The following is a 142066-nucleotide window of genomic DNA, read 5'->3' on the forward strand; positions in this document are numbered from 1 at the left end:
TTTCATTCAGAAAAATAGCACAATAGCCTTCACAAGTACCCCTCCACATCACTATATGATTATATTCCATTACAATCCCGAAGCTATAAATCCATGGCTATTCTATCTAAATTCACCAACCATCGAGCGACATTAACCACATAATTACATTTATTACATAACTTATCACGTCCACTCGATTAACAAAATATACATGCAGCATATATCCAGTTAATTCATGGTGGCCATATTTCAGAGTGATCTTGACCGCCCCATTGTTGCCATATAGAGATATGGTGGCCACTATCTAGCTACCACTTAGGTTGCCCCATTCTAATTAACCAGCTTGGGCAGCCACCAGGGTGACCTTCAAATTCCTCTTCTTCTGTTTTTTTTTTTTTTTTTTTACATATTGATTTGTTTAAAAATATAAAATTAGTTTATTATTATTAAAATCTTATTTAGTATTTTTAACAAAACTTAATTATTATTTTTTAAATTAATACATGACAATATGTGATTCAATATATAATTAACGTATTTAGTATAAACTCATGCCATAGGGAGTTATTCCTATATTAAGAAAACTGCATAGATTTTAAACCTAAGGTATTCCATGGTTTAGGGATATTGTTTAACCAAAATCTTCTGAAATTATATTAGAAAAGTTTTAAGTTATCCTTTAAGACTGCCAAATCTATCATTATGGTTGCTTAAAACATTTCAGAATTTTATAAATAATAATAAAATGATTTGAGTGAAATGTTTTATTGAGTTTTGGAAAAAAAAATTAGAAAAATTTGAATAAAAATAAGTATTGTATTGCAATTTGTAAAAGTGAATAGATAAAATTAAAAAGTTATTTGAAGATAGTTTTTTTTTATTATTTTTGTATTAAAATTTGTAAAAGTTATATTGATTTTTGTATTTGAATCATGATTAGTTAATGATTAGATGAAAATTTTAAAATTTGAAATAGAGAACTATTTTATATTTGAGTGATATTTGAGAATGAAGTTATGAAAAACTTTGAGAATTTTAAGAATTTTGAGAATGCCCTTAATTTCTCAATTTAAGATATAAGTTACAATCGAGTATGAGACATGGAACACATGAAGTAAATCTAAGAAATTCAACTTTAATTAGAAGTGGATCCATTCTCATGCCATTACAATTTATCTTAGTCACTCTGATCCGATCATTAAGATTGCATGCTGTCATCTATTTTTGTATAATTTGACATCAACATTTGAAGGCATATTATTTTGCGACTTATTTTTTATAAATAGTGCTGCAATTATAAATAAATTTTATAAAAATAAATTTATAAACTGACGTGATTTCATGTGATACATTATATCTATTTTATAATAAAAATAGTTTTACAATATTGTGACGATATTAAGCCATTTCAATTTATAAATATACTTTTATAAAATCTCTTTATAATTAAAATATTTATTATAATTTATTTATTGTCACAAAGTTATATTTTAAGTTGAGAGGTAAAGGAATGTTTAGAAAATAAAAAAATAAAAAACAAAAATATTTGAGGGGGGCTTGGGTATATTCCTCCTAAGTCTAAGATTCAAATTCTCTTGAATGAAAACAATCGCTATAGGTCATCAAACTATGAGTTTTTTTTTAAAATTATTTGAGATACAGTTACAAGAAATTTTTTGCCGAGAGCTTGTGCACTCTTAAAATTAATCGGGACGCTGTTCTAGACACCCGATGCCAATAAAAATATATTTATTTATTTGAGGGCAACCAAACAAGGAAAATAAGCAAAACTGGAGCAGAAAAAGCGTAGAAGCCAAACACCCCCCCAATTGAGAGTTCGATACAAACAATGCCCAACAAATCCCAACAAACAACGAAAGAAAGAGACGAAAGCGAGAAAATAAGAACATCTATAAAACGTTGTCGTGGTCTCTCTCAACACTCCCATACACACTCTTCGTGCTCTCCGTCTCTCTGAGTTGATTTCCATCTCTCTAAAATCTCAGATCCATATCTGTCTCTCCCCCCTCCCCCCGTCTCTCAATGGCCTCCGTTACGGGAACTTCGATTTCCATGACCTCGTTCAAGGCGGCGAGCCTGGTAATGAAATCTCGATCTTCGTTTTCTCTCCTTTCTCCATTATAATTCAACCACTTTATTATCATCCGATTCATGAATCGATATTTAAAATTTTTTTTTTATCTGATATTTCCGTAGCATTGCTTAGTGGCTCAGATCTTCAGTTTATGAGCTTCATAAATAAACAAATAAATAATTGTCTACAAATTTTGACAAATATGTCTGCATTTATATATATATATATATATATATATATATATATTTATTTCTTTAGGTTTTGTTGGTAGTAGTATTACAGAAGTTGGGGTTCTGATTGGGAGCGGACTATGTTTTTCTGGATCGGTTTCTACATTAAATTGATGCGAATTTTCTTAGAAATAAGAGTTTTTGGTACTTGTTATGCATCTCGTGACTAAGGGATTTAGAAGGTTCAAATTATTGCATGCATGCTATTATCTATTTTTTGTGACTAAGATTCTGATATATTGTAAATAAGTCAAAAGTTTCACTTATTTATGAAACGCATATTGTTACTTTGTGCTATAATCGATAGTAATGACCATTCTTTCCGACTTATTATATATTGGATGTCATTCACATTTTGGACTTGAATTATTTGGTTCCGAAAAATAACCATGTAATCAAAGGCCTCTGCAAAATGGGCCTAATTTGGTGATCAGCCGATTTGATACTTTTAGCAATACTATTTTTATCCGACCTTGTGGTTGGTGGATATGGGATTAGTAGAGCAACTGATGGTTGTTATCTGAAGATAGACATTAAGTCAATTTGGTCACTTTGATGTAAATAAAAATTGTTTATTGTCCGGAGCTGATGAATGGATTATGGGTTTGAATTGGTGAGGGAATAAAATCAGGGATATGCATGTTGGTAAGCCTCTTATATTTCTTTAAAAAAATATTTTCATTTCTGGTAATTGATTGAGTTTTTCTGTGGTTGAATGTCTTAGCAGGCACCCAGCAGCAGGATCTGTAATCTGAAATCAGTTTCTTTTCCTGTTAATAGGAAAAGCTTCACACCTCTTAGGTTGCAGCCATTGCGCTTTCATATTTCTTGTGCGGTAATTTCTTCAACTTTTAAAATTACATAATCTACCAATAATCTGACCTTTGAACAATCCCATTATTATCAGTGTTCTAGACAATTTTACAGCCGTGGCATTGAGTAAGAATGTTTTCCTAGACAAGTAAAATATGTTGTAAGCTTTGTGCTTCACACAATTTTCATTTATAAGTTCCACTCCACTTCTTGGAACAGAGATAAGTTCATTGAATACTAGTCCAAAGTGGCTGGTTTGCTCTCTTGGTCATTTGACATGCTGCTTTGTCTTGGGTTATCTATGCAAACTTTTGTTTATTAAGAAATCCTTTTTGCTTTAAAATTATTAAGTCAGTACATGTGTATGTCTATACATATATGTGCATATATGGGTATAAATATATTTTTCAAGACTAGTGTCCATATGATGAACTGGCAATAAGAATGCTAATGCTCCTGGGCAGGCCAAACCAGAGACAGTGACGAAGGTATGCCAAATAGTGAAGAAGCAGCTGGCTCTACCTGATGATTCTGCAGTCAGTGGAGAGTCAAAGTTTTCTGCCCTTGGAGCTGATTCTCTTGACACGGTACCCCAATATCTCCTCATGAACTGTAGATGTGTTACTGAATAAAATCGGAATTGACAAATAATAATAAATCGAAACTGTAGATGGGTATCTCGGGAGAGTGATTGAAAAGTAAAACCACATTAGAATTGACAAATAGAAAGAAGGAATGGTGAGGAGGCTGTGTTACTGAATAAAATCGGAATTTGACCATGCACCCATCTTTACTTATACTATCTTGTGACTTTCATGTCTTCATTATGACCGATAAATACCTTTATTTCTGTACAGGTTGAAATCGTGATGGGACTTGAGGAGGAATTTGGGATCAGCGTGGAAGAAGAAAGTGCTCAGAGCATTGCTACTGTACAAGATGCAGCTGATCTAATTGAGAAGCTCATCGAGAACAAAGGCGCTTGAAACAGTTTGGGAGAATGTCAGATATTGCTATATTAGTCTTTCTCTAGAGTTCTCTATTTCAGGCAAATCTTAGTACTTTCAGTTTGTTTGTTGCTCAAAGAACTTGTGGCGTTCTTAGTGAACTTAACCTTTTTTTTTCCCAGAAAAAAAAAAGGAAAATCTAGAACTTCTATGCCTCCAGTTTATATGTTTTGCTCGAACAAATAATAGTCTTGCCCATGGGTTTTAAACTTAGTTGCTGCAATTTATTGTATTAATTTCCGACTCGACATGTGACATGCATATTAAAATCGTTGCATTAGTGGCAGCTGCACGTAGAAGAAATAGTGCATAAGATTATAATCTTATATCCCCATAATTGAATTTGAAGAGCCATCTTGTGACTGTTTCTTCAACTGATCCGTGCTCACTTTTATGTACTCCAGAAGGAAATAGAAATAGTTTTTTCCCACCCGCATGTGGTTCACAGCTTGTGCCTCCTCGTCTCTCATTTTGGTCTTAATTAAAAGGTGCTTTCAGTCAAAAGAAAAAGGAAATTAAATTTAGGTGGAGGAAAAAGCAGGCAAACCAGAGAGTCGTGCTCCCCTTTCTCGTTAGCATGTGACAGGTTTAAGTTCGAACAAAAATAATAGTCTTGCCCATATGACTAATTCAAGGTGTGGGGTGCATTGGGTTTGTTTTAAAAAATTAACAATTATATATTAAATACATAATATAAAATGTGAACGGAATATTAACCAGCAGTAAACATAAAAAATAAAGGTCAGAGATGTAAATTTAATATTTTAACGAAATTCAACTCCACCGCCTACATTCTCATCTCAAGCTATCCATTGAGGATTCCTAAATTTACTATTTAATCTCTTTCAGATGGAGATAACAACTTATTATACATTTAAGCAATATCGGTTCAAAGAATTTGTAAACTTGTTATCTTTCTTGTTCATACTTGAATTGTTGATATCCTTAATTTTCAAGACTTTATTATGGACAACTTGAAACTCTCTTATGCACTGGTTTGAGGGTTGGGTTGGGTATAGTGAGCCTAGGTGGTGAGGGTGAATGGGCTTTCAATAGTAAAAAGGAATAGAGGGGAAAAGAGAGAGAGAAAGAGAGGCTTATGGGCTAGGCTGAAGGTGGGTTAGGCCATGTGGGAGGAGATCCAAGGAGAGTGGCGCGTGCTTAGATGCACAGAGAATAGGGGCCGTGCATGTGTGAGAGGTAGGAATATGGTGGCGTATGTACTGAAACACCGACAACAATTTTTACAGTTGATTTTTGGGCTTAGAGCACTCTTATTGGATTAGTTAAAATTAAAATATATTTTTAATGAATATAAGATAAATTTAATATTTAGCTATTACATTCACATAAATTTCTACATTAGAATAGCCATTTTTTCATTATATGACAATAAAATAATATAAGATGAATTTTATTTTGACTATTCACATCAAATCTCCATATTAGATTATCCATTTATTCATTATATAGTAATGAGTAATTAATAATTTTGAAAATTTTTTAATTTTTTTAATTATGAATTTATTTTATTTTATCATATTTTACTATTCATAATATTATATATTAATTAGTAATTATATTCTAATTATATTTTTTCAATTGTCATTTAAAATAGAGAGAGAAATAATTGATATTAAAAGGAGAGAGAAAAAAAGAATATAAAATAGATTTGATAAATGAATAGTTCCTTTCAAATTTGAAAATTATTTTAGATATTACTGTACCTATATTCCAAATATTTGAAATATAACTATTTCAATGTGAGATATTTTATAACTTAATAGCTAAATTTTTATTGGATTTAATTTTTAGCTAATCCGATGAAAATGCTCTTATACGAGAGAAACCAGAATGAAAAAGAAGCATAATTGGCTTGTAAATAACAACAGTGCTAGGGGTGTCGCCATGGTTGGGTGTGCCCCTAAGTAGGGCTGCAAACGGTCCGGTCCGGTCCGGTTCGACGATGGACAGAAAATTTTCGGTCCATCATTTTTCCGGACCTGACTGGACCGAACACGTCCGGTCCGGTCCAGTCGGTCCGCCCTTTTTTTTTTATTTTTTAATTTTTTAAATAATTAATAAAAAAAATTTATTTAAAATACTAAATTAAATTAAATGACTTATTAATGTGGATTATGTAACAAACTCAATAAAAAATATTTTATATGGTCAATGATAATAAATTAGATGAAAATTATATTATTAATTTATATAATTACTATATAATTAACTAATTGATATTATATATTTATTAATTCATAGAATATTAACAAGTGTTAATATCATATTTAAAATTTTATATTGTTAATAGTGATAGGTTAGATGAAGATATATATAAAATATTTTTAATTTATAGAATATTAACAAGTATTAATAATATATTTAAAAATTTATATTGTTAATTGTACAATTATTATATATAAAAAATATATAAAAAATATATATTTTTTTATTTTTCATTCGGTCCGGTCCGGTCCGAAAAAACCGTGGACCGGACCGAATGTTTTCGGTCCTCTAAAATATGGACCGGACCGTTCATCACCCCTACCCCTAAGTATTTTTTTTTTCATATTTTTTAAATATTCTGAGATATACAAGGAAATATTCCTAAATATCCTAATAGTTATTATTTAAATTCATAAATAGATATAGAATTTTATGATACTTGAAACTTTGGTTCAACAAATAGGTTATCAGACTTTCTGCATTTACTTTTTATTAAAATGTGAGTTAAGCTCGAGTTTTTCATCCAATTATATTTTATATGAAAGAACAAGTCTCCTTGTAGGAGACTTAAATGTGACTTACATGTCACACCCTTTTAAATATATTATATATATTTATTTTAAAAATTTTATATTTATATTAAAAATTTTGAGTAATTAAAAATAAAGATACTACTCATTAAAAATCAACAATTACATTCATTTATCAAAGGAAGCAACACTTAGAAAATAATGGATAAGGGTCTTGGCCTATCTATATATAAAGACATGTAATTCTCCATCAGTCATTTTTATTAACGTAAAAAGATAAGCTAAAAACCTCTACCCAATACTCTCCATATAGAAATTGTGAGGGTTCATAATTCAGAAACAATCGGTTCTTGCAAATACTTGATCAACGATGACCAGAGGTTAGTATTCTAACTATTCTTTATTATTAGATTTTCTCCCAAATCTTACATTATATTCATAAACAGTTATTGAATTTGAGTTTTCCAAAAATTACTTAATCTTGACATAAATAGATCATCTATACTGAAGATAATAGATGTGTTTGCAAATTTTGATAAACTAGATTTTTGTTTACTTAAATATATTTGTATTGTTATAAATATATATTTTCTTATACTTAGAAGAGGCTATAAATATGAACAAAAATAAACAGTGACACATTTTTCTTCCATCTGTGCCCTTTGTGTTTTGGTCTTATTACGGTTTTGTTATTGTTTTTGTCATTTACTTTCCGTGTGTTCCGTGTAACACCATCTCTGCATCTTCTTCTTCTTTTGGTCTTCTATTCACTCGGTGGTGGTGTAGGGGACAGAGACAGTAGCTAAGGGAGGTGGGGTTGGACATGAGCCGTGGCGGTCTAAAGCAGTTGGTGGCGGCACGAGAATGGCTGGAGGCCTCGGGTTGAGAGATAGAGAATGGGAGAGGGACGTTGGGCTGGGCTGGAGTAGTGGTGGATCGTCAGTAGTTAAAGGTAAGGTGGACAGATGAATCTTGTGGCAGAAGCGAACTACAACCTGTTTCTAAATGTTATTGAAATGCTTCTGGTTTGTTGTAGATGGAGAAGACTGTCGATATGAATGAAAACTGCCAATTTATGTAAGATCTAGAAATGCTTACGGCTGCCCATGACGAACATCTACCAAGTTTCCCAGAAGAGAGAAGCCCAGATCATTCTCAAAATGGTTTTGGTTTTGCTAGTTTCAAACTTCAGGGTAACCCCTTGGAACAACTTGGACTGTACATGAAGGTCGACGACGAGGATGAAGAAGAACCACCCAAGAGCACTCGAGGAATGAGAAATTGATTGATCGGTTAAAATTTCTTCATACCAAATCAGCTGGAGTACTAGACTTGAAGATGGTCGATGACCCTTCGACACAGGGCCATACACATGGGTCACCAAACTGCGTACTTTTCAGGTTTCTTGGCCAATTTCCTGTTTGATGGTGCGCATCGAACCCTTGGGATGAGTAAAGATAGAATACCATAAGCATGATCGGCAGCCATGGTTTTGGATTTGGTTTTTGGTTGAGGTGGTTTATGATAAAATACCTGGTTTTTGGATTGAGATGTGTTATGAAACTCTTCAAACATATTGGGGATGTGCTTTTGGGGTTTTTTTTTTTAAAGAGATGTACCATATCAGCTATTCAATATTTTTTTTTTTTGTAAAAAAGAAAAACCCATAAATGTAGTCCTGCATTTGTTAGTTTTTTTTGAGGGTGCAACTGTACAATATTCATTAAAAGCTGAGACAAATGGCATTCACTCTACTCATTTGTTAGTTTTGTTGGACTTAAATTACAATTTTTCTCATGTAAATTTAGCAGTTTTATTTTTGGGTCAACCTCTCTTTCACTCTCTCTCACACACCTGTCCGACTTGAGGATAAACCATAGACAATTAAAATCTGCATTTAATGTTTTTGTTGTAAGATTCTGTTAAAATAAAAATAAGATTCTAAGTTTGTACATATTTTCAAAAACAATCAGATTGCTCCAATGATTTAAATCTTTTTTTATACTTGGAATAAAATCCATGATGCATAGCAAAACTGGAGATTGAATAATCAGTCTGTAAATATCTTACATCCTATATAAAAAAAAAAAAAAAATTCCGGAGTGTGGGACTGTGAATCATAGTTTTGAATTTCGTACCATACTGGCCGGTAAGACCGAAATTTTTCATACCGGCCGGTACTATATCTGTTTCGTACTGGCCAAAATACCGGCCAGTACCAGCCAATATTTCGGCCAGTATTTTTTTTTTCAAACTACAAGCTTATTTTTTAACCCTCAATTCAGACTAGACTATTTATAATTTATATATATATATATGTATTTATATATAATTTATTTATATATAGACTATTATTTTAGAATATAATTTATTTATATATCGACTATTCCGAAATGTTATTCTGAAACGTTATCCCGAAACGATACCGGTATTGAAATATTTTATTCCAGTGCCTTGACTGGTACAACGTCCGGTACGGTATTCAAAACATTACTGTGAATCACTGGATAGTAATGATGCATGGTAAAACGTTTGAGATTAACTGATGCATAGTAAAACGTTTGAGATTAGGTTTTAGAAAATACGAGAAAAAAAAATTCCAAACTACTTGTTCTTCGGTCCCGCTCGTTCTCAGATTCTCAATGGCCGCTGCCGCTATTGCCTTCAACTCTATTGGAGCCCCGGCGAATCTCTCCCAATTCTCTCGCCTCCGCCCTCTGATCTTCACCTCACTTCGACTGCCTCGCCACTCTCATTTCAGATTCGTAACCTCTTCCTCTTCCTTCGATAAATCATAATTTTTTTCTTTTCCAAATTTTGAATTTCCGTAGCTTTATTATTCTGGTCGATATGACTATATAACTGAAAATAAAATTATTGTATTATCATTTACTTTGGACGATGCATGATGGATGTTTTAATCTGTCATCGGTGAGCTACTGAAAGAAATTATAATATAAGTAATGTTAATCTATATAATTTAATTAAAAAAATATTAATAATAAAGAATAATAATATTTTATTATTATAAAGTATGTGATATCTAATTTAATGTAGATTTCAATTAATGAGTGATTGGCTAAAAGAAAAAAAAAATTTAGTCAAATTTGTAACTTTTTTATCTACTTACAAAATTTTTGTGAATTAAAGAGGTATCTTATTAATAAGATGAAAACATAGAAAACATTCAATTGAGCATACGTGTCTTAGGCACGTAACATCTTTTACTAGTGTATATATAAATGATTATATTCTATTTTAAAAATATATCATATTAGGAACATAATTTCCTCTATGGAAAAATATTAGATATTTTTCAAATATAGATGATGTGATATTCTCATCGTATTACTAAAATATTATTTAATTAAAACTACTTACATAAGAACAAATTTTTAATGATATGGCATTTTGTAAAATGAGAACACCATGTGTCCGTACTTTGTAACTACATGATAATAACGCTTTTTTTTTTTCTAATTTTTAATTTTTTTATATTTAAGGCGTTATCATTATAAATTGTAATATAATATTGATAAGTCTAATTATGCATCGATCATAATCTTGTAATTCACAAATGATTCATCTAATCAATGAATAAGTCAAAGTAGAGTTTACTCTAACGGATTCCAAGCGGCTCGACATTTCATCCTCTTAATTGATTTTCACGTTTCCAACCTCTTTTGCTCGATGACCTACATGTTTTTTTTTTTTAGTTCTTTTCCTTTATCTTCTCTTATTATCCTTCAATTTTGGTCAAAAGTTAAATCACCATCATCCACCATCAATATATCCTCCCTTTCCCTCCAGCATTTTGATTGGCATGGGGGGCTATGTGCCACCACAACCGCAATAGGGTTCATTCGCCACTCCACCTACCAACACTTTACAATTTTTCTTTTATATTGAAGAGTCCTTTTGTCCTCTAAAAGAAAGATGCTAATTTTTAATTCCCTTCCCAGAGATATAGGGATTGTTTGGATGTTGAGATGTTTTCATCTCATCTCAACATCTAAATACTTATCAAATATATACTTTTTAATTTTAATTTTTTCATCTAATACTTAATTATTACAACTTTTTAAAATTTTAAAGAAAATACAAAAAGTAATTCAACATTTTCAAATCTCAAAATAAAAATAATATTAAAAATATATATTCTAACTTTATAATATTTTTATTTAATTTTTTTTTATCATTTTCTAAAACTCCATAAAACATCATAATTTAAACTATTGTACTATTATTCATAAATAATTTTACTATTATTTATAGATTTTTTATCTTATCTCGTCATCCAAATATCCCATTAGATGAGATAGAGTAGAAAGCTATACCGACTCCCGAGCATCTTGAAGAAGTCAAGTGCGGCACATCATTATCTATTACAACACTAGAAGTGGTTTGGATTCAGAGATGAGTTGAAATGGTTTGTGAATAGTAGAATAAAAGTTGAATTGTTTATTATATTTTGTGTATGAATTTAAAAAAGTTATAATAATGAGATGAAATGAGTTGATTTGAGTTTTGAATTCAAACAGGCTAAGCCATATATCATAATATTCCAGCGTATTGCTTGATAGCTATTAGTTAATAAACTAATTTTACAATTCTCTCCTTGGTCTAGCCAAGAAACATGGGTTCAGGTAAATGCTGAGTCTTGACTCTATTTATTATTATTATTATTAATAAATATATATAGAAGTCACTATTGGTAGCATTCATTTTACATATATGATGTGGCATTATGTAGACCACACATCTCTCCAAGTGAATATTGGGAACAATCAACTAGAAATAACCATGCAGTGAGTGCAAAGTGTACACTGCTATAATATCTTCTCTCTAGCATTACTCTATTATTATTATTGTTATTATTATTATTTACTTTTATGTTTTGCATTGATTGTAACGGAATATTTTGTTAGTTTAACAAAAGCTGTTAAAAAGAAATATAAAGAGTCTCCAAAGTAAAGGTAAGAAAATTGACACGAGAGCATTAATATTGGCTTAACCGTCTGCTAGCTAATTGGACTTAAAAATCTCTATTCATTGGATTTGGCATAGTCATCTCATTTTCATTATGAGTTGCAGTCATTCAACAAACCTAAATACGAACAGTAACTTAAGCCAAATACCTTTGCTTTGCTATGGTGGACATAGTTTGGGGATTTGTTTTCCATTTTTGTCGCCGATTATACCTTTACATACATAGTTACCAGACATCCATGAAGAAGCACATTACAGTACTTGTATGCTCCTAGCCTGAATATTATTAAAAAGGGAAGCATATGGATTGGTTCGAATCAATAAGATAGGATCAGTTTGTTCAAGGACCTATGAAATTAAGGAAAAATGATTCAATTCATTTAAATAATTAAAGAGAACTACTACAGGTACAAAGAGATTCTATAAAAATAAACACACAAATTGACATGACTTCATATAATATGTAAGACCTATTTTATAATAAAAATAGTTTTATAATCTGATTTACCATATCAAACCACATCAATTTATAGATTTACTTTTGTAGAATTTGTTTGTGGCTAAAACATTTCTCTATTGGAAATTATGAAAATAATATAAAAAAGTATTTAAATAACAAATAAAAAAAATATGCATTAAAAAATAGATAAAAAATAAAAACACTTTATTATTACAGAGTGAGATAGTTAATCCAACGTAAGGATTTAAGTTTTGAGTAGGTAGTAAAAAGCCAAAGTGACGTACTTACCAAATTTCGAATAAAATTTTTGCATAAACCCAATACTCTGATAACGATCTAACTACAACGATGGATTAATTCAGCCAAAATCATATACATACATCCTTCCGGAGAGAATATCTACATGCGCTGCATCATATCATGCAAATAACGGAAAATTAGCATGACGGAAAGAAAGGAAGTAGAGTGAAGAAAACACAATGACAATGGGGTACTCGTCTATCAATGCATTATCCTAAGCAGCAGCATAGACCAATATGCAGCTAAACCTGCATAAACAGCCACATTTAAGTACGAAACCAAAGTGGTAGAAGCTACGGAGGAAGCCAGCAACGGCAAAAACGCAGAATCAGGTCCAGATGCAGCCAATTCGTCGGGATTCGGAGGGCTAAGGGTCGATGGAATGGTGGGGACAGACGACTCAGATGAAGCAGGCACTACACCACCAGGAGAAGGCAAAGGTGGAGTAATGTCTGGGGACAATTCTTGGAAAGGAGATAGGGGTGGAAGAGGGTTTTTCAGAAACGGCGGCATAGCAGAGATAGTGGAGGCTTTAGAATCAAGATGAGAAGATAAAGAAAGCAAAGGGGAGGCCATGAATCCCATGATTATCAGCAATAAGTGAAACGAAACGGAGGCCATTGTAATGATGCACAAAATCACTCTCTTGAGAATGTAAATATAGTAGGCTAATGACCGGTGAGAAACACCTTTCACACCCTGTAAAAAGTTATCGATTGTAAAAAGTTATAGATTTGGGATACGAATATAAATAGTTACTGATGTATAATAAATTTTTAAAATTTTTATTTTTTTATTAATTATTAATTATTATTCTATATTTTATATCTTATAAAAAATATCTTATATTTTATAAAAAATATCTCACACTTTATAAAAAAATTATAAATATTAGATAGAAGAATAAATAATAACGAATGCAGAATAAATCAACGAAGGGTTTGAATTAATAGTAATGTTAGATACAAATTTTAAATAGACAAATCTCATATAAATCTTTTATAAAATAATATGTCTCACTAATAAATAATAGATTTTTTTTACACTTTTTAAAAATAGAATCTATTTTTTTATAAAAACTATATATAACTTGTATATTTAAAATTTATACAAATCATTTCTCTTGAATTAATAAATTCCAAACCGGAAAGAAAGTTCGTCGGTGTTGAGGGAAGGCGATGAGGTGGGGTCAAGTGCCACGGATAGTTTGGGTAGTGATTTGTTCAGTAGCTAAAATTGCCTTTTTCCTTTCGGCCCGTGATGATGGGACTCCCTGAATTTATGATAATGGTCCGGAACCTATAGAGTTTAGACATGACGGTTAGGTTTTCGAATTTTTTAGACAATTTTGAGATTTTAATATTTTGAATAGTTTTTAAGATCTATTGTTTGTTGGGGTTTTTATGAGAGAAAACAGCAAATTTTGAATTAAAAAAAAAAAAAACCACAAAAGAAATTCAGAGTAAGGTAAGTCTAAATACTCGTGGAGAGTTGTTCTAACAAAATAAAATATTTACATCAGTTACGGGCATTCTCCCAATGCAATAATCAAAGCAGCATTAGCTAAATCAGGCATACCAGAGCTTTTAAGCTCGGAAACAATAGCTTCAGTCCTTGAAATCTCAGGTATAGATATGGATAATATCATTGCCTGTGACAAATATTGCCTACAAGAGTAACTAAGAGCATGCAGTATCCTCAGCACAAGTGAGAGATTCCCCTGCGTGAGGACTCGAGAATCACGCCGACCTTTGAGAGATTAGTCAGAAGACCAGTAGTGTCTTCCCTTGGAGCTGCCTTAAGCAACAATACTATACATTCAGAAGCTATATCTGCAACATTTGTTTCATGGTATCCACTTAGTTCCAGCAAGACACCAACATTGCTACCAAAGTCCATTATGTCTCTTATGGATTGCTGCTGATCAATTGCACCTTTTGTCTCAGCATAACCATCACTTGAAAGATCTGGTTCTTTAGAGTAGTAGAACCCTTTTCTACTGCTGATGGAAAGCAGAAGAAAAGCCCTACACAGGCCAAAAGTTGGTTCCAGAAAATCTTCCATATTTTTTGCACATACAAATTCCAAGAGGTTTCCAATCCTCCTGACTACTTTTAATTGAGAAAGTAACTTGGATTCCATTTCAGGAGCAGATGTGAGAGCCAGACACAACTTAACAGTGTTCACATTTGCAAAGGAGATATCACCGAGCAAAAAATGAAAGCATTGCGAGATTGTCTTTTCGTGCAGAATGTCTGAAATTTTAATGTAGTTGAACTCAATGAACATCACAAGAAGCTTCTGCGCATACATTGGAATGGGATCTTCATCTTCAATCAAGGTGGGGTAGAGAGGGAGGAAATGTGCATTAGATATGGACATCAAATCCTTTGATCTTTGCTCATCGTCAAATGGTTCATTCAAAAAGATGACCATGACATCAAACAAAAGTTTCAGGCGCCAGCCATATCCAACGTTATTTCCCCATACCAAGACAAAGTATTCAAGCATCTAGCCATTTGCACATTTTCCAAGTTTTCAGACATCGGCTATTGAGAGATCTAGCCAGCTGTACATATTATAACATTGGTACTTCTGTAAATATTGTAGTCGAACATAGAGAGAGAGAATGAATTCGTATTTTCATTACATTCAACATCCTATACATACTACATACAAATGACCATAAACTATACTAATTACAAACATGTCTTCTAACAAATATTAACAGATATGCAGCTCAATTGAACTGAGCAATGAGGCTATGTTGTCAAAACATTAAAAATAGACATAATAAAAAAGATAAAAATCACAAATTATTGGCTGCACCCACATACCTGAAATGGGGTCTCCACAAGTCTACTTAAATTTGCCAACTGCTGCAGCAGCTGATGGTCCGCCACTTTGTGCTTAAAAGACGAGCTCCCAAGTAGATGAGGATCAATAGGAAACATATGAACATTAGTCTTTGGAGCAGCTCGACTGCTAAATAAATGCATCTAAACACTGACGCACAAACATATGAACATATGCCCATGGCGCCTTCCACCCATCATTTGCTGAATATCTCCAGTTATGGTATCCAGTAAACCTGGTATAGTGGCTGCCACAACATTAATAAATGCATCTAAACACTGACGCACAAAGTTTCCCTTCTCTTTTGCTAGCCTGTCGACAGCAGAAAGTAACTTAGCATTACACAGGAAATGTGGCAGCCATCTTGTAACTCCCCAATGGAAGGCCCAAACCACATGGCCTATACTCTAAAAGGACTAGTCAATGATACAATTGGAGCTCCATTGGAACCTTATAAAGAGCAAGAACTTCTTATTCCCAAGTAATGTGGGATCCCATACACCACCTACCATTCTTACAGAGGAAAGCCACAAATACAAGTGTCTTTCCTTTCAAAACTTCACTTCCCTGCTCAATGAGAGACACAAGGCCTGGAACAAGGTTCCTATCTTCCACAAGAGGTAGAAGATACCGGCCAATATTAGTGTCCATATGGCTTCCCAGCATGGCCATGTTTAAAAGGTTTAAGCTGATTTGCTGCTCACGTGGACTGCCCTTAAGAAGGCCAGACACGATGTCCTTAAAGGATGGTCTCTCTATAACTAACTGAATGTTAGGAGGATTGAAATGAACCAAGCGGACCAAACATGATCCTGCTGACAGTCTAATGCTCTCCTGTTTCCCTGCAGCCCGATATATATAGCTCAGATTACTGATCACATCTTGGCTGGTGAAACGAGCTGCCCATTGCCCTCCCTGACTGGAAATGTTCTCGATTGTCCTCAATGCATACAGTTGAGTCACATCATCCTCACCTTTTCGTAAAATTAATGACACCAATGAAATCGATGAATTCAAAACCTGCTCAAAGGGATGTGAAATACCTATAATGAGATGATGTGGAAGATGATGTAGAAGAGTATAGTAAGAGTGCACCAAGGACTCGATGCAATCCTATATAATAAATGTTCTATGAGTAAATTAGTTGTGGATCATTAGCTAATATTTTAATAATTTTTTACTTGAAGAATGGAAAATTTGAATTAACCCAGCTAGTCGCCCAAACATGAAGGTTAGGAAGAAAGTAGAAAGCTAACCTGCCAGCCAGATGTAGACTTGGTGTCCTTCGATGGAGATTCTGGTGGATTGTTATATCTAGAATAATCATTTTGTGTTGATATATAGATCAGCAACTCACCTAAAACAGCCATAGAAAGCTTCCTCACTTTTTCCTGCTTGTCTCTAAGGCCATCAGCAAGCGAACCTAAAATTCCAAAGTTCGCCAAATCATCTTCAATAAAAGTTGAATGCTGTATCAGCAAGCCTATTAGTGAAGCAAGTTGAACACGCAAAGCAGAAGCCTTGGACTGTCGGAGCATTTTAACAAAAGGAGCATTATTGGCCCATCATCTTGGCCGCATCAGCATTATTGCTCAACGTCTCGACAAATCTAATGACATTTTGCTTCTCCCCAACACTAGTGTTCCCGCTAACAATGGCTATAATCCTGTTGTTCAGGGCATTCACCTTTTCTTTAGGCATCCTTGCAAAATCAGATGCTTGAAGGGCCTCAAAGGGAAGTGAAGGAATCACCTCTGTTAGTTTATTATCTTTTCTGCTTGGCATTACTGGTCTAACTGAGAGATCAGAAGGATGCCAAAGAACCTGGGAAATATTATTAGATGCTTTTGTAGAAACAGAGTCAGGGACTGAACCTGACCCTTCCCCAACTCTCTGAAGTTTAAGTTGAGGACTGACACTGGGAGGAGGAACAGCCTCTTCAATATGCACTGTAGATGAGTCCCGATCCGGTGTTTCTGGCTCATCTGCAGCAAACGTATTAACAGCAGATGGAGAATCAAACAGGGGTGTTTTATTCTCAATCTCCTCCACTTTTCCCTGATAGTGATCTTGACTTGAAAACTTGTCCCCAGGTGTACAAGAAGTACTATCAGATTCATCTTGTGCCTCATCTTCAGTGTTCTCATTAAAATCAAGTTCCATGTCAGTGTTCTCAATTTTGATTTCTGTGTCATTCTCAGAGCTATTAGGCAAGGGCCTTCTATAATTTTCCTTTTCATTCTCCCTCTGTAAGTTTGACTTTGCAATTCTTGAAAGTCTTAAAAGATTCAAGCCTCTAGTAGTCTTAGGAGGATCTTTCTGCTTCTCATCAACTACTCTGCCAGAAACCTTGATTTGAGTTCTGCCTCCACTTGACATACCCTTGACTGGTGTCTCACACCCTCTTGATTCCAAAATGGAATTATTATCCTGCTTCAGAGCCCCTTTCACATCTTTTACATGATGCTTAGAAGGGATTTTGTTTTGAAGAGATTTATCACCATTAGGTTCTAAAAGACATGGTTTGGTAGATAGTTCTATCATATTGTCAAAAGCAAGCTGAGGAGGTAGAGGCACTGGAGTAATTTTAGTTCTCCAAAAAGCATGTCCACAAAGCTTGGTCCATTGAATTCTTTCAGCTGGATCTTTTACAAGCAAAGAATTGAGTAGATTGACAAAAGAATGGCTTGGATTACCAGGGAGAGGCGGAGTTGGGTCTGAGAGGATGGATTTTACTAGTTGAGTAAATTCCTTTTCCACAAAGGGAGGCCTTCCTGTGTAACACTCATATAGTACACAACCAAGGGCCCAGAAATCAGATGCATAAGAATGGACACCCTCATCATCTCAAACAGCTCAGGAGTCATGTAGAATGGTGTTCCGCATTTTGCTTGGGGCAGCTAAACAAGTACATAAAAGTAAAACTGCATTAGTAACTCGTGTTTAAGGGGGGAAAAGTAAATGAACAACTTCAAAAAGTGATTAACAAATCCATTCAACCAAAATATGTATAAGATCAATCACTGGAATGTTTGGAATAAACATACCGAGGACGAAGGAGTTTTTTATATATCACTCAATTTTCTAGCCAACCCGAAATCACACAGCTGCATTGCATAAGGATAAAATAGGAAATATTCATTTCATAGATCATAACTAATTGCAATAGTCTATCGATACATGGGAAAAAATGCAATAGCACCTTTGTACGTCCATTTTCATCCAATAGGATGTTTGACGGCTTCAAATCACAATAAATAATTCCCTTGGAATGTAAAAACCTAACAGATATCATTTACAGATCATTATTCAATAATTCAGCAAGTACTATCTTTACCAAGGAAAAGGAAAATCAAGGCTAATGAGCATACTCAGCATACTGCAAGGCTTTGACAAGGTCGCGGGCAAGATCATGAATTGAATCTTCAGGTAGTTGACTATCCTGCAGCTCAGTCACAATAGTGATGTAATTCTACGCACAATTCAGATAATACATTTCCTGGTTGCTTATTCTTAATTCCATGTTACCATATTAATCCATTACTATGAAATTTATCAAACGGCAGTATGAAATGGTACGTATATAATTGAAATCCAAGTCTTTTTGCCAAGGCATAACTTTCAATTTCTCATACTTTACAACCAGAGAGTAACGATATATGGCCTCTGAATTAACTTGAAGGTGGTAAAGTCAAATAAAGACCAAGAGGCAGTCACACGGTGCAACATTAAGCACTTCAAGTTGTTGAGGTTGAAAAGGTTTTCAGTGAAAAAAGATATATATCAACACCCAATGTCCTACTGATTTGTAAAGCACAAAAAGTGGTAAGCAGCCTCATTTGCAGTCTTTCTGACAAATATCTAATATTTTTTTAAGATAATATTTAGGTAACGAATATTGTCTGATTGCAAAGTAATTAATATAACAAGGATAACTACCAAAGGAGCTGATATAACACTACAATACAAAAATTTGCATCCGATACGCACCCACAAGGATAACGTAGACACTTGTAATTATACTGGTTAAGCTTGTTAGGTTACAACAAATATGTCCAAAATCTGCGTCCATATTTTTAGTACTGTTCACTCGGTTCCAGACTGGGTACCTGGGTATACCCAGCTCGGAACCTTGGTTCAAACTCGGGCCAGGTTTCAGTCTGGATTATCCCTGTTATGACCCGGGTCGAAACCCAGAAATCTGGATTCAGGACTGTACTCTTTTTTTTCTTTTTTCTTTTTACAAAAATTCAACTTAGTTGGTATTACAAAATTCAAATTTTGCTTTCAAATTAGAAATGTATCTTATCATAAATAAGATACATTTCTAAATTAGAGAAATGGGTGAAAATTTTGTAGTTTTATGGACTAAATTAGTTGTTCCTTTCTATAGAAGAATTTTTTCCAGAGAAGCAAACAACACGATCGAGTAGAAAAACAAATAGTTAGAGCATGATAATCCATTTACAGGGACCCAAATAATTGCAATTTCCTAAAAAATTGAAAATTTGTGGTCCATTGATTCAATGGACTCATTAAAGATTTATTGACATCTTGTTAATTAATTAATACTCTATAGTTAACGTGCCAGGTTTGAATAGAGATTCTTCTTCTTCTTCTTTTAACGTAAGGCTTAAAGTCAGACATGACATGAGGTATGGCAAAAATCTCATTCAAATAATTATTATCTATATTTTTCTCATCCTAAGAACGCTTGAAAATATATCAAATTTAGAACTTTTATTGCAATAAAGTGTTATTTATAGTTTTTCATGTATATTCCTTGTATAACCTTTCGCTTATTTGTTGATAATGAGATCATCTGAATTTAATTTAAAATCAATAGGATCAAAACATTCAAACACACAGAGAGAACCCAGGTACCAGGTTTTTCTATGCAGGTACCGGGCCCGAAAAAAACCGGCCCAGATGAACAGACCTACATATTTTTATCACTTAAATATGTAAATTGTTATTCTCAATTGCTGTATCTGCATTTGGCTGACATCCAAGGTCGTGTCCTTGTACAGACTGCCCTATTTAAACAGTTGTAACAGTTGGATCATCCACAATTTTATCAATAAAATTAGACCATAAAACTTCCAAGTTCGTTCCTGCTCAGAAAATGTACCCAACATGTTCGTCAAAGAAATGCATTACCTGCCGTAATAAGGCCATCAGATCTCCTCCAACACAGTACTCCAAAACCAACCACAAGCGAGTAGAAGCTTCGTACCGCGGGTATCAAGATTAAAGGATGCAACTGAGCATATAGTGCCCACGGTTCCACCTGATAGAAATACAGCAATTACATGAGTCCATTCTGTTATGCATTCTGTTATGCGCTATTAATTATTTCTTATTTGTTATTGTTATTTCATTCTATTTTTAGTAGTCTATAAATAGCAGTACACTGCCAATACAGCAACATGGATTCCAATACAATTATTCATTCCTTCTTGGATTTCCGTAGTCTTCTTCTTTTCTCCATCTTTTGCTTCTGCATTTTTGTGCTCTCCGCACTGCTGTTAACATGGTATCATGAGCCATGACAGAAACACCTCCAACCAAAGATAATAATATGTTCTCCAATCCAGAAAATAACCCACACCACCCAGCCAGTCCTTTTTATATCCAACCCGGTGAAGGAGCTTCTTCTCCATTAGTTCCTGATCTTCTAACCACTGAAAACTATGTCACCTGGGCAAGGACCATGCGCCGAGCCTTGAATATCAAAAACAAATTAGGATTCATTGATGGTAAGATTCTTAAACCATCCACTGATTCTGATCCTCTATATACTGCTTGGGAACGTTGCAATGATATGGTGATAGCTTGGATTCAACACTCCGTTGGCTTTGAACATCGAGCAAGCATTGCTCATGCAAACACTGCTGCAGCTGTTTGGAATGATCTCCGTGAGCGATTTTCAATTCAAAATGCTCCACGGATTTTTCAGCTTACTAAATCGATCTCAGCACTTACTCAAGATGAGGAATCGATTAGTCAATATTATAACAAACTCAAAGGTCTCTGGGATGAGTTAGAAATATATGAGCCTATGCCATCCTGTACGTGTGGAGCAGTGAAGACTTTGCTGGACTACACTCACCGAAGCAAAGTTATGCAGTTTCTCAATGGACTGCATGAGTCATTCGATGCCATTCGTGCTCAAATATTACTCCATGATCCTCTCCCAGCATTAAATCGCGTTTTGTCTCTTATACAACAAGAGGAAAGGAGGCGCCAACTTAATTCACCTCCTGCACCTATTGCAATGGCAGCAAGAGGACCTGACCAACGCAACCATTCCTCTTCACGTAAAGCTGGACTGTTTTGTACTCATTGCAACATCCAAGGACACTCGTTGGAACGGTGCTTCAAAGCAAATCCTAATCTCCCTGTGTGTTCTCACTGTCGCATACCAGGACATACCAGAGAAAAATGCTACAAGCTACATGGATTTCCTCCAGGTTACAAAAATAATTCCAAGATTAAGTCACATGCTAATCAATCTTCACTTGAACAGGAACAAATTGGCAATGGCTCACCAATTACTCAAGAGCAGTACACTCGTCTCCTTGCCTTACTCCAATCTCCTCAACTCTCAGTTCCTACATCTGCTGCAAATCACACTTGTTCAGATTCATCTTCTTCTAGAACTTCTCCCCTTTCTGTTACTACTTGTTATAATTCCACAAACACATCACACACCATCACAAAACCCACTCACTCGTGGATCATAGATACTGGAGCTACAGATCACATGATCTGTACTCCTAGTCTTTTTACTCATAATATCACCCTCATCTCACACACAATCAAGTTACCAAACAGCACCACAACACCTGCCACACACATTGGTGACATTCACCTTTCTGATCAACTTATTCTCAAACACGTGCTTTATGTACCTGCCTTCTCACTCAACTTACTCTCTGCCAAATCTTTATCAGTTCATTCCAATCGTTGTCTCATTTTTTCTTCTAACTCTTGCTACATTCAGGACCTTTCCTCTTGGAAGACGATTGGCATGGGGACACTACATAATGGACTCTATCATCTTCAAAATATCAAACCAGATCCCACGGCTTTACACTCTTTTTTTTCCATTTTCTGTTCAAGCTATGTTAACACTGCAAATGCTTCAAAATTTGATGAATTCACACTATGGCATTACAGACTTGGACATAGTTCCATGACACAGCATGTGTTGAATGATATTCAAAAGTCAGATTCCAAGTCCACAATTCCGTCTATCATTCCTTGTGAAATTTGTCCACTCGCAAAGCAACGTCAACTACCTTTTCCTCAATCCCACACCACGGCTTCAAGTCCATTTGAATTAATTTATGTTGATATTTGGGGTCCTAATCCAATCCAAGCATACAATAATGTCAAATATTTTCTTACAATAGTGGACCAATTTACTAGATGCACCTGGATATATTTACTCCAAAATAAATCTGAGGCTCGTACATCCATTCAAAACTTCTTTTCTCTTGTGACTACCCAATTCAATACATAGATCAAAACCATAAGATCTGATAATGGTGCCTAGTTCAATATGCCCTCATTCTATGCTTCCAAAGGAACATTGCATCAACTCACTTGTGTGGCCACTCCCCAACAAAATGCTCTTGTTGAACGCAAACATCAACACATTAAACATTGCAAGAGCTTTGAAATTTCAGTCAGGCCTACCTATAAAATACTGGACCGAATTCATCAACACTGCTGTCTACTTAATCAATCGCACTCCCTCTCCAAATCTTCAAGGAAAGTCTCCCTTTGAAGTGCTCTATAACAAGAAACCATCGTATTTTCACCTCAAAACATTTGGATGTTTCTGTTTTGCTTCAACATTGACACATGGACATTCCAAGTTCGATGCTCGGGCCAGAAAATGCTTGTTTATTGGTTATCCCTATGGAGTTAAGGGATACAAACTCCTTGACATCACCACAAACCAAATGTTTCTTTCCCGCAACGTCATATTTCATGAAGATATCTTTCCTCTAAAACAAACCAACAATGAATCCCAAGAATTACAAGTCTCACCTCCTACTCCTTCACCTACGGCATTTTTTGACACCAACCATCAAACACCTCCTGTGCAGCTCAACTCCACACCTCTCATTCACAACCATCAAACACCTCCCATGCAACTCAGTCCTACACCCCTCACTCACCACCAAAATATTCGTAACACCTCTCCGATTCACCCATCCACACCAATTCCTGATATCTCTCATCAAGCGCCTTCTCTACTCCCACTTGATAATCAAAACCTTGCATCAAATGAATTACCCTTGCGTCGATCCATCAGAACTCGAACTGTCCCCAATTACCTCAAAGAGTTCCATTGCAATGCATTATCTCCATCTCTGTCCTATTCTGGGTTGGAAGCTACTGAATCAAGCAAAAGCACAGGTACGAACATTCTGTTTCCTCTCTCTTCTATGTTATCTTACGACTCTTTATCACCATCATTCAAAGCTTTTACAGCTTCTATTTCCATTCACACCGAACCAACATCGCACATCCAAGCTCTTAAAGATCCCATTTGGTGTAAGGCAATGGATCAAGAGCTCACTGCTCTAGAGCTAAATGAAACATGGTCCATTGTTGATTTACCCCCAGACAAGAAGCCGATTGATTGCAGGTGGGTGTACCGATACAAATTCAAAGCTGACGGCTCCATTAAACGTGCAAAAGCAAGATTAGTCGCAAAGGGCTTCACTCAGCGTGAAGGAGTTGATTTTCATGATACTTTCTCACCGGTTGCTAAGATGGTATCCATCCAAACTCTTCTTGCTGTGGCTGCCATAAAGGGATGGGACTTACAGCAATTGGACGTGAACAACGCGTTTTTATATGGAGAGCTTGATGAAGAACTGTATATGCGGCCTCCACCTGGTCTTGCTTTGCCCCATGCAAACAAAGTGTGCAAATTACACAAGAGTATTTATGGTCTGCGGCAGGCATCTCGTCAGTGGAACACAAAACTTTCATCCACCCTTGCAGAATTTGGTTTCATGCAGTCTTAGTCTGACTACAGTCTATTCATCAAACACACGGTCTCATCCTTTACAGCTTTGTTGATCTACGTTGACGACATTATTCTAATGAGTTCAGACCATAAATCAGCTAATGAAGTCAAGCACTTCTTGTCCACCAAATTCAAAATAAAAGATCTGGGTGCACTCAAATTTTTTCTCGGCATGGAGATTGCTAGATCACGGGCTGGAATTAAGATTTGCCAACGCAAATACACTTTGGATATATTATCCGAAACAGGTATGCTTGCTGCCAAGCCTTCACCTATACCAATGGAACCAAATATCAAGCTTCAAAAGGAAGAAGGAGCAGTCTTTCATGATCCAACTCTATATAGGAAACTAGTTGGTAAGTTACTCTATCTGACTAATACGCGACCAGACATCAATTACAGCGTAAACCTTCTAAGTCAGTTCATGGAAGCCCCACGGATACCACACTATGATGCTCTCCTTAAAGTTATTCGGTATCTCAAAAATGCACCAGGCCAAGGACTTTTTTTTTCCACCAATTCGCCATTGACACTTACAGCTTACTCAGATGCCAATTGGGCCAACTGTCTCGATACTCGGCGATCAACTACTGGTTTTTGCGTATTTCTTGGTCAATCTCTTATCGCCTGGAAATCAAAAAAACAGAACACAATTTCCCGATCCTCGGCTGAATCAGAGTATAGAGCCATGGCTGCTGTTGTTTGTGAGCTCACATGGCTTCGATACTTTCTCAATGACCTCTGCATTCCAATTCATGATCCAGCTACTCTATATTGTGATAACTTGGATGCATTACACATAGCTGCTAACCCCGTATTCCATGAGCGCACCAAGCACATCGAACTAGATTGTCATCTAGTTCGCGATAAAATTTCAGCTGGCCAAATAATTACTACACACGTCCCTTCTTCTGATCAATTAGCTGATCTTCTTACCAAACCAGTGCACTCTCCAGCGCTTACTAGATGTTTGTCCAAGATGGGAGTTTTGAACATCTACTCTCCATCTTGCGGGGGGCTATCAAGATTAAAGGATGCAACTAAGCATATAGTGCCCACGGTTCCACCTAATAGAAATACAGCAATTACATGAGTCCATTCTGTTATGCATTCTGTTATGCGCTATTAATTATTTCTCATTTGTTATTGTTATTTCATTCTATTTTTAGTAGTCTATAAATAGCAGTACACTGCCAATACAGCAACATGGATTCCAATACAATTATTCATTCCTTCTTGGATTTCCGTAGTCTTCTTCTTTTCTCCATCTTTTGCTTCTGCATTTTTGTGCTCTCCGCACTGCTGTTAACAGCGGGCCCAGGCGGTTGGATAATTCATATTTCAATTCCAAAAAGAAGAACAAAACTGAAATTTAAGAAGGCAATCATCTAGTCCAAGTGGCTGATACATTATATGTTTCCATGTTCAAACAAGTCTTACCAGGAATAAAACTTGAGCACATTTGGTGATCCATAGAGTGGAGAATCCTAACCTGCATTCCGTGCCACATGAAAAGGGGAAAAAAAAAAATATGGACGGCACTCTGAATAATTAACCCAAACAAACACCCCCAATTAAACTTATTTAAAATATAGCATTATTCGCTATTTTTGTCGTGATAGTTAGTAATGATTTGCGAGTCAAATAGGCCCATAGGAAACTCGAAGTTCAAAGTTCTTAAAGCTAAAATGAAGACCGAGGTAACTTGAATCCGCAAGAGCCTATATGAAAAGATTTCAAAACTAGTACAATAAAGCATCCAACTATCACCACACAACATTGACCTATTTGAAGGCACTTGCTACATTTATGTATTTCTGTTATATCAGCAAAGTCAAACAAACCGTGGAATAAAGTAACCCGCAACAGAAACACATATCGTTTGGAAAAGAACGAAACGACGAGAATTTCCTTGGCTGACTTACTTCTTGAAGAACCTTGGTCTTCTGCGACTTATCAATGCTCTTAGTACTCAATGGTCCGCTTCTTCCTCCCTTTGTACACGGTCTACGAGTAAAAACAAATGCGAAATTCGCTTCTTATTTAAGTAAATTGAACTATCGAAATTGAAAATCTCATCAGTTGATGGAAAGTAAACCAAATTGAGTCTGTTCTAAGATTTGAAACACGGAACTAATTCGAGCAAAGTTACCGAGTATTTGTCGTGGCCAATGTCATGGTATACGTGGAAGTGGTTCATTGTGGCGGGAAGGCTTCACTGGGGACCTGGGGTTTCGATTTGGGGGAAAGTTTGAGAGAGGAGAGTGGAAGAGAGATCGAAGAGAGGGAGAGACGGAGTTTGAAAAAATGGAGAGTGCGAAAGGCTTTGGATATGACCTTAATACGGCTTTACCGATCGGTCAAAATTCAAATGCGATGCGAGTGTGTGTGAAAGCGACTGTGTGACTGAGCGGGAATACTTAAACGAATGATTTAAATCTGAAAAAATTTCTTGATTACTTTCATTTCTTTTGCTTTGTAATGTCACAATGTTATACTTATTTGTTGTTGGGCGTAAAATGTAACTAGCCATATATATAATAAGAGTTCAGGGTTGTACAGATGAGGTGAAATGAGTTGAGATTAAAGTTAAAAAATTAAATAAAATATTAGTTTTATTTTAGAATTTGAAAAAATTGAATTGTTAATTTTATTTTGTGTGATAATTTAAAAAAATTATAATAATTATATGAAATGAATTGAGATTACTATTTGTGGGTGATGAAGATATCTCAACTCTCCTGAGATTGTCTTGTACGGTTAGGAGTACCTTTCCATCCAAATAAGTTTGAAGTAGTTTTCAAACTACTCTTGCCATTGTGTTTCATTATGAGCCGAGAGTCAGTGTCGGGTGGCTATGCTAGTGTGCGATGGAAAGGTAGAGGGAGGTTCATGGTGGCTGAGTCTGTGAGAGGTGGTTGCTGGTGTGAGGTGGTGGAGGTGCGATGGCTAGGGGTGTAACCGGTCTGGTCCGGTTTGGTTTTGGATAAAATCTAGGACCAAACCGGTATGTACCGGTTTTGTATTTTTCAAAACCGATTACGCACCAGTTACCCTCCTAAACCGATACTTTCGGTTTTACCGGTTTCCGGTCCGGTCCGGTCCGGTTTTCCGGTTTTTTTAAAATGTAAATTTCATAATTTTTTATTAAAAATTTGTTTATAAAAAAAAAAATTAATTAAAAAAAATTTGTTTTATACTTTTATTAATATATTAGACTATATAATAGTATTAATATTAGACTATTGGTATAGTTATAAGTTATATATTAGTATTAGTTATAAACTTTTAGTGATTTAGTATTAACATTTTATGTAATAATTTATAAATTATAATAAGAATATATGAATATATATGTTATATATAAAATTTCACATAAAAATTTATAATTATACATTATATATAAACCTTATATATATTAATATTTAATATATATAAAATATTTTGTATAAAACTTACATATAAAAATATTATTTTTTATTTTTTTTAATCAACCGGTCCGGTCTGGTCCAAAAAATTCCGGAACCGGAACCGGCCTGTTTTTATGTTTTGAAAACCGGTTCCGGACCGGACGGTTCAAAACTGGTAAAATCGGTCCGGTTCGGTCCGGTCCGGTCTGGTTTTCCGGTTTTTCGGTTTGAATTTACACCCCTAGCGGTGGCCTTAGTGGCCGCATACGGCAATGCAAGTGGAGAGAAATGGGTTTCACCGATTTCGATTGGGTTACCGCAGGGGAGAAAGAGTTGCGCGTAGGGGAAATCGATGGTGGTTGGCTTGGTTGCCGACGTAAGGCGGAGCTGCCGGTGGTGGTGGTGGTGAGGCTGGGTGGCCGCGTACGGCGGCACAAGTGGAGAGAAATTGGTGAAACCCATTTCGGTTGGGTTACCGCAGGGGAGAAAGTTGTGTGTGTGGGAGATCGGTAGTGGCTGGCTTAGTCGTCAGCATGAGGGGAGTCGCTGATGGTGGAGGTGAGGCTAGGCAGCGCCGGGATGGGCTAAAGGAGAATCGGGCCAGAGGAGAGAGAGAAAAAGTGATGAAAGAAAAAAAAATACTATAATATTTATCACTATTATATATAAATAAACAATTATATGATGGATAGTGAGGAAAAAAAATAACTATAATATTTATCATTATTGTATATAAATAAAATCATCATTTATTTATCATTAAAAAAAAAATCAATCATTGATGAGACTCACACATTTTTCAACTACTTATCCAAAAGTCATCAACTCAATATATTCATACATCCAAACAACTCAAAATACTCTCAATGAGACCCACAAACTCACTCTAATCTCTTCTCATAATTATTCACAAATATTCTTAGTATTTTTCAGGTATTCTCACTATCCAAACATACACGGTATGTTTGGTAATTGAGATGGGTTGATAACATCCTATCTCATTTCAAAATTTCTCATAATTTTATTCTCAAATATCACTCAAATATAAAACACTTATTAATTTTAAATTTTTAACATTTTTATATAATCATTACTTAATCATTACAATTTTTACAGGTTTTCAATCAAAATACAAAAAATAATACAAGTTTTTCAAATTTAAAAAAAAAAAATTATATTCAACAGTTTTTTAAGTTTATAATATTTTTTTTTCAACTTTTTATATCTTCTTTTTCAAAACTCAATAAAATATTTTATCTCGAATTATATCATTATTATTCACAAACTATATTTGCAGTTATAAAGTGTGCAAACGTCGCACTCCTTTTGAAAAAGAGCGTGATTTATTGTTAAAAAAATTAATCTTTCATGTGGATCTCATATTTACTCAATTTTTTAAAAATTAATCTTTCATGTGGATCTTATATTTACTCAATTTTTTTCAAAATGAGTGCAACGTTTACACACTCTATAACTACAAATATAATTTCTCAATGGGAAGAAAAAACATGAAAAATTGTCCACAAGTTAAACATATACTAAATTATTTATAAGTCTTGCTTTCCACGTTTTTAAGAATGGATTTTACGTTCATCATTTGGCTCGTTCAGATTTTGGTATTCAACTTTTGCCCTTGTTGATTCCTCTCCCCTGAATCAATATTTGCACTAATGACATTTTCCATAAATTTTACACCTTTTCGTGATTTATTTTGATGTATTTTATTTTGCCCTAAACTCCATGTGAATTTTACACCTGTGACTATTTTTTGAATTCCCTTGTGCTTAAGCTTTCTCCAATTGACACTCAAGTGTGATTGAGGCTACTAGTTGCCTTATACAAGCAAGTTAGGTGTCGAATGTGGTGAGCTTGCTGTTTTCACAAGCCTTTTGGTCGATAGAGGCCAACTTCGGACACGTCGGTGGCCATACAAACCATGTGACAGGTTCCATGATTGCTAGTGAACTTCCATCATCTGTTAACGAGTGAGCTATGTGCTCGCCCTTGGTTTGTTGTTGTTCCTCCTGTTGTCTTGCCGCTTCACACCTATCATGGATGAATTAGTTAATCACCTCTAGTGCAGGAAAAGATTTACGTGCGGTTCACTTGGCCCTCACCATGATGACTGCAATTTTTCAATGGCATTATCACTCAGAATGCTTAAATAGGCATATCACAAAAATAGACAGTTTCATCATAAACAAAAAACCGCATTCACCCAATAATTAAAGTTGTAATAATGATTCTATTTATAACATACGATTGTTGATCTCTTGGGTTTATGGATTTCCCCACAATACATTTATCAAAGGTATTGTTTTGGATCTTGATATTTGATCTTCAAGTCTAGAATTTGTATCGGCGTTTCTTCATAGGTATATTTGGTTGAAGTTGGAGATGTGCACAGCATTACCACTCAGAATGCTTAAATAGGTATACCACATAAATAGACATTTTCATTAGGGCTAGGCTCCAACTCAAACGGAGTTGGAATGCCCAACTCCGACCAAAGTCGAAGGCCAAATTAAGCTTCGACTTTGAATTGGAGCGAATTCTGACTCCAATCAAAGTTGCCGAATTCGAAGTCGGAACCATTAAGGGGGGAGAGAGAGAGAGAGAGAGAGAGAGAGAGAGAGAGAGAGAGAGAGAGAGTTAAATTCCACCAAATATTCATCCAAAATCCCAAACAAAGCAACCAAACCCACAATCTTAACAAAAAAAAGAGAAAAAAACTATAGTTATATTAATTATCAAAGCTTACATTAGTGCAATAGAGCACAAGATTGTGGTGTTTTGTGCTTGATGGAACGGTTGAAAAGTGTAGCCATGACAGTATAGATAGACACTTTAAGATTGGGGGTAGAGAAAAATGGGTTTTACCGAGAAGGAGAGTCTAGTTGGGGGTTGAGAAATTGAGACTGTGATACGAAGCCATGGAGGAGTGAGTGGTGGAGGAAGTGGAGAGAGAGGATAGTCACAGTCAAAATAAGAGACCATTTTAGGGTTTTGAAATTGGTTTTCTCTGGTTGAAGGGGAAAAGATGAATATATATGGGGTAGAAAATGGCGTTGTTTTATAAAAATAAAAAGTTTAATGAAATCGGTTTATATGGGAGCTCAAATGCGAGACTGGTTGTTTGCAAAACACTCCTCAACTGTTAAGTCACTCAGATGGATAACACTTATATTACAATTTTAAATATATTTAGTTTACATATTGGAGTCAGAGTTCAGAGGTCGACGCTAATGCCGACTCTGACTCCTACTCCAAACTCCAATTTTTCCAACTTCATCGGAGTCAGAGCAAAAGTCGGCTGAAGTCAAAGCCAATGGAGGTTTTGCACACCCCCTAAGTTTCGTCATAAACATAAAACCACATTCACCCAATAATTAAAGTTGTATTAATGACTCTATTTATAACATACGACCATTGATCTTTTGGGTTTTTAGATTTCCCCACAACACCTTCACCAAAGGTATTGTCTTGGATCTTAACATTTGATCATTCCAATCTAGATTTGTACCGACATTTCTTTATACGTAGATTTGGTTGAAATTGAATCTCGCCGAGGTTAACCATTTGGGATTCCTGCTTTTTGAAACTCTTCCTTAGGGTAGAGAAGTTACAAGTATAATATATCCTGCACATCTCCAAATTTAGCTAGTAGTGCAACTCTATAGGCCACCAGACCAATCTTCTCCATCACTTGGTAAGGTCCGACAAACCTTAGACTCAACTTCTCATTCTTCCCAAATCATCTTATTCTCTTCATGATTGATATCTTGATGTACACCCAATATCATTCCTTAAAGTTCAAGTTTATTCTTTGCGTGTCAGTAACTATTATGTCGACTTTGTGTTGCCGCTATCTTTTCTCGTATGATCCTGACTTGGTTCTTCATTTCTTAGATTAGCTCTGGCCCGATGAGTTTACTTTCTCCAACTTCATTCCAGCATAAGGGCAACATACACTCACTTTCTCTCATAAAGGGCCTCATGTGGTGCCATTTGTATGGTTGTATGGTAACTATTGTTGTAGGGGAACTCAATGAGAAGTATATGATTCTCCCAAGTACCCTTGAATTCTAAAGCACACGCTCTCAACATATCCTCTAGAGTCTGGATGGTATGCTTTGATTGGTCACCAGTCTATAGGTGATAGGCACTGCTAGATTTCAATCTGGTGCACATAGCTGCTTGTTAGACTCTTCCAGGAATGGGAAGTGAAGCTTGGATCCCAATTCGACACTATAATGCTAGGCACCCTGTGGAGTCTTTCTATCATTCTAACACATAATCGGGTCAACTTCCCTAGAGTATCTGTGTTGGTAACTGGAAGGAAATGGGCACTAACCTAGTCATGATCACCCATACCGAGTTCTTTCCACTTGGAGTCATTGACAACCCAACCACAAAATTCATCGCTATATCATCCCATTTCCATTTTAGGATGGGTAGGAGCTGCAGATTCTCAGTGGCTCTTTGGTGTAAGTCAAAGGCTAACTTACAAATTTCATGTTTATCAATTACTGTAATAGAGTGATAACTCAAACTGAGAAGAGATCTACATACTAGTTCGCATGTTGCACTAGTTCCTCTTCTTCAAAACCCACCTTGTTTCTTATATCTACATCAAAACCTACGATTTCAAATAGCCAAATCATAGTGGGATTACCACGATGAGATTTCAAGGAAAGCACAATAAATTATAGCTCAAGTCAGCAACTATTAATGCAAGTAATGACAATGAATAGAATAAAATGAACTTTGAAATATAAAAGTAAATAGAAGGAAGAGCATACATACTATGTTCTCCTCTAGGCAAATAAAGTATTCATAAACCACATTAAAGTTATTGAGCATCAAATTCCCAAAGCATCACGTAATAAATCAATATTTACCCAAGATCCACGACATGCTCATAGTCATTAACCAACATTGTTAGTGTTGTTGTAGAAAAGAACCTATCTTAATTGTGAGTTCTCATTGAGTCGATTGTTGATGGTCTTAGTTTCCCCTGGTTCAATGAAGACTCCAGCGTTCGAGTGCGTAAATGTGTGAGCTCAACTGCGAAGTTAGGGCTTCGTTTTTTTTGGTGATCAAAATAAGAGAGAGAGAGAGAGAGAGAGTATGGATTTTCAAATATCTCAAGGTGAGATGAAGATTGAAGACAAAGTGCTTTTTATACGAAAATATCTGCCTCTCACAGGCTGCACAATTCTCGACGTAGGTTGTCTGGTAAATGGGCAAAAATCCACTTTATAGGTGTATTTCGAATGAAAGGGGTGTCAAGGATGGAAATGAGGTGTTTTGCGCATCTTAGATGTTCGACCTAGAGAATGAGGAGTTCACTCTGCCACTTGTGAATGTCATCCACGTGGTGGAAAACTCATGTATATGGTCAGACATATTTGAGTCCATGATCCTCCTTTCCCGCATGTCGTTGCTGTTTGAGTCTGATCTTTTGTTAGGTTACCCGTTGGTCTTCGAGAACTCTTGAATTTATGTCAATCACGCTGTATTTTTTCTCGCTCGCAGTACATGTTTCGAACTCCAAGTCACTTACCCTTTGCTCTCCCAATAGTCTTTGCTTACTTCTGGACTTGCGCCTTGCATATCACCCATCTAATCTTTACTTGCCGAGTATTTATTTTGCATATCCTTTGGTCGCCTCACCTAAAAGTGACACTAACCTTGCTCGCTTCGTACCAATTTCAAGGCCCATTGCTTGTCCAAGGTTGTGCTTGCTCAATTTTGGTTCGCCTAAAGCTTTGCTTGCTAACTTTTGGTTCGTCTAAAGCTTTGCTTGTGTCGATTGTCTGACAGGGCCTTCCCTTTGTGCCTAAGATTATGAACCTGAACTTAGTCAAGTGGACCTATTCGCATGGTGTTCTTACCTTTCAAAAGCGCAATCCTCACATAGTTTCCTTTATTTATATAATTTTTTGATTTGCTCCAAGTATCCAAGTATCGCATAAATAAAAGTAGACTTCATTATAATTTTTTTTTTTTTTACAAATGGTATGCACAGACTTGTGTATCTAAAGTTTATACTTTATACTTAGCATTACTCATACCTTAAACCCAATTTATTAATATATCTAAAACTTACAAGTAAAGATAGAAGAAGGAAAGAGACAAAAGTGGACCAATTGGTAAGACTTCAGCCAGAGATAAAAATTATAATAAATAATTTAATTTTTTTAAATCTCAAAATAGTAATAATATTAAAAATAATATTTTAATAATATTTTATTCAATTCATCTGGCTCGTTTGGACACTAATAACTTAGAATATATGTAAATAGTAATTAAATTGTTTGAGTAAAAGATGTTTTATGGAGTTTTGAGAAATGAAAGATAAAAAGTTGAATAAAAATATTATAAAGTTAAAAAAATTGTTTGAATATAATTTTTGAATATAATTTTTATTTTGAAATTTGAAAAAATTGTATTATTTTTTATGTTTTGTATTGTAGTGATTAAATAATGATTAGATAAAAAAAATTGAAAATTTAGAATTGAAAAATATTTTGTATTTGAGAACGAAGTATCTAAAAATATTTGAGAACACTTGTATTCCCAAACTAGCAACAATTGTTGATGGTAAGACTCATCCACAATACGTCCTTGTAGCATTGCTAGAAAGAGTAATGATAGATATAGTCATAGGTTATGTAAACACTGTGCACTTATTTTTAAAAAAAGTGAGATATACTATTAAAAAATTATTTTTTTTATGTGAGTCTCGTATTTATTCATTTTTTTTTAAAAAAGAGTGCACGATATTTACGTACTCTATGACTACAAATATAATTTATGTTACTGAAAAACAACTTGGCCTTGGACTTAAACTTGTAGTAGTGAAGCAAGCGCGACTATATGATATAGATAAATGAAAGAAAAATTATATTCATTATCCTCATATCATATATAAGTTTTTAATTTTTAATTTTTTTCTCTTACCAAATGTGCAGTGTATAGATGATGGGTAAAATAACTCAATTACTTCAGGAAGAATAACAAAAATAATATGCATGGTATATAGATGATGAGTAGCAAAATTCATAAATGAAAATGTGAGAAGACCAAATAAAAGTTTTATCTCTCGTGAAAGGAGAATTATTGGATGCATAATTCTTTTTGCCATTTGGAAAGTGAGATGAGATTAGATGATTTTAGATGAGTTGAATAAAATATTGTTAAAATATTATTTTTTAATATTATTATTATTTTGAGATTTAAAAAAAGTTGAATTATTTATTATATTTTGTGTAAGAATTTATAAAAGTTATAATGATCAGATGAGATGAGACGAGACGAGTCGAGTTGAGTTCATTTTTCAATCCAAATGGGGCCTAAGAAAAAATACAAGAAGCTTACACAACTGAGCCCTGTTTGGATAGTGAGATGAGATGATTTTAGATAAAAAATGAATAAAATATTATTAGAATATTATTTATTATTATTATTATTGTTTTAAGATTTGAAAAAGTTGAATTGTTTATTATATTTTGTGTGAAAATTTAAAAAAATTATAATGATGAGATAAGATGACATGATATGAGATGAAACCGTTTATATATCAAAACAAAGTTATAATCTTTTTCGACAGTGTAAAATAATGATTTATGCCTATAACAAACCGAAGTTATTTAAATGATATAGAAAATAAATAAAACGTGATATATGATAGTAAAAATCATTAAGTAAAAGTTAATTTTTATAATATATTATAAATAAAAGATACAAAATTTATTAAGAATGCTGTAAGAATTTGGTCGGATTATTCTACTTGTAATGCTCTTAAATCATAATAAAAATATCCATCAATGAAATTTCTCGTCCGATTGGATAGCAAAATAAAACGAAAAAAATTGAAATTGTTTATGAATAATAACGAAATTAATAATTAAAATTAAATAAGATAAAATGAGAATATGAGATCAAGTGAAATGATTGTATCTCATTCATGTATCGGAACGGGCCAAATCTACATATATTTTTAATAAATCTAATTACTTTTTATAAAATCCCATAAAATCATATTTAATTCTTTTTTTAATCATAAAATTCTCAAAAAATCCCACCCAAATATCTCCCAAGAGTGTGTATCAAAGTGACTTTTATTGTTTAAATGTTGAGGTAAGATGCGAAGAAAAAATTGTGAATAATATTAAAATTATTTGTAAATAGTAATAAAATAATTAAAGTTAAGATATTTTATGAGATTTTGAAAAAGAAGAGAGAAAAAATTAAATAAAAATATTATAAAGTTATAATATTTATAATATAAGTTTTTAATATTATTTTTATTTTAAAAATTAAAAAAATTATAATAATTAGATAATAAATAAATAAAAAAATTAAAATTTTAAAATTAAAAAATATTTATATTTAAATGATATTTAAATATTGAAGACAGTGATACATGACTTTAAAGTAAAGCAAGTATGACGTATGCACGTGTGAGCCAATGAATCGTGTTTGGAGTCGGCCTCTTTTTCTTTTCTTTTTTGCAATCAGTCGGTCACTCCGATGCGATTAGAAGCCCCATTTCTTAGCGAGGGTTTACAATTGGGCAGAAGCACTCTATGTGGCTGACCTGCTCTTGCGCCTTTCCCGTTACGATTTCCGGCGGATTCCGGGTTGGATCTCCGGTCAGGTGACCATGTATGTTCCTCCAGATGATCTTACATCCATAGGTTCCGTCTGTTTCACCTCAAAACGTTTTCCCGGAAAAAGATTTTTCCAAATGAGGAAATTATCCAACAATTTTTCTCCGTATGAAACGCTCAGTAGTTTTTGGTTGTTAGTGGTTTAAAAATACTCAGATTTATGGCTGAATTTCGAAGAATTGGTTCAGTTATTGAAAATCTCTCTCTCTCTCCCGACACTAGACGCACACACCCCTAAATATGTGCATATTTGTATGTAATATGTACGTTAGTCTGTGTAAATATTGATATCTATGTTTTCTATGTAATGGATACATGTTGCATAGAATAGTGTTTTCAGGATAGGCATGAAAAAAAGAATCGGTATGCCATATGTTTTTAGTGTTTAGGGTGTGGACGGTGAAGTATAGTATGGAGATGATTTTGAGAGTACAGAAAAGAAAATGAATGAATTTATATGTAATCTATCACCTAATGAAAATAAATTAAACCAAAAGCTATTTTGGAAACCATCAAAACATAAAAAGCCTTAAGTTTGAGCAGTCACTAAAAGAAAAGTGTTGGCCCTATTACACCGTACACAATTGTCTTATTAGCAATGCTGTTTTCTGACGGTGAATTTGGTGATTTTCTTTGCTTATTTGGTTTATGGAGTGAATTTTGGGTCCCTTGCTTGTTATTTTTGAGGCAGCGTGGTATAATCTGCTTAGACTGGTTTTATTTGTGCAAGAAAGATGGTGAATCGGTTGATCACTTGTTTTTGCATTGTGAGGTTGCAAAGACTTTTTGGGACGAGATTTTCAGAAGTTCGGCTATTGCTTTGGTGATGCCCAAGACGGTGGTGAATCTCTTGGCTTGTTGGAAATGATTTATGGTAGTCATCGCATTGCTAATATTTGGAAGATGATTCCTTTATGTTTGATGTGGTGCCTATGGCTAGAAAGGAATGAGTGGTGTTTTGATAATAGAGAACGCTCGTTGGGGAATTTAGAGAGTTTTTCTTTCAAAATCTGTCTTTGGATGAAAGTTCTTGTATTGAATGGGGATAATCTTAATGATTTTCTTTTAGCATTTCCTAGCTCCTAGTCTCTAGCTTGTATTTAGCCTTTAGGTGTTTTTGCTTGTATACTCTCGATGTACTTGGACTATGCCTATTTTCTTGCTTTAGTCAAATCTCTTATTACTTATAAAACAAAGGATGTATTATATCCTTTATCTACTGTTAAGTTTTTTATGATTTACTGCACTTTCATATATTTACATATTCAGTTTTTATAAGCACATTCATTTTACTCCCTTCAATTTATCAGCTTCTCTCTTCTCTCATGACTCTTCGTCTTCCTATTTCCGGTGCTTCTTACCGGGAATAATCCTTAATCTTTTTTTTTTATAAGTAAATGGTAGTATAAATAAGAATAGACAAAGCCGAGGTATACAAGGTGGTATACAAGGTGGTATACAAGAGATAAAACCTATATAGTTGCTAAAAAAGAAAGAAGAAAATCATGTACATTTAGGCCATTAAAATCTATAGCAATAGCCCAAAGAAGTAAGGTACGGAAAAATAAAATTCTAAGATCCTCTATTGTCCCCTCCTTATCTTCAAATGTCCTCTCATTACGCTCCCGCTATATACACCACATAATACAAATAGGAACCATTTTTCACACAACTTTGATTTGTGGAGCACCCCCCGACAATACCCAGCTAGCCAATAACTCTACCACTGTAGCAGACATCACCCAATTTAACCCTAATCGAATGAACACTTCCCTCCACAGTGCTCTAGCTGTCTCACAATGTAACAAAAGATGATCCACTGTCTCGCCAGCTGTCTTGCACATACAACACCATTCTGGAATAATTACCCGACGCTTTCGCAGATTATCAGTGGTCATAATCTTACCAAGAGTTGCTGTCCAAGTGAAAAATAGTGCTTTTGGAGGTGCCTTATTCCTCCACAATCCTCTCCAAGGAAAATGCGTGTTTGGAAGCAAAGTAAGGGACTTATAGAAGGAGCGAACCGAAAAAACACCCTTACCTGCTGTATTCCACCACAGTTTATCTTCTCTCAATCCAGACATTCTCGTAGAGTACACACGACTGAAAAACGCCTCAAAACTGTTTAGTTCCTAGTCTTGAGCTGCTTTACTAAAGGTGACATTCCAATGGAGTTGATCCCCTAGACGAATCATGAGATCCGCCACTGAAGCCTCTTGATCACATGCCAAACGAAAAACGGAAGGAAAGGCGTCCGCTAGAGCCTCCTCCCCACACCAAATGTCCCTCCAAAATTTGATACGAGTGCCCTCCCCCACCAAGAATTTAGTATGACGAGAGAACACCCCCCGACCACGTCGTATGTGCTTCCAAACCCCCACCCCATAAGACCCATTCCCCTCTCTAGTACCCCCCCCCCCCCATCTTACCATATTTGCAATCAACCACTAATTTCCATAGAGCCTTTGGTTCCAAGTTGCATCTCCAAAGCCATTTCCCAAACAATGCTCGATTAAAAGTTCTCAAATTCTTTATCCCCAACCCACCTAAAGGAATTGGTCTGCACACTTTATCCCAACTGACTAAGTGAAACTTGAATTCATCTCCCATCCCACTCCATAAGAAATCCCGATAAAGTTTTTCGATTTGCGCCGCCACACTGGCTGGAATTGGAAATAAAGATAGAAAGTAAGTTGGCAAGTTAGAGAGAGTACTCTTGATAAGAGTCACCCGTCCTCTTTTCGACAAAGACAGTCTCTTCGACTCAGCCAATCTTCATTCTATTTTCTCAATAACTGTGTTCCAAATAGTCAAAGCCCGTGAAGCAGCCCCCAATGGTAACCCCAAATATGTCATAAGGAGAGAAGTGACCTTACACCCAAGAGTGTTCGCCAACTGCCGAGAGATGCTGACGTTCCCAACAGGCACTAACTTCGATTTATCGAAGTTAACTCTCAAACTTGACGCTGCTTCGAAACAAAAAAGAAGCGCCTTCAGTGCCCTAAGTTGGTCTTGCTCTGCATCACAGAAAATTAAAGTGTTATCTGCAAATAATAAGTGGGAGACCGAGGTGAGCCCCCTCTATGGATCACCCACTGAAAAACCAGCCATAAAACCATGACTAACCACAACTGATAACATCCTACTCAAAGCCTCCATGACAATAACGAAAAGCAGAGGGGACAAGGGATCACCCTGTCTTAAGCCTTAAGAGCTATTGAAAAAACCCTCTAGGTTACCATTGATCAAGACTGAAAATTTTGCCGTTGAGATGCACCATCTTATCCACATACACCACCTCTCCCCAAAGCCACATCTCTTCAGTAATCCTTAATCTTACAAGTCTTTGTTTGTTTTCCTTCTTTTCTTCCAAGTTAATTTCTCTTCGGGGCTTGGTGCTAATTCTTAGCAAGTTGAAGATGGAGCGTAGACTATGGGTAGAAGCAAAGATGTTTGTTTTTCTCAGGAAAGGTGGCAATCTTTTTGCAGCGGGGGAAATCTAGAACTTTTTTTGTATTCTCTCATTTCCAGTGGTTTTCTGCTATTGTATTGAAGGGGGGGAATGTTCATGAGTTTTATCTTCTTTCTAGTCTACTAGAATGTAATTAGGTATCTCACTTTGTATACTTCCTGTAGACTTGGGCACCGTCTAGTTTCATTAACATCAATAAAGATTATTACTTATAAAAAAAAAAGGTGGCAATCTTTTTGTATTTTTGAGAAAAGTAGGAAGACAATGAAGTCTCTTTATCTTAGTGGAGGGATGGTGAATTGGATGGCTATGGTGGTGGAGTGTTTGAGGTCTTCTTGCAACATGGGATCTTGTTAGACTAAAAGGGAGGGGTTAGAGTTCTCTTGGTTCAACGCTGCCACAACTCGTATGGAACTTTTGTGAAATTTGTTGAGTATGGTACCGGAATTTGGAAGGGCATTATTGTGATCCCAGAAGGTTGGAAAGGGAGTGGATGGTCTGGTTTTGTGAGGAAAATGAGAGAGATGGTTGGTTTTCAACTCTTTGTTTTTGTTCTTGAGAATAGAGCTGCGATTAATGGTGGTGGTGCTACATAGGACTACAGTGGGAAAGAAGTGATCAGGGGCACTTCAAACATAGGGCTTCTTCTTCTCGTGAAGTTTCGTTCTTGTCGGTGTTGATGAAGCCGGTGACAGGGTTGACTGGTTCACCCCAGAATGGTGATAATGGTGATTATTGGAAGGATGGTCTTGTGCTGTAAGGAAGAAATAGTAAGGACAGCTTGAAAGGTGTGTCCCGACATAATTGTAAAGATGGCGGTGTCGATGGTTGGCCTTTCGAGGCAATGCAAAAGTTCGGAGAAGTAGAAGGGTCATTATAGGATATTCAAGCAAAGATTATTGGCTGGAAGGACATGTTTGAAGCTTTGTTGAAGAAGGTAGATGGGGGGTTTTGGGCTTGGGTTATGAGTCTTTGGGTCATAAGGAGCCTAATAAGGCGACGGGGGAGTCTATTGGGCTTAAGGTTTTTAACGATTAGGACGGATATGAGCTGGACAAAGGCAACATCAATAGGCCTGTGAAGTGGTGGGTTAAGAATCAACAAGGGCTGCCGAGACCCAAGTGCCCGAAAAGCGTGGTGGCTTAGCCCAAACAAACGACGGCTCCAATGGCTATGTCATCGACACAAAAAGGGTCGATGGCGGCAAGCAACTCTTATGGGGGGTACTCCAACGTCAAGGTCTTCTCTGGTGATAGGGTTGCCGACACCTTCTCTAGTTTCCTTGGCTAGGAAGGACGCATCTCATTGTAAGGAGAGCAGAGAGGGGTTGATTCCCTCTTTTTCTTCGTCACAATAGTGTTATGGTGATATAGGGCAAGTTGTAGGGGGCAGGTAGTGGAAGAGGGTGATCGTAGTGAGGGGTTAAGGGTGTCTGCCCCTGGGTTTGTTGAGAAGAATGTTTCTGGGGTACTTTGTACCCAGTTTAACAACTCAAATTTGCAGATGGTTCTTAGTGGAGGGGAAGGATATGAGTTCGAGAATCTGTTGAGATAATTGAATCTCAGGAGGATTCTGTTACTGACTTTTTATGTTCTATTGCTCTAGGCATTGAATGGACTAATTTTTCCTCTGATTGAGTGCTGAGAAAGTGGGATGAAATTAAGGATTGTGTGGGGATCTCTTGTGATGGATTTGAGGAACAATTTAGAGCTCTCCTTATAGCTATTGAAGCTAGTCAACCATCATTGGCATGGTCTTCTTCAAAAAAGGAGAGGGAATTGAAGAGATTATTGTGTTCCATCAACTATAATGTAAGGGAAGGGAGTGCGTATAGAGGTAAAGGTAAGGAGAGGGATGCCAACTATCATCTATGAAACCAAAGATCTTTTCTTGGAATGTTTGAGGGCTAAATGATTTTTGAAAATTTCTCTGGGTGAAGAATTTAATCCGTAAGTGGAGGGCTGATGTAATTTGCTTTCGGGAAACCAAATTGAAGTTTATTAATCAAACTATTGTCAATCGTTTGTGGAGCTGTCATTATATCGAGTGGGTTGCGATAGTTTTAAAGGGGGCTTTCGGAGGCATCATTGTTATGTGGGATAGAGGGGTTGTGGAATTAATAGAACTTTATGTGGGAGATTATGTGGTGGCTTGTCGTTTTAAGAATGTGGATGAAGGTTTTGAATGGGCTTTTGCGGGTGGTTATGGCCCTGGTGTGGGATGAAATGGCGGGTCTTTGCTGTTGGTGGGATCTTCCTTGGTGTTTTGGTGGGAATTTCAACATTACTCGGTTTCCTAGTGATCGAGTGGGGGATTCTCACATTTATCCTGCAATGACAGTCTTTTCAGATCTCATTTTTGAGCTGGATCTTATTTATTTACCTATGGCGGGTGAGGATTTTACGTGGTCTAATGGGAGGGCATGGTCTAGGCTGGACAGTTTTTGGTTTCTTCTTTCTTCGTAAGCACGTTTTCCTGATTTATGTCAGAAGAGGCTTCCGAGGATTTGTTCTGATCAAATGGAGCGCGTAGGTACTTTATATTTGAAAATACTTGGCTGGAGGATGATGACTTTATGGATAGGTGGTCTTTGTAGCATTTTTCTGGTACTTGAGTTTTGTTTTGGCTGGAAAATAAAAACTTTAAAACAAGACTTGAAGAAATAGAATGTGAAAAATCAGAGGAAGCATCTCTTGGAACAGCTGCTGCAGTTTTTTGAGGATAAGGAGTTGTTGGGGGAAATTTCAGGTGAGGATATGGAGTGAAAAAGAGGGGTGGTTGCTGATTTAGAGAAGATCACTCATATGGAGGAAATTTCTTGGAGGTAGAAATCTCGAGCTCTTTGGTTGAAGGAAGGCGACAAGTGTACAAAGTTTTTTCACCAAATGGCGAACTTTCATAGAAGAAATAATGCTATTGAGGTTCTTCATGTAGGTGATTGTATTCTTTCGGATCATTTGACTATTAAGGAACATATTGTGAATTTTTATGAGAAACTTTTTCAGGAGGAATACTCTTAGAGACCTAAGTTGGATGGGCTGGTTTTTGAGTCCATTGACCAGTTTAGTGCAAAGTGGTTGGAGAGAGCTTTTGAAGAAGAGGAAGTACTTGATGTGGTTAGAGGAATGACGAGGGATAAAGCTCCAGGCCTGGATGATTTTTCTATGGCTTTTTTTCAAGCTTGTTGGGATATTGTGCGAGAGGATGTTATGAAGGTTTTTCTTAAATTTCATTTATTTATGAAATTTAAGAAAGATTCCTAAAAAATGGGGGCTATGGAAATGAGGGATTTTCGGCCTATTAGTTTGGTCAATGGGGGTGTACAAGATCATTTCCAAGGTGTTAGCTAACTGCATGAGTGTGGTGGTGGAAAAGATTATTTTGAAATCTTAGAATGCATTTGTGAGGGGAAGACAAATTCTTGATTCGGTTTTCAAGAAAAGTGGTGATGGAAAAGGCATATGATCATGTTAACTGAGAGTTTCTCTTGTACTTGGGAAATATGATTTTGGAGAGAAGTGTTTATGGATTAAGCATTGTATTTCGACGGTCAGATTCTCGATTTTGGTGAATGGTTCCCCGGTTGGTTTCTTCAATAGTTCATGTGGCTTAAGACAAAGGGTCTCCTTTTCTTTTTGTTATTGTTATGGATGCTTTGAGTAGAATTATTGAAGTGGTGGTGGATGGGAGTTTAGAATTAACTTATGTTAGTCTGAAATAGTTCCAGTGGGTTCTGTATTGAATATTTTGGATTTGGCTAATATATTGGGTTGTAAGGTATCCTCGTTACCTTTGAGATATCTTGGTCTTCCTTTGGGCGTTTCTCACAAATCTTTGATGATTTGGGATGGTATGATTGAGAAGATTGAGAGGAGGTTGGTGGAAAAGGATATATTTGTCTAAAGGGGGAAGATTTTGATAAGGAGTATGTTGTCTAATCTTCCAACATATTTCCTTTCTATTTTTCCTTTGCTTGTGGGGGGCCAATAAAATTGAGGATTTTTCGGAATTTTTTGTGGGGAGGTAATGCGAGGAAAGAAAGTTTCACTTGGTTAGTTGGAACAATTTTTGCTCATTGGTTTCTTGTGGATGATTGGGGTTTGAAATTTGAGGCTTTTCAAGAAAGTTCTTGGGAAATGGCTATGGAGGTATCACCTTGAGAGGGATGCGTTATGGAGAAATATTTTTGATGTTAAATATGGGAGGATGTGAGGGAGTTGGTGTTCTAATGAAGTTAGAGGAGTGTATGGGGTGGGTTTGTGGAAGTCTATTTGGGTGGATTGGGGGAATATGTCAATCATTTTAAATACAAGGTGGGTGATGGATCATGGGATAAGGATTAATTTTTGTCATGATATTTGGTGTGGGGTTTCGGCTCTTAAGAATGATTATCCCTTCCTCTTTAGGATTGTTAGGGATCAAAATGCTGCAGTGGCTGATTCCTTTATTTGTTTAAACAATAATCTCCAATGGAATGCCAATTTTATTAGAGATGTGCATGATTGGGAAGTGAATGTTGTCTCTATTTTTTTGGAAGATTATATGATATGAAGATTGTTCAGAGAAGGGAGGATAGTTTGCTGTGGATTCATGTAGGAAATTCCAGATTTTCGAGTAGCTCCTTTTAAAAGGCATTAACTTGTCATTGTGTCAATAAATTCTCTTGGAAGTGCATTTGGAGATCTAAGGTGCCTATTAAGGTTGCATTTTTCTGCTGGTTGGCATCCCTTGGAAAAATTTTGAACACGGATAACTTGAAAAAGTGTGGATTATTTGTTGTGGATTGGTGCTTCATATGTAAGAAAGATGGTGAATCTATTGACCATCTATTTCTTCATTGTGAGGTGGCTAAGACTTTGTGGGATGAGATTTTTGGTAGGATGGGTATTGCTTGGGTGATGCCTAAGCAAGTGGTGGATCTTTTTGCATGTTGGCATGGTTTTAAGGGGTGAGTGATTGCATTGTTGACATATGGAAGATGATCCCTTCATGTTTGAATGGTGCTTATGGTTGGAAAGGAATGGTCGGTGCTTTGAAGATAGAGAATGCTCGATGGGAGAACTTAGAGAGTTTTTTCTTTAGTACTTTGTGTATTTGGGCAAAGGTTATTGTATTGAATGGAGATAATCTTCATGATTTGCTTTTAGCCTATTCTAGTTCCTAGCTTGTATTTATGTGTTTTCTCTTGTATACTTCTTGTGTACTTGGGTTATGCCTATTTACTTGTCAATAAAATTCTCTTATTACTTATAACAAATGAATATATATATATATATTCAGTTTTTTGTTGCACGTGGTTAAGAGGTAATTTCATTCACTTTACCAGAATGTATTACTTAGCATGCTAACACACATCCTTTTATATGAAACACATGAGTTTGTGATAATGTTACCTGTTTTAGGCTTGTCTAACTGTTTATTCAAAACTAATACACTGAAATAGTCTTAATTGTTTCAACATATAATATTCTGCATTGTTTTAGCATGTTACAGCTTATCATAATAGATGGCATCCTAAATAATCATGTTACAGGGTGCTTCGAATTTCACATCATAAACCAGCCTGGTTATTGTTTTAATTTAATATTTTGTTTGATTAGTTGCTGTTGCATTGTAGTTCAAGTGAGATGGCAGCTTCACATAATGTCGAGATGGAGGCTGCCAAGTTTCTTCAGAAACTTATTCAAGAATCAAAAGACGAACCTGCAAAATTGGCTACAAAACTTTATGTGGTGCGTTAGGTTTTTCTTAAATAAACTTTCTCAATGGCTTTCATTACTTTTGCTGTGTAATGCCATAATTTTATGGGCGTTTATATTTGCTATCATTGAGCCTTTCAGATATTGCAACATATGAAATCGAGTGGCAAGGAACATTCAATGCCATATCAAGTAATATCAAGGTAAAGAGTTTCAATCCATCCATAATTTTGTTTTATTTCTTCTGCCTCGAGTTGTCTTTTTGGAACTGCAAAAAATTGTAAAAGATGGACCAATCTATTCCCGCTAAGAAAGAAGTAAAGAAGAAGGAGCAGAAAAAACTATTTTTTTTTTTTATAAGTAAATGATTATATTGATATGAATAGGCATAGCCCAAGTAAACAAGATGGTATACAAAAGGTCACACCTAGTTAGAGAGAAGTATAGGAAACAGGAAAATCATGGAAATCGAGGCCACGACAATCTACAGCTGTGGCCCAAAAAAGAGTGCTAACAAAAAATAATCTATTTTGATCTGCTATGGAATTATTGACTGCCGCAAAACTAGCAACTAGCTCACGAGAATAATTTTCCCTAGCACTACTGCTCTGACTGTATATTTTCAGATCTTTTAAAAAGTTTGTGTTGTGGACATCACTTGAGATCTGTTAAGCTAGTTTCTTGAGGCTCTAAAAACTTAAGATCCCCCTGAACATGGTAGACAACCAAATATTTAAATCAAATTATATAGACTAAGTTTTTCAGATATGCAACTACATATGAGCTCTGATAAAAAGTAGTTAGTTAACTTTGCAACTCTTTTTTGAAGTAGTTTCTACTTTGAGAATTAAACATAAATCTGATGTTACAATAAATGGCTTGTAAAAAAATGATAAATATAATCACAATAATAACCAATCCATGAGGATCAAGTTGCAATATCCCTTTATTATACCTGGCTGAGGCATCCCAACTAGAACAAAGCAACTACGAACATGCAATGAGGAGTTCTAGAACCCATTTTAAAACAAGAAAACAAGAACAGAGCATACCCATAACTTTGTCATGGCATGGCATAGATATGGTGAGCGAAAGCAAGAAAAGAGATGGCAAATGAGTGGAAAAATGAAGGGGAATGCTTACCAGAGACATGGACTGGGGCTGTGGGTAGATGGAAAATAGAGAGGGATGGGCATGGATGAGGAGTTCTTAAGGCACAGAAATTTTGAGCTGAAAATAGAGGCGCTATGTTTGACACTTATTTTTTTTTCTAATAAAAATAGCATATGTCAGTGCCACGTTAGGGTGTGGGAATGCTTTTGTAAATGTATATGTAGAGAAAGAATTTCTCCACCAATAATTGCACACATGGGGCTTGTAATCTAACATAGAACTCCATCAAAGAAAAAACATCTAGCATGGAACGTGCAACTTGATGAGAGTTTCCCCCCAGTCTTTGCTGTCTTAGTTGATCTTGTGTTTAATTTAACGTGTGATAGTCCCTGTTAACTTTGTTATCATCGTTGTTTTTGGCATTTGTATAGTAGCAGGTGGAGATAGCAACTTGTTAACCAAGTGCTTAATCTTGATTGATTTGATGCGGTTCATTTTCTTTCTTCCAACACCACTCTTTTTTTTTTTTTTTTAGGGCCATGGAGACTGTTATTGATCAACATGGCCTTGACATTGAAGCTTTGAAGCTATCACGCCTTCCTTTGACCAGTGGTAATCAAATGGGTGATTCAACATCTGCTCAGTTTGCTGGTAAAAGTCTTGTATTCAAACTGGTATTGATGTTAAAATTGCTTACACTGGGGTGCATCATTTAGGATTAACCGTTTATAAATGGGAACAATTCTATTTAGGGTCATCACAACCAGGCGGGGTTGCAAAAGATTCAAAAGTGGGCTTGGCCGAAAATGAGATGTCTAAAGTTGACCCATTTACTTCAAACAGGCCACCTGTTGGCCCAAGCAGTGCAGGACATGATTATTATCAAGGATCTGTGGCTCATCGGAATAGTCAGTCTTTTGATCATGAAAGTCCATCTAGTTTGGATTCTAGGTCTGCCAACTCAAAATCACAAGAAAGGCAGCAGAGAGATGGTAAAAAAGTCACCACAAAGAGGAAGAGGGGAGATACATCATTACAAGTGGAACAGAATATTGATAACAAACTTGATACTCGAAACGCTGGTGTCAATCCAAGGAAGGGGAAGATGAACAAGGTTGAACCACCTGCGAGTCTTTCAGTTAAAGGGGGTGAGAATACCAACTTTAATGTGGTTCCAAGTAGTGGCCAAATGGAACATTTTGCATCTTTGTCTGGTAGCATGAGACCAACGCTTAGAGCCAAGCAAGAGGGCCAGCATATGATAGAAAAGCAGATGGAGTCGGCAAATATAAGCAATTCAATGCGGTTTTCTTCTAATGTTGCTCCTGGTAATATGACAGCGGAGATTCCGACACAGCAGTCAACAGCTCCGTCTCTTGGAACAAGTAAAGAGATGCAAATATCTTGTGTCAATTTCATGGATTTAAATTCGTTGAAAAAATATACATCTAAGTTTTATAACTGAAAATCTGGAAATGTTTCAAATTTATTCAGGATCATGTAACCAGCATGTTAAATAATCTAATTCTAATGATATTGGATGGTTCATGTTGGTTATGATTAAATTTTGTCAGAAAGTCTATTCTGGAGTAATATAGTTTCTTTTGGTTTACCCCCAATATTTGGGATTGAAAATTGCTCATTTAGGAGCCGAAGATTTTGGTCTAAATTTGTCCTGGGACTGAATAATGATATCTCTTATGAAGTATTGCTGGAATTTCACAGGTGCTTTTGGAAAGGTTCAGGGAGGGATGCCTGTTGCCTCTAGCTCTTATCCGGCAGTAGACCCAGGATTCTCAAGTCCAATGCAATTCAGTGGTTCTTTGGGGCCTGGAGTAGGAAGTTCTAACATATCAGTCGATGCGAACAAGGTTGTTCAGGCACCTACTTTCTATTCACGATTATGGTGTAGAAGAAGAATTTCTATATTTCCTTCTTTCATGGTTTTTTGTCCTCTCTGGCAGTTTCTTTGCTTAAAGACTAATAGTTTTTGGATGTCAACTTCAAATACATAAATTCTCTTTGAGAGATGAAAACTTCTTTGGTGCTCAAAAGTGCTTGGATGGAAAATGAAAAATTTTCCTAGAAGGTCAAGAATTTTTTAGTACCGAAACAAGGCATAAACTGTTTGGTGGGAGCTTTTTCTTGAACTGGGACTGATGGTTTTTCTCTTCATTTAGCAACTGGCCCTCTTGCATGACAAAAACAAGGGATAAAATCTGCCTGTTGATGTTGTTGTAACTGTGATATTAGGTGGCTGGTATGCAAAGCATGCATATTGGTTAATCCATATGTATTCCTCAAATTTGGTGTATTTGAATTTAGCGAAATCATCACAATGAGAATGCTAGAAAAGTTGGCTGTGGGAGCCTCTTTTGCCCTTTGAGGTGCTCCTATGCCTTGTCAATTCTAATAAGATCATTGATAACTTATAAAAAAAATTCTTGAGGTGCTCCTCTTTTATGTTCACATTTTCTCTCGTTCGCGGTGAATTTAAAAAAAAAAAGGAAAATGAAATAAGTTGACTGTAGGAGCCATTTGGATTATTGAGTGAATTATATAGGCTTCCTAAAGTTTTCTCTAACATGTTTTGTATATTAGTTCTGTAGAATGTTTTATTTTCCTAACCTCGGAAGTTTTTGCGGTCACAAAGATAGCATTGCTATATTGTCTTATATGTATTTTAAATGTGAAATGGATGGGAAGTATGTTCTAAGGTCTTATCAAAAGCTAGTTCAAAGTTATTTGTCTATATTGTAGTGCTGTATTCTGTTTGAAATGGATGGAAACCCTGTTCAATTTTTTTCTCCCCTCTTTCCTAGAAAAAGGCAGTTAGCACCCTCCCCTACCCGGACGAGGTGGAAAATGAAAACCCCAGCCCCGTGCTGACCTCCTGTCCACCTGTACCTGCTGAACAGGCGGGCGGATTACTCAAAACTCCATTTGGCACCCCGCCAATAAACTCCATCTAAACAAGACCACCTTCGAAGCGACCATCTGTCTCTGTGCGTGGCATCCAAAATCCAAACAACAAACAACCATAGATTCAAACCTCCGACTCTGGAACTCATGACACCCATGGCTGTGGGTCTCTTGGGCTGGAATTCAAGAGACTCACGACCACCCATGGTCATGGGTCTCTTGGCCTGGAATAAGAAGAAGAGAGGAGAAATGCATGTCGGCTGGCTGGTAGTTCTTTTTAAGAACTTACATGAAGGTTAAGTGGGCTTGCCACCTGCCCGCTTAACCAAATAACAAATTATATTCTGCCCTCTCAGTCCACTGGGCAGGCTGGGTGGGTCTGGGTGACCTGCCTCCCAGCCTTACTCCTTCCCTTTGTCTTTTCACTAATTTCACATAGACTTCTATTGATGTGGAATTTGATTTCAAATTTGTCTATCCACATTCTCTTGTTCAAATCTTTATGCATTTAGTGTTCTAGCTTGCTTTTGAAATGGACGACCAAATACTATTATGTTAGAATTTCATTCTTTTCCAATTACCTTTTCCACGAATATTCTTGTATGGTGCTGGGAATGGGAAGTGCAAATTTTCAAGATACATGTTTATAAGTCCTATTTTATGCTCTTTGGTTTATGAGGGAATGAGGTACTTATTGTAGGTCTTAATTTTCGTAATAGCCCCAAAGTGTTCCAATTGTTTCATATATTAGGGATTGGCGACTACTTTAGCTTCCTCTTGCTGCAATGTGTGATAATGTTAGACCCCCTCTTTTACTGCAGTCTAAGTTGCACAATTTATTTTTTCTGTACTTCTTTTTAAGTGTCTCCTGTGTACTTGGGCTATGCATATTCCTCATCAATGAAATCTTTATTTGCTGATAAAAAAAGTGTCTTCGGTGATAAGAAATGGTGTAGGAAGAAAGAAGATTATACGCTCTCCAGCCTAAAATGTGTCTTATTTTCCTTTTGTGTATGTAGATACACACTTCAAAAAGGTCAAACCCTTATTGTCTTCATCTTCTTTAGGTATTTTGGTAAAGTAGTGCACCGACTCTTTCCTATTTAACTTGTTGCTGTTTTAAAGCAAGACTCCCATTATAGGATGGAGGGAGCAGGAAAAGAGATGAAGGGAGATCTCATCCAAATAATACTTGTTTCTAGAAGATTATTACAATTGATTTCTTTTTGCTCAACATATTTTTAGTGCACACAAGTCAATCTTACTTATGGTCATTTTTAATTCCTAGTGGGCTCACTCTTTTCTTTATGCTTGGTTTATGTGTTGTGATCTTATTGATGTAGATGATGTTTGAAAATTTTCCCTCATGTATCATCATATCTAACTCCGCCATAAAAGCTTTGTATGTGCACCAACTTGCCAGCATAACTTAATGTTTTTGTCAATAGAGTGGCAGGCAAAACAGTGTTTCAGAAATGAGTATGCTTAGGGGTGGGGCTACTAGAGATACAGGGAAAGCTCCACTTCCCCATGCTCCCATGGCCTCTGGCATGCCTTTCAGAGAACAACAGTTGAAACAGCTTAGAGCCCAGTGCCTTGTCTTTTTAGCATTCAGGTTGGTGGCATTTCTTTAGCATTTGCTATTGCTTTTCCTTATAGAAACCCTCCAGTTTCAAAGTTAGGTTGTTATAAGCAGTGGTTTTCTATTTGCAGAAATGGTTTGTTGCCAAAGAAGCTGCATCTTGAAATTGCACTTGGAAATTTCTTCCCTAAAGAAGGTAACTAATATTTATTAATTTTTCTTGATTGGTCTTCACTTATTGACTTGGAAGAATTCAGGTGGCAATACAGATGGACCTTGCAAGGAGCTGATTGACCATAAGGGGAAAGCTCAGTCTTTGAATGAGCCAAGTAGCAATCCTGATGTTATGATGCCGTTTGTAAGGCCCAACACAGCAAGGGAAACTGATCTAATCCCTCCAGTTGCCTCATCTACTGGAAGACTCATGGAGGCTGACTCCTTCCCAAAAGAAGGTGAGAGTCTAAAAGTGTCAGAGGACAAAAATGGTCCAACTTCTGACATTTCTGTACTTGCAGAGGAAAAGAAACATGTTATAGTTGCGAGAAAACCTGAGGCTGTAACACATAGTCAGGAAATAGCAGCTTCACAGGCATATCTAAGCATGGGATCACAGCACCCAGATTCTTTCGATATGAGGGGGGCATTTGCTGTTAGTAATCCTGTGGAAGATGTTGAGATTGGCCATCAGCAAGTTGGAAGAGCTAACCTAGCTGCTTCTACAATGGGCATCAATAAGCATATGAACCCAGAGATAAGTAGCTGGACTGGAATTGGCATTCATAATGAAGTTTCTAGAGGTCCCTTACTGGCCCCTTCTCCTCAGTATGAATCCATGCCAGAAAGAAAAGATGGTAATCCTAGTCATTTTCAAAACCTTGGTACTTGTAATGTTTCATAGAATCAATGTGCAGATGATCATTCATCTTCTTTTTCTCTAAAAGAGCATTTGAAATCTGTTTCAGGAGTTGACAACGATCATCAAACTGCAATTCAAATGAAGGATGCCAATGTGATGTCAAAAAGTAAGAACCATGGCTATAAATTGGTCCACAAAACAATTCCTATTGATGGCATGCTAAAATTTGGTATTTTTTACCTATAAAAAATGTTTTTTTTTTCCCTGCAGTACAAGATGAGGAAGATCAGTCAGTATTTGCTGATATGTCACCTTCTCCAAAGTACACCATGTCAGAAAAATGGATTATGGATCAGCAGAAAAAGAAACTCCTAGTTGAGCAAAGTTGGGCACTAAAACAGCAAAAGGCAAAGCAAAGAATTGCCACTTGTTTTCACAAATTAAAGGTTTGTTATAAAACTTGTACATTGGTGCTTGTGCATCAATAAGCATGGATAAAGATGATGTTAACTTTTCTGGTTACTTCATTTTCTTTAATAAGTAAGAATTCTGGTTACTTCTTTAAAGATGCCTCTGTTATTTTCCCGTCTTTGGAATGGTATTGATTGTTAATTATTTATTTATTAGTATTAGTGCAGGATAATTTTTTTGATTGGTAAACAAGATTTTATTGATATTAGTGCCAAATAATTGATCTGTAGATCAATGGAACAAGATCTTCAATTTTATTAACTTGGGTTCATAGTGTTAAAGGACTGGGCTTTTTATTATCTTTGAAGAGGCATTTTGGCATTGTTGGGTTTCAGGCTTTTAGGCAATGTTTGATGCAATGGTAGCCTTGAACTACCTGATTAAAAGGAGCTTTTGCTGGCTCAAAGGGTTAGCCTTTGTGAAAGAATAGCCAGTCCTTAGTCTAATTTTTTCATCAGATCTATATGTTATTTTCCAAGAAAGGGATTTTTAGTGTTCACTCTTTCTATAATGGTCTTATTCCTCAAAATAACAACCTCTTTCCTTTGATGAGCATGTGGCAGACTATGGTCCCTTCGAGAGCTGTGTTGTTTGATTGATTGATTCTACGTGTAAGAGGAGTGAAGAGTCTGTTGATCATCTTTACTCCATTGAGATGTTGTTAGTGCTTGTGGAATGACTTCTTCAGTTGGTTTGGTTTGGCTTGTGTCACCTCTAGAAGAAGAGTGAACCTTTCTTACTCTTGGAGGTTGTTAGGTGGCATCTCACAAATTGAAGCAGTGTGGAATATAGTTCCTGCTTGCTTCATATGGCGTATTGGAGGAAACAATGATAGAGATTTTGAGGACCGTGAACTGACACTGTAGGAATACAAAACTTTATTTCACAATACTCTATCCTTTGCACAGATTCTGTAGACTTTAATAGGCTGAATTTTGTGACTTTCTTTTATCTTTTTCCTAGTCTAGATAGACGTCTCTCTTGTATACTTAATGCTTGCTTGGGTTGTGCCTTTTGCGCTTCTTAATGAAATTTTATTACTTATCTAAAAAGGAAGGTCTTTTGTTTTTTTTTTTTTGGGGTGAGGAACCGCAATTTGAATCTTGTTTAGGACGGAAAATATTCATCTAGGCGATAATGTTTTTTTCCTAATTCAAATAGTGCACAAAAATGCAATAGACAATTTTTTTTTTTTTGCACCGGGTGCTGAGAACAGTGTTCTCACTAATCTTGGGGGTGCATAGGCCCTCGGCAAAGAGTTTCCCACAAGTGCACCTCGGGTAATGCAATGGGAAAATCCCCCAGTCCGATGACCCCCAGAGATTGTTTGCACCCATTGGGATTCGAACCTTGGACCTTGAAGGGAACATACCACCAAGGCCAAGGTCTTTACCACTTGAGCCAACCCCTAGGGGTTGCAATGGACAATCTAAAAATGCCAAATCATTGTTATGGATTGGTTTGTGTGTGCAAAAAGAGTGGGGAGCCTGTTGACCATTTATTACTTCATTGTGAAATTACCATGACTCTATGGAATGACTTATTCCCTAGAGTGGAGTTAGCTTGGGTGATGCTGAGAAGGGCGGTTGATTTTCTACCAAATTGGAGAGGGCTTCATGGTAATTCACAAATTGCAGCAATTTGGATGATGGCCCTAGTTCGTCTATGGTGGTGCCTTTGGATGGAGAGGAATGAAAGAAGTTTTGAAGATTGTAGGTGGTCAATGGACAAGCTTAGAACATTGTTCTTTAATACTTGGTCAATTGCAATAGATTTTAATGACCAGAATATTCATGACTTTCTTGTATCCCTACACAATCATGCTTAGGTGTTGCTCTTGTATATGTCCAGTGTACTTGAGCTATGCCTATTTTTCTCTTATATACGGATTAAAAAAATTTGTGTATGTACTATGCACATATATATGCACATACATATACATTTACATATGTATGTATATATATATATATATATGTTGCTAAGCAGAATGCATTGAAAATATGCTTTGTTAGTAGGGCAATCTTTGTAAAAATACTTGACTTTGCATTTGGCCCATGTTATTTACGGTGCAGGAAAATGTGAGCTCATCTGAAGATATATCTGCAAAAACCAAAAGTGTCATAGAACTGAAAAAACTGCAACTGCTGGATCTTCAACGCCGTCTCAGGAGGTAATTGAGCTTTCTTAAGTTGCTTACAAAAATTATTTATTTTCTTTATTATGTTGACACTAAATTTATTTTGCTGCATTCAGGGATTTTCTGAATGATTTCTTCAAACCAATTACAACTGAAATGGATCGCTTGAAATCATGTAAGAAACATAAACATGGTAGGAGGATAAAACAAATTGAAAAGTTTGAGCAGAAAATGAAGGAAGAGCGACAAAAGAGAATTCGTGAGAGGCAAAAGGAGTTCTTCAGTGAGATTGAAGTTCACAAGTATGCATTTTGTCTCTTCAGTCAAGACTATTTGGTTTGCGCATTTTATCTTATGATGCAACTGTTGGTTTCTTCACGTGTTTCTTAATCATGGTGCTTTTTTAGCACAATGTGTACACTTGTTGACCCACTTGATAACCTGAACTTTAGGGAAAGACTCGATGATGTATTCAAAATTAGGAGAGAACGTTGGAAAGGTTTTAATAAGTATGCGAAGGAGTTCCATAAAAGAAAGGAACGCATTCATCGGGAAAAGATTGATAGAATCCAGCGTGAAAAGATTAACTTATTGAAGATCAATGATGTGGAGGGGTATCTGCGAATGGTGCAGGTTTGATTACTCTTGCTAGATTTTTTATGGATGTTAAGGCAGCAGGATCATTTTATTGTCTTGCATAACATTGTCAAGGCTTGTGTTAGGATGCCAAATCAGATCGTGTTAAGCAACTTCTCAAGGAGACAGAGAAGTATCTTCAAAAGCTTGGATCCAAGCTGCAGGAGGCTAAGTCTGTGGCAGGACGCTTTGAGCATGATATGGATGAGATAGGAACTTCAAGTGTTGTTGAGAAGAGTGAAAGTATTTTTGAAAATGAAGACGAAAGTGATCAAGCAAAGGCAAGTTTGTTCTTTGTGAACTTAATAGAGTTTATATCAGTTTTTACTGATATTGTTATTGTGTATTTGTTTTACAGCATTATATGGAAAGCAATGAGAAGTACTATTTGATGGCTCATAGGTATTATGTTACCTTTTTATCTTATACTTGGCTTTTGCTGTCACTTTGCTTGCTGCTGAATATTGGATTATTTCAACTTGTAATAGTCTTTCAGCAGTGGCTATAAGTCAGCCTTCATTCTCCTTTTCATTTTCCCTTTTGTCTTCAGAAAGTTTTGCTCTTTTTCCATACAGTTTGAATTTTTATCTTTCCTTGTGAAATCTGGATTCCTCAAGGCCGCTTATCTAGCTATCAATTTTCTTGGTTAATAATTTGTAATATACTTCTGCCAAAAATCTGACTATCTTGGTTGATCGCTGCAGTATAAAAGAGAACATTGCCGAGCAGCCGTCTTCCCTTCTGGGAGGAAAACTGAGGGAGTAAGTTAAATGTGCACTCTCTAATTCTATTTATGTATCTTAGCTTGGCTTTTCTTTGGTTAATGTATTTTGGGGTGGCTCTTTGCTGTTGATGTGCGCACGCAAGTTTGCTCTTTATTGATTTTTTGTGGGTTTGAGTTCTTTATGACTTCAGTTTTTTGCCTTCAGGTATCAAATGAATGGACTAAGGTGGTTGGTTTCACTTTACAACAACCATTTGAACGGAATTCTTGCTGATGAAATGGGCCTCGGTAAAACTGTTCAGGTATGCTCTGGTTTTGAAGCTGTAATACTCTGGCAGTAGTCTATTTTTTAGTTAGTTATTACGCCTCATGTTTGTATATGTATTAACAATTTCAATTGTTGGTTCGTAGGTTATTTCTCTAATATGTTACCTCATGGAAACCAAAAACGATAGAGGGCCTTTTCTTGTGGTCGTTCCTTCTTCAGTTCTACCTGGATGGGAGTCAGAAATCAACTTCTGGGCCCCTGGTGTACTCAAAATCGTCTATGCTGGGCCTCCTGAGGAGCGGCGTAAACTATTTAAGTAATGACTTGTGAATGCTGACTACTGTTTGCCCTTTTGGGTATTTTTTTTTTCGAAATTTTATCTGATCATTTATGTGCTGTTTATGTGCTCAGCTGTTCCTTTGTATTTGTAGGGAAAAAATTTTTCATCGGAAATTCAATGTCCTTTTGACAACATATGAGTATCTGATGAATAAGCATGATAGACCAAAACTAAGTAAAATAGATTGGCATTATATTATAATTGATGAGGGTCACCGCATAAAGAATGCTTCTTGTAAATTGAATGCTGAATTGAAGCACTATCAGAGCTCTCACCGATTGCTGTTAACTGGAACTCCACTACAGGTCAGGGGCTATTCCTTTCCATTCTTAGTCTGCTTTAATATAAGAAATATACTTATTATAATATCGTGTGTGAGCTCGGTGTGTCTCTTGCTTTGCTGCTGTTGTTGTTGGCTTTTTTAAAACGTCATAATTTATAGGATTTGTTGACTAATTTGTTATCACTCTCTCTATGTCTCTGTCTCTCTCTGTTTGCAGAACAATCTCGAGGAATTGTGGGCACTACTTAATTTCTTGTTGCCTAATATTTTTAATTCTTCGGAGGACTTTTCTCAATGGTTCAACAAACCGTTTCAGAGTAATGGTGATAATTCGCCTGATGAAGTAAGGCATTATGCTTCTGTTCTTAAGACATTAACTCTCTCCCCCCTTCTCTCTCTCTCTCTCTCTTAAATTCTATTGCATTAACTTCTGGAACTCTAATGGTTGATGATGCATGCAATGTGACAAGGCCTTACTGTCTGAGGAGGAGAATCTTTTGATCATAAACCGACTTCACCAAGTACTTCGGCCATTTGTACTTCGGAGGCTGAAACACAAGGTACTTAATATTATATAGCGCACACAGCAATCACATTGAGTTGTTGGGAGGTTTTCTAACTATATGTTGATGCATTGGAGTTGATTCTTGTTAATGAAGCAGGGCACTGTGTCGATGGCTGTAGTGGTCCTGATTTATGATGTAGTTGTATATTTCATAGAATTTTGAAGTTAACGTTTTCCATGTCTGCGACACATCCTTTATGTCCATAAGAATGCTGTGGTACTAGTGGTTCAGTGTATTCTGTTCTTATGTTGCAGAGTCAGACCGGATACTGAGAGTCTTATTTTACTGATTTGTTTTTGTAAATATAGTGAAATTATTGATGTTGTGATGATATTACTGTTAAAAACTGATTTATAAATTGATTTATAAATTTTCCTTGCGATGGATTATTTTTTTTTTGATAATTGTAAGTATATTAATAAAAGAATAGGCAAAAGCCAAGTTCAGTACAAATAATGTCCTAGCTAAGTAGGAACATTGAAAATAAGGAAAGCATGGAAATCTTGGCCATTGAAATTAACAGAATGGGCCCAAGTACATAGGGTTCTAAACAAGAAAGCCTTTAGTTCATCTATTGATCTTTCCTTGTCTTCAAAAGTCCGTTCGTTACGCTCCTGCCATAGACACCACATGACACAAATGGGCACCATTTTCCAAATAGCCTTGATCTGTTTGTTACCTCTTAAATCTGTCCAACTAGCCAACATCTCCACCACGGACTTGGGCATAACCCATCCCAAGTCTAATCTTCTGAATACTTCATTCCATATCCCTCTAGCTATATCACAATGTAGTAGAAGATGATCCACCGATTCACCCTCGTTCTTGCACATACAGCACCAATCAACGATGATCACTCCTCGTCTTCTCAAATTATCTGTTGTGAGTATCTTACCCAAAGAAGCAGTCCACACAAAAAACGCTGCTTTGAGGGGTGCCTTGTGTCTCCAAATCCTTTTCCAGGGGAATTGGGTTGGCTGTTCTTGTGTTAAGGATTTATAATACGAGCGAACCGAGAATAAGCCTTTCCCCGTGTGTATCCACCACAACCTATCAGCTTGATGATTGCTGCGTTTGAGAGAATATAAGAGGCTGAAAAAGGATGCAAAAATATCAACTTCCCAATCATGTGCTGCCCGGGTAAAGTTAATATTCCATTGAATTTGTTCCCCCACTATTACCATAACTTCCTCCACGGATACATCATTATCACTTGCCACCCTAAAGAGAATAGGGAATAGATCCTTTAAAACCCCATTACCACTCCAATTATCATACCAAAATTTGATCCTAGTCCCATTTCCAAGACAAAATCTTATATGCCTGGAAAAGACCCCCCAACCTCTTCTTATATGTTTCCACAAACTCACACCATATGTCCCATTCACTTCATTGGTACACCATCCCCCCCATAATTCACCATATTTGCTCTCGATCACCAGTTTCCATAATGCTTCAGGTTCTTTATGGTATCTCCACAACCATTTCCCAAGTAATGCCCGATTAAAGCTTCTCAAATTTCTAATGCCCAACCCGCCAGAAGAGATAGGTCTACAAACATTTTCCCACCTGACTAGGTGAAATTTAAATTCTTCCCCCATACCTCCCCATAGGAAATCTCGATGTAGTTTCTCAATGCGAACTGCCACACTTGCTGGGATAGGAAACAAGGATAGAAAGTATGTCGGTAAATTAGATAACGTACTCTTTATCAAGGTAATCCTACCGCCTTTTGACAAATACATTCTCTTCCATCCTGCTAATCGACGCTCTACTTTCTCAATCACTATATCCCATATAGGAATCGCTCGTGAGACAGACCCCAATGGAAGACCAAGGTATGTCATAGGAAGTGAAGCAATCTTACACCCCAGAGTATTAGCCAACTGTCTTATCCGTCGCACACCTCCAATAGGCACCATCTCTGATTTATCCAAGTTCACTTTCAACCCTGAAGCTGCTTCAAAACAAAGGAGAAGGGCCTTTAAGACGCGAATCTGATTGTTGTCTGCCTCGCAAAAAATAAGAGTATCATCTGCAAACAATAAATGTGAAATATTAATTGATCCTCCTCCCGGGGATCCTATTGAATACCCATTCAGACACCCGTTTGCAACCAGAGCTGAAGTCATTCTACTCAGAGCCTCCATTACAATGACAAAAAGTAATGGTGACAACGGATCTCCTTGTCTAAGGCCTCGTGTACTATTAAAAAAACCCGTTGGACTTCCATTTATCAGCACTGAAAATTTTGATGTAGAAATACACCAACGGATCCATGATCTCCATCTTTCCCCAAATCCACATCTCCTTAGGAGATCTAGTAAAAATTCCCAATTTACGTGATCATACGCTTTTTCCATGTCTAGTTTGCATAAGACCCCATTTCTACCATCTTTTAGTTTGCTGTCCAAAATTTCATTTGCTATAAGTACAGCATCTAGGATCTGTCTATCCTTGACAAAAGCATTTTGAGGCTTTGAAATTATCTTTCCCACTACCTCACTAAGGCGTTTTGCGAGAACCTTGGAAATGATCTTGTAAACCCCATTTATTAGGCTAATGGGTCGGAACTCCCTGATTTCTTCAGCCCCAACTCTCTTTGGGATCAAAACAAGAAATGTGGCATTTAGGCTTTTCTCGAAATGTCCAGCTTCATGAAACTCCTGGAACACCAACATGAGATCATCTTTTAGTATATCCCAGCAAGTTTGAAAAAAACCCATAGAAAACCCATCAGGACCCGGAGCCTTGTCTTTGGCCATCTTCCTCACCACTTCGAAAACCTCACCCTCCTCAAACGGCCTCTCCAAATGAATACCATCCCTAGGCCCAATAGTGTCGAAGGCTAATCCATCAAGCTTTGGTCGCCACACCTCCTGTTCAGTAAGTAGTTGTTCAAAGAACCCAACTACATGATTATTAATTCTCTGTTCATCCTTGCACTCTGCCCCATCTATCTTCAGCATCTCAATATTATTAGATCTTCTGTGTGAATTAGCCACTCTATGGAAGAACTTAGTGCATCTATCGCCTTCCTTCAACCATAGTGCTCTCGACTTTTGCCGCCACGAAATCTCTTCTAGTAGAATGATCCTCTCCATATCTGCAACCATCTCTAGTTTTTTAATCATTTCGTCCTGTGATAAAGACCTGGACTCTTGAATCCTATCCATTTCAGCGATCTCCCTTGTCTTGGTTTTCTTCTGTTCCCCAATGTCTCCAAAAGACTGTCTATTCCATAATTTTAAATCTTGTTTTAAAGCTTTCAATTTCCTCGCCAGAATAAAACTTGGAGTGCCCTGAAAATGATAAGCTGACCACCACTGTTTGACCCTATCAACAAAACTTTCTGTTTCTAGCCACATATTTTCAAACTTAAAATACCTACGTCTTCTTTGAATCCCACCAGAATCCAACATAATTGGCCAATGATCCGAACATAGTCTAGGCATTCTTTTTTGCCAAACCTCCGGGAAGTGATTTTCCCACTCAGGAGAAATTAAGAATCTATCTATTCGAGACCAGGACTGATTATTAGCCCACGTACCTAAGCCTCCCGCCATAGGTAGATCCACAAGATTCAACTCAAAAATACATTCTGAGAATTCAGTCATAGCTGGCCTTAGTCTTCTATTACCAAAGCTCTCACTAGGGAATCTTGTTACGTTAAAATCTCCTCCAATACACCATGGAAGATCCCACCAACTGTATACTCCAGCTAATTCATCCCATAGAAGTCTACGATCTATGTCTGAATTTGGACCATAAACCCCTGCAAATGCCCACAAAAATCCATCCGAGATGCTCATAAACGAGCATGCTACCGTAAAAGCCCCAATATACTCCTCCTTTTTCTTCACTACCCTTTGATCCCACATTACCAAAACACCACCTGAAGCCCCATTAGCTGCCAAGTAAACCCACTCCACGTGTGTGCAGCTCCATACACTTCTTATAATACTAGTGGTGATAGCTTTCAACTTCGTCTCCTGTAAACAAACAATGTCCGCCTTCCATTCTCTCAACAAGTTTCTCACTTGAAGTCTCTTACTCAACACATTTAGGCCACGGACATTCCATGAAACTATTTTTGGTTTCATTTGGGAAGGGCCAGCCCCTTTCCTTTAGACCTTTCCCTACTAGAATTACCTTCAGAGTTCATTGACCAAGTCAACCTCCTAAGCTCTCGCTGTTTTTTGGATCCTATTTTCTTATGTTGTTGATGGCCTGCTTCAATGGCTGTGAGGAGTGCCATGAATTGCTCCTCATACCCTTCACATTTCAATCCCACAATATCCTGAATATCTTTTACTGTTTTAAAAACCCAATCTGAAGCATTCGACTGATCTGGGAAGAGACAGCTCAACGGGAAAGGATTTTGAATTTGAAATTCCTGTAGTTCCTGTAGTTCCTCCAGACCTACTTCATCCATGGTATTTGACACCTGAATAATTCTCTGAGAATTTTCCTCATCCGAAAGGAATAAATCTTCACTTGCCGAATCTCCCCTTTCACTATCCCTCCTAGAAACGTCTTCGTTGAAAGGCTCAGAAGTGTCCGTCGGACCTTCATCACCCCCCCCACACCCCATCGGCGCGTTCTGTGCACACAGAGGAGGAAGAACAACGCTCGGAGTCGATGGATTATCTTACAAGCAAATCTGCCCTACAATGATATTGTTGGTCAACAGTGATCTTGTAACTGGAATTATTACACTAATTTTACCCATTTTTAGCGCATGATGTAAAGCATTTCCCTTATCAGGGCTTATGAACCAAGTGTGAAGAGTCTTCCCCCCCCCCACCCCCCTCCTTTTTTAATCTACAGCCATTTTGGTTATGGTGGTTATGGAAGTGATTCTTGAATTTTTGTTTTGGTAGGTTGAAAATCAGCTGCCTGAAAAGATTGAGAGACTTATAAGATGTGAGGCCTCTGCATATCAGAAGCTTTTGATGAAGAGAGTTGAAGAAAATCTTGGTTCTATTGGAGCTTCAAAGGTTTTCTTTGTAGTTCATTATGTTTTCTATCTACTGCTGTCCTTTTTCTTCTCTTTTTCTACTCAGCAACTTTTATAGATTAATTCTTTCAGATGACTACCATTATGTACTCTAATGTTGAATGCTCAATTTTCTCAGGCTCGAACTGTCCACAACTCTGTTATGGAGCTCCGCAATATATGCAATCATCCATATCTCAGTCAACTTCATGCAGAGGAGGCATGCCCTTTACATATCCATTAATCTCTTAAGAGGCCCCAAGATTCAAAGCCCTTATATTTCTGTCTCTATTGTTTGCCCATATTGGTTTGACCCTAATGTTAGATTGTGGTTTTTAGGTTGATAATTTAATACCTCAGCATTATCTGCCACCGATTATTAGACTGTGTGGGAAGCTTGAGATGCTTGATCGGTTACTACCCAAACTTAAAGCAACAGATCATCGGGTATGGTATTCTTAAATATGTTTCTGACAATATATGTTATAATAGTTCCCTATGCCAATTTTAAACACACATATCCCAGTATTCAGGAGCATTTACATTTTTTATTTTTAAAAAGTTTCGTGGCTTGTTCCTTTAAGTCGTGTCGCCAATTGCGTTTCTTGCCCCAGCATTAGGCACTTAGATTTTTTTATTTGATTTTTTTAATTGGAACATATGCATCATGTTCCTACTTGTACGCTACTACATATATTAGTTGACCATCCTTATTGCTTTTTCAATTTGATAATTAGATGAGATTTGAGAACAGTGAACGAGTTGTTGATTAAAATATATTTATTTCCCATTAGTTTTTGCCTCCTTCCTTCACCATTAAATTTTCTGGTGGCAATCCTGATGTGAAGCATTCTTAAAACAGTCCATATGCAAGCTTGGGCTGATTTATCTATTCCAGTACTGTCTTTTTATATATAGGACTTCAAGTACCTATCTTTTCTTTAACATGATTCTGAGTTTATTAGTTAGGAAGGTGGTTAACATGCTAGAAATCAATGCTTTTTATAGCTTTGACATGAACTCGAAATGTTGCAGGTTCTTTTCTTTTCCACAATGACTAGGCTGCTTGATGTCATGGAGGAATATCTTAATTTGAAACAATATCGGTACCTTCGATTGGATGGGCATACATCTGGGGGTGATCGTGGTGCCCTTATAGATCTGTTCAACCGACAGGATTCGCCCTTTTTTATTTTTCTGCTCAGGTTGTAATTTATGTCCGATAAATTCTAGGCACTTCATCTTTCTAGTTTGTGCTTCTTTACTGTGTGCGGCAGGGCTGTAGGAAATAAGAAGTTTGCAAGCTATGATGCACCTTGTCACCAAAAATGAAATAAGAAATTATACAAGCTATGATGTACTTGCTGTGTGCATGAGTAGTTTATGCATGTTTAGGCTGAAACTGACATTTTGATCTGGGATTTTAGTATTCGAGCTGGTGGTGTTGGAGTGAATCTTCAAGCTGCTGATACTGTGATCATATTCGACACTGACTGGAATCCACAGGCACTATACACATTTCTGTTCCTTGATTTGTTTGTCTGGATGATCGTGTAGTGGGGGATTTAAAGCTGGTTATTTATTCATTTATTTGTGTTTTTGGCATATTACCAGGTGGATCTGCAAGCGCAGGCGAGGGCTCATAGAATTGGCCAGAAGAGAGAGGTGCTTGTTCTTCGATTTGAAACTGTAAGTAATTTTGCTTTCGGTTATGTTGTCACATTACCTTTTGGATTATAAGTTTGCTCATTGTTTTAGAGGTTTGTGATTTATATTATGTTGGTTGTACACAATATTTGGCACAACCCGTCAATAGTATTGTAAAAATTGTTGATGAGCTCTCTCAGACACTGGTGATGCCACATAGTTGTACTTCTATTCCTAATCTAGATGAGTAATGCTGTACTGCTTTATTCTCTGCATTAACTTGGCCAAGGTGGATAATTTTTCTTGACAAATATCGATTTTGTTCTCATGTATGCTTGCTGATTGCTTCATTGCCAATATTCTGAACATTTTTTCTGTTCAAATTATCTGATATCTTGAACGTTCTACTCTTAATTGCCCAAACTTCTATTCTTAACTAATTGCATCGGCTTAAGTATGTTTAAATCTTGATAATGATACTGATTTTGAAAACCTTTAGCATTCCAAACTTGTTTTACGGCCAAGCCGACCTTAAAACTTGAGATTACTTCAAATCACAAAAACCCTCGTTAGGTCTTTCTTCACCAATGCCGGACAAGCTTGGACAATAGACATGGAGTAGCCATATGGGCCTTGAACTTTGTCCCCATTCATTTATTTGCCTATCTCCCTAGCTTTACTTTTTTAAAGGCCTTTCCAACGGACTTGCCTCCTTGCCTCCCAATGCTTTGGAAGCCAAGCCATACAACTTTTTGATAGATTAAAAAAAGAAGCCAAGCCATAAAACTTATGTCTCTAGTTTTGTGTGCAATCTCTTGAACTTTTTTTATTTATTTTTTGATTGGCATCGGGTGTCCAAGAGCAAAGTCCTAACTAATCCCAGGGGTGCACAAGCTCTCAACTAGGAGTTCCCTCAAGTGCACCTTGGGTCATTCAAGGGAAGTTCCTCCAGCCCGATGGCGCTAGAAATTGTTTGAACCTAAGATTTTTTTAACCTTAGACCTGAAGGGAGCATACTAAGGCCTTTACCACTTGAGCCAACCCCTAGGGGTCAATCTCTTGTAGAACTGTACTTTGTGATTACTATCTCTTGGTGATTGGCTAGATCTATCCATTCACACTCAAGATGTCTATGGATTTAATTTGTCTATGTTAATTCGCCAGCGTTCAAGAACTTTGTACCCCTGTCACTATCCCTCAACCACAGGGCACGTGTGTAACAAATGTCCTCCAGAAGGGCAAGCCCCCTTCCTTATTGCTAGTGAATTCTTTGGGCTTTCATCAGCCTCTAATGCCCTTCCCTCTTCAATTGCTTCAAGGGTACTAAGTTCATCTAGAAAAGGCTTCTTCTGTCTCCACATTACCTAACACTTGCTCTTTCCAAACTTTCATCTCGGCTTTTAAAGCTTTGAGTTGGTGGTTCAAGACATAACTTTGTGTACCTTGAACATGGTATGAAGCTACCTCTTTTGCCATCTCCACAAAGCCCCCTAAGATTTTAGTCAACTTTCTTCAGACTTGAAGTACCTTTTACCCTTCTAAAAATGCTTGCTATCCAGTAGGATGGGAAAGTGGTTTGAGTCAAGTCTAGGAAATCTTCTAAAAATCTTTCCCAGCCATGGCATACGACTGTTGCCATCATGTGCCCCAGCAGAGCATTGGCATACATCTATTGTCCAGCCACCCTGAATAGAGATGCTATCGCAGCCCTTTTTGAGACTCTGCTGCTGAAAGTGTCAACTGTAACACCCCAAGGGAGGCCTGAGCCACATATGGGCGTACACTCCAAAAGGACTAGTTGATGGTACAATTGGAGCCCTATTGTAACCATTATAAAGAGCAAGAACTTCTCATTCCCAAGCAATGTGGGATGTACACCACCTACACTTATCAGTCAGTATGGAGTATCACATCAACCCACCATAAAGCTTCCATGGCAACTCAATACCTTGACATAGAGCCTAGGAACAAGTTGAAAAAGACTGCTACCTTTTTTGGTGCCTCACCAATTCTCTCCATCCCTTGTATCTCTTCCATCTGGTATGGCGATAAAGCCACTCCGGCCACCACCTCCGTAATCTATTGACAGCCAAATACCTGCCTCATTTGTTGGAACAACTTCGGGCAATAAAGACTCTGTCTCCTACTCTAGCAGACTTCATAGACTCTTCTCTTGTATTAGGATAAGGGCATTCATGGTTGATGGTAACCAAAAAACGCTACCTTCCCCTCCGAGGCTCTGACAACGAGTGAATTTGCTCCATGGTCCACTCGTTAATACACAATGCTAAAATTGTTTCCCCTACCAAATAATTGAATACCTTCAACTTGATGGTAACCCATTTCAAGTGCTTGATATGTGAATACAAACTCCCAGCCAACAACACCAAAGGAGAATGACTTAGAGAATGAGTTTGTTTTGCTAGTGAGAGTCACCGGGAAGAACCATCAGTGAGAGAGTTGTTTTTCTGTTTTCAATAGAACATCATGCATAGCCAACGCTTGTGTATGTCCCCGTGTACTTGGGCTCTTGCCTATTCTTATGACGAATAAGATCTTATTTACTGATTAAAAAAAAAGTGTTTTTCTGCTTAACAATTGGGCTTCTAGTTTGTGGTCCTTTACACCTCTCCTGGTTGTTCTGCTGTGTTAATAATTTCCATTTTCGTTTTGGTTTTTGGATAATTGGACTACATAAATGTGGAACTAAATTAACTAAATTATTCAATATTTAGATCCATGGTTTTTCAAGTTCCTTGTAGTATATGTTATGTTTTTCCTAAATTATATCGAAGAGTTTTGCTACATACAAGCCAGTGTGTAAACACACTACTTGCTGTGGGGCCTATTACAATTTTAAAAAGATCAAAGCGCCAATATTTTTAATGATAGCTAATGTGGATGCCTTCCACATCAGCAGTGTTTTGAGTGTATCAACAAAGAGTCTTACAAATGGAATCTTTTTTTTTTTGGTTTTATATTGAAAGATCACATTTTTTTGTGACAAGGTCCAAACTGTTGAAGAACAAGTAAGAGCTGCAGCTGAGCACAAACTGGGAGTTGCGAATCAAAGCATTACTGCTGGTTTCTTTGACAATAATACAAGGTAAATTTGGATATTTGTTTAGCTGAAGTTTGCAGCATATATTTCCAACTAGTTCTGTAGTTTCCATGACAAATTCTTCATCACAGTGCTGAAGATCGGAGAGAGTACTTGGAGTCCCTCCTGCGGGAGTGTAAGAAAGAGGAAGCTGCACCTGTACTAGATGATGATGCCCTAAATGATATCATAGCCCGCAGGTTTATCTTATTTGTAGTTATGCAATAGTTCTGTCTGCACTCAATTCAAATGCCTGGATATTTATGAGACTGCAGAAGCCGTTATTTGTCTTTTAGCATTATTGTGGAACATGTCCACCATGGTTAAAAACAACAGTCAGGGAGTTAATGTGAATAGATGAGTGCATATTCCCATTATTCGGTTACCTAATAAAAGAAACAAACGCTATCAACAATTCCTGACTGGTTTTTTTTTTTTTTATAAGTAAAAATTTTATTCATCAAATGCAATAGGCGAAGCCCATGTACATGATGTATACGAAAGAAACGCCTAAATACAATCTAATACTAGAAAAACGAGGACAAAAACTCATGGACAGCCCCTCCATTAAGTACAATAGCTGAAAACCAACTAAACAAGGAACACAAAAAATTTCCAGAGTTCTTCAACATTGCGTTCCCTATTAAAACACCTCTCATTCCTTTCCAACCAAATGCACCACATAATGCACAAAGGAATCATCTTCCATGCAGCTGCCACTTGAGAGCAAGAATGAAGTCTAGTCCAATGTGCGAGTAAATCTACCACTGATTTTGGCATAACCCAGGGTATTTAGCCATCTACTGTGTTAGGGCATATACACTGTTAAGTCACAAGCCACCATGTTCCATTATAGAAATTTGTAGCACATCAAATCGGTTAGGTAATTTTGCAACTGGAAAGGATTATTGCTTTGGATTCAAATTTTGATGGACTTAAATAATAATCTGTTTTGCTGTATTTATGTCATTGTTCTCCATCGCTGTGCTTTTGCATAATGCCCTGACTTTCTTTTCCAGCTTTTGAGATTATAATAGCCTTACATTTTGGTTTGTTTAAATTGTCACTATGTCTTCCCTTCCTGAGAACCCCCCTTCCCTGCATTATTGAAATCCTAACTTTATAGCCTACAATTCATGACTATCTTGTGTTGGCAGTGAATCAGAGATTGATGTATTTGAATCAGTTGACAAACAAAGGCGGGAGCAAGAGATGGTATGCATGCATGCATATGTACTAACTACTAAGGCTGTCTCTGTTGTTGATTTTTGGCTGTTTAAATATCCGTGAATAATTGAATTGCTGCTTGTTTAATGAAGTGACTTACAAGAACTTCAAATCTCTGCAGGCGACATGGAAGAAATTGGTATGTGGACAGGGGATGGATGCTTCTGATCCTTTACCTCTCCCGCCTGCTCGCCTTGTTACAGATGACGACTTGAAAGAATTTTGTGAAGCAATGAAGATATTTGCAGTGCCAAAGGCTGGGGTAGTATCTAACGTCGGGGTAAAGCGGAAGAGTGGTTATCTTGGAGGTCTTGATACTCAACATTATGGACGGGGCAAACGGGCTAGAGAGGTTTGTTGATCATGTTTGATAAGCATAATTTGAGCATGTGTTTACTGTAGTTTCCTGCTATATGCTAGTTTGTACATGTATATATAGACTATTGTGTCCCTTTGAATGGATTGGGAATTTTCATTTTTCTGAAATTGGTATTTTTGTAGGTGCGTTCTTATGAAGAGCAATGGACTGAAGAGGAATTTGAGAAGATTTGTAAGGTTGACTCCCCTGAATCTCCCAAACCAAACGAAGAAGGGATGCAGACAAAGTTTGCAATAGATTCTAGTAGGTCTGTGGGGGCTGTTATTAGCTTTGAACCTCATGCTCCAACCCCACTGCCCCCACTGCCCCCACCACCCCCACCACCACCATCTGGGGATCCTCCCATTTTGCAGCAGAGCAAAGAGGTAACACAGCCTTCAAAACGGGGCCGAGGAAGGCCGAAAAGAGCAACATTGGATAAGTCGCCAGTTGCCATGGTTCCTTTAGCACCTCCTGGGCCTGTCGAAATGACAAATACAATATCAGGTTCTGATTTGTTACCTGGTTCTACTATAGGGGAGGGTACAAGTGGAACCATGCATCATATTGGTGTAGGGATTACACCTAGCTCTCAGCCTGCCACTGTTTTACCTCCTGTTACTCCTGGCTCTGAACCAACTGTTGCTTCCCCTTCTGTATCCATTCAAGTAAAAGGACAAGGTCGGAAAACTCAAAGTGGAGTCGAAACCCCCCGGCGTAGGGGAAAGAAACCAGGGCTGGTAGCACCTGCTATGCCTGATGGTTTAGTTGGTCCTGATCCAAGACTAAATGAGCAATCACAAATTCAAACCCTAAATCCATCTGGGAGTCAAGCCATTGCCATGAGTGGAAATATATCTGACCATACTTCAGATTCTTTGCCTGGTTCTGCTGCCTTAACATGTTCCGCTGGAACTGATCAGCATTCTGATGTGGGGATTGCTTTGAATTCTCAGGCAATCCCCCCTTTGCCTTCTGCTTCATTGGTTTCTCAATCCACCCCACCTTGTCCTTCTGTACCCATGCAAATTAGAGCTCAAAGCCAAAAGACTCCAAGTGGAGTAGGAGTGCCTCGGCGTAGGGGGAGGAAACCAGCAATGGTTTCACCTGCAGTTTCAGGTGTGTTGGCTGGCCAGGATTCAAAACCAAATGCACATTCACAGGATAAATCTGGTTATTCAGAGCTTATTAAGAAAGAGAATAATGCTCAGGAAACGACAACTGTTGTCCAGGAGCATACATGTCATCCACCTGATGGTGTTTCTGGTCAGGATAAAAAATTAAGTGAACAGCTGGATAATTTTGCCCAAGCCAAGCAGATAACAGGTTCATCAACAATGCAAGAAAATACTGCCAGATTGCCAGGTAAGTACTATGCATTTTTAAAAGTCGATGAAATTGTTACATTGCATATGGTGAAGGATGACTTATTGGCTAGAGAAATTGAAGGATGTCAAATTTGTGCAGGGAATGCCTCAGGGAAAACTCAAAATACTGGTGTGTGTGAGAAGCAACCTGTGCCAGTTGAGGTTTTGTCTGAAAATGTTTTGTCAAAACCGAAACTTAGTGAGCTTTGGAATAGCCCAGGTGGGGTTGTTCCAAGTGTAACTCTATCAAGTAATACTGTTGTTGAGACGATAAAAAGCTATAGTTCAGAGGATAAAAGCCATCCGGTGGTGTCAGCTTCGAATGCTGCAGCTCCAGTTTTTGGTCTTCCAGCTGATTCCTTCTCTAGCTCTCCTTCCATGGAAGGCCTTAGTATGACAGTGCCTAATGTTGCTGCCAAGATTGCTCCTAATCCTGAGTCAAATGCTTCTTATGCTTATGTTGCCCCAGCCTCTCAATCTATCCCTCCTTGCCCTTCTGAACCTATGCAAATCAAAAGGCAAGGTCGTAAGACTCCAGCCAGAGTAGAGGCAACCCGGCGTAGAGGAAAGAAACATCCTCTAGCAGCACCTGCTGTTCCTGATGGTTCGCTTGGTCAGGATCAAAAATTAAGTCTGCAATCACAGAATAGATCTGGGGATTCGATGGGGACCAAAGCCATTTCCCTGAGAGGTAAGCAGGGAACTGATGTGCAGGAACCAAGCGTTGTTATTCAAGCTCCAGCATGTGAAGTCCATTCACCTGGAGGTTTAACTGTTCATGATCCAAAAAGAAAAGAGCGATCAGCCAATGCTACCCAAAATAAGCAGCCAACCAGCTCATCAGCAAAGCTTGACAGTGGTTCTGGGACTTCAGATAAGACGTCTGCTTTAGGTCGAATTCAGACTGCTAATGTGAATGATGTTGCTCGTGTGATGAAGGAGGTTTTTTCAGGATCTTGCTCTCCAAAAACTCGAATTGTCGAGTCATTTGGAAGTGAAGGGAGGGATCCCCCAAAATTAGCTGTATCGAGTAAAACCTCAGTGGAGGTAACCAAAATTGAGAGGTCGGAGGATAAAGCATGTTCAGCTTTGCCAACCATGGAAAAAACACCTCCAGCTTTTGTTGAAGAGCAATTGGAGACTAAAGGTGAGGGGAAAGTCGACGATGACAAGGCTTCTGTTGTGAGTGAGAGCCTTGTTCCCATGACCAATGGAGACCAACCTCAGAACAATTATGCTTCTGGCTCCATTGGTGAGGTGGAAGATTCAGGACAGCTTTCTAATGAAAACTCAACTTCGCCAAATAAAACAGAGAGCATTTGTGCGGCTCCTCTCAATGCTGGCCAAAAGAATGTTGATGCTTGCCCGAGAACACCTCAGGATGGTGATCTTCCTGGATTTAGCACTGGGGCCTCTAGCGATCAGGTTTATTCATCTTCGATATGTCCAGTAGAGGTGGAGCCTCCTGTTGCATTTGATAATGATTCTACTGAAAAACCAGGGTCTTCTGATGATATTAACTGCCCACCTCAGGATGGTGATCTTCCTGGATTTAGCACTGGGGCCTCTAGCGATCAGGTTTATTCATCTTCGATATGTCCAGTAGAGGTGGAGCCTCCTGTTGCATTTGATAATGATTCTACTGAAAAACCAGGGTCTTCTGATGATATTAACTGCCCCGAAGGTCTTGGAGTTTTAGGAAAATCTGATGATGTTGGTGGTCATCTTAGAGGCACCTCACCTATTTTGGAAACTCCAGATAACTCAGGCTTAGTAGTGGCTGCTGATGTGGTTGAGACTGAGATTGATTCTGGGAACAAAACTGAGAGTGCTGTTAAAGAATCTTCTCCTTGTGATGTCAGAAGCATTGAGTATACCACGAGTCCCATAACCGCTGATGATATTGGTGATCACTCCAGTGTGGTGGAGCATCCTGGTGTAACCAAGGGTAATTCTGAAAACAATGTAGACCCTTCTCCAAAAGAGTCTCCCAAATCTTCTCCTCTAGACATTAAAAGTCTTCAAGGTTCCACACAACTTCCTTTAAGTCGAGAATATTCCGACGTTAATAATTTTAATGTGAGTGTTTCTGATAAGTTCAACTTGCCTTCTGTTGAAGCTAAAGCTACTGAATGCTCTGGTGGAGCTATTGTAGAGGGCTTGGAACTTCCCCAAAAAGATATTAATGCTGGAGATGTTCAGGAACCAGTTGGCACTGCATCAGGTTATGGTACTCCAAAATCAGATCAGACTCCCTCTGACAAGGGCCAAACAGGTGTTCCATGTGGTGTTGGTGAAGAAGAAGGGGAATTTAGGTTGGAGACTGTGCACTCAGTGGTTGCATCTGCTAATGCTAATGATGTTCCGTTGCCGCCAGAAATTCAAAGTTCTGGGGCTGACTGTGCTGGGATTTGCAATATGGAAGTGGACCTAACTGAGGGTTTGTCTGAGCACGATCCAATTAGCACCTTAGCACTGCCGGAGGATTCGGAATGTCCTGAAGCTGAGATGAGTGATGCAACTGACGCATCTCAGGTTAGTGTGACTGCCAAATTTAGCAATATAACAGTTTGAGTCCCTTTAAATCCCTTTAAAAAACTGTCTAATCATACGTCGATTTTGAAAGCCAATGGACTTCTGGATTGACATTACGATTACAGAAATTTATCAAAACGCTTCTTCGTTTTTTAAGAAAATAGGTGATAGCGCGTGTGCACACACCCACACACCCTCCAAAACACACATGCACGCACGCACAACACTCACAATTATGCCCACACATACATAAGTATGTATGTTAGAGAAAGTTCAATATCTTCTCTAATATGATTGCTACTCTTTGTACTTATTTACTAACAAATATATTTAATTTGCAAATGAATATATAGAGCAAAGAACATTGATTATAATAAACATTATATGCCTTGCAATATCTTTACTGTACTTAAAAAGATTAATAATATATCATCCGTGATCCACTCCTGAGCAAAGGCTCAAGTATGTTTTTGCCACTTGATGGATTTGTTGTGATCAATATGTGCATCTCAGGTTTGTGAGATTTTTCCAGAAAGAAACATATCAGGAAACAGTGATCTGCCTTCATCGTTCTTGGTGACCGAGGGAAAGGAGGTTGACACCTATTTGAGTCCACTTGGCAGCTCATTTGCTGTGGAGGATTCGAAACGATCCAAACCTCCAATGGATGATCAAATGAATGTTCCTCTGGTTTGTGGGACTGCACCGGTGAGCATTTTAGAAGACATGGATCTGCCTCAATGTTCCTCAGCTACAGAGGGTAAAAATATTGAGAGCTCGTCTGAGAAGGGTCCAGTTGGTAGCATAATGGCAATGGAAGAATCAATTGGTTCTAAACCTGAAAGGGATGATCAAACAGATGCTTTTTTGGATCACGAACTTGTGGCAGGTTCTAAACCTGAAAGGAATGATCAAACAGATGCTTCTTTGGATCATGAACTTGTGGCAGGTAACGTTTTAGAAAGTGTGGATCTGCCTATATGTCCATCAGCAACCGAGAGTGAAAATGTTGATGGTTTATCAGAGATGGGTCCTGTTGGCAGCTCAGAAGCAGTGAATGTATCAAAAGGGTTGGAAGCTGAAGAGGCTCAACAAATAGATGTTTCTGAGCACAGTGGGCTTCTACTTGCAAGTATATCAGAACATGTGATTCTGCCTTCTGTTCCCTTGGAGGAAGAAGACAAAAAGATCAGCTTTGACAAGGATCCAGTTACTAGCTCGGTTCCACTGGAGGAAAGTGATGGTTCTGAAGCTGAAATGGGTGATCAAATGGAGGCATCACAGGCTTGTCCGATTGTTCCAGAAAATACCGTGTCAGAAAACATGGATTTGCCTTCATCTTCTTTAAGAACAGAGAAAGAGGAAACTGAGGGTTTGACTGAGAAGGGTCCAGTTAGCAGCCTGGAAGAATCATTTTGTCCTGAAGCTGAGATGTGTGGTAGAGATGGTGCATCTCAGGTTTGTGGGATTTCGCAAGATATTTATATAAATCAAAACCAAAAATCCTTGAAAAATTTTCCCTACTTCGAACCTTGATCTTGAAAGCCAGTAGGGCTGTCTAAATTACTGGATTAAAGTTATTCTATCGAATCCAACACAGACCACAAAAAGCATTGACTTTTATCGAAGTGGAGGACTAGACCGTTTTAGAGTGTGAAAATCATGCTTACAGTAATTTTACTATGTATTGCTTCCAGTTTTTATGCATTTGGTAATGATTTTCCTTTTTGAGAAACAATCAACACCCTATTTCTTTTTTGTACGAACTGTCTCTTAAATTTACAAGTGAATCTATTGAGCTACAAATATCCATTTATGATAAAATGCCTTACAGTATTCTAGCTTCAAAAATGGCTTTTGTTACGTGATTTTTTCTAATGATTCTTCTCTTTGATAATCTTGGTATTTATTGTTGTTAGTTACTGCACCCATCCATGACTACAGTCACATCTTGAGCTGAGGCTCGGGTTCCTTTTTGTCACTGATTTGTGCTGACTAATATGTATGTGTCAGGTTTGTGGGACTCTGCCACAAGAAAATATATCAGAAAACATTGATCTGCCTTCATCGACCATGGTGGAGGAGAAAAAGGTTGAGGACTCCAATATGCGTTCAGTTGGTAGCTCAGCAGCCCTGGAGGAGAAAAAGGTCGAGGACTCCAATATGCGTTCAGTTGGTAGTTCAGCAGCCCTGGAGGAATCAAAAGGATACAAAGCCAAAATGGATGATCAAATTATGGTTTCTCAGGTTTGTGGCATTGTGCCAGGAAAAGCTTCAGAGAACATGGATCTGCCTCATAGTCCCTCTGCAACAGAAGTTGGAAATATTGAGGGCTTATCTGAGAAGGGTCCAGTTGGCAGCTTAGTAGCAGGGGAGGAATCAAATGATCGGATGAATGTATCTCAGGTTCCTGGGATTGTGCATGGAGAAAATATATCTGAAGACAATAATCTGTCTTCATTTTCCAAAGTGACTGAGGAAGAAAAGGTTGAGGACTCCTCTGATATGGCTCCAGTTGCCAGCTCAGTGGCACAGGAGGAAACAAACAGATCTGAAGCTCAGGTTTGTGAGATTTTGCAAGGGGAAAATATGTCAGGAGACATTCATCTGCCTTCATCTTCCATGGTGCGTGAGAAAGAAAATATTGAGAACTCAGAAACAGCTCCATTTTCCAGCTCAGTGGGAGTGGAGGAATCAAAATTGTCTGAGGCTGTGGTCTGTGGGCTTGTGCCAGAAAATGTTTCAAGAAATTTGGATCTGCCTCAAAGTATCTCAGCAGCAGAGGGTGAAAATACTGAGGACTTATCTGAGAAGGGTCCAATTGGCAGCTTAGTAGCAACTGGGGAAAAAAATGATTCTAAACTTGACATGGTTGATGAAATGGATGCTTCGCCGGTTGATAAAACTGTGCCCGAAAATGTTACAAAAATTTTGGATCTGCCTCAAAGTATCGCAGCAGCAGAGGGTGAAAATTACGAGGGCTTGTCGGAGAAGGGTCCAATTGGCAGCTTAGTAGCAACTGAGGAAACGAATGATTCTAAACCTGATACCGTCGATGAAATAGATGCTTCGCCGGTTGATGAAACTGTGCCAGAAAATGTTTCAAAAAATTTGGGTCTGCCTCAAAGTATCGCAGCAGCAGAGGGTGAAGATAACGAGGGCTTGTCTGAGAAGGGTCCAATTGGCAGCTTAGTATCAACTGAGGAAACAAATGATTCTAAACCTGATGCAGTCGTTGAAATGGATGCTTCGCCAGTTGATAAAACTGTGCCAGGAAATGTTTCAAAAAATTTGGGTCTGTCTCAAAGTATCGCAGTAGCAGAGGGTGAGAATAAAGAGGGCTTGTCTGAGAAGGGTCCAATTGGCAGCTTGGTAGCAACTGAAGAAGCAAATGATTCTAAACCTGACGCGGTCGATGAAATGGATGCTTCGCCGGTTGATAAAACCGTGTCAGAAAATGTTTCAAAAAATTTGGGTCTGTCTCAAAGTAGCACAGCAGCAGAGGGTGAAAATAACGAGGGCTTGTCTGAGAAGGGTCCAATTGGCAGCTTAGTAGCAAATGAAGAAGCAAATGATTCTAAACCTGATGCGGTTGATGAAATGGATGCTTCCCCGGTTCATAAAACTGTGCCAGACAATGTTTCAGCGAACATGGATTTGCCTGTGTGTTCATCAGCTGCAGAAAGTGAAAAAGTTGAGAACTCATCCGAAAAGGCTCCGGCTGATAGCTCAGAAGAACTGGTTCTCAACTCATCCGAGAAGGCTCCGGCCGATAGCTCAGAAGAAGTGGATAAGTCAAAATTTTCCAAAGCTGATGGAGTATAAATGTAGAATTTCCTTGTACAGTTCTTGCTGTCATTTCCTGCTGATATCAATTGATTCTGCTCAATTAGACGATATGTAGTTAAGAATTTTGTTGCCCTATATCTAAGTTATCACCTGCTTTCCAGTTATGTGTAGATCGAGCATTGTTATACATAAAGCAATCTAGCCAAACTCTTCAGGGCATTTACATGTTTTCGCAGTATGTAAAAATTTTCTTGTCTGATGCAAGGAACTGAATTTGCATGCATGTAACATTAAATTGGCCTTGAAGTTGGTCTAATTCATTTCTGAATGATGTTTGCATGTCCATCCCATGTGAACTGTGCTAATTAGGTTGTCGAAGTGTACCGACAAAAAGGATCTCAAAAAAGCAAAAAATCTTCATTAATTCCTTAGTAAGAGGAAGAAGTCGATCTAACTATCTATTATATCCTCTGTATCATTATCGTTATCATCTTTATGAAATTCAATCCCTATGTGATCCATACTATAGATGACAGTAACCCAAAAAGAATCCGATTAGGAAACGCAAACTGTAAAAATTTGTTTGTAAATACAAGAGATCTAAGCATGATTACATTTTCTCACCCAATATTTACTCTCTCTAAGCCATGATGTTTAAACCAGTCACCATTGAGTTTCATGCTCAAATTGCTTTTGAGTTCAATTCTAGATAAACACACAACACATTTCACAACAATGTTTTAAGATAAGTGTTTTTGTAAAAGTAATGTTACTTTTATAAAGTGTTTTACAAAATTATCCCCCATTTAACAAATTGTTGTGAAATGTGTTGTGCAAAATGTTGCGTATAAATCATTTTCCTTTTTGAAAACTTATCAGACAACAATTAAGAATCCATAAATGCAATAGAAGTTGCTTCACTTTTATTTAGTTAAAAAGGTGCTACAACCGCAAGTAGATTCTACAAAAGTAATTCCATAAACTAACATGTCTTGATGTGATACGTTAGATTTAATTTTTAACAAAAATACTTTTATGGTAAAGTAGACATGTTAGTTTGTGTGATTACTTTTGTGGGATCTCTGTTAAGAAATAATTTTACTGAATAAACTTGCTTGATTTCATTGATGTATTGTGTAAAATATATATAGTTGTACAAGGGGAATGATATACATGGAAACAATATCATAAACGGCTATACAATTAAAACAAATATGTGGTGATCTTTCTAATAGCAAAACTGATGGGAATTGGCGAGAATCATGGGATCTGTAATACTCCCCCTCAAGTTGGTGCATGAAGATCCGTAATGCCCAACTTGCGAAATAAATGATGAAATAGATCAGAACCCAAGGCTTTGGTGAAGATGTCGGCAATTTGCTCAAAAGAGGGAAGGTGAGCGGTGGTAAAGAGCCCAGAACGCAGGTTGTCACGAACAATGTGGCAGTCAATTTCACTATGCTTTGTACGCTCATGAAAAACTAGATTTTGAGCAATGTAAAGGGCAGACTGATTGTCACAATAGAGAATCATGGGGTCGGTGTGAGAGATGCCAAGGTCATGAAGAAGCTGCTGAAGCCAAACAAGTTCACATGTGGTGATGGCCATGGCGCGATATTCAGCTTCTGTAGAAGAGCGAGCAATCGTGGTTTGTTTCTTAGTACGCTAGGAAATGGGACTAGAACCAAGAGTGATGAAGAAACCAGTAGTGGAGCGGCGAGTGGTAGGATAATTAGCCCAATCAGAATCAGTATAAGCACGAACATGCAAATCATTGGAGGAAGGGAAAAAAATGCCTTGACCCGGAGTGCCTTTAATGTAGCGAAGAACACGAATGGCAGCCGTCATGTGCGGAAGGCGTGGGGCATGCATGAATTGGCTGAGAATGTTCACTGTAAAAGCAATATCAGGTCTGGTGATGGTGAGATAAATGAGTTGTCCAACTAGCCGTCGGTAGGAGCTTGGATCAGGAAGAAGATCGCCATCAGTGTCGCTGAGCTTCAAGTTTTGTTCCATAGGAAAGGAAGCAGGTCGCGAACCAAGAAGACCGCTATCGGCAAGGATGTCCAGGGCATATTTTCGTTGATTGAGAAAGATGCCTGGAGGGGATCGAGCAACTTCAAGGCCAAGGAAATATTTGAGAGGGCCAAGATCCTTGGTTTTGAAGTGCGTGGAAATAACATATTTGAAATAGATAACCTAAGAAAGATCATTGCCGACAACCAAAATATCATCAACATAAACAAGAACAATGGTGAGGCTGGTAGCAGTGGTCAATGTAAAGAGAGAATGATCGACCTAAGACTGAATAAAACCTGCAGTAAGAAGAACAGATGTTAGTTTAAAAAACCAGTTCCGGGAAGCTTGCTTGAGGCCATAAAGGGATTTCTGAAGACGACAAACTCGTGTCTCCCCCTTAAGACAATAACCGGGAGGTGGTGTCATGTAAACTTCCTCATCAAGGTCTCCATGTAAGAATGCATTGTGGACGTCCATTTGATGAATAATCCAATGTTTGGCGGCAGCAACGGTGAGGACATAGCGGACTGTGGTCATTTTGGCAACTGGAGCAAAGGTTTCATGATAGTCAATACCTTCAACTTGAGTGTAGCCTTTCGCCACGAGGCGAGCCTTGTGGCGCTCAACTGTACCATCTGCTCGTAGTTTTGTCTTAAAAACCCATTTGCAATCAATGTGTTTCTTACCAAGTGGGAGAGGTTCAAGTGTCCAAGTTGAGTTCTCTTCAAGAGTATGGAGTTCAGAGGCCATAGCTTCACGCCAGTGAGAGTGGCGATTAGCTTTTGAGTAACAGGTAGGATCAACAGTGGCAGTAAGGGCAGTTAAGAATGAATAATGAGCAAGAGAAAAACGAGAGTATGAGAGAAATGTAGATAAGGGGTGAGAAGTACCTGAGGACTGTGCAGTGGTTGAAATAGCAATGGACTCCGTGGGTATGGTGGGGCAAACATAATCAAGAAGATAAGCTGGTCGAGTGATGGTGCGATGGGGGCGAGAAATGGGGGAGTAGGATCAGGAGGTATGATCGAGTCTGAGGTGGGTGGAGAAGAAGAAGAATTTTCTGAAATGGGGATGGTCGATTCTGAGATTGGTGTAGAAGAAGGATGTTCTGGGATGGGTAAAGGGAGAATGAGGGAGTTAAGGTGTATGTGGAGACATAGAATGTTGGAAAGGAAATTGATTTTCATAAAAAGTCACATCACGAGAGTAAAAAAGGTCATGTGTGTCAAGATTGTATAACTTATAAGCTTTACGGTTGCTTGGGTAACCAAGGAATACACAACGAGAGGCACGGGGTGAAAATTTATCGCGATGAGCGGTAAGGGTTTGGGCATAGCAAAGACAACCAAATACCCGAAGATGAGTGTAGGTGGGTGAAGTGTTGAATAGAAGTTGAAAATGAGTTTGATTTTGAAGGGAGCGACTAGGGTTCTATTCATGAGGTATGCAGCGGTAAGGACACATTCGCCCCAAAATTTTAGGGGTAAATGTGCCTGAAAACGAAGACTACGAGCAACGTTCAGGAGATGCCTGTGTTTTCGTTCCACAACACCATTTTGTTGAGGAGTTTCAACACAAGTACGTTCGTGAATGATGCCGTGATCATGAAAATAGGTTTGGAGGTTTTGAGAGAGAAATTCTTGACCATTATCGGTGCGAATAATTTTAACGGTGGAATTAAATTGGTTTTTAACAAGAGCAAAGAAATGCATTAAATGGCTAAATGTTTCTGATTTAAAACGCATTAAATAAATCCAGGTAGTGCGAGAAAAATCATCAACAATAGTCAAGAAATAATGTGCACCACAAATAGATGCAGTAGAATATCCACTCCAAATATCACAATAAAGTCGATTAAAATGAATCGTACTTTTATTATTAGCATGAGTTGAAAAAGGTAAGCGAGTATGTTTAGAACGAGCACAAACATCGCAATGAGAAAGAGTACATGGACTATCAAAAATATGAGGAATAACAAAACTAGAAGGATGACCTAGATGTTGATGCTATAGGATTTTATTGTCAAGATGTTGAGCAGAGAAGGCAGTGATTTGGTGAGTCTGGAAAATGTAGAGTCCATTGCAAGCTTCACCCGCTCCAATCAGCCTCTTCAATTGAAGGTCCTGAAAAAAACATGCAGAAGATGAGAAGAGGGCAACACAAGGTAAATTTCGAGTGAGTTGAGGGATAGAGAGGAGATTATAGTGGAAAAGAGGGACAAAAAAGACATTGGAGAGGGTGAGGGTCTTTGATAACCGAATGGGGCCAATGCCTTCAACGGGAATCATTTCTCCCGTGGGTAGCCGAATGTTACGGCTTGAAGGAGCCTATTGTAGACTCAAGTATAATGATCAACAGTGTCTCATATGATCACTAGCGCCACTGTCGATTATCCAATCCGTGTGAGGATAAAAAACAGAGGGGGTTGAGAAGGAGTTACCAACAAAGTTTGCCATCGGAGTGGGGGTTTTCAGGAGAAGTTTTAGCTGTTGATAGTCTTCCGGAGAGAGCCTTGGGATGGGACTCGAGGAGGAATCGGCGAGATGAACGGTGGCAGAGGGTGGTTTCCCGAGCAGCGAAGGCTTGCGATGGTTGCGAGGTTCACGCCCAGGTGGGTATCCGACGATGAGCCAACATCGGTTGCGCAGGTGTCCATCTTTACCACATTCGGAGCATTTGAGAGGTGGCAGTTCGTGGATGGAATTTCGAGCGGCAAGGGCTATGGGTCCCGACGAAATATGAGAAACTTGGAGGAGTCGTTGTTGTTCCTCTTGAAAGAGGATGGAGAAGACTCGGTTCAGAGATGGAAGAGGATCGGTGGCAAGGATTTGGGACCGAAGGGTTGCGAACGAATCATTGAGTCCCAAAAGAAATTGGAACACCCGTTCGTCCTCAGCTCTTTGCTCTAAAGTGGTGGCATCGGTGGTGGGTTGGAGGTTTCCTAATTCATCCCATAGTTGTTTGATGCTATTGTAATAATCGGGTATGGAGAGATGGTTTTGGTGAAGGTTAGAGATCTCTCGTTTGAGATGAAATAAGCGAGCGTTGTTGCCGTGGCAAAAACGGGACTCAAGATCGAGCCAAACAGCACGGGGGTCATCGTGGTAATCAAGGGAATTTGCAAGAGAAGGGTTAATGGTGTTGAGGATCCAAGTGAGGACCATGTCCTTGGTACGGCTCCATTGGGCATAATCAGGAGAAGTTGTTGGGGGGGTTTTGAGTGTGCCATCAACAAAGCACAGTTTGTTCTTGGCATTGAGGGCGGCGAAGGGCGCGTTGCCACTGGGAGAAATTATCGCCGGTTAAATGACCAGAGATGAGGACGAGGCTGGGAGAATCGGAGGGATGAAGAAGATATGCATGGAATTTTCAGAGGAATAAGACATGAGGAGCGGCAGGGAAGGGGACTCAGGAAAGAGGTAGGCTTGATACCATGTTAAGAAATAATTTTACTAAAAAAACTTGCTTGATTTCATTGATGTATTGTGTAAAATATATATAGTTGTACAAGGGGAATGATATACATGGAAACAATATCATAAACGGCTATACAATTAAAACAAATATGTGGTAATCTTTCTAATAGCAAAACTGATGGGAATTGGCGAGAATCATGGGATCTGTAATAATCTCTTTATCTCTGTAGTATTTCCCAACATAAAATTATTTTTATTTGACAATGTTAATTATTAACTCAAAGGAATACAAACTTTTTCCTTTGCCTATGTAACCCATAGCCTCGTTCAACAATAACCAAAACTTCCACCATAAACCTTTGCCGAAGGGAAGGGAGGAGCACCTCCTCCCTCTCCTCCTCCTTAGTTGCTACATAGTAGCTTTTTCCACCAATTGTATTCTATGATCGCTATTATATCAATCCCCTCCTTGGCTTGGCTAATTTATTGGTCCCATTGTTCATATATTTTTATTTTTTATTGTATGCAGCAAATTTTTGTCAGTACCCTGCCCGTAACCTCTTGTATTCTCACTTTTAATTTTAATTTTAACGCAAGTTTGTTGAAAAAGTTTTTTGGACAATTGATTCGCGTATGATATGATTTGAAAAGAATGAAATCCAAAACTGCAATACGGATAGTCCAATCGATCCAAAAGCCCAAGTTCAAATGCCAACCTAGCACGCAAACCAAAACGGAAGGTCCGATAACGATGACAACTTCCCACCAAACTCCACTCAACTCATACAGACATACATCCACTCACCAAACCAAACCGCCCGTACGAACGGAAAGTGTTGTGCATTTTGCGCGAGTCAAACTCGAGAAAATCAATGGAGTCTAGCAACGTTCTGGTACCACTTACTGTAACTCCTCCTCCTCCATTCGTTCACTCCGTATTTCCTTTTCCTTTCCCGATTGGCTGCTAAGAAAACGCGCCTGAAAAAAAAAAAAAATCCGAATTCACAACTCAGTCCATTTCCGGCATGTCACTACTCTGCATATTTTCATTTTGCAAATTTTTCTTAGCAGCTAAACTGAATCTTTTATTACTATTTAATTTTTTCCGGATTCGTTCATTTTGAGTTTTGTTTTCTTTCCTGTTTGGTTTATTGGAAACTGAACGAAAAGGGATTATTTGGAACCTTCCTACGGAGTTCTTACTTGTTACGAGGTTCCAAGTTTTTCACTTGTTTTCTCTGCAACTGAACAAAGAGCTGAGTTTTGAATGCTGGTTGATTACGATTAATTAATTGGTTGGATGGTCTTTTCCCTATTTGTTACTTCTTTTCATATTTAAGAGGGCATTTTTGCTTTCCCTCGATTCCCAGCAACCAAAATGATCTTCAATGTGCTTATAAAAACGATTTAATATTGATGTCTGAATTTTTCATCAATTTCTCGTTTATATTTAATTTAATTTCAGCTTGCTTCTTCTGCTGCTCTGCAAATGGGAAGTGGAGGGAGGAATAATCCAACTCTAGTCTGTGCTCCTATAATGGCGGAATCGGTGGATAAGATGGTGATTAATATGAACAAGGCGAAACAAGGTGATGCTGACCTTGTAGAGATCCGATTGGATAGTTTGAAGAGCTTCAATCCTTCTAATGATCTCAAAACTATTATTAAAGCGTCTCCGTTGCCCACTCTATTCACTTACAGGTTTATGACTGGGAATTCTTTTAAGATTGATCTCTTTATGCATTATTTTTGCATGTCAAAATCCATACAATATAAACTTAGTCTAGATAGTCTGAGATATGCAATTTTTCTTTAAAAAGATCGTTTTCATTTTGTTGGAATGATTGTGCATGATCCAGAGACAATATAATTTGATCTTGTTACGTAACCTTAACAGTCTCCAGCATAGACCTATCTGATTTTATGTATTTTTCTAGACCAAAATGGGAAGGTGGTCAGTATGATGGTGATGAAAAGAAGCGATTGGATGCCCTTCGATTAGCCATGGAGTTTGGAGCTGATTACATTGATGTTGAGCTCCAGGTTGCTTCCCCATTGAAATGCAAATCAAATGGTGGTGTGATTATTTTAGCAAGGAGTTAGCATATGTGATTTAAGCTAATATTTATTCTGGTTAAAACAGAATTCAAAGGTTTTATGCCATGTATGGAAAACTTAGGTGGTTGAAGGCTTGAGATGGTTTGCATAGAACCCAAGCATGATACTTCTTGAAGATTTCTTTGAACTTTTTACCTTCATTTTAATGTTTATGAGTTTGTCGCTTCCAAAGTAATCTGTCTGCATTCCATTCCGATGAAATTTTGTATGATGAGCTTCATTACATTATGTACTGGAAACTTCATTGTACTTCTGTCATATTTGACTTTTCTAACACACTGGTCTGTTTCTTAAGTTCTTATTTCTTTTTCTTTAAATACAGAATGTACTTTATAAGAGATTTAGCACCCTTCATTTGATGGATTGCTCAGTGACAAAAAGAAAAATTCGTGTAAGGTTAGGGAGTTCTAAATGAGGGTGACATGTTAACTTTTGATCTTGAACAAAAAGTTTGAATGGTTTAACTGATATTGTCTTGCTTTTGAACTCCTACTAGTATATTTTTTTGTGAGAAACTTATGTTGAGTACTGGATGTTATGTTATGAACTCAAAGTAAGGAACCAAATTATCAATAAACTTGTCGGATAATTTCTCATGATGCTCTGTTGCAAAGAGGCTACCTATGACCAGGGCTATTTATGAGATATTTAATATTAGAGTTCCTCTATCCTACTTTCATTTTGGAATTTCTACTAGGATTATAAAGTTTAAATAATCTTCACTTCCGTTATTTCTTTTTGAAGGTTGCCTGTGAGTTTAATGATTCCATTTATGGAAGGAAGCCCGAAAATTCCAAAGTCATTGTATCTTCTCACAATTATCAAGACACTCCATCTGCGGAGGACCTTGGCAACCTTGTGGCAAGAATACAAGCAACTGGTGCTGATATAGTGAAGATTGCAACAACGGCATTGGAGATTGCTGATGTGGCACGCATTTTCCAAATAACTGTGCATTCTCAAGTAAGTAGCATATATATTACGGCAGTACTTTTTAAATGATAACCTTAGTCCATAATTTTTTTTCATTTTCATTTGGATTCTTTTTGCTCGCTATAAAAGGTCCCACTATCTGTCCTTAACTAAAAAACTAATATGTATCCTGTACAAAACCCTTTTTAGATCTCAGCCACCTGGTTTTGTTTATTCTTTGTGTCTACACATGTTCGTAAACTAACAGGGCAATCTATGGTTAAGGCAAGCTCCCCATGCATATTTCCATTGTTTTAGTTCCGCTATTCTTGGGTTTCTTATTTAGCGGCTGGTCCAAACACAAGGGATGTATGATTCCCAAACTGTAACAAAAAGGATTGTGATCCGTGCATCCCTGATCTCCGCCTAACCAGGGCTAGGCTAGTTTCAGTCTAAGCCTACGACAAGTTTACAATAAATGACTCATTGGCTCTTATTTTGGTTGATCTGGTTATTAGAGAAATCTCTATTCATAGTATAAGGCTTGTTCCATCCTACTCCGGAAGTAATTCATTTGTCAGTATGACTAGTGTAAACATTGAAGCTAATTATCCCCTTTTGACCTTTTTCTCTCTTTCTATTGAACTGATCATATGCTACTAATTTTGACTGGAAATGGCCGAACTTCTTAACATTATCTCTTCCTAGATTCTTCACATATTTAAAGCTCTTTTGATTTATTTAATTATGGAATTTTCAGGTTCCAATTATAGGAATTGTTATGGGTGAGAGAGGTTTTATGTCGCGGATACTATGCCCAAAATTTGGTGGGTTTCTCACGTTTGGTACCATTGAGTCGGGAATAGTTTCTGCCCCTGGTCAACCAACAATGAAGGATCTTTTACATCTATACAACCTCAGACGGATAGGGCCAGATACAAAAGTGTTTGGCATAATTGGGAAGCCTGTTCACCACAGCAAATCACCTATGTTATACAATGAAGCATTCAAGTCAGTTTGTTTCAATGGAGTTTATATACCTCTCTTGGTGGATGACGTTGCAAATTTTCTTCAAACTTACTCATCCACAGATTTTGCTGGATTTAGGTTCATTCCTCTTTAAGTAATCTTTGAGTTGATCTGTAGCATCTTATTGCATTTTAAGTATGATGTGTTATTGGTCTGCATTCCTCAAGATCACAATTTCTTGAGTTTCAGTGGCCACGAGTTTTGGGAGGGCTGGTTTGCATTTTAGAGTGACAGGGATTTTGTATGATTGTTGTGGTTAGAAGTTTATCCAATGGTTTTATTTGTATATACTGGAAAATCAGTACATGAATCTGCCTGAAATACTTAGAATAAATTGTATTCTATACTTGAAGCATGAGATAATGTAGCTTCTTTCTAAACACAGTTGTACAATTCCTCACAAGGAGGCTGCTCTAAAGTGCTGTGATGAGGTCGATCCAGTTGCGAAGGTATTAAAATATTCATGCTGCAGGGCTTGTCCGACTTCCAAGCCTACAATCTCTGGCAGCACTGAATTTAATAGAGTATTTGGGGATGCCTTAGCTTTATCTGTTGTTTGCTTTTTTCTTTAAGCAATAGTACATGCGTTGTTCACATCTTAAGTACATTTGACAGTCAATAGGAGCTGTGAATTGCATTATAAGGAGACCCACCGATGGGAAGTTAGTTGGTTACAATACTGATTATGTTGGTGCAATTTCTGCTATTGAAGATGGACTGCGAGGTATCTATCGTGTTTTTTGTGCAGACGAATATGTGTATATTATCAGTCACATATGCTCCTCTTCTGTCTCCTCCTCTGGTTTAACTTCAAGGTGCTCTGGATGCTGTGCTTTTCATTTTAGGTTCTCATAATAGTAGCAATACTGCTGATTCACCCTTAGCTGGTAAGCTGTTTGTGGTCATTGGTGCTGGAGGTGCTGGCAAGGCGCTTGCTTATGGTGCAAAAGAAAAGGGAGCCAGGGTTGTGATTGCCAATCGCACTTATGGTAAGGTCCAGCTTTAGATTAAGTGCTCAGTGTCATATTCATGGCTTTATATTAACCTTGTTATCTGATCCTATAATTGGTGTCATGAACACTTTCACATCTCTGTTTCTTTTCCATCCAAAAACCTTTTGTTGGAAAATCTGTCCTATCGGCTCCTTCATGCTCTCTATAATGGCTTGTGACTGCGTCTGGCATTCATACAAATATGATTTTCTAAAGCATGGTTTTTTATATGTTTTCACCATGGTTTGCCTTCAAACATGACTGAGGAATTTAACGGCAATGTTTTTCCTTCTTTATAAAACAACAAATGAAGTGTGAAGATGACATGGTGGAAGCAAAGGTTACTATAATGATTGGAACTTTTCTTGTAGCAGGAAAAATGAAAAAAGGAAATGCATACTTTTAATCTTTTCCTACTTAAAAAAAGGGTAGCACTCCTTCATGGTTGTGAAAGAAAACTTTGTTGGTAGTATTGTGATTTGTGTTGTAATACCTCAGATTGTATATAGGAAAGTGGTGAATGGAATCCCACATTGCTTAGGAGGTAGAAGTTCAAGCCCTTTATTATGATTTCAAGGGGCTCTAATTATAAACTTGACTAGCCCTTTTGGAGTATAGGCCTATATGTGATGTTGGTTTACCTCAGCTTAGTCGGCTGTTACAAATGGTATATCAGAGCCATACCTAACCATAAATGTGGGACTTGAGCTGTGGGACTTGGCCGAACAGGGATCTAAGTGGGAAGATTGTAATACCCCAGATTGGATATAAAAGGTGTTGAATGAGATCTCATATTGCTTAGGAGGGAGAAGCTCAAACCCTTTATAATGATTCTTAAGAGCTCCAACTGTAACCTTGACTAGTCCTTTTGGGGTATAGGCCCAAATGTGCCTCGTACTTTCCTTGGGTTGTTACATGTTTGCCTTTGATGATAGTTTTTTCCAGTCTTAAAGCTGTATCTAAGCAATCTTTCTCATTCATGACATTTGATCTTCATCTTTTCTCGTTTATCCTGATCGGTTCAGCCCATGGGGCCCTTTTATTGTTCTTACAAATGATTCCATCCCATTCTTGGTATAGATGTTATTTCTCAGTTCTTTTCTCTCAAGTTTTCATTGTGATTCTTGACGTTGTGTAGTAAGTTAATTTTTTCTCACCACTATAGGTTTCATTCTGCCTCATAATCTCAAGTACCATTGATAGGGCATTTTCAGAATATATCTGTTTTAAGATTTCTTTGCATTGAATCTCAATTAACAGCATTTCAGTATTTGCTAGTTTCTTGTAATTGTTTAGGTTCAAAGTTTCCACTATCTACCAGAAATGTTTTTTGACAAGTCACTATCTACCAGAAATGCTTTATTGCAGTACAATAATTTTTCATTAACTTGTTTTTGTGCTTTAAAATGTTCCTTCCATTCTATGGCCCTGGCATCCTAAATGCATGCTAAACAGCAAGTATGCCTGCATGCCATTATACATATGTGCTTCTGATTGATAACACGTTAGCAACATGACCCTTTCCTCCCAACCTCCAGAATAACATTGCTGAGGTGTGTAATGATTTCAATGGTGATTTCTGATTTATCCATTTATTTGACTTCAAGATCGTGCCAGAGAACTTGCTGATACCATTGGTGGAGATGCTTTATCTCTTGCCAATCTAGATAATTTCCACCCGGAGGATGGTATGATTCTTGCCAACTCAACATCCATTGGAATGCAACCAAAAGTTGATGAAACGCCCATTCCTAAGGTCTGCCTCTCTGCCATGCTGTTTCTGTTATGCATGATCATTCATTCCTTGAATAAGATTTTTTATGCTGATTTTGTCTTGATAACGCTATCAAAAGATATTAAGAATATCTACTGTTTCATTAGAAGAATGCACTTGTGGTTATATTATAACATATCCTCGACCCTTCACCTGAAGAACTGCATCTGTTTGATCATGTGGAGATGAAGACCATAAAAGGGATGGTGTACCTGACCCTTCAGGAGTTTTGTGCACAAGATCGTATTCATCAGTCAAACTCGGTTTGGGCCACTTTGGTTTTGCAATCAGCAACTGACTGGGGCCACATGTTTCAATTTGAATTTAGAACTGAACTATGGTGTGGAGAAACCAAAATAATAACTTTTGATGCTTGGTGGTTTGGGGTTATTTTTAATATTTACAAAAAAGAAAGAAAAAAGATAATGATGAATGCTTGAATTACTTTATACATATTTTCTATAAGTAAATTACTTTAAACATATTAGATGATAACATCCTTGTTTTTGGAAGAAGGGATGGATTGCCAGCAATATTGTTCAATTATATAAACATTTCCTACTATAATAATTTAAAGAAAAAAAATCCACCGACATGAGGTTAAACTTTGGGTTTGAATTCAGGTGGGGTTGATTTTTCAAAACTTCTTTCCGGGAATTCTAAAAAAGCCCAGATTATTGACCAGGCTCCGCATATAACTGTACGAAGGCAAAGCACCAATCAGCTTAAGGTCGTCTTTTTTTTTTTTGAGTGAGTTTATGGTCATAATTAGGGTAAGGATATATTCTGAGGTTGTTTTATCTGATGCACTGGTTCAGAAGTTGGCTAATTATGTTCTCAAGGTTCAAGGCCCTGACTATTCTTTAGTTATCTGGTTCTCATTTTCCTACTTTGAAACCAGCATGTCAACTATTTGTAACTAAATTCATAATTTCAATTCTTGTAAAGATTTGGATTGTCTTGGGTCTGTTCAGTCCTGAAGTTTTGAGGTATAACAGTAACATTGAAACTGAAAGTAACCTGCTCACAAACTAGTTAGTGGAGAAAAGAAAAGAAGAAAGGCCCTAGTTTAATGGCAGCCAGCCACTTAGGGGTAGAGAAAGCTGCCTGAAACAATCTGAAATGTCCTCATGAACAAACCAAATTGGATCGAGGGAAATTGAGTTGATTTATTCCATGGGATACACCAGACCAAGTTGCACCATGCTATATCATTTTGTATCCGAGAAGTTCATTAGCACTTTGCAGAAAGATTCCAAGCTTTGTATGCTATAAATTTGTAATTGCATTCAGAAGCTAGAGAATAATTGGCTTTCTGTCTTTGCAGCATGCTCTGAGATCATACTCATTAGTTTTTGATGCTGTTTACACCCCCAAAATGACTAGACTTTTGAGGGAAGCAGAAGAATCTGGAGCCAAAATTGTTACAGGGTTGGAGATGTTCATAGGACAGGCATATGAGCAGTTTGAGAGGTTCACGGGGTTGCCTGGTAAGTTGATTGTAAATATTCAGCCTGAATTTTCCATCTGTCTCTACTTTATAGGCTTTTAGTTGATTTTCCCCTTTTTGGCATCTTGTTTAATTGTTCACTTGCAGCACCAAAGGAGCTATTTAGAAAAGTTATGGCCAATAACTAGAGGTTTGTGTGTCTACTTCTTACGTGGCTGATTCTGTTTTCATATGTTGCTCATTTGTAACATTTTTTTCTTGGATTCTTTGCTTCATGTTGGCCTGTTAAATGTTTCAAGGATATTCATGAGTGCGGCTTGCTTTCTCCTTCAAGAAGAATTTATGTTGTACATTTATTCTATATAATTATACTTCCAATATTAAAGCCGCATATTATTGGTCTGTAGCATTGGGTTTCAGACATTTACTGCTCACAAATAATCGACATTGGTTTATTATGCATTGTGATCTTCCTACACTTCTTGTCCATCTGCTTTCAGTAAAATCTCTCTGACAGGCTGATGCATTAGCACTAGCTCATTGTGCCACTCTTGCTCCCTAAGTTGAATGGTCAGTCTAACTGGAGCACACTCATACACATTATCTATTGCCGGAAACTAGATATGGGGGAAGTCGATGTGGGAGCATAAGCTCTGTTAGAATAGACACGGCGATTCCTTGGTCTCATGACTGAGCTATTGAGTCTGCAAGCACGGTTTTTCCTCAAAATTTTTACTTTTATCGACTTCTTCTCTCTGGTAAATGCCTTGTGTGCTTTGGTTTTATGATGTTTCTGGTTGTCCTCCAAGCCACCGGCTGTCCAGCATAATGTTACATTCGTTTTTGGAAGTCATTAGGTTTGACAAAAATATTGATGACAAGGACACATGGCATAACCTTTCCTGAGGAATCTCAAGGTGTTTTTGCAAATGAACTCTGTTCTCCTCTAAATAAGTTCTGGTTATCAAAGGTTCAATGAAAAATGACCGTTTTTTGGAATTGCCCATAAGCTGTAGTCAGTCCTGGTAAATGTGAATCTGTAGATATATGAAAGCGCCAGGCCAGCAATCTCAGAAGTCATATTTATGTTCTTGCTGCAAGAGTATTGCTGCTTTTGAACCCCATTGTAACAACTCATTCAGCGAGCTAGCATGTTTGCAACAGAGGATAGATTTGACTCAGAAAGACACCTTTTGCGTTGTCTTTGCTCGTTTTTTTTTTTTTCCAAATAAGATTTGGCTCAGGAAAAAAGAAGGGATAGATTTGAGCTCTCAAACTGTGAAAACGCAAAGGGGGTTACTACAAATACAAAGGGATCCAACACATTGATGTGGCACATTGTATGCCACGTCCCCCCCCCCCCTCCTTTTTTCCTTTCTTTTTTCTCCCCTTTTCTTTTTTCTCCCGTGCCTTTCCCCTCCCCTCCTCCCCCGGTTGCATGCACGGCAAGCTCACGGTGCTGCTGTGAGCTCCCATGCCCCAGCCGGTCAATGCCGCTTGGACCGCCAATGGTTTCTGCTGGCCCTAAGGTGGTCCTCGACCACCATGGCGGGGTACGGGGAGGGCGGAGACAGAGAGGGAAAGGGGAAGGAGGTGAGAGGAGAGGGGGAGAAAAAAGAAAGAAAAAAATTGGGGGAGATGTGAGAGTATGCCACATCAGTGTGTGTGATCTATTTATGGGATTTCTTTGTGTCTATAGTATTTTCCAAACTCAAATGCCTCTTAGGAGGTGTGGGACTTCCTTTGTCTCCCATGTCAACTTGTTCTCCTAAACTTGATCCAATTAGGATTTGTCTATCATTATAGATAGAAAAACTAGTGGAAATTTTGAATTCAAAAACTGAGTCCTCATTTCACAAGTGGAATTAATCAGAAAGAGTAATACTACATGTTTTTACAATTTTACATATAAAATTCATTTTATCAGTTTTCATTTGAAATTAAAAAATGTCATAATATTCAATATATCAATAGCTGACATGCCAGTACGTATTGTTATGAAAATAAAAATTATAAGTACAAATAACATTTTTTAATTAGAAAAATTGAACAGATTAGAGTGGGATTGTTACATTCTTACCCTAAGACTAAAATAGCAAGCAAGATCGACCAAATGCAACAAAAATTGCATATGAAAGTTTATTCTATTTTCTGGGGTTTCCAGAGATAGAAGAGATGTCAATTTGAGGGTCTTTTGGAAACTTAAATCATGTGGCGTGTTAGTTCATTACTTCTCTTTAAATTGAAGCGGCAAGATTAGAACCATACACTGCCTCTTCGGTCGAGACTTTATTCACCGAGTACTGGTGAGGTAGATGGAATGGATGATTTGGATGAAATATGTAAAGAAAACAAGTGACCACGGATAAGTTTTTAAGGTACATTGATACGGTGCTTGGTTTCTTTTAATTAAGAGTAGTCTTGTCCCTGTACTTAGGTTTTTAAATATTCTCCTGTCGAATCCTTGTGAATTCTCTAAATTTTCATAATTAAATGTATCGGATGGGTCTTCTTTACCTTCAAAGGGGGTTTTAATGAGAATGAACTCATGGGTATGATCTAAAAAAACGGATACTGGCAATTTTAATAAACAGTCCAAGTTTTAGTGAATTTCTTTTCTTTACGGATCCTATTTTCAAGTGTAATAAAAAAGAATAAGATATATAAACATATATTCCATAATTTTACCAAATGGGCATTTGGTCTAGTGGTATGATTCTCGCTTAGGGTGCGAGAGGTCCCGAGTTCAATTCTCGGAATGCCCCCAAGAAATTTTTTTTCCAATCATCTCTTCAAAGGTTTGAAACTAATAGCTAATGATTTCATTCTTCAATGTTTTTCAAAGGAATAGTTAGGCTGAAAAGAAAAGGGGGCATCCGAGAATCGATCAACGCTAACAAATATCTTGTTTCAATGTTTTTCAAAGGGAAAACAAAACAAATTAGTTAAAATAAAACGTAAGAAAAAGGAAAAAGGGGGCATTCCGAGAATCGAACTCGGGACCTCTCGCACCCAAAGCGAGAATCATACCACTAGACCAAATGCCCTCTTTGCAATTATGGTTCTGCATATATTATAAATTTTAATGAAATTTAGGGATCATTACCAATTTCCTCAGAAATCTCAGCACAGATAGAGTCGATTTTCCCTCCAAAATACTCCCCTTGCTTTCCCTCCACTCCTAAACCCTAGCAACTCTCTCGAGTATGTTTTCCCATTCGATCTTCATTCTCCTTTTTTCCCGTTGATCTCCCTTGTTCTCGATGATCTTCAGTAACTCCCGAACTTTGTGTTTTTTCAACTCTAGTCTCAAATTTTTATTATTGGCATTACGTTGTCCTATGGAAAAACAAGGTTCGTTTCTTTGTTTGGGTTTTAACAACATTTGGCTTTTTTTTTTTTTTCCAGGTGAATTGAATGATTCAGAAATGGTTTCGCTTGGGAAGAATGATGGTGAAATTAAACCAATCAAGACGGAGCCAAATATCAATACTCCCGATATCCAGACCCAGGTCCTTGACAGCCAATTTTCACCTCCTTCATTTTCTGGTACTGGTTTTTAATCTCTATTTCTGTTACTTGTGTTAGGGTGATTTTTATAAAGAGTTAAACTTTAATATTTTATCTAATTATATGAAAGAATAATCTAGGAAGGCAATTGGCTTATCAGACTACAGTTGTTATTATGAAAATTTTCAAGCCGGTTATGATTAATCAGAGAAAATAATACCAAGGTGACACGGCAATGGTTTCTTTTTTTGACTGGTGATTGTTTTTCCAAGTTACCTACATACATTGTTTCTTTAGTATTTTTCTTATAATGATTCAATGCCTATAAAGTTTTCAAAGACTCGAGTTTTCATATCTATAATATGATATGATTACTATTGAGGTATCATATCCTATCCTGGTCTTCTTCTTTTTTCCCTCTATTCCAGTTTTTATAAATATGAAAACTTCATTATTTATAATTAGTAAGGAAAACATTGTTAGCGATAACCTTTTTATATGGAAAAGTAGATGAAAAATTCGAAGCTGAGGATGCTGATGAGTTAAAATATCTCCGAAGCACTTTGTCTTTCGACGATACTGTTCCCATTGAAGATGCATTTGAAACCCAAGAAGTGAATCTAGCGGGGGAAACCCAAGTATTGAATATTGGTGGAGAAACCCAAGTGTTGGATGATCCAGATTGTATTGAAGATATGGGCACCCAGATATTAGATGATTTCGATACTCAAGTTGCCAGTGATATTGAAGGTGAAGGAACAGAAGAAACTGAAGTTCTTGGCAACGATGATGAGCAATCTGATGATGAATCAGTAAGAAGTGGCAATGGTCAGTCAGTGGATAGCGAGAAGATTTACACTTCTCTTCACGATAATAGTAATAAGGGATTCGTGGAGCGACTTGATCCTTTACCATATAAAGAGCATAGTGCAGGTGAGTCTTCACTAGAAAATTTGACAAGTATGGGCAAGCGTTTGACTGGTTCTGAGTTAGTTTTTGGAATACCTTCTTTTGATAATTTTCCTGAAGATCACTTTTGGTATGATTATAGGATTATATGATATTCATCAAATAAAGTTTTGGTATGGTTATATGTTTTGCATGTGTGTGTGTTTTCAAATCATATTAATGAGCAAAAGCACTGCAGTTCAAGTAAAACTTTCCTTTGCCTCTTCCAAATCGTGTGATGTAGTTATTACTGGACTTGAAAATTAATATTTGCCATTTGTTGTGACATAAAAAAAACATTTGTGTTTCATTGTGTATCAGAAACCCATCTTCCAACTGCAACACATGTGGTTGAAGGCAGCCACAAACCAAAAGCTGGTACGTATTTTTTTCTGCAAACTGCACTGCATATTAAAAAACTTTCGTATGTATGCAAGACTCCTAGAAATAGCACTTTTTGCTACTTTAAATAAACGGCTGGCAAGATTGATTGTTTCAGGTGACGTCATCACATCCAAATGGATTGCCAGTTTTTGATGTTCATTAATCATTTTGTCATCATGTGCTTCTTACTGCTTTCAATGTCTCAGAATTGGATGCCTTAAGAATTAAGATTATCAAATTTTGTTTCAAGTCTCGTTAATCATTTTGTCATCTTCTCTTTTTTTTTTGGATAAGTGGAATATCATGATCATCTTTATGTGTATGTTAATTTCCTTATTTGTTTCACAAGTAATCAAGCTATGCGTTTCTGCAATAGAAATCGGCATTATGCCATCAATAACAATAATTGTGCTTCTGAGTTTTATATTTTTGGTTGTCGTATTAGTTTACTGTTGTTTGCTTGTCATGTTTTATGTACTGCCAGTCTTCATGTTACTTTTAACTTTTATTTACTATTGTCGTCATTTCAATTGGTTATGCGGAGATGAATGCTGATTTATTAAGACTACTATGCTCCCTTTTCTCAAAACTCAAAACAACTTTATTTTTCAAAGCTGGAATCTACCCTTTTATCGTTTTCTTATGCCGACAATTGTAGATGGTGTGTCTTCATGCCACTTGAGGGAAGTTTGGAATATGTACTATTTGATCTGGATAAATAGATATCTGATTCGAGCTGCAGTGTCAATCCAGTGTTTGATTTCTTATTTGTTTCCCTATTTCTCTCAGGACCTCTACGTTCGGGGTTTACTTCAGTGCGTGTAGCATCATTGCGGGCATCTGCTCTGGAAATTCACACTGCTTTAGAGGGAATCAACAAGGGATCCTTTTATGTTTCAAGTAAGAATCGGTCTTGGGAAGTTGGGGAAGAAGTAGCTCAGGATCATGATGTTGGACAATGCTACAGAAAAATAAAGGGATTAAATGATGAAAAGATGTATAGGGTTGGTAGTAGAACCGCTAGAAAACTTTTCACTGAGGATTCACATGATGATTACAGAGGACTTCCTCATAACAGCAATGATGTTGAACGAGAAGGGTTACCTCAGTTGCCTTCTTGTGATGATGGATTGGCAGGATTAAGTTATGTGGACTCTCAAGAACCTGCAGAGTTTTCGCAGGCCAATGCACTGGATTTTGTGGACAGGTTCCTGAAAGACAATTTCAGGGACTTTGAACAAGCTGACCATAGAAAGAAAACTAAGGGAAAATCAAATTCCGTCCCAATTGCAAGGGGCCCACAAAGTTTTGCCAAGAAAGCCAATGATAGAAACATGCTTGAAGAAGCAGGGATTTTTGACTGGGATGATAGCCGTGAGGATGAAGGTGGGGGAGATATCTTCTGCAGAATGAAAGAAAAATTCTTTGATACTGGAGGCCAGGGGAGAAGATCTTTTACCCAACCCCGGAAGCCTAAAGGAAGCGGACTAGATGATTATAGAGGCCATGAAGAGCATTTAGATTTCAGTAATAAAAGAATGGGTTTAGCTCATTCGGATTCAAAATTAATCTCCCAGAGACCAAAAGTGAATGAAAATACAGTGCAAGAAATGAAATTGAAAAAAAATCTTGTTAGTGAGTTGGATGAACGGTCTAATGACAATCCCTGTGGAGAACAGATGGATGCTAATTTCACCAAGACAGGTGTGCCAGAAATGTTAGATGCAGCTTTTGATACACAAATGGCTGCTGAAGCTATGGAAGCCTTGTTCCATGGTGAGGGCATCGGGGGCATAGCTAACCATGATGCTAATGATGCCCATCAAGGCATTGAGAAATACGCAAAGGATCCTTGCAGAGGTTCTCTTGTAGGAACAGGCAGTGTAATTCATTCAAAGAAAACCTCTTGTCGTAAGAGGGTAAGCCTTTCTGATATAGGGGTTGCTTCACAAAAGAAATCTAAGAGCATGAGTGCCAAATTAAGTAAAGAATTGTCAATTTCGTTGGAGAAACATTTTGATAATGTCAGGAAGCAGAGTGGAACTGAACTAGCCAGAACAAACTCGAGGGGAAACTCGATTGCTGAAGAGTCCCATACAGCCAATGGGGTTAGCTTCCCTGGTACTTGTACACCTGTTGCTCATCGAACTAGACAGTCATTGAGTGTAAATCAAGTGAAAAAGGCTGAGAATGCATCTGGTGACCATAGGGAAGAGACGAACTCTCTGATGGAGGTACGTACCCTAGTAGAGAAAAGCAATAGTAGTACAGCCATCCTGCCTTCTAAAGTGTTGAAGGAAAAATCATCTATGATGGGTTTTAATAAATCTGGAGAAGTTAACAGCACAAAAACAAGTCAACGTAAGCAATTGGCTCCAAAGTTGATAGCTAATAACAATGATTCTAAAATTGATGCATTGAGCCATCCCAGGAGAAGATCTCATCGAAATTTGTCTGGTCAGGAAAATGGATATGATAACTTAGATGGTGCACTTCAACCATCTGCTCGGCCAAAATACATTGGGAAATCTGTATCCAAGCGCAAAAGGTCAAGGGGTGATGCTGAAAGCCCTTTTAATTCAAACATGAAGAGGAAAACACGATCAGGCAATGCCTCTATCTATGGTAAGTCTGGTGATATGGATGGTAAGATTACATCTAAAGATCTAATTGGGGCAAAGGTCGATAAGCGCTTTGACAGAAATACTGATGCAAGTTGCCCCTCATATACTGGAAAGCCAAATGCTAGGTTGGAAGAATCACCAAGAGAGAAATGTAAACCATCTGCTTCAGCATGTACTACTCCTACTCCAGTTAACTGTAAGACATCTGAGAATGCTGCATCACCTGTTTGTATGGGTGATGAATACTTCAAACTGTCATGCAAGGGGAACCTATCAAGACTTAGCCTTCTGAAAGAAATCCGTAGCTTAAGTGCTGCAGGGCCTGAACCTGCTGCTGTCTCAAAAGATTCAAGGAAGAGGAGAGATATGAGTGCTGTTCGAGTCTTGTACAGCCACCACTTGGATGAGGATATAATGAAGCAGCAGAAGAAGGTAGTTCGTGATTTCATCAGTCTCTTTTTTAGCAACACGCAAACTGATTTAAACTATATATTGTCCGGTGTCCTTGTTTCACAGATTCTGGCTCGACTAGGAGTCTCCATTGCATCTTCTATTACAGATGCCACACACTTCATAGCAGATCAATTTGTGCGAACAAGGAATATGTTGGAGGCTATTGCTTCTGGAAAACCAGTAGTGACACATTTATGGCTTGAGAGCTGTGGACAAGCTAGCTGTTTCATTGATGAGAAAAACTACATATTGAGGGATGCCAAGAAGGAAAAGGAATTTGCCTTTAGCATGCCACTTTCATTGGCACGTGCATCCCAGCATCCACTTCTGAAGGTATTTTTTTCCCGTTTATGCTGGTTTAACAAGATGCATTGGCTACTGATTCATTTTTCTCCATTCTTTATTGGTACATCTCAATAGGGTCGAAGAGTTTTGATTACCCCAAATACAAAGCCTGGTAAAGAAATCATTTCAAACTTGGTTAAAGCTGTTCAGGGCCAGGTACAGAGTTTTGCAGTTTAAATATGATTCATATGTTTGTCTTCGTATAATACCAGTAATGTGTTGTACTTGGTTTGATCACTTCCATGGTCATGACTGGAAAGATTCTACTAGTTCATTTGCTGATTATTAAGATATTGAATAGTTTCTTCTTCGAAATGGGGTTCTTTCTCTTTATTTCTTTCCCTTTTTCTGGAATTAAATAGCTCTTGCCCGTAGATATAGATCCTGTATATCTTTTCAATTTTCTCCATTTTAATTTGAGCAGCTAATTGTCAGTGCTTGCATCAACTTTAAATTGATCCACAGATGCATAAGATATATATTATTTTCTTAAATCATTGTTTTGTTAATGATTTCGTGTCAAATGCTCTTCAGGCGGTGGAGAGAACTGGCAGATCTACTCTGAAAGAGGATTACATTCCAGAGGATTTGTTGGTTCTATCTTGTGAAGAAGATTATGCAATCTGTGCACCTTTCCTTGAAAAAGGTAAGCACCAAATTCGCATTAGTAGTCTCTAAATAGGCCATTTAATGCACAAACTTCACTAGGATCGGACAACATTGCTTTATATTTGCAGGGGCAGCAGTTTACAGTTCAGAGTTGTTATTGAATGGTATAGTCACTCAGAGGTTGGAGTATGAAAGGTTGGTTCTATTTTTGTTAAAGCCATTGCCTATATGATGTATGAAGTAAATGATTCCTGCATAAATGAATGTTTTTTTATCAAAGGTAAAAGGATGGTGTAGCCATGAACTTGTCTGTGCCTAAAAGGTGCATGCCGGGGTTTCTAAATAATTTCTAGCATCTTTTATTAAGAACCAAAATTCTGCATGTCTTTTCTATTGGCTGAAGAATGCAAGTAATGGATGATAAAATCGTATTATTTCATTGATTATGATATTTATGTGATTATTTAATGTTTTTTTTTTTTTTTTTTTTTAACACACTTCATTTCCTGCTAGCAGGCATCGCCTCTTTGCAGATAAGGTTAAAAGAACACGTTCTACGATATGGATTAGAAAGGACGACAATCAGTTCCTTCCTGTGACTAAACACAAATAAGATTCATTTTATTTATTTGTTCCCCTATGATTTTCCTTCTGATTCTCTTGTGCGTTTGGGCGATTTTGGTAGCTGCCTGCCTGCCTATTGATCTTTACATCACACAATGATCTGTACATGGTATTATGAATGGTTCCAACCCTGGGCCTCTCATGTAATCTATTTATTATACCTTTTGTCTTTTATCTCGTCTGATTTCTTTTAGGGTGTGTTCGTTGTATAAGATTTTCTGATGGAAATTAATAATACTGTCGGAATTGGAGGAAGTACTGCTTGTTTTACCAAATATTGGGTATTGGAATTACGATAAGCATCTTATTCCTTTTAAACATTCTATATGGCTGAAATATCAATATATGATCTACGTCCCACGCCAGTAGAGTTGGGTTTGGGTTTGTAATTTCATTGCATATTTCAACTGGCTTTGTATGTAAGGCTGGCTGTAAGCTAGGTCTTTTTTAGTCTAGGATGAACACTAACATGTCGGCATCACTCCCATGCCACACGATTGCAATCGTGCCAACATGGACTGGCATGCATGGAGGGTGGTTTTGATATCATTTGTTATAAACTCACTAGGTAAAATTCACATTTAAAAATTGGCTTACAAGAGAATGGTATATAAAAGCTTATAAACCACCAACCAATCTCATACTTAGTCAATGTGGGATCGTAACAGTAACCCTTTAAAATATGCTTCATCAACGCGTGGAGTGTGGTCGGGATAGCAATTTCTGAATAAAAATAGCATTTTTCGAATTCAAGAAAAGAAAAATGTGATATTTTCGTAGGCACGTGCTGGATAATTCTAAAATAACAAGACAATCGTGTGTTTGGGTAACGGTTTAACAAAGAAAAAAAAGAATTCGTACACCAATGGTTTGGTAGAAGCTAGCAAGCAGCAGAAAAGATGCAGTGTCTTCCAACTCTTTTTCTGATCATACTGGGGTGTTGGGAGCAACCTGAGCTCGCCAAGAAAAGTAGTGAATATACATGGAGTTGAGAGTCATGGCTATGGCAAAACCTAAAACTGAAGCAACCAGGATCGCATAAATGGCCTTCAAATGGAGCTGCAACAAAGTTTTAAGAGGTTTAGTCACCAAGAAAACATGGCCTATCTTTACTCTTTATTTATTTATTATTATGATTTTTTGTACGTATTAGACTGTATTCATTTAAAGATAAAATGACAAATTATTCAGGGATAACAAAGATTCACGCTGAAAAGGGATATAACATCTGAGTCAATCCCATTTTCTTATGTTGTGATCACCCAAAGAAGCTCTTGATTCTTCCTTTGCAGCACATTTGCATCTTAGAGATATTTTCCAACCACCATATGAAACAGTTTATATCACCTTCCTTAAGTTTAGAAGTAGAGGTAGCATAACTGCAGGCAATTTTATATGTTTGCTTTGGCCCGATTGACAGCCTGAATTTTCTAAAGAAAAGTTAGCAGTGGGATTGTACAGAATGATCACCTGCGTTAAATTCACCAATTTAACGGATTAAACTTCAAAAGCAGAATTATATGGAGGATTTGATAACTTGCCAAGGGTTTTCTAGAACCACCACCATCATCTAAATTTCAGAGCAATGCCACACACCACCCAATTTCATAGTTTTTCCAATTAGGGTAACACAAGTTATTTCTTTATATGCGAATTCACAAGAAGTTTGGTACTTTCCAAGAAGAGGAAAGAATACAGGAGAAAATCATGAAGCACATTCACAAAGATAGTAACCGCATATCATGGCTGAAATCTAAATTGGAAAGTGTTGCTCACCAAAGTGTAGAAAAGGTGGACGATGATGGCCACAAGTGCAAACTCGAGGGCCGTGTAAGTCCATATATACTCCTTGATTGCTGCAAGTCAATAGAAGCAGAAACTAAGAAAACCATAGCTCAAAAAGAAACTAGTAATATATGACTTCTGAGGTGAACTGTACCAAGGATGACCGCAAAAATAGATGATAAAAGGCCCAGGGTAAAAGCAAATGGTGCTGCAATCACGATAGCTTGAGTCTTCAAATCATGAATCTACAATATAAGGCACGGGATTAAAATTACTGTGCCTATTATGACAGAATATATCATGGAAAAAAAAAATAATAACGGTGACTAGAACCACTTCTATTCCTTTTTACAATCTGTGTACATCTTCATGGATGCTGATTTTGTCTGAATTCTGAATCTTGCCAACTCCCCCCCCCCCAAAAAAAAGCCTGATTTTGGAGCTGATTATGTTTCTTTATCAAGTAAACAGATATCTTAAAATAGGCATAATGAACTATGTGTGTCAAATCTCAGGACAGAACATGCACCCTGCCTTGCAGAGTCTGGTGACAGAAACAAAGTTTTTGGGCATCACGTTGACCTAAATTAGATTGTATCATATTCACATCATCCAAATGATGCAGAAGCCAATGGAAACAACAATATTTTGTAATGGACTTCTGTCATTGATTGTAATGGGGCTAGTTTTTCATAATTTGCTTGTATCCATCTCTAGTGCATTGTGGTTGCTAGGTGTATTCCGTGTATACCAACTGTGTACTTGGGCTATGCCTATTTGTTATCAATAAAGTTTTATTCTTACTCGCCAAAAAAATCACCAATATTTTGGTTTAATCTCCTAGCATAATGACCTACCAGTAGCTGCTCAAGAAAGAAAAAATAGCATATTGTGCTGATCAAGACAAGCACTACAAAATCCTGCCAGGCACTGCCAAAATCAAGAATTAAGTTAGACATAAAAAATTAGCTAAAGAAAATAAAGGAAGGCCAGATTTATGCTAAAGAAAATATTAGTTGCCTAGCAGGGAAACTCTTTCTCTCTAAAAAAACCTTATCGTTTGTGAATGCAAATTCTGTTGGCCATGCTCCTGCCTGGAATTCCTTTGAAGGGATGTAGGCATACGAAGCAAAGTGACAGGTAAATTCTGAACCTCTTGCCCACATACTTCACAAGTCTTGTTTCCTTTAGTGCTAAACCACTTAACTGCACATTCTTCATGCACAAGTCTGAGCGCACCTTTGCAACTGCATTCCATTTTAAGTGTGTTTCCTTCTTCACATACATCAAGACAGATTCTGCACACTGCTTCCTCTTCAGGAATCTCTTCATCATTGCCTTCCACAGGAACGCAAGTTGTTTGATCTGTATATGCCCAGGAATGGACTTTGAAAAGTTAAATAATGTAAAAGGGGAGTTAATGCACATTAAAAGCCGAATGTTAAGATCAAGCACACGTGTACAGAAAAATCTTGTGGAATACGCAGCTTTTCATAACATAAAACATGGAACCACAATGATCATCCAAAAAACTGACATCTGAAAACTGAAACCAAGTAGATGATTTGACTCTAACACTGAATGACGGCAGAAGTCATACTGTCTGTGAATCTATGAGGTGCACAGCATAAATAAGTAACTGCGTGAATAGAGTACATCTTTTACAACATACCATCACTAGGATCTGTTGGGACATGCTCATTGTGGATAGCGAATGATACCGATCTTACAATGACAATGTTTTGGCCAGGCACAGACAGAGACCTTGAAACCATAGTTTGAGCAGCTGCTTTCTGCACAAAATCGACAATAACCCACTTATACATCAACAATTGTATAACTAGGCGGTCTCCAAAAACAGAATATTGACCTTAAAATTAGAAGCAGCTACCCTTTAAAAATAGTGAAGAGCATAAGGAAGTATGTTTCAACCATGTTGCAAAAGAATTTCCAATTTTTTTGGTAAATTTAGATCTAAAATGCACTTTCATCCAGGGAACATATCAGCGTGATGGTAGTGTAGTGTTGCCATGTTGTTAAATCATCAACCATTGTGTGGCCAAGCTATCCGTTCTCTATATTGATCTTCCTTTTATAGCTCCAGATGTGCGTAAAACTTGATCTTGAGAGCTCATCAATCAGAAAGAATTGCATAATGAATGATAACTCACACGTGCATTTTGCCGTTCATTAAATGCCCTTGCTGAAGCAGGTGTGGTAACAGAAGGAGATAAGTTTGATGCAGGTGTTACAGGAAGAGAGGTACATCTTTTCCACGAAAATGCAGACTTGAGGTTGACAATAATAGGACTTTCAGGAGTTGTCTTTGGTTCTGAATTAAGGAGGAAACTTCTCTCGCCATCAGGTCCAGTTCCCTTCTTCTTGAAGCTTAAACCCCGCAAGAAGCCTCCTGGTGATGAAGTACCTTTAGAGGAACCTTGAGACTGAAGTAAACCCTTTCCACTTTGGCTATTGCTGAAAACTATGGGCTTAGGGGGTATTTGAAGTGAAATATCTGGACGCCTCCCGCTTGGTCCTGGATCTGAAACTCCTTTGTTTATTTCAATATCAATCTGCATGTAAGAAACATGTGAATTATAATACTCTTATGTCATTTTCTCTGTAAGCATCCAGAAAAATTTTCATACGCATATAGATCATACCAGTTCATATTTGGAAAGAGTATTGTGATGGAAAATCCTATCAAACTGGGCACATCTATTTTGTGTAACGGTCCATGGTCATGGGTAATTGGGATACTTCACTGCCCCTAGTGTCTCCGGTTCCTCTTAAACTAGTTTTCATTTTTCAGGTTGTTTTGCAATATAACAAAAAGGAGAGACACCATTACGAGAAAAGAAAACAACATTTATTCATTATTTGGTAATAAAACGTTGGGTGAGTTCAGATTTTAAATTACAAGTGCCACTATAGCCCACTGGGTGAGAATAAAGGGCCTGTTTAAAACTACTTTTCTTAAATTTGCAAAGTTCCATATACAAAGCGAATACATTGCCAACCTAACTTCGAGTGCTTCTGGAATAAAACTTGGGCTTCCAGTTCCAAGATTACTGTTTTCGAACACCAGAGCTTGGCCTTGAAGGGCATTTCACATAGTCTAGGATCACAGATTTTTGTTTAGAATCAAATAAAAAAAATTTGGATCTATCTAGGATAATGAGATTTCCTAGCTATTTCCTGTATAGCTCTATGATTGTTCTGGCTATGCCGGATAATATCTATTGAACACCCCACATTATAGAAGCCATAATCACCTAACGGGTAATCTGAAGATGAGATTGGAGGTTTTTCTATCACAAACCAAAAATCTAAAAACTTGCATACGCTCACCAAGAGCTGTAAATATGGGTCTCCAGTTCTTGAAGACCAATTAAACAGAGAGACAGAGCACCCCATGACTCCTAGAAGCTCCACGCCACTAGAAACGCTCCCAAAGCAAAAATTACACATGCACACCCATATACATAGCCACGTCCAATATAAAAAGAGAGACAAGGAAGAGAAGACTACAAGAACCAACCTGAGGAGAAGTTTCTGCAACTGCAGTGGAGGCAGCTTCAGCCGCTTGCATTATTGTTCAAACCCCCCCACCCCCACAGAACTTGAAACGGACCAGTAAGTTAAAAAGTTACAAACTTGGAAGTGGAATTAATAGGGAAAGAGTTGGAAAGATGCTTGTAGAATTTTCTTTCTAAGTAATTATTTCTGACTATTGGATGATGGGTGAGAAAGATGAGACTGAGAAAGAAAGGGGATGAGGGTCCGGCCGGGTCGGGGTCGCGTGGAAGATGATCTGAAGCTGTGTCTGCAGGCCATCACGAAGTTATCGTATATTTGCCGCATTGTGCCCACTTGTAGCTGTCACTGCCCATTGCTACTGCTTGGCCTCACGCTCCCCTTCTTTTTTTTTATCACCTCGCTACTCGCTGTCTCCAGCCTCAACGTGTCAACCTTTTTCTTCTTTACGTTTTGAGTCTCGATTATTAAATAATAATAATAATAATAAAATAAGAGGGTTTGCCGAACTAAAACATATATTATAATATTGGACTCTTGTTTTTTCTCCGCCAGTGTACTACTTATAAATTTATAACAAAGAATCATATGGATAAATCTATTTTATAAAATATTATTAATTTCAAATTTATTTGAATTTTATTCTATTTGATTGATTTGAGTTTTAAAAAATAAATAATATTTGTAATTTAAATCTGTATAAGTCTCACATACTTATTTTAAAAAAAATAGATAAATCTATAATCTATACGAAAAAATTATTTTTTAAATATAGATGCTATATTTTTTTTTTTAAATAATGCATAAAATTTACATACTCTAAAATTGTATCTAACATTACCATTTAAAAACTAACAATGATATATTATTATATGTTTTAATTTCCAACAATAAATAGATGTACATGTGATATTATTGTGTTGGATAGTAAACATCGCTCTTGATGATATTGTGAATGCATTTTGATTTTTTTTTATTGTAGAGAGTCAATAAGAATAGTGTTAGATACAGTCATATATTGTGGAAGCGTTGCGTATTTTTTTAAAAAAAGAGTAATGCCCACTTTTAAAAAGTTAATTTTTTAATGTGGATCTCACATTTTTTTTAAATATATACATTATTTGTATATTTTATAATTGTAAATATCATTTCTTATAAATAAAAAAATAAAAAAATAGTAGAGAAAATAGATGATATATGTTGTTAGCATTGTCGTATGGAGTCGCACATGCAATGTCGATGCATGGCCCTTACGCACTCTTAGATGTGAGTCAACAAATTATGTGGTCAAAGAAAAAAAGTATTGGGAGGGTGGTTGTCTCTAGAGAGTAGAGAGTAGAGAGTAGAGAATGATCTCTAACTAAAATTTCATTATGAAATAACCTAACTAAAGATGAACGAGACCCATCGTGAAGGAAGGAGAGAGACCTCACTCATCATTGTTCTCTCTTTTTTTAAGTGTTATGGCTTTCCTAATAGATGGATAAATAGGTAGGTTAATTATATATATTGCATGAATAAAATGCAATATATAATTCTACAGTATGCAAGTTTTGTGTACTCTTATTTAAAAGAAAAAAATTAAATCTATTATTAAAAAAATAATTATTTTATATAAATCTCATATTTATTTATATTTATAAAAAAAAATGTATATAATTTACATATTTTAAAACTATAAATATCATTTCTCATATTACAAAGTCATGTTTTCTAGTGCTTATAAGCAGCAATCATTTAGGCTACTTCATATCATAGAAGATTTAGGTTGCGTTTGGATGTTGAAATGAGTTGAGTTGAGATAATAAAATATTATTAGAATATTATTTATTATTATTATTATTATTTTGAGATTTGAAAAAGTTGAATTATTTATTATATTTTATATTGAAATTTGAAAAAATTGTAATAATGAGTTGAGATGAGTTTTAATTCCAAACGTACCTTAAACAAGGATATGATTTCAATTGTGGTTTTTTTTTTCTTTAAAATCAAATCATTTAATATGAATAAAGAATTAAAAAGAATCTCAATCCTAAGTTTAGCCAATTTGACAGCACTAAGATGCTATTATTGACAAATGGAATTTAATCACACCCGGACTTTATCTAGATTATATATCCATGTGCAAATGAATTATTTTAAGAGAAATGATTTAGTTATAAAGAGATTTTATAAAAGTAAATTTATAAATTGACGTGATTTCGTATAGTATACTAGATATATTTTATAATAAAAATAATTTTATAATATAACGTATCGTATTAAATCATGTTAATTTATAGATTAATTTCTTAATAATAGGTCTTTATACCATATACTATTTATATAATATAATTAAATTTGTAAGATTTAAATTTTAAAATTTAACTTTTAAATTAAATTATATTAAGAAGATAATGTGAGATGCAAAATAAATAAAATCATTCTTACTTTTTCATAATCTTCTTTTGACTGTATCACTTCTCATCTTAACCGGACAATTCGCACAATTCTCAACGTCGTCCACTCGTATGTAGCTCATAATCATAATTCATTTTTCTTATTAAAACGACGTGACGTACGTAGGCAACTTCTACGAACTACAACGTACAAGCTACAGCACAGACTACGAAGCCGTAAGTGTTCCTAGAGTCCTTAGCCTCTTCAGTTTTCGCAGCGACCTCCATTGGCAGCCGCAACTCCCTCCCGATTCGCACAAAAAGGTTTTTTTTTTTTTTCATTTTTATCCTCACATTTTATCGATTCCCGACTAGAACTGTGGAGGGGCTGTGCTAATTTTGAGTTTCAAAATAATTTTTTTCCTTGTTTGCAGTGAAAATGAAGTTTCTGGATTGGTACCTGAAGATTTCGGTAGTATCAGCTTTGGTCGGAGCTTCCATGGAGTTTTTTATGATCAAAACTGGCTTCTGTGTGAGAACCCTCCTTTTTTGCTTATTATCCATCGTTTGAAATCTTACCCTTTTGTTTTCTTTCTCGTCTATGAACATCATTGTATGACTTTAAATGGGATTTGTTCAAATTGGGAACAAATTATTAGGCTAAGCAATCTTTTTGGTTTTTCTTGCCTTGACTATTGATTCACGGTAAAAGGGAGAAAAGGGGTTGAGTTTTATCAGTGATCTTTTTAGACGTATATAATTTTTTGAGAAGCAATTTATTTTTTGAATGCTGACCAAACGGTGCCTAAGCTTTCTGATAATGGGTGTTTCTTCATGTGTTATGGAACTATCAACTCTTTTTTTCTTGAGATACGAATTTTGTTTGAATTTGAAAGGATCATGTGAAAGTTGGCTGCAGATGTAAATTATTCAGTCTTACACATATCCTGCTTGATCAAGAAAATCTGCTTAATTTCCTGTTCGTTATGCATTGATTTACATCCAAAAATATTTTTGCATCCAATTCTTTAGAAATATGGTTTTGAGGAGAGGAATAATGAATTAATTCCTGGATACTTGACCCTTTGACAAGAATGGTACGGTAAATATGAGCCACTTGTAGGGACGGATCGATGTGCTTTATTTCCAAATTCAGAGTAGTTTAATTGCTAGCATTCATCATATGGTGATAGCTTATTTTTTATAACACTTGTATGGGATGGATTGATGTTGCTAAATCAATGGATCATACTTAATTCCCAACACCATGTTGGGCTTTGCCTATTTCTTGATTACCTATGAATAAAACTTCTTGATTACCTATCAAAAAAAAAATCCCAACACCATGTTGGCATCAGTGCAGGCTTCGCCTGTTTTGCTAATTAGTATTTTGAATCTTGCCAAATTAGAGTTTGAATGTATACTTACCAAGTGTAGATTACATTTTGGTTGTTTAATGCAAATCCATAGATTTGAATGATTAGTGGAGCTTGTTGTGATAACAAGAATCATTTCCACTAAACCTTAGGTCTGGACTTTAAGCTAGATGGTCTCATTGGCTGAAGTAAAAGAAACTGGATAGGACATCGCACTAGTTCATAGTCATGAAAAGGTTTATTATCTTAGCCGATCGACTAAGATTTTCTGACTGTCCCGACTGCCTCTTCTCAGAAAAGCGAGCTAAGTTTTATCCTTACTGTTCTGATATATTGTTTGGTGTCATCTAATTTTTCCTTCCATGAACCCTTCTGTAAAGAGCACCTGTCCCACTCAGTCATCGACTTCTATGCCTCCTTATCGTTTTGTTATTGTGTAGATGACAAAGTGACCGTTCTGGAGTCAGAGAAACGGGCTTGGGAGACTTCACCAGAATCTCAGGCAATCAGAGAAGCTCTCAATCCTTGGAGAAATCATGATACACAAGCAAGAAAAGATTCCTAGCTCTACGTCGCTGCAATTTGCTTCCTGTATGGTTTATTTCTTTGATGGTCTAGTGGGATGTTGGTATGGAAACTTTGTTTCAGAGAACCATGAATTTTGTTGTTTTGAGGAGCAATGCATCAGTTCACAAAATAGAACTCACTGGTCTGTATGGCTTCAAATTTTGTTGGTTGATCACCAGTGCTTCAACTATCACCATGATACGGAAAGTTCTGAAGTAGCCTTAGTAGTATTAAGGCCTACGAAGTTTGTTATTTGCTTCAATTTCAGGCCCACATTACAGCCAATATCAGTTCATGTGCTTTTAATATGTACTTTCAAGTTTTTTACTCCAACTTTTGAAAGTGATCAAATCACTCCTTTCCCCCCTTATTATATTAGTAAATCGTTACCTCATATCAACATCAATAGCCTTTCAACACGTGTCACTTGATCATGTGCATGAGACGCATAAATATTTAAACCTTGTTTTCTTGTAAGATATTCAATTTTGTTCTTTGTATGGGCTTGGCTAACTTACATTTATATGATGACAATACTATCAAAGAATGATAAATTGGGGTTGCTTTAATTTGTACATTTTTGGAAAAGCGAGCTGCTGGATCACCTCATAAGTTTTCTTATGACATGATCTCCAGCGCCTCTCTTGTTTGTCCAAGTATGTTGAATACTGTTGCTGCAATATGCGATGGTGTGAGGCCAGCTTCAGCCAATTGGTCAGCAGGCGATCCATGGTCAATGTACCGATCAGGCAGAACCAGAGGTCTCCACTGCAAAGGTGTTATTTAGAGCACAAATTCAGTTATCAGAAACTGAGTCCATCACTAGTGAGCCAATAGAAATATCATAACTTTGGTGTTCCTATCTAATTTTAATCATGGCAGAGTTCTACAAATTAGTTTAAATTCATACCTTTAGTTTTCCGTCAAGAAGGCCATCAAGGGCCATGAACTGAGCAACATGAGACCCAAATCCTCCAATTGATCCTTCTTCAACTGTAATCAAGACCTCGTGTGATTTTGCAAGGCTGCGTATAAGGGCATGATCCAATGGCTTGCAAAAGCGTGCGTCTGCAACTGTTAGCCTTAAGCCATGGGATCGCACTAAAGATGCCGCAGCCAAACAGCTCTGAACTACTGTTCCATAGCCCAAGAGGGCCACTCTCTCCCCTTCTATCAGTGTTTTGCCTTTTCCAACCTATTAGAAAAGTGCCAACATTTCAAATCTGTTTAAATGTGCATTGAGGTATTTCTTCACTATCGAGACAGCAAAAGACTCGGTTGAAAGTACCTCAATAGGAATGCCTTTATTCCCCGGCGGTAGCTGAACACCAATCCCATTCCCCCTTGGGTAGCGAAAACAACTGGGCCGGTCATCTATTGCTGCAGCAGTCGCAACCATGTGAAACAGCTCTGCCTCGTCAGAAGGAGCCATGACCACCATATTGGGGAGGCAGGCCATGAAGGTGACATCAAAAGACCCACAATGTGTGGGACCATCCGCTCCAACCAATCCAGCTCTGTCCATTGCAAATCTCACTGGCAACTTCTGCAGATCCACATCATGTACTACCTGTATAGGATTCCACAGCATGAAGTTTTTACTATCTAATCAGGAGTCATTCCAAGTTTACAATTATAGAATATTATCATATCAAGTTCTCAACTGAGCAATATAAGGAGAAAGTTTTAAGTGTCCAGGCTTGCCTGGTCATAAGCCCTCTGCATGAAAGATGAGTAAATTACACAGAACGGTTTAAGACCCTCACAGGCCAGACCTGCAGCAAAAGTAACAGCATGCTGTTCGGCTATCCCAACATCAAAGCATCTTGTTGGGAAACGACGAAGGAAAAGATTCATGCCTGTTCCGCCTCCCATTGCAGCATGGATTGCAACAATATCTTTGTCCACTTCTGCTTCTGCAATCAAAGCTTCTGCAAAGTATGTAGTGTAAGACTGTGTAAGAGCCTTGGCTTTGAATTGCTTTCCAGTTGCTGGATCAAATTTAGCCACTCCTGTAAAGAGAAATGTAGTATATTTATCACTAAGCAAGAAAAATTAATCATAACTCACTCGTCTGACTATATTCATGACAGCTCTTTTACATGGCTTTTAAAGGATGTCAATTTGGCTTGCATATTATTTGGAATAAACAGCTGTGTTTTAAAAGTCTCTTTATATTTCTGTTTGCAAAGACTTTTTTTTATAACAGGTAAGAAATCAAATTCACAAATTTGTGCACTCGTGCTAAGAAAATCCCCAGTGTACATAATTCCCATGAAAAATACCAAGAGACACCCCCCCCATTTTCATAGTTTTTGATTCACAACACATCGATTTGTGTTCTGTATTTACCATGATACTTGTCTGCTGCTTTCTCTGCATATGGGTATCCCCGGCCTTTCTCAGTGACAACATGAATCAGAACTGGACCTGTTGTTTTGGTACTTTTGACCTCTTTGAGAATGGCAGTAAGATCATCGATGTTGTGGCCATCAACAGGACCTATATAATATAATCCAAGCTCTTCAAATAGAGTTGATCCAGAACCACTGATCATCCCACGAGCATATTCATCAACTTTAGCAGCCAGTTCATGCATTGGACCACCAATTTGTTTTGTAACTCCCTGCAACAATCTCAGTCAGAATGAAGGAATCTCAATTTCGATCAGATTTTAGAATTGATATTTTCTTCTTCTGTTGCATACCTTGGCAACCTCTCTTAATTCTCTAAGGGGCCTGTTAGATTGCAACCTACTGAGAGCACTGCTCAAAGCTCCTACAGGTGGTATGGGCCCATCTAGAGTAGCCGTAGGTAAAGAAACCTGTTTATTGTCATTGAGGATAACAATCATGTCAGAATCAAGGTACCCAGCGTTGTTCATGGCTTCATAAGCTTGCCCCGCCGTCATGGCACCATCACCTATAACAGCAACTACATTATTCTTCCTTCCCTTTAGATCCCTCCCTACAGCCATGCCTGTTTGCCCAATGACATCCAAGGGTTAAACAACAAAGAGAATCAACACTTTATGCTTCATGAAACTCAACTGAGATTGAGAGATTAATAAGCCATTGACAATCAATTGAATTGTATTTTCAAGGAACGGTTAGGTTGATATTATGACAAAAGTTAGCATGTTCTGTGGAGAATATGTGCATTGTTTGAATGTGTTCAATGAAGGTGTGTAAATCAATCAGCATATCACTAATTACCATATGAACAAAGCCACCTTCCTTCTTTTTGAAGAATCATAGAATTGTTGTCACATCGTATCATGGGTCTTATGCAGTAAATGCAATTGTTAAAAGAAGTTTAGAGCTTGATTGGAGCAGAGCAGAGAATTACCAAGTCCTGCTGAGATGGTGGTAGAGCTGTGACCGGTGCCAAAGCAATCAAATTCACTCTCTGAGCGCTTTGTGAACCCTGATAACCCATTTGTCTGCCTTATAGTGTGCATCTTATCTCTTCTCCCGGTCAGGATCTTGTGTGGGTAAGACTGAAAACCCATAGAAAATACATTCAGATTGAAAAAAATTATCCTATTCATATTTTTATGTTTTGCTAGTAGGACAAATCTCACAAGAAACAAACGCTATACAACAAAAGATAAACCCCAGGAAGGTGAGATTAGGACCTGATGACCAACATCCCATAATATCTTGTCTTGAGGGGCATTAAAGACGTAATGGAGAGCCACAGTGAGCTCAACAACACCCAGGCTCGAGCCTAGGTGGCCTCCAGTTTTGGAAACATTAAAGATGACATCGGACCGGATTTCATCAGCAAGTTGTTTCAGCTCCTGCATGAAGGCTTCGTATGAAGATTTGGAGAGAGAAACTCTATACTAGCATGGGAAGTTCCTCTTGAAACGAAATTATAGAAGACGTATGCTTAAGTTATACCTTTATTGATAGATTCTTCATGTGGATTGGATAATTTATGGTGTCCAAGAGAGGCGTCGGTGGTCTCTGTGAATGATACTCCCCCATCTCCGATAGTGAGGCACACGCCCCACCTGATCTTTTCCTGACCTGTACCGAGTGAGAAAAAATTAAGGTTTCATTCAACAAGTTTATGTTATTTTGAAAACTTGGAAAAAAAATTAGCAAAATCAAATCGAACGGAAGAGAGAGAAAATTTTATTCTGGTGAGCTCTTCTAGATCATAACCTTACCCACAAAACATTACTACAGTTTGACCAACCTTAAAAGAAGAAGAACAAGAAGAAAAACTCAACTATTTCACAAAATGAACAAGACCCATTTTTCCGAACTCAGTTCGGCAGCATGGGTATTCTGCCATATACGTAGTGAGTATGCTTTACCGAAAAACAACATACAAACATAAATTCATACCTGATTGAGCTTGTGCTGAGATGGGCACAGCAGATTTGTTCCCCCCCAGGTTAAAAAGTGACTTGAGAAGGAAGAAGACTTGAGAGCATCAGAAGCGGTTGCCCAGTTCACATGGGCAGGAAATGAGAATGCAGAGAGAGCCATTGCAACTACAACAAGAACGAAAATACAGAAAAGAACACAGCTAGTTCAAGACACTGCCTGGAGTTCAGAACATGAAGAACCCAGAAAAGTAAACGTGGTATCAAATCACGTTCTCAAAGGTCTTATACATCCTAGTGGTCCCCCCCCCACACAGAAGTGCTGGCGATTTGTGGTTGACAGACAGTGAGTGGAAGTGAAACGCGGTGCGTTGCCACTTGCAAGACCAAATTGGCCTCAGAAAGACCCGAATACATATAAGAATAAGGGTGAGTTTGGATGTTGAAGTGAGTTGAGTTTAGTTTAGTTGAGATGATAAAATATTGATAAAATATTATTTTTTAATATTATTATTATTTTGAGATTTAAAAAAGTTGAATTATTTATTATATTTTGTGTTGGGATTTGAAAAAGTTGTAATGATGAGTTGAGAGTAGTTTACAAATCAAACGTAGCCTAAATCTTCTTCACACAGTAAGATTGTGTTTGGATATTGAAGTGAAGTGAATTGAGTTGAGTTAAGTTGAGATGATAAAATATTGTTAGAATATTATTTTTTAATATTATTATTATTTTAGAATTTAAAAAAGTTGAATTGTTTATTATATTTTATATTAGAATTTGAAAAAGTTGTAATGATGAGTTAAAATGAGTTGAGAGATGTTTAGTAACCAAACGAAGCCTAAATCTTCTTCACACTACTCTGTGAAGAAGCCCCAGCACACCTAACGTGCTGGGGTGAAAAAAAAAATAAAAATAAAAATAAAAATTATGAAAAGTGTGCTGTGACTTTTGGCTGATGCGCAGCACATCCCATATATATAAATACAAAAATGCTCTTACTGTTTATTCTTACCGTTTGGAGTTATTGATGTGATTTTTTATTTTTATTTTTTATTTTTTTAGTTAATAATTCATGAAGTATTTTTTATAATATTATGATTTTTTTTAAGTATCAAAAAATACATATAAGAAAAGGCAAAAAAATAAATATTACTTTTTGGTTTTAGATAAAAGTTTAAAATATTATTTTTTAATATTATTATTATTTTAGAATTTGAAAAAGTTGAATTGTTTATTATATTTTATGTAGAATTTAAAAAAAATATATAATAATAAAATGAGATGTGACGAAAATTTTATGTCTTTTTTCACTTGTTAAACCTTTCTTGTTTCAAGAGTATAATTGCAGGGTCATTTCTCATTGGTCCACGTTATCCGAAATAAGAAAATAGATTGACACAAAATAGATAGATAGATATGGCATGAAAATCATATATATATATATATATATATATATATATATATATATATATATATATATATTTAATTTTTATACCTTCTGTTATTTGAATGCATGGGTGCTAAGACTTAAATAATGGTAGATTTTGGGCAGCACGAATTTACTTGGAAATAGTATTTGTATTTTTAAGATACGTAAATCTTATATATTTTTTTAGGTGATTAAAAGAATTTAGCATTTAATATGATAATTTTTCTATTTTAAAGTTTTACAAATATTAAAAAAATATTTAATTCATAAAAATATATGACAAAAATAAAATTTATAAACTCATATAAGTTGTCTTAATAATATATTAGATTGAAAAGCTTTTTTGGAATAGAAAAAAAAAATGCTAATTATACTTAACAAAAATTTACAAAATATTTACTTTTCTACGTATTAGTTATTAATATGTTGAAAATCATAAAATTTAAATTTTGAATTTTAAGAAAAATTTAATAAAATGAATCTTATATATTTTCTAATTTTTTATAAACTCCATTGATTTTAATCTGATAAATAATAAATCTATGTCCAAAGCTTTTTTAATCTGATAAATAATTGCTACTCCCACTGCTAGGAGCTCCGGTTGGGGGCTCCCGCTAGTTATTTTGTATTTTTATTTTTAAATTTTTTTATATGTATTTTTTAACACTTTTAAATATTTTTAAAAAGATAAAAAAAATCATAATATTATTAAAAAATACTTACTTAATCATTAAATAATAATAATAATAATAAATAAAGAAAAAATATCAGCAGGAAGAATCAACGAGAAGAATAACATTTTCCTTTTTTTTTTTTTCCCTTCCAGAGTTTGCATCGGGTCTGTAAATCATTTCTATTTCAATTTTAATTTTTAACAATTTTCTTTATTCCTTATTTTCTAGTTGTCATATTTTTAAAATCTATCTTTTCTCCTTAATGATCATATTTTCTACAGTTCGGCTCTTCACCCATTGATTATATTTCCAAAAAAGAGCCTATTTTCTAAATGATCATATACTTAAAAATAAAAATATAATTATTTTTTTCTTTCAATTTTCAACAACCCAAGTTCCTTTTATTTGATATGAGGAAATGACAAAACAATAATTTTTTTTTTCTCAATGAGTGCTACTAGCATTTTGCAAAATGGGTCTCCAAAATCATATGCACTTTCGTTTTTGGTTATTTTTTTTTTTTATAAGTTAATTTGGCCAGCTAAAGTGAATAGTAATGAGATGAGTTAATTGGAGACGTTTGGATTCGAAAATGAGTTGAGATGACTTGAGATGACTTGAGATGAATTGTGAATAGTAATGAGAAGAGTTGTGAATAGTAATGAAATTTGTGAGTTAAAGTTGCTGAATAGTAATGAATAGTAGTGAGATGAGTTGAGATGAGCTGAAATGTCATGCAAATCCAAAAATAATGTAAATACAACCTTGCCATCTTCAAAAGCAATGGCATCGTGGGACGAGTATGAATGGGGCTTCCACTTGTGCGACAAAATGCTTGAATAGGCGGCATGTTTGGTTAGTAGGAAATGAGATAATGCTAAAATACTATTAAATACTAACTTGATTAAATATTAAATTAGTAGGATCATAACATTCTACCACGCTTCCGAATTCGACGTCCACGGTAGCCCACTCAATCGACACTAACCTAGTGATAGCTCTTTCTCTTTTGAGGGCTTCCTTCATTTATTTGTATTTAATGACTTAATACCATGTTCATATATAATACTAAGACATTTTAATCTAATGTATAGGTTGCCCCCTCCGTGACTTGAACTCTTGATGTAGTTCCTACTTTGATACTAATTATTAAAGACTCAACTATTAATCCAAAAGTCTTAATATTGTTGGATACTAATTTGGTTAAACCTTTAACCCTCAAAATGATAACAAATATATGGCAAAGAAGACAGTATGGTACATTGCCAATCCTATCGATGCTACGATTTTAAGCTCACCCCAAAGCCACGATCGATTAACTACTAGTCTAGAAGCAATCCTCTCTCGAATTTGAACAAGTTTCATGTCTCTAAAAGTAGCTTCTACACTCATGCAGAAACATGAGAAAATAATAATTTTGAAAACAAAATTATGTTATGAACCTGACGTGATACAAAATTGTTTAGAGAAGAGCATTGTATTTTTATAGCTTTTAGGAATTAAGACAAGAAGGGGTTACAGAATAATAGGTAGCTCAAGACGCGATTGTTTTGAAAGGGATTCTAGAAGCAGCAATTGTTATGTGTTCTCTCATTGTATTTGGGCATACATATGACGTGATCTCAATTATTTTCTTTTCTAGCTATTAAAATTCTCATTTCCTGATGTCTGTTAATTTTTTTTTTAAGGAACTTTTTTTCCTGAATATAAGCACTGGAAGTTGGGAAAAACTTATGAAGAATTTTCATCTTGCAAGACTTTGAACTTTTGGAGATTGGGTTGTCTCGAATCTATCCCAAGCTTATGATAATGTATTTTCCATTTCTTTTGTGTATTTCTTGAATTATAATTGCATTAATATCATGAGGTTGCTTACAATTGATATCTAGAGCCAATCGGTCTCAATGGTAGAAGCTACTCGATCCAAATAGCAACGGGAGAACTTACAAAGGCAAGTGGATTCTCACGAGGAAAACATACAAGAAATCAGGAAGACATTGAATCAGATGGCATGCATGATGCGTAGCTTCAACAAGGGCGAAGCTATGGTGATTTTGGTGCACTCTAGTAGCACCCATAATTTTTTGGAGTGTCTAAATACTAGCTTTCAGTGGATCTCGCCAGCAAGCTGGATGTCAAGATAACCAACGGGTAGGTCATCAGAAGTAAGGGTCATTGTAATGAAGTCACTCTACGTATCCAAGGAAACCCATTCAATACCTCATTTTTTAGAGAAAATCTAGTTAGTACATCTTTTTTTTTAACACACCCAACACATCGCTAATGTGGAAGACTTCCACATTAACTATGCTAAAAAATTATTGGTCTTTTCTTTTTAAAGTTATAATGGGTCTCATTATTAGTAGTGTGTTGCATACCAGGCTTCTTTATAGTAAAACTCCATTTTTTATCCTAGTACTTGGTAGTTGTGATGTAGTGTTAGGAGTGCAGTGGCTTAAAACCTCGGGCCCTATAGTTTGGGACTTTAATAAGCTACTTATAGAATTTGAGCATGGGGGTAAACAAGTGAGGTTAAATGGCCTAAGTCTCAAGAACATAATCTTAGAAGGGGCTGATAAATCTATGGTGACATCAGTAGGCAAGGGAAGGGGAATATTCCTCCAAAGGGAGGCAGTCCAAAAGAAAAAATCCCATAGAGGTGCCAACAAAAGACCTTCAGCATGTGTTAAACAGATTTCATTGAGGAACCTATGGGTCTGCCATCCCTTAGAGCCCATGACCACATAATTGTGTTAAAAGAAGGAACTTCTCCTATCTCCACAAGACCAGAAGACCGAGATTGAAAACATAGTGAAGGATTTACTGACCTTTGGGGTTATTAGGCTCAACTCAAATCCTTTTTTAGCCCCAGTGTTGTTAGTAAGAAAGGTGGACGGGAGTTGGCGCCTTTGTGTCGATTGTAGGGCCCTTAATAAGGAGACAATTACGGACAAAGTCTCCATCCCCGTGATTGATGAACTTCTTAACAAGTCACAAGGGGCTGAGGTATTTTCTAAGTTGGACCTAAGGTCCGGATACCACCAGATTCGAATTGTGCTTGAGGATAAAGCCAAAACAGTTTTTTTCACCCATGAAGAGCATTACGAGTTCCTACTAATGCCCTTCGGCCTAACCAATGCCCCTTCCACCTTTCAAGTACTAATGAACGACATGTTTAAGCCTTTTCTCAAGAAGTTTGTCTTTTTTTTTTTACAACATACTTGTGTACAACTGAGGTTGGGAAGAACATTTATCTCACCTCTAGCAGGTATTACAAGTGTTGCCGGACAACACAATGTATGCTAAAATGACCAAGTGCAAGATTGGGTTGAGGGAAATAGACTATTTGGGTTATGTGATAACAATTGAAGGGGTCAAATTTGATAGAACCAAAATCAGGTCCATGATGGAATGGCCAATACCTTCTAATATCAAGGCTTTGAGGGTTTTCCTAGACCTTACGAGGCACTAAGGAAATTATACGCAACTATGAGTTGATAGCAACTCCCTTGACTGCCCTATTAAAAGAAAAAAAAAAAACTATTTTTAATGGACTGTTACAGCAACAAAAGCTTTTCAAGCTCTTAAGAGAGCATTCACCAATCCTCCAGTCCTCAAACTACCTAACTTTTCTCTACCATTCACCATAGATTGCGATGTAAGTGGGATAGGTGTGGGTGTAGTCGTTATGCAAAATGGCTAGCCCATAGCTTATCTAAGTAAGGCTCTAAAAGGGAAAGAACTCATACTCTCCATTTACGAAAATGAACTTTTAGCTCTAGTCACAGCTGTGTAAAGGTAAAGATCCTATTTGTTGGGTCAAACTTTCATTGTGAAGAAGTGTAAGCAAGCACTAAAATTTTTACTAGAACAAAGGATAGGCACAAAATCCTATCAGAAGTGGATAACTAAATTAATGGGATACAATTTTACTATAGCCTATAAAAAGGTAAAAGAGAACAAGGTGACGGATGCCTTGTCTCAAAAGGAAGAAATGAGCACAGGGACCTTATCTATGATTACATTCCCTACCCCTGAATGGATTGATGAGCTAAAACACAATTATGGTACTTCTACTAAGTCCCAGTAGCTATTGTCCAAACTTCAAAACTCCTAGGAGGTGTCCAAAGGGTACTCCCTTGTCAACAACCTGATCCTAAAAAATGGCATATTGGTAATAGTACCGGATTCACCTTTTAAACAAAAGGTATTGTAGTTTATACATGGAGACCCCCAAGTTGGCCATATAGGGTATTTAAAAAAATCAATGAGCAAAAAAAGACTTCTTCAAGGTGGGCATGAAAAAGGATATAAAAAAATCACTGGAGTATGATCAGTGCCTAGGGCTTTAAAATTTTTTTGAGAAAACGATGAACTAGTCCAGTTCAATACCGGTTCCTATTTAGCAAAACTGGTTGAAAATCGGCTAGGTTCGGTTTTTGTTTATTAGAACACTGGTTTAAACCGAACCAGACCTGTACATATATATTATTTTTAATTTGTTATATTATATATAAAATATTTTTATATTATATTATATGTTAAATTGCTAATTACTATAATATGAAATTTTAAAATATTATTATTCATATTAATTAATCATATAACATAAACTTAATATAACATTTGGTATAACATAAAATTAATCTTATAAATCTGAATATAACATTCGATTATGATATAATATAAAATAACCTTATAATTTTTAATATAACATATAAATTTTAATTTTATAACATAAAATTAATATAACATAAAATGAGGGACATGGGTCAATCACTTACTAAAATTTTGTTGAAGTATGATTTTGTTTATCTATAAAATAGAAAAACCGGACCAGATCAAAACCGATAAAACTAGAAGTTTCGGTTTCGGTGGTGAAACGGTTTGATATCGGTGCTTAAATTTCCAAAACTGGTGTAGAACTGAACCGGACCGGTTACACCCCAATTTGTGCCTGTGTTTATTTGCAACATTTGTCAGTACCTTCACAGGCTTGGATGGACATATCCTTATATTTTGTGGAAGGACTTCCCCCTTCTCATGGGCTAACAATGATTTCGGTGGTGATAGATCGATACACTAAATATGACTATTTTTTTGCTTTGTCCCACTCATATTTAGCAAAGAAGATTGCTCAAATTTTCATGGATGGAGTTTTTAAACTCTATGGTCTACCTAAAAGTATTGTGTCTAACAGGGATATGACCTTCTAAGTAACTTTTGGCAGACCCTATGTAACAACCGGAACATAAATTAGACAATATCATAAGTTTTATTTATTTAGTTCTATTTTAAAATATTATAATATATATTATGGTTAATATATTACTACTATGAATTTTATAAAATTTTATTAAGATGTGAAATTTTAATTCAAGATATTATTATTGTAATGAATAATTATTCTCATCAACCACAATTCACTACATCACACCCTACATCCTATGAAAAAAAAAAAAGATGTTAGGTGTGGGGTGTGAGGGTGAATAGTGACTGATGTATAGCAAATCTCTATTGTGATTATTATTAATTTTAATTATTAATAAGATAAATGTTTCCTCTCCCTCGCTCTCTCTCCTTAAATAAAAAAAATCACGTTGATCCACGTTACACTAGTTCATCTTCTTCTCCTTGTTGCTAGGGTCGCTATATATGTATTTGTGTGTGTGTATATATATACTAGGTCAAAGCAACGTGCAAAGCACGTTTGCCTAGTTAAATCAAACAGTTGTTTTATAAAAATAATATGTTTTTTTACAAAATTTGTAAAAATAGTTGATGGCATATATAGTTTAGAAGACATTGCTTCAACTTTTATACAAGTAATATAATTAATAGAATATTACAAATGAACTTTAACAAACAAATTAACTACTACGATCGGTACTTTAACAAGATAATTGAGTTTGCATCATCGAGATGATGGTATTTAATGGCGTGTTTTGGGCCAAATGAGATTTATTTCTCCTTTTTCCTATATATTTTGGCTTTGTATTATATTTTGCTGGATAATTGTATAACCTCGTTGAAGATATTTCATTGTTGTGATTCTGTTTATAAAATTCTGGTACTTATGATTCCTAAGTTGTGAAATTTATTTTCTTATTTTAATATAATTTTTTTTATTGGGTCCTTCTTTTTTAGACTGGGCTTATTTTAGTGCGTTTTATTCTCTTTTGTGCCTAGCCCATTCGAATTTGAAGCCAAACCCGTAGCTTGCAGCCCAATCTTCCATTTCTCTCTAAACGGCGTCGTTTTGTACATAACCCTTAGGGCTTTATTTCTCTTCCCTCAATTACCTTAGAATCATGGAATAAAGCCTGATTTGGATAGTCAGATACTCCAATAACTTTATCTCATTTTATCTTAATATCTAAACATAAACAATTTTTAATTTCAAATTTTTAATTTTTTTATCTAATCATTATTTAATCATTACAACTTTGTCAAACTTTAAAACACCACAAAAAACTAATTTAACTTTTTTAAAAACCAAAATAAAAATTATATTCTAACAATATTTTAACTCTATAATATTTTTATTCAATTTTTTTTCTCTCATTTTTCAAAACTCTATAAACATCTTAACTCAAACCATTTTATTACTATTCGTAAATCAATTTACTACTATTTACAGATCATCTCATCTCATCTCACTATCCAAACCAGGCCTAACTAGTTCACATTAAAAATGAAAATTTTCACTATGAAAATATTGCCAAAACAGAAAAAATTAATTATTAAATAATATCAGGTTTTAAGTCACTACTTGAATAATATAAGATATATTGTGCTGATGAGGTCAAAAAATAATTTAAATTTCGGATTTGAAAGATGAGACCTTAATTTAAGGCTCAAAACAAAGATCACGACATACTTGCTAAAAAAGACATTAATTTTTAAATTAGTCGGATGTACAATTACAAGGCACATACGCGTAGTTCTACAGGTACTTATGAATATTATCAAGGTATTAATTTTAGACCATCATCTAAGAATATGACAACTCAGCATCTTTAAATTGACAATTTCTTCTTGAAAATACAGGTGGGTCCATGTTGCAGCTCGTAATTTTAACAACAAATATCAAGATTTTGAATACCGTGCCAAACCAGCCGGTATTTATTGTGCTGGAATAGTAACCAGTACGAGAAAGATAGGTGTTTCATATTAGATTAAATATTTTCAGTACGTTTCAGTCAATACCGGCTAGTTTTTTATGTATCGGTCAAAATTTTATATTTTTAATGTATTTTCATAATTTTCACTCTATTTCTCACATTTTAAGACTATTTTCTTAATTTTTTTTAATTCTCTTTTCTCGAGAATTAAAAATTAAACCTTACTCTCATTTTCGTGATGAAAATAAGTGATTAATTTTTTTAATAATTAGATTGAGGAATTAGAAGTATTATTGAGTTTTATAAATATGTGTTTTAAGTTTTCAAGACTTTTATTGATATTATTTTGAAATATAATTTATACATATATAATTTATTTATTTATATATAAGCTATATCAAAATAGTATTGATACTAAAATATTTTATTGCAGTGCCTTAACCAAAACAATCTTCAAAACGGTATTAAAAACTTTAAAAAGATATAAATATATATATATATATATATATATTAAAGTGTTTAAAAACTTTAATTAATAGTATTCCAATATAAATTATATGTTATGTGTAATGTGAAGATGATGAGAAAATTTTTTTATTTTAAATAAAATTGTAAATTAGTTGTAGAGTAATAATAAGTTTTTTTTTTAATAAAGTTATATTTATTTTTTATTGTTTCCCTGAAAGGCCATTATGCGCACACACGCACGAAAAGTTGGAGAGAGAGAGAGAGGAACAAAAGGCGGTCATTATCTAGGTTGTTGCCAGCATTAGGGACGAGGAGACAGCTATTAGGGGTAAGAAGTTAACAGGAATAACAAGTTATCGTTAACATTAACGAAAAAAAAAAGCTCAAACAAGAATTCACTTTATATAAAGATGAAAAACGCTTCTTGCAAGCGTCTGGTGCAAACAGCCTGTAAATGTGACTGATGTGGACACACTTGATGAGAGAGAGATCGAGCTGATGAGAGAGTTGAGGAGAGGGAGAGACCGAGCTGTTAGAGCTGGTGAGAGAGAAAGACCGAGCTGATATGAGAGAGAGAGACCTGATGAGAGAAATGCCGAACTGATGAGAGATGAAGAATTTATTTTAAATCTGATATGACATGAACGATTATACGCCAGTTGTATCTAATGATTGTAAATAGAAGGACGGTATAAAGATATATACACGTTCATCTCCCTGCCGATTAACCTCCTTTTAAAAATGTATGTCAACCGCCTTTCGATCCTATCGTTTAGTCGTGTCATGCGTGAAACCTGTCCAACGGAAATCGAAGCAACTTCCGTTGCACAATAACGTCATGCCCACGTCTAGCACGTAACAAACCTCCCACCGCCAGCACAACCCACGACAGCAACCACTATCGCACAGAGCAAACAACGAGGAAGTGTGTTTTAAGTCACCATCGCACAGAGCAAACACCATCGCACAATGTTTAAAATATAATTAATCTTTATTTATAGTATATTTTACAATAGATTTGTTGAAGAACTTGTTGCTTCTTCTACAGACATGTAAAACCCATGTCCTATGAGTTTTATCTTTTATTTTGGTTTTGCAAACATCAAAATAGTAACAAGAATTTTGATCCAACGGTGTTTCTAGTAACTAAATTCAAGATGTATCAGAAACTTAAGAATATGGGTGACTTCTGAATTGTAAAATCTGCATGAAAATTCTTTGGACTATTTGATGGGCAATAGGCAAATTTTGGAGAAGTTCAGATGGGAGGGATCCATGCCATGGGAAAAAAAAATAGTGTTTTTAGTAACTAAGTTAAGATGTAATGAATCTAGATCGTCATGATGAAAAGTTATCAAAACAGGACTGGACCTACTTTAGAATCAAAGCTAATCATCTTTGAATATTTATTTTTGGACTGTTTGAGAAGCGTGTAGTTGAAGTGAAGTTCTCAACTCCAAAGGAGCTGAATGATATACTAATTAATTTCCAAATCATCAGTTGGACTGGTTGCTGATTTTTTTTTCATTCATTTTTTTATACACTGTGATTGAGATCTAATTTGAGCCTTTTGTTGAATGTGACATTAATGTGTACTCCTGCATGTATGAGTTGGCTTGTTGCTGATATTAATTATTGTTCTCAAAAAAATGGTTAGTTACTTTTATATATTAAATGGTTCAAGTATTAAAGCAACATGCATTTACATAGCTGTTAGTTAGTTAGATTTATGTTTAGTTAGCATTTTATTTTTAATTTGTTCGTACAGTTATAAATACCAATATTTTATTTGATTTTTTCAAGCTATTAGTTAGTGTTATGTTTAGTTATTTGAAGTTTGAATTGTTGGTACAGGTATAAACCACATAATGGCCATGCATTATGTGTATGTGTTTGTCAAATCAGATATGGGCATGTGGAGGATTGATGCTTTTAACATACAGAAAGGAAGATTGGGCGTGCATTATGTGTATATGTAATTGTGAAATCAGCCGACTTGATGTTTCTGTGACTTGTGTTTTTTTTTTTTAAAGTAATTTCAGCATTGAGTTTGTAAAGGGGATAAACGAGAATGGATGTGTAATATTTTCTTCAAGTGTAATACATTCAAGAAGTGTAATATAATATGTAAATGAGTTGATATTTTCTTGAAGTGTAAAGGGGATAAACCAAATATTGTCACGCAAGGTTTATTTTCTTGAAGTGTAAAGGGGGTAAACCAGATATGTAATATGATATGTAAAGTGTAATATAATATTTTCTTAAAGGTGGTTTGTTTCTATACAGCCAACTCACATGCATGCATGGCCCCAAACAAATATTTGATATTGTAGAACTAAACAACTAATTGATGTTGTCACGTAGGGTTGAAATTGTGTTTGTGTAAAGAGGTTTGGATTGAAAACTTTAAAAAACTAACGCATTCAAAATTTAGAGTTGTGGGTTTTATAACATGAGGAGTTGATCATTTTATTAACATAGACGAATAATCCATCTAATTACAACATGAACCATAATTGCATTAAACATTGAGAGATAAAATCTGTTTGTAGTTTAAAAAACTAAATGAAGAGAGAACAATTACAATAGATACAATCCAATACAATCTATAGCAAATTTAAAACTAACACGTTACAACTATAGTCCGAACCAATCAAGTTATTGCAATAGATACAATCCAATACAATAGATACCAAAACTCTAATAAAACGAAAGGGATACAAAACAACAGATGATCTTATTTCTACCCATCCCAAGGCTTTAGAGCTTGACAAAATCTGTAAAAAGAGACAAAATTGAAGTGCAGACAACCAAAACAGAGGAAGTTGAACAAAAGCAACGAACCAGAGAAAATATAAAAATATTTCAATTCAAGTAAAGATCCTAGACCCAAATAAACAAAAACTAGAAATGTGTGCATTGCTTGCAAAAAAGATACCAATGCACCTCTAGGACTTTAAGGCTTCAAACCTCCAAATATATATATATATATAAATATATATATATATATATATATATTTTTGCATGTTACTAGGAAATGGTTCACAAGTCATAAAGAAAAAATCCAAGTACATGTTTGTGCACATACTGACATAGAAGTCAAACATCTAATAAATCATAATATCAACCAATTCAATTCTTAATGTATTTGTTCTCATTGATAATTGGGGATCAAGGCTCAACAACATAAAAACACATAGTGGAAAACACCCTAGTATATTATATTTTGACTTCTATTATTATATTTTGAGCACTTTCTCTACAAGAAAATTGAGAAACATGCAATTTTCTCGTAATATTTTGATAGCCAAAACATAATAATAGAAGTCAACAATATTTTGATAGCCAATTAATAATTATTCTCTCTATCAAAAAATGCCAATGGAAACCCAAAATTAAACAATAAGTATCCAAGAAGAGTCACAAATGGAGATACATCAACACATCATTTTTCTCTAATTAGAAGACAAAGATAGGGTGAGTCAACATTAACCGCATATTTTCTATTATTTTTGGGGTCCAAAGCAATAGTTCAAGATATATATGAAGTATTGGGAAAATGATAGATATTTAGCTCATTAAAGTAATTGGGAAATGCATGCAATTTATAAGGTATTATATCTCAAAAAGGTATAGTGTAGCTAGCACAAAAGTACTAGAAGCCCACATTGGTTATTATCCAAATCAATGTATAACAATTAAACCAAATCAATGTATAAAAGCAATAAAATTATCCAAATCAGTGTATAACAACTACAAAATTAAACCAACTCGGTGTATAAGAGAAACAAAACTAAACCAAATCAGTGTATAACAACAACAAAATTAAACCAAATCAGTGTATAAGAGCAACAAAATTCTACCAAATCAATGTATAAATCAAAACAATTTAACCAAATGTGTTAGCACGGGAACCTTACAGGACTCGGTGAGAGAGAGAGAGAGGGGGGGGCTCAAAGGGGGTGAGGAAAGGGCTCAAAGCACTGAAGAGGGTGAGGAAGATTGAGATTGAAGGTTTCAAGGGTGGGGGGCTTCGTCTAGGAGATTGAAAGTTTCTAGAGTTTCATGGTTAGAGAACGAAGGGACTGAGTGAGGGTGGGGGGGCTGGGGGGAAGAAAAGGGAGAGTAAGGGTGGTGGGCTTTCGTCTAGGTGAGGGAGAAATGTTTCTTCGTAGAGAGGGAGAGTAATTTTGGTGGGGGGCTTCGTCTGGGTGAAGGAGAAATGCAGACAAAGAGGGAGAGTGAGTGGTCGAGCTTCGTCTGGGCTAGGGAGAATGGTTTCTTCGCAGAGAGGGATAAGGGTTTCGTTTGCGGTTTGGGTGAGAGAGAGTCAAAATCGTGACGTGGCTTCCTAACCGGGTTTGCCACGTCAGTGTGTCGTGCGATTCAAAAACCAGAGGTTGAGTAGAGTTTTTCGAAAAAGGAAATTGAAGGACAAAAATGACCTAAAAGTTCATATATATTACAACACGTGCAACTTATCTCACGGGCGCACGTTAGCACACCCCACCTTCTCTCGCACAAGACACTCATTTTCCCTCTCTCTCTCTCTCTCTCTCTCTCACACCCTGGAGGAGCTGTGTCTCGGTTGAGAAAACTCATTCGGGTCAGAGAAATATGTTTTTACAATTTCAGAATCTGTAACCTCCCATGGTTTTTCCTTTCGTTTTCTTCCTCAGCAACCAAACGAAATGCAAGGGGTTTCTCATCAAAAGCTTTGATTTTTATTAGGAGGAGGATATGGCGAGCGCAGTGGACGCGGCGGGAGATCCGATCCCGACATCGGCGGTTCTGACGGCGTCTTCGAAGCACATAGCAGTGAGGTGCCAAGCGGAAAACGTGGCCTTCCTCAAGTGCAAGAAGCAGGATCCTAACCCCGAGAAATGCCTTGACAAAGGCCGACAAGTCACTCGCTGCGTCCTTGGCCTGTAAATTCTCTCCCATATTTTCTTTTCTCTCCTCATTTCTATTGTATTTTATTTTATTTTATTTTATTTGCTTCCCAGTGTTATCTCGATTTGTGCTTTGTTTGGTTGCTGGGGAAATGTCAAAGAAGAGAGGAAATTCGAGTATCGAAGACTGACACTCTCTTAATTTGAGTACAGTAGGATGAAATAAATTGAATGAGTAATTCAAGAAACTAACAGGACCGGATATATTTGAAAATTTCAGCTGTTTAAATGTCGTTTTCTTTCAGAATGCTTGGCAATTGAGTGGATATAGGGTTCTGTCTCTCGAAATATCATTCTAATTGTATTGTAAATTTGAAAGATTTCCTTTTATAGTTTTGTTTCTTTGGAATAATTAAGTTCTGTAGTCTTGGCAACAGTCAATAGGAGGCATTCTTGTTGTAACTAGGCAAAGGCATTGGAAAATGTTTGTTGTATTCCACTGCTTTGCCGCTTTTTTTTTTCTTTTTTTGTTTTTTTGTTCTTGTTAACGTAAAACCTCAGCAAGCCATGGCCTTTTGGACCTACTCTGGGGAGTAAACCCCAAAGACATGACCTCCGGCAGAACCGTGCACCAGGTAATACTAGAAATTCCTACTGAAGTGTCCAACATAGTTCATCCCAAACTCTGAACGTATTGGAAATTTGGCATGATTGTAGATGTTTGATTCGCTGAGAAGCACATAAACGAAGAGTATTAGCACCTTATTGATTCCTTCCCCTGATTACTGTGGGATCCATTTACTCGTTCGAGAATCTCTTTTCGTCCATTCTGCCCCAAAGAGAGTTTTTTTTTTTCTTCAAATCAATTATAGATGTAGCATCACTTAGCGAAATAAGTGATTGCATAACTCTTGAAGATTTTTTTTTTTATAATAAGTAAACTCTTGAAGAAAATTTGAAACTAATATATTTTGCATTGACAAATGCTTGATTTACAAAGAGATCTCACAAACTATTTGGTTTGTTGTGACACTTAGATCTATTTTATAATAAAATGATCTTTATAATCTCATGTCCTGTAGCAAGCCACATCAATTTGTGAGTTTTCTTTGTGAGATCTTTTTATGAACCTAGCACTCCTCTTTTGCATTTGGTATTTTTTCAGAGTAATGAGAAAGAGTCTTTCAAACTAGAGGCACATCTTTTTTGTTGAAGTTAATATAGAATTTTGTCAATTTTGTTGAAAGTTTGGATTCATTCTTAAACTGCTTCATCCATACTTGGGTTCTTCCATAATCCATTTTGTCGTCACTGCTTTTGTATTCAATGAAACTTTTCACGGTTCCCTAGATTATTTTTGCTACTAATTGCATTTCTTCAATTATCTGTTTAGTTCTCTTACCTTTTTTTCCCTCATATTTTATGCTTTTTAAAAAACAAGCCAATATCTTTTCTACTTTTTGATTGAGATTTCATTTGGATCTTCAAACTTCATCTTGAAGACCTGTATTGATTATGTGTACTTCTATTGCTTAGGTCATATAAATACACTACATGTCGGAGTGAGTGCGAGGGTGGTTGAGTAGTAGGGATAAACAGCAGTATAGTTTGAATGTATATGTTGAATCGTAGCTGGAAATGATAAAAGGCAAGAGGAAATTCTTTTGCATGCTAGACCAGCATGTTTAAATTTTCCCCATCTTCTGTCTCATCCTTGTTCATTATAATGCTGGACAAGTCAGCCTTTCTTTTGAACCTCGTAGAAATTCTTTCTGGTTATAATTTTATTGGCATGTAACTACTAGTTTGTTTTTGGATATATGTTTCATTTCCTCCATAATGCACGGTAAAATGACTTCATTCATTGTTCAGGTGGCATAATTCTTAAAAGAATTTGAACTTTTTTATTATTATTATTATTTTTTTATGGTTCTGTTACAGTTTATAGAACTCGGCTAGGTAGAATCTTGTTAATTCATTTGCATGGAAATTTTTTGGACTTTTGATTCACTCCTGCACATGCAAAACAAATTCGTCAGAGTGGTAATTCTAATGATAGGATTATTGGCACTGCAGGCTGAAAGATCTTCACCAGAATTGTACAAAAGAGATGGATGCATATGTTGGATGCTTGTATTACCACACAAATGAGTTTGATTTATGTCGCAAAGAGCAGGAAGCATTTGAGAAAGCCTGCCCTTTGGAATGAGAGAGTGTGAGACTAATAACACAATCTCCTGGTCACAATAATATAGGCAGTTTGCATTGAGCAAGTACTGCTGTTGAATACAGTTTTAGGCAATGGATGTTGTCACCCATTTTGGCATGTTCAGTGTTCAGGTTTGCAACTGGAAATGCTTCTAAGCAAAAGACAATATTGCCCTCTTTTCAATTATAATTATTTATGACTGACTGAATTCCTTTCAATACCAAGACTGGCGGATTTTGCAATGTGCATTACAAAATATTAACTAATATATTGCACCCTTCAACTATCATTTTCTGTCCAATGGCATTATTTGTCTAAATCCGATATTTAAGATTAAAAAAAAAAAAAAAGCTTATGTGGCACAATCTTGACCATTGAATTTTGATGGATAATCTAATTCTATAGTCTGTAATAGTTGAAAAGTGCAATGTGTCAATAATGTGCAATCTTATTACGCATGTTAGTTAGAAGGTGAATAGTGTATTCTCTTTTCTTTCTTTTTTTATTCTTCTCTGCTTTCAGTTGCTGTTTGTTTAAGGAGCAGAATATTTTTCTGCTATTTGAGAATGGCATACAAGGATTGGAGCAACAAAAGTGCAGTGACATTGATCAGAATTCAACCATTACCCCCCACTGTTTTAACTTCTAATGACAATCAACACATACTCGCAAAACCAACAACTCAGCAATACTAAAAAGATTTGCATTTTGCAGTCTCTTAAGATTTTATGCCCAAAAAATATGGCTTATTTGAGAAATACAACAAGATGCTTCAATTCTGCTACACAATTCTTTTTCTTTTATTGTTTCATATCAGATGTTCAAATATCACTTCCATTTCAACTAAAATAAATAAATAGAAACCACCCTTCTTTTGTGCTTCATGTTAATATGCAATTTCCCATCTCATACTCACTTTAGGTTTGGATAGTAAATTGAGATGAGATGAAAGTTAAAAATTAAATATAATATTATTTTTGTATATTTTATTATTTCGATATTTGAAAAAATTGAATTATTTATTAAATTTTATGTGAGAATTTATAAAAATTGTAATAATTAGATGAAATAGATTTAAGTGTTTCTCAATCCAAACTGAGCCAGTGGAATGATCATCAAAGCAACGTCGAACACCAAATCCTGGATTTTCCATAGAAATCGTGTATGAAATTTTGAACTCGATCCACGCTATGCAAATTGCATTATACGAATTCTCAAAATAACTTGTGGAAATCTAATGCAAATAGCTTGAGATCCCCCCATTGGACATCTCTCCTTGCTAATTGTCATCCAACATCTGTTCTTAAGAACATGGCTTCATGAATGCACCATCCTCTCGGGAGTCAGGTGGGAGTAGCATTCCTTGTTTGCCCCATCTCATAAAGAGATCCTATTCTTTGGGCTGGCAGTGGCAGGAGAATACATCCCAACCGTCTTCTAAAGATATGCAATTATTCATTCGGAAAACCCTACTCAGAACATATAATAATGCTACATCACAGTATAAAGATTAACGAGCAAGAATCGATAAACACATGCTTCACAAATATACCTCAGGTCACAAGGTTACACGGTCGCGATATTTCGGTGTAAGGGTATCATCAACAAATATATCAATTGGCAATCTGAAATCCATATATTTCAACTATAGCATATTCATATATCTATGACAAATTCCATCACAGCCAGATGTCTAACGATCATAAGAACAGGTGGCAGCACTTCCATAAGGACCACAAAGTTACCGATGGTGACTTGGTCAAATTGCACTACTTTGCACCCCAAAAGCAGGGAGAACAATTGTCAAGATCCAAACCAACCATACAAACGATTTAATGCTACAAAAGTTACAAGCACCCACTTGATTAACAAACAAAATGAGAATAAAAATCTGGAACAACACACACACACAACCATGCAGAACTATCAGTCATATATACCAACATTGTACCCATCCAGAATACAACCAGCCAAAGTAATGTTTAAAATATGCTTGGAACCATTGAAGATCACCACATGAGCAGCAGCATATGACAACCATCAGCGAGGACTGCACAACAAGAATCAAAGAAACGGTCACCTTTCTTCAATTAACCATTGCAAAAATAGATATAGAAAGGTTCTCTCTACTTTTGATTTTCAATTACCCATCGCCAACAGATATACCATCCAAGCTGATGGGACCTTGACAGATTCATAAGTTGAGTCATGTTTCTAAATCTATTAGAAACAAAGGGAGAGGAAACACTTTCTTGCCCTCAATGGCAAGCAAAATCACCAATGACAAAGGCATTAGAATAATAACATACAGAATTTATTTGCATATTATACTCTCTACAAATCTCGGCTCCTGAATCTAAAGACGACAGATAATGATGACATTATATTTAAAAAGGATGTGTACTAGATGGTACTAAAATATATTTGAAAGTCAGAACATACAGAAATGGATCATGAACCGAACCAAAAATATTCTACCTGTAAGATCGTGACCGAGATCTGGAAGGACTGCGATTTTTACCCCTTGGACTCAGTGACTTGCTTGGTGCATAACCCCTCGCAGCATGGGGACTCTGACCATTTTCCCTTGGACTCGGGGACCTCCTGTAGTCCCCCTCATCACGTGGTGAAGGAGAACGATAATCATCCCTAGCCCCATGGTCCCTGTCTCAGCGGCAAGAGACAGACATTACTTTAGAATAAAATCAAATAAAAAAAGTCATAAATCAGCACATGGGACAAAAACATATTTCTCCACGGGAAAGATCACACCAACTAGAAACATCTCTCATTTTCATCAACATGTATCTTTACAATTCATATATCTACAAAGCTCCATAAACAGAACTAATTTCAGCAGTCATTGGGATCAAAATTAGGTACATTGTTTTAAGATAGAAGAGCTGCCACTTACATCCTCTTCAAATCTATTTGATCAAAATATGACCTTTACCTGCACCTTTCCAGGATTTCTGAACAAAAATACGAAACTTGGATCCAAACAGTGAGAGTTAAGCTCTATAATGATGTACTGGATGATCAGCATCTGATAACTTCATAGCTCTCTTGGCCCCAACTTTCTAAAACCTCAAACTATCTTTTTCTTGGACAATGTCATCGTATCTCTACCAGTAAAAACTTTGAATGGCTTCCTTTCTTTGAAGATGATTCTTTCTTTGGCCAAATATATGCTCTATATTTCTTTCTTAACTGGATGGTATATGCAAAACAAGGTATCAACTTAACAAATTTCTTATGAAAGAAAAAATTACTTGAACAGCTTAAATAAGGAGAATACATAAGTAATCTTGATCAAATCATCTCTTGCACCAAATTTAGCTAGTCAAGTTCATTCAGCAGTAGCAAGCCTCACAAACCAAAATTCGGAGGAAAGCAAAGCCCATGGAAGTTGTAGAAAATAGCTGGTGAGGGGGACATAATAGCTAAACTTATGGAGCGACTTTGCTAGAAATGTAGGCAAGTTGCCCATCACTTTATGCTTTCTTTTCTTGTTAATCTTTTTTAATCCAGAAGTCTTTAAAGTCTCCCTTTTCACTTTAATATCTGCATAAACAAGGGCACCGGCAGATATTATTTATTGGAGCAAGTGCTACATTATGTCTAAGAGACAAGAAACTCCTTACATCAGAAGTCACAACAGAGGAAGGTCATCAAGGTTAAACAACTGGATAATACTTCTTGAGTTTTCCAAGATATCTTCTTTCAATAAGTGAATAAAAGTTTTACAAGATACAAAGCAGTAACCCAGGGGGCAGAAGATCTTCTCAATCCCACGCCAAAGAAAAAACAAAAAGAATTGCCATCCTTGGTTGACAAAAGTTCTTATATATATACCATTTTGCAACTTCAGCAGATAAGCTATCACTGTTGTAGAGATATCACCAAGATAAAGAGCATATTTATCATGATACACTTAAAGATAACAATCTGCCTACGTTCAACTAAAAGAGTACCGAAATACCTTTCAAATATCAAATGACTAGTATTAGTTTTGTCTTGCTATTGCTAGCAGCGATTAATCTCAAGTATGGTAGTTCTAAATTAAACATATATATGCTAATTATCCACATGAACATGAGATCAAATATGCTAAACATTTTTCATTTTTCCCATGGAGGCTGAACTAGAGAAGATTTCTTTATTGGAGGAGATTTCATGGAGGCAACAATCTCTAGTTCTTTGGCTGAAGGAAGGTGACAATTGCACTAAATTTTTTCATCGTATGGCAAACTCTCATCGTAGAAATAATGCCATTGAATATCTTCAATCAGGGGACTCTATTATTTCAGATCCTTTGGATATTAAGGGTCACATTGTTACTTTCTGTGAGAAGCTTTTCCAGGAGGACTTCTCTTGGAGACCTAAACTTGATGGGCTGGATTTTGGGCATATTGACCAGCACTCTGTGGACTGGTCAGAGAGACCTTTTGAGGAAGAGGAGATTCTTGATGTGATTAGAGGGATGGTGCGTGATAAAGCCCCGAGCCCTGATGATTTTTCTATGGCTTTCTTCCAAGATTGTTGGGATATTGTGAGAGAGGATATTATGAAGGTTTTTATCGAGTTTCATGCATACATGAAATTTGAGAAAAACCTTAATGCCACCTTTATTGCCCTTATTCCCAAAAAAGTGGGGGCTGTAGAGATGAAGGATTTCCGCCCTAAAAGCTTGGTCAACAGGGTCTATAAGATCATTTCGAAGAATCTTGCCAACCGTATGAGTATGGTGATGGAAACTATCATTTCAAAAAATCAGAATGCATTCATTAGGGGTAGACAAATTCTAGATTCAATTTTAGTTGCCAATGAATGTTTGGAAAGCAGACTTAGAGAGGGAGTTCCTGGCATTCTTGTTAAGCTGGACATGGAAAAGGCTTTTGATCAGCTCAACTGAGAATTTCTTTTATATTTACTTGGGAGAAATGGCTTTGGAGAGAAATGGTGTGCATGGATCAGACATTGTATCTCAACGGTCAGATTTTCGATCTGGGTGAATGGTTCCCCGGCTGGATTTTCACTAGTTCTCGAGGTTTGAGACAAGGGGATCCCTTGTCTCCTTTCCTCTTTATTATTGTCATGGAAGCTTTGAGTAGAATGATTGATGCAGATGTGTGCGAGAATTTCATGTCGAGTTTTTTGGAGGGTGGAGTCTCTCCTGGTAGTATCAAGGTCTCACATCTTTTGTTCGCTGATGATACTCTTATTTTTAGCAACCCTAATCATGACCACCTTCGATCGTTGGGTGCTCTTTTATTATGCTTCGAAGCTTTTTCTAGGCTTAGAGTCAACTTATTTGAGTCAGAAATTGTTCCAGTGGCCCTGTCTCGAATACTAGGGACTTGGCAAGCATTTTGGGTTGTAAGATCTCATCTCTTCCCATGAAATATCTAAGCCTTCCCTTAGGTGCCTCTTATAAATCTTCGTCAATTTGGGATGGAGTGATTGAGAAAATAGAAAGAAGGTTAGCTGGGTGGAAAAAGATCTATTTATCCAAAGGGGGAATATTGCTCCAATTAAAAGTACGTTGTCCAATCTTCCAATGTATTTTCTTTCCCTCTTCCCTTTGCCCATTGGGGTGGCTTGTAGAATTGGAAGAATCTTTCGTAATTTTTTTGTGGGGTGATCTTGGTGATGATAGGAAGCGCCATCTAGTAAGTTGGATAAAGTCTGTTTGGGTGTCGTTAAGAGTTAGATGAATTTTGCTAAATGAATTTTTGAGGCTTCGAAACTTAATGTTTGGGTGCCGTTAAGAGTTAGGAAATGTAAGTTAAAGTAATGTATCCTAGAAACTAAAGTTTTTTTTCCGTACACTACTATCTGGTACGTAAACTGGCATCGCCGATGGTGGTTGTGGGCTTTTGATGATGGGCTATTTGGAATCGCTGAAATGAAATGTGTTCCTTTAGCTGTCTAGCTATCGAATCGAAGGTGTTTGAGGTGAGAAGATATGGGCATGATGTGCTCATTACGGAGAAAGGGTGGAAAGTTGTGAAAAACTTGAGATTGGGGCTAGACACTACCCAATGGGTGTCAAGAGCGTTGGAAGAATGTCTGAAGACTAGGAGCAAAGGGTATTACACTGCTCATCGGGAAGGTGACAAAGGCTTCATTGCCCAGCGTTGTTCCAACCCCCGTGGTTCTTACATGGCTCTGGTGGAGTATGGTGGGGGAGGTCGCCGAAATTTCATTTTCATTCATGGGGGTAGGGATGGAATGGGGTGGAGGAAGCTCGCGGCGACGTTGAAGGAAATTGGCAGAGAATGTGGTCAAGGGAGAATTTTACCACCGGCGGCAATAAGCTCGTCATTGCGGTCATTGAGGGAGGTCCTGGAGATACCTTGAGACGTGCGTCAACCTGCTTCGGCAGACTTGCAAAGGGCAGGTGGCATACCTTTTTCGGTAGCTGTCCAGAGCCAAGAAAGAGGTAAGGCTTCTGAAGGAGTTGCGTGTTATGCAGAGTTCGTTGGATGACTTGTTTGATAAAGTTAAAAACTTAATACGGTGCGTTGAGGGTAATGGTGAGGTGGGCTTGGGCTTGGGCTTGGGTCATGATCTGGTATCAAACCAAACAAAGAAAGGGTTGGGAGCGCTGGAGACATTGGGCGTGGCTAAAGGGCCTAAAGGGAAGGGTCAGGCCTCGTTCCAGTCTAGCCCTGGTGATGGGCTTCAGCCCAAGGAGAGGCTTGAGCCCATTCAATAGACTGGCCAAAGGTATGGCCCATTCTGGAGGAAGAAGCAGCAGCACATTGGTGGCCCATCGACGAGTGGGTTTGCGCCACCGCCAACTGCGAAGCCTCAGGCAACCTCACCGTAGGCCACAGAAGCACCGCCGCCAGAGGCAGTACCATTGGAGTCTGGAGACGTGATTTCTGCGTATCTTTCCCCCACAACATCTCGATAACTGCACAGATCAGTTCGACTGAGGCCGCCGGCGCACAGACAACCACGTCAAGATCAAGGAGATGTCTACGAGGAGGGGCAAGGCTGCTGTCAACCCTGATATTTCGATTGTCTCGACCAGCTCTAATGGTGTTGATTCTCAAGCCGACGGCTCCATCCGTTACACAGAAAGTCCCGACAGCTACTGAGGAAGCTTAGGGAGGGTTAGAGGTGGTGCCTCGGGCGCCGGCAATCAAGGAAAGGGAAATCGTGAAAATTTCCATGGGAAAAAAAGTCTCGCTGGTTCTTGCGGGTAATAGGATAAGTCTGGTGAATGAGAGTATTAGTCTGTTGAAGTACCTCTTGAATTTTGAGGAAGTAGACAACGGGAGGTGTATGCAGATCTTCATGCAGAATCTGAGAATGAGTTGTTTGACATGGACGAGAAAGAGGAGGTAGACTCTGATCTACAGATGGACATAGTTGCAGCAGATAGCGATAAGAAGGAGATAGGTAGTCCGTCACCCTAACAGATGCTTCCCCCTTAAATTGCAGCTAAAGAAATCTCAAAATGGGTGTTAAAAAAAATGGAGGAGATTCAAGATTGGGTGGGACTATCCTGTGATGGTTACGAAGAACAATTCATGGCTCTCCTAGTAGCCATTGAAGCTGGTCGTTTCCACGGCCATGAAGTCGGCGGTTAGAAAAGAGATAGTTGAAACGATTGCAATGCTCTATTAATTATGACAATAAGGAGGGAAGTTCGGGGAGAGACAGAGTAAACGGGAGGGACTTTACTTCTGTTAATGAAGTCTAAAATACTGTCTTGGAATGTAAGAGGGATCAATGACGTCAATAAACGTCTTTGCATTAAATCTTTCATTCACAATTGGAAGATTGATGTCGTTTGCCTCCAAGAAATTAAACTGGAATATATTGACGAGCATAATTTGCAATCTATGGAGAGCTCATTTGTAGGTTGGACTACTTAGCTTCTTCGGGTGCATCTGGTGGAGTTTTAGTAATGTGGGATAGTAGGGTTGCAAAGATGGTAGAAGATTGTATTGGTGCATTCTCGGTGGCCTGTGTTAAGAAATTTGGAAGATGGGTGGTCATGGGCTTTGGCAAGTGTATATGGCCCCAATAGGGATTGGGATAGATACTTATTGTGGGATGAAGTGTCAGGATTTTATTCTATGTGGGAGCTGCCTTGGTGTATTTGTGATGATTTTAATATAATCTGTTTTCCAAGTGAGAGTGAGGGTTTATCTTCTATGACTTCAGCCATGGAGGATTTCTCTCAGCTGATTTTTGACTTGGAGCTGTTGGATTTGCCACTGGTGGGGGGTGAATACACATGGTCTAACTCTAGAAGGGGCTCCAGACTGGACAGATTCTTGGTCTCGTCTTCATGGGAGGCTCACTATCCGAGGTTATGTCAAAAAAGATTGTCAAGGGTATGTTCTGACCACTTTCCCATTATACTTGATTGTGGGGGGGCATTCATAAGGGTAAACGGTATTTTAAGTTCGAGAATATGTGGCTTAAAGTGGAGGGGTTCATTGAGAAGGTAAGAAGCCGGTGGCTTTCTTATCAATTTGAAGGGACCCCTAGTTTTGTCTTGGCAAGTAAACTCAAAGCATTGAAAGCTGATTTGAAGGAATGGAATAAGTCTTTGGGAATGTAAAGCAGCAGAAAAAATCACTTTGAAGGGGAGAGCGAGGTGAGAACAAATTGTTGTCCACACCTGATGAGATTCAAGAGCATGTTGTGCAGTTTTATAGTTCTCTCCTAAGTGAGAAGGAAGCTTGGAGACCTAAAATTGATGGCTTGAACTTTGAAGTTGTGGATGCTTCTTCAGCAAACTGGCTAGAGAGGCCTTTTGAAGAGCTTGAGGTGTATGGGGTGGTTTGTGGTATGAGGAGAGACAAAACTCCAGGTTCGGATGGGTTCTCTATGGCATTTTTCCAAGATTGTTGGGAGATTGTGCGGGAGGAGGTGATGAAGGTATTTTGTGAATTTTATGAGTTTCAAAAGTTTGAGAAGTCGTTGAATGCCACTTTTATTGCCTTAATCCCAAAGAGAGTGGGTGCATCGGAGTTGAAGGATTTTCGTCCTATTAGTTTGGTGAGTGGTGTTTATAAGATTATTTCGAAGGTGTTAGCAAATCGAATGAATAAAGTGATGGAGAAGATCATTTCTAAACCTCAAAATGCTTTTGTTAGAGGTCGTCAAATTTTAGATTCTGTGCTAATTGCAAATGAGTGTTTAGATAGTCGGTTGCGGCAAGGTATTCAGGGAGTTCTATGTAAGATGAATATGGAAAAGGCGTATGATCATATAAACTGAAATTTCTTTTATATATGCTTATAAGATGCGGTTTTGGTGATAAGTGATGTGGCTAGATAAGACATTGTATCTCAACTGTTCAGTTTTCTGTTTTAGTTAATGGGCAGCCTTGTGGTTATTTTCAGAGTTCAAGAGGCTTGAGGCAGGGGGACCCATTATCCCCTTTTTTATTTGTTCTTGTCATGGAGGCTTTGAGCCGTATGGTGGAAGAAGGTTTTATTTCAGGTTTTTCAGTGGGTTCTAATTCTAATGGCTTCATATCCATATCACACTTGCTTTTTGCTGATGATACTCTTATTTTTTGTGATGCTGGCGGGGATCAGATTCAAGCATTGAGGGTTGTCCTGTTATGTTTTCAAGCTATCTTCGGACTAAAAGTGAACTTAAGTAAATCGGAGATGGATCTGGTGGGAGTTGAGCATAATATTCATAACTTGGCAGAATTATTGGAGTGTAAAGTTGTTAATTACCAATGAAATACCTGGGAATACCGTTGGGGGCGTCATTCAAGGCTAAGCATATTTGGGATGGGGTGGTTGAGAAAATAGAGAAGAGGTTGGCGGCGTGGAAGAGAGTTTATTTATCTAAAGGGGGTAGAATCACCCTTATAAAGAGCACCCTTTCTAATACCCCAACTTATTTCCTTTCTCTATTCCCTTTACCAATTGGAGTGGCTAACCGGATTGAAAAGTTGTATAGAGCTTTTTTGTGGGGTGGTTTGGGAGAGTCTAAGACTCCCTTAGAGCTGGAAAAAAGTTTGTTGCCCGATTGTGGATGGAGGATTAGGGGTTCATAGCTTGTGTAGTTTTAATAAGGCGTTGTTGGGGAAGTGGTTATGGAGATTCCATGGGTAAGAGGAAGCATGGTGGAGGGGGGTGGTCGCTCGGGAATATGGAAGTGATTGGGGGAGTTGGTCCACAAAGGAGTGTAGGGGTTCTTATGGAGTGAGCTTATGGAAGTTTATTGGAAAAGGATGGGATTTTTTCTTGAAACAAGTCAACTTTGTGGCTGTTAATCAGAGAAATTGAACTAACTGTTTGGTGCAGAGAAATTGAACTGTTTAGAGCCTACCCGACTGTGTTCAGATTGGCTGTAAATCAGCTGGCTTCAAATTCAGAAATGATGAGCTATTCTAATGAAAAGATGCTTTGGGATGTTAGTTTTTCCAGACCTGTTCAGGATTGCGAAATTGAGGAGGTTACTGATTTTTTCAGATTGTTGTACACAGTGGATAATAGAAGACACGGCAGGGATCAATTGTGCTGGAGACATACAGCTTCAAACAAGTTTACAGCTAGATCATTTTAAGTTATTAATTAATCAGCCACACATTTGTTTCCCTTGGAAGAGTATATGGAAGGCACATGCACAGTCAAAGGTGGCTTTTTTTGTATGAACAGCTGCAATAGGGAATATCCAGACCATAGATAACATGAGAAAGTGTGGCATGATTGTCCTAAATTGGTGCTTTATGTGTAGAAAAAAAGCAGAATCAGTGAATCATTTGCTTCTACACTGCGATGTGGTTAAAGTGTTGTGGGATGGAGTGCTTAGAAGAGCTGGACTGATCTGGGTTATGCCAAAAGCAGTGGTCGAACTACTAGCAAGTTGGACAAGCCTTCATACTTGCTCCTGTGTGGCAGCTGCATCGAAGATGATTCCTTTGTGTATTATGTGGTGCATTTGGTTGGAAAGGAATGAGAGGTGTTTTAATAATAGGGAACATAATGTAGATGAATTATGGAAATTCTTTACAAGTTCGTTACTTAGTTGGTTTTCTGCTATTGTACTCAATGGAGGGGATGTCAATGAGTTTTTGTCATCGCTTTTTTAACTATAGAATGTAACTAGGTGTTTCTTTTGTATATTTCATGTGTACATAGGCATCGCCTATTTCTAGTTTGATAAATAAAAGTTTTACTTATAAAAAAAAAAATTTGTTCATCAGTTACTTGTGGGGGTTTGGGGATCTGTAATTTGAGGCTTTTTAACAAATCCCTTTTTGAAAAGTGGCTTTGGAGATATCAATTAGAGAGGGATCCGTTATGGAAAAATATTATGATGCTAAATATGGGAGGGCTTGTGGGTGTTGGTGTTCTAATG

At 36.9% G+C, this 142066-nt stretch overlaps 11 protein-coding genes, 2 non-coding genes and 1 pseudogene across 22 annotated transcripts in view; 7 read left to right on the forward strand and 7 right to left on the reverse strand.

Annotated features, from left to right (window-relative positions):
- The first annotated feature begins 1831 nt into the window (after positions 1-1831).
- On the forward strand, positions 1832-4363 carry LOC109005942 (acyl carrier protein 1, chloroplastic-like). 2 transcript variants are annotated; one of them, XM_018985050.2, is made up of 4 exons: positions 1832-2082; positions 3035-3142; positions 3585-3707; positions 3978-4363. In XM_018985050.2, exons 1-4 carry the CDS (start codon positions 2026-2028, stop codon positions 4104-4106), a joined length of 417 nt encoding a protein of 138 aa, XP_018840595.1. In that variant the 5' UTR covers positions 1832-2025; the 3' UTR covers positions 4107-4363. The 2 variants fall into 2 exon arrangements, with proteins under 2 accessions (XP_018840595.1, XP_018840594.1); XM_018985049.2 differs by having other exon boundaries at positions 1860-2082; positions 3032-3142.
- Positions 4364-12608: 8245 nt separating this feature from the next.
- On the reverse strand, positions 12609-13282 carry LOC109005801 (classical arabinogalactan protein 26-like). Its single transcript, XM_018984843.2, has one exon. It carries the CDS (start codon positions 13254-13256, stop codon positions 12837-12839), a length of 420 nt encoding a protein of 139 aa, XP_018840388.1. The 5' UTR covers positions 13257-13282; the 3' UTR covers positions 12609-12836.
- Positions 13283-14108: 826 nt separating this feature from the next.
- LOC109005784 lies at positions 14109-26835 on the reverse strand (annotated as a pseudogene).
- A 9651-nt stretch (positions 26836-36486) lies between these two features.
- LOC109005940 (chromatin structure-remodeling complex protein SYD) lies at positions 36487-77065 on the forward strand. 4 transcript variants are annotated; one of them, XM_035683405.1, is made up of 37 exons: positions 36487-36626; positions 45721-45835; positions 45944-46005; positions 47451-47566; positions 47668-48300; positions 48641-48786; positions 51286-51452; positions 51551-51615; positions 51677-52270; positions 52382-52441; positions 52546-52721; positions 54819-54916; positions 55000-55185; positions 55336-55516; positions 55606-55800; positions 55878-55921; positions 56224-56280; positions 56449-56545; positions 56655-56827; positions 56943-57156; positions 57352-57477; positions 57605-57694; positions 62584-62700; positions 62839-62919; positions 63039-63146; positions 63735-63904; positions 64127-64205; positions 64314-64388; positions 67355-67452; positions 67539-67646; positions 68604-68661; positions 68795-69025; positions 69175-70396; positions 70499-72424; positions 72518-72933; positions 73447-74391; positions 74947-77065. In XM_035683405.1, exons 2-37 carry the CDS (start codon positions 45731-45733, stop codon positions 76756-76758), a joined length of 11031 nt encoding a protein of 3676 aa, XP_035539298.1. In that variant the 5' UTR covers positions 36487-36626; positions 45721-45730; the 3' UTR covers positions 76759-77065. The 4 variants fall into 4 exon arrangements, with proteins under 4 accessions (XP_035539298.1, XP_035539297.1, XP_018840590.2 ...); XM_035683404.1 differs by having other exon boundaries at positions 51677-51871; positions 51935-52270; positions 70499-72933; XM_018985045.2 differs by having other exon boundaries at positions 70499-72933.
- A 4027-nt stretch (positions 77066-81092) lies between these two features.
- On the reverse strand, positions 81093-81905 carry LOC109005782. The gene has a single exon (XM_018984829.1). It carries the CDS (start codon positions 81903-81905, stop codon positions 81093-81095), a length of 813 nt encoding a protein of 270 aa, XP_018840374.1.
- A 978-nt stretch (positions 81906-82883) lies between these two features.
- On the forward strand, positions 82884-90898 carry LOC109005939 (bifunctional 3-dehydroquinate dehydratase/shikimate dehydrogenase, chloroplastic). 3 transcript variants are annotated; one of them, XM_018985041.2, is made up of 12 exons: positions 82884-83062; positions 83623-83858; positions 84095-84200; positions 85020-85238; positions 85948-86294; positions 86602-86665; positions 86832-86940; positions 87062-87205; positions 88816-88964; positions 90310-90472; positions 90580-90622; positions 90732-90898. In XM_018985041.2, exons 1-11 carry the CDS (start codon positions 83030-83032, stop codon positions 90618-90620), a joined length of 1611 nt encoding a protein of 536 aa, XP_018840586.1. In that variant the 5' UTR covers positions 82884-83029; the 3' UTR covers positions 90621-90622; positions 90732-90898. The 3 variants fall into 3 exon arrangements, with proteins under 3 accessions (XP_018840586.1, XP_018840585.1, XP_018840587.1); XM_018985040.2 differs by having other exon boundaries at positions 90580-90898; XM_018985042.2 differs by having other exon boundaries at positions 82884-83050; positions 90580-90898.
- Positions 90899-93125: 2227 nt separating this feature from the next.
- On the forward strand, positions 93126-93197 carry TRNAP-AGG. Its single transcript has one exon. It is a non-coding gene; the product is annotated as a tRNA-Pro (tRNA).
- Positions 93198-93407: 210 nt separating this feature from the next.
- TRNAP-UGG lies at positions 93408-93479 on the reverse strand. Its single transcript has one exon. It is a non-coding gene; the product is annotated as a tRNA-Pro (tRNA).
- Positions 93480-93591: 112 nt separating this feature from the next.
- Positions 93592-100191, forward strand: LOC109005938. 3 transcript variants are annotated; one of them, XM_035683411.1, is made up of 10 exons: positions 93592-93705; positions 93841-93981; positions 94450-94875; positions 95212-95268; positions 96064-98330; positions 98415-98684; positions 98772-98852; positions 99231-99342; positions 99434-99500; positions 99822-100191. In XM_035683411.1, the coding sequence occupies exons 1-10, from the start codon at positions 93696-93698 to the stop codon at positions 99916-99918; spliced, it is 3528 nt and encodes a 1175-aa protein (XP_035539304.1). In that variant the 5' UTR covers positions 93592-93695; the 3' UTR covers positions 99919-100191. The 3 variants fall into 3 exon arrangements, with proteins under 3 accessions (XP_035539304.1, XP_018840581.1, XP_035539305.1); XM_018985036.2 differs by having other exon boundaries at positions 94453-94875; XM_035683412.1 differs by having other exon boundaries at positions 93595-93636.
- Positions 100192-100615: 424 nt separating this feature from the next.
- On the reverse strand, positions 100616-105618 carry LOC109005937. Its single transcript, XM_018985035.2, has 8 exons — positions 105256-105618; positions 103886-104287; positions 103387-103507; positions 102767-103079; positions 102572-102644; positions 101869-101959; positions 101706-101785; positions 100616-100988 (listed from the first exon to the last, which is right to left on the reverse strand). Exons 1-8 carry the CDS (start codon positions 105304-105306, stop codon positions 100857-100859), a joined length of 1263 nt encoding a protein of 420 aa, XP_018840580.1. The 5' UTR covers positions 105307-105618; the 3' UTR covers positions 100616-100856.
- Positions 105619-106484: 866 nt separating this feature from the next.
- Positions 106485-109945, forward strand: LOC109005781. The gene is made up of 4 exons (XM_018984828.2): positions 106485-106517; positions 107902-107956; positions 108067-108162; positions 109449-109945. Exons 1-4 carry the CDS (start codon positions 106485-106487, stop codon positions 109571-109573), a joined length of 309 nt encoding a protein of 102 aa, XP_018840373.1. The 3' UTR covers positions 109574-109945.
- Positions 109946-110028: 83 nt separating this feature from the next.
- On the reverse strand, positions 110029-114209 carry LOC109005936 (probable 1-deoxy-D-xylulose-5-phosphate synthase, chloroplastic). Its single transcript, XM_018985034.2, has 10 exons — positions 113934-114209; positions 113481-113609; positions 113213-113377; positions 112924-113074; positions 112283-112554; positions 111928-112201; positions 111280-111587; positions 110864-111145; positions 110486-110770; positions 110029-110343 (listed from the first exon to the last, which is right to left on the reverse strand). Exons 1-10 carry the CDS (start codon positions 114075-114077, stop codon positions 110194-110196), a joined length of 2160 nt encoding a protein of 719 aa, XP_018840579.1. The 5' UTR covers positions 114078-114209; the 3' UTR covers positions 110029-110193.
- A 13898-nt stretch (positions 114210-128107) lies between these two features.
- Positions 128108-130962, forward strand: LOC109005935 (NADH dehydrogenase [ubiquinone] 1 alpha subcomplex subunit 8-B). Of its 2 annotated transcripts, XM_018985033.2 has the most exons (3): positions 128108-128219; positions 128345-128541; positions 130582-130962. In XM_018985033.2, exons 2-3 carry the CDS (start codon positions 128354-128356, stop codon positions 130712-130714), a joined length of 321 nt encoding a protein of 106 aa, XP_018840578.1. In that variant the 5' UTR covers positions 128108-128219; positions 128345-128353; the 3' UTR covers positions 130715-130962. The 2 variants fall into 2 exon arrangements, with proteins under 2 accessions (XP_018840578.1, XP_035539317.1); XM_035683424.1 differs by having other exon boundaries at positions 128114-128541.
- Positions 130963-132445: 1483 nt separating this feature from the next.
- LOC109005934 (serine/arginine-rich SC35-like splicing factor SCL28) overlaps positions 132446-142066 on the reverse strand; it is a 13324-nt gene continuing 3703 nt past the window's right edge. The window contains exons 6-7 of the mRNA XM_018985032.2: positions 133193-133378; positions 132446-132764 (exon numbers count right to left, since the gene is read on the reverse strand). Of these exons, the coding sequence (XP_018840577.1) occupies positions 132755-132764; positions 133193-133378 (196 nt within the window). The 3' untranslated portion in view covers positions 132446-132754. The remainder of the gene's footprint in view (positions 132765-133192; positions 133379-142066) is intronic.

The sequence above is a fragment of the Juglans regia genome, chromosome 12 (assembly GCF_001411555.2).
Source record: "Juglans regia cultivar Chandler chromosome 12, Walnut 2.0, whole genome shotgun sequence".
NCBI lineage: Eukaryota > Viridiplantae > Streptophyta > Magnoliopsida > Fagales > Juglandaceae > Juglans > Juglans regia.

Bases quoted from the DNA above. Each gene is read 5' to 3' on its own strand.
- LOC109005942 (XM_018985049.2), top strand. From the start codon at position 2,026: ATGGCCTCCGTTACGGGAACTTCGATTTCCATGACCTCGTTCAAGGCG. The intron at 2,083-3,031 runs GTAATGAAATCT...TGAATGTCTTAG, and splicing joins CGTTCAAGGCGGCGAGCCTG to CAGGCACCCAGCAGCAGGAT. The intron at 3,708-3,977 runs GTACCCCAATAT...ATTTCTGTACAG, and splicing joins GAGCTGATTCTCTTGACACG to GTTGAAATCGTGATGGGACT.
- LOC109005801 (XM_018984843.2), bottom strand. From the start codon at position 13,256: ATGGCCTCCGTTTCGTTTCACTTATTGCTGATAATCATGGGATTCATG.
- LOC109005938 (XM_035683411.1), top strand. The intron at 98,685-98,771 runs GTATTTTTTTCC...ACATCTCAATAG, and splicing joins CCCAGCATCCACTTCTGAAG to GGTCGAAGAGTTTTGATTAC. The intron at 98,853-99,230 runs GTACAGAGTTTT...AATGCTCTTCAG, and splicing joins TTAAAGCTGTTCAGGGCCAG to GCGGTGGAGAGAACTGGCAG.
- LOC109005782 (XM_018984829.1), bottom strand. From the start codon at position 81,905: ATGGTCCTCACTTGGATCCTCAACACCATTAACCCTTCTCTTGCAAAT.
- LOC109005936 (XM_018985034.2), bottom strand. From the start codon at position 114,077: ATGGCTCTCTCTGCATTCTCATTTCCTGCCCATGTGAACTGGGCAACC. The intron at 112,202-112,282 runs GTATGCAACAGA...AGATTGTTGCAG, and splicing joins AATTAAGAGAGGTTGCCAAG to GGAGTTACAAAACAAATTGG. The intron at 111,588-111,927 runs GTAAATACAGAA...TTCTCTTTACAG, and splicing joins AGCAGCAGACAAGTATCATG to GAGTGGCTAAATTTGATCCA.
- LOC109005937 (XM_018985035.2), bottom strand. From the start codon at position 105,306: ATGCAAGCGGCTGAAGCTGCCTCCACTGCAGTTGCAGAAACTTCTCCT. The intron at 104,288-105,255 runs GTTGGTTCTTGT...TCTTACATGCAG, and splicing joins TTGCAGAAACTTCTCCTCAG to ATTGATATTGAAATAAACAA. The intron at 101,786-101,868 runs GTACAGTTCACC...ATTGACTTGCAG, and splicing joins TATTTTTGCGGTCATCCTTG to CAATCAAGGAGTATATATGG.
- LOC109005939 (XM_018985040.2), top strand. From the start codon at position 83,030: ATGGAGTCTAGCAACGTTCTGGTACCACTTACT. The intron at 83,063-83,622 runs GTAACTCCTCCT...ATTTAATTTCAG, and splicing joins ACGTTCTGGTACCACTTACT to CTTGCTTCTTCTGCTGCTCT. The intron at 87,206-88,815 runs GTAAGGTCCAGC...TTTGACTTCAAG, and splicing joins GATTGCCAATCGCACTTATG to ATCGTGCCAGAGAACTTGCT.
- LOC109005935 (XM_018985033.2), top strand. From the start codon at position 128,354: ATGGCGAGCGCAGTGGACGCGGCGGGAGATCCGATCCCGACATCGGCG. The intron at 128,542-130,581 runs GTAAATTCTCTC...TTGGCACTGCAG, and splicing joins ACTCGCTGCGTCCTTGGCCT to GCTGAAAGATCTTCACCAGA.
- LOC109005781 (XM_018984828.2), top strand. From the start codon at position 106,485: ATGTCGATGCATGGCCCTTACGCACTCTTAGAT. The intron at 106,518-107,901 runs GTGAGTCAACAA...TAGCCTCTTCAG, and splicing joins GCCCTTACGCACTCTTAGAT to TTTTCGCAGCGACCTCCATT. The intron at 107,957-108,066 runs GTTTTTTTTTTT...CCTTGTTTGCAG, and splicing joins CTCCCGATTCGCACAAAAAG to TGAAAATGAAGTTTCTGGAT.
- LOC109005940 (XM_018985045.2), top strand. From the start codon at position 45,731: ATGGCAGCTTCACATAATGTCGAGATGGAGGCTGCCAAGTTTCTTCAG. The intron at 57,695-62,583 runs GTACTTAATATT...TTGTTTTGGTAG, and splicing joins TTCGGAGGCTGAAACACAAG to GTTGAAAATCAGCTGCCTGA. The intron at 68,662-68,794 runs GTATGCATGCAT...AAATCTCTGCAG, and splicing joins AAAGGCGGGAGCAAGAGATG to GCGACATGGAAGAAATTGGT.